This window comes from Patiria miniata, unplaced genomic scaffold (assembly GCF_015706575.1).
Source record: "Patiria miniata isolate m_02_andy unplaced genomic scaffold, ASM1570657v1 HiC_scaffold_7, whole genome shotgun sequence".
Classification (NCBI taxonomy): domain Eukaryota; kingdom Metazoa; phylum Echinodermata; class Asteroidea; order Valvatida; family Asterinidae; genus Patiria; species Patiria miniata.
The window spans coordinates 45,710,153-45,822,455 of record NW_024037074.1 but is presented as its reverse complement, the minus strand read 5'-3'; the positions used below and the strand labels follow the sequence as shown (position 1 = coordinate 45,822,455).

General features: G+C 41.2%; 7 protein-coding genes across 10 annotated transcripts; 3 read left to right on the top strand and 4 right to left on the bottom strand.

Moving 5' to 3' along the window:
• Positions 1–3,097: 3,097 nt before the first annotated feature.
• On the bottom strand, positions 3,098–41,493 carry LOC119718791 (major facilitator superfamily domain-containing protein 6-A-like). Of its 2 annotated transcripts, none has more exons than XM_038188213.1 (6): positions 41,306–41,493; positions 21,106–22,266; positions 20,596–20,752; positions 15,979–16,129; positions 6,965–7,168; positions 3,098–4,947 (listed from the first exon to the last, which is right to left on the bottom strand). In XM_038188213.1, exons 2-6 carry the CDS (start codon positions 22,233–22,235, stop codon positions 4,676–4,678), a joined length of 1,914 nt encoding a protein of 637 aa, XP_038044141.1. In that variant the 5' UTR covers positions 22,236–22,266; positions 41,306–41,493; the 3' UTR covers positions 3,098–4,675. The 2 variants fall into 2 exon arrangements, with proteins under 2 accessions (XP_038044141.1, XP_038044142.1); XM_038188214.1 differs by lacking the exon at positions 41,306–41,493 and adding an exon at positions 32,621–32,895.
• A 10,025-nt stretch (positions 41,494–51,518) lies between these two features.
• On the bottom strand, positions 51,519–59,117 carry LOC119745228 (low-density lipoprotein receptor-related protein 2-like). The gene is made up of 12 exons (XM_038221452.1): positions 58,922–59,117; positions 58,330–58,486; positions 57,782–57,999; positions 56,818–57,024; positions 55,535–55,765; positions 54,749–54,933; positions 54,263–54,396; positions 53,602–53,942; positions 53,318–53,417; positions 53,082–53,213; positions 52,182–52,262; positions 51,519–51,874 (listed from the first exon to the last, which is right to left on the bottom strand). The coding sequence occupies exons 1-12, from the start codon at positions 59,036–59,038 to the stop codon at positions 51,519–51,521; spliced, it is 2,259 nt and encodes a 752-aa protein (XP_038077380.1). The 5' UTR covers positions 59,039–59,117.
• A 305-nt stretch (positions 59,118–59,422) lies between these two features.
• Positions 59,423–72,345, top strand: LOC119744423 (low-density lipoprotein receptor-related protein 2-like). Of its 2 annotated transcripts, XM_038220349.1 has the most exons (12): positions 59,423–59,625; positions 61,353–61,419; positions 61,702–61,847; positions 63,123–63,303; positions 64,304–64,446; positions 65,021–67,059; positions 67,291–69,136; positions 69,305–69,547; positions 70,090–70,195; positions 70,505–70,633; positions 70,985–71,059; positions 71,327–72,345. In XM_038220349.1, exons 1-12 carry the CDS (start codon positions 59,551–59,553, stop codon positions 71,518–71,520), a joined length of 5,244 nt encoding a protein of 1,747 aa, XP_038076277.1. In that variant the 5' UTR covers positions 59,423–59,550; the 3' UTR covers positions 71,521–72,345. The 2 variants fall into 2 exon arrangements, with proteins under 2 accessions (XP_038076277.1, XP_038076276.1); XM_038220348.1 differs by having other exon boundaries at positions 59,424–59,625; positions 65,021–69,136.
• Positions 72,274–83,356, bottom strand: LOC119744426 (peroxisomal bifunctional enzyme-like). 2 transcript variants are annotated; one of them, XM_038220351.1, is made up of 19 exons: positions 83,338–83,356; positions 82,532–82,626; positions 82,353–82,389; positions 82,022–82,130; positions 81,289–81,427; positions 80,780–80,936; positions 79,926–80,055; positions 79,271–79,382; positions 79,053–79,140; positions 78,800–78,955; positions 78,140–78,403; positions 77,859–78,011; positions 77,503–77,571; positions 76,831–76,933; positions 76,181–76,324; positions 75,451–75,575; positions 74,571–74,668; positions 73,878–73,987; positions 72,274–73,231 (listed from the first exon to the last, which is right to left on the bottom strand). In XM_038220351.1, exons 2-19 carry the CDS (start codon positions 82,600–82,602, stop codon positions 73,161–73,163), a joined length of 2,136 nt encoding a protein of 711 aa, XP_038076279.1. In that variant the 5' UTR covers positions 82,603–82,626; positions 83,338–83,356; the 3' UTR covers positions 72,274–73,160. The 2 variants fall into 2 exon arrangements, with proteins under 2 accessions (XP_038076279.1, XP_038076278.1); XM_038220350.1 differs by lacking the exon at positions 83,338–83,356 and adding an exon at positions 83,202–83,327.
• Positions 83,357–84,286: 930 nt separating this feature from the next.
• LOC119745227 (protein white-like) lies at positions 84,287–92,935 on the top strand. The gene is made up of 20 exons (XM_038221450.1): positions 84,287–84,354; positions 84,518–84,765; positions 84,929–84,977; positions 85,992–86,178; positions 86,358–86,429; positions 87,103–87,204; positions 87,589–87,758; positions 88,128–88,199; positions 88,374–88,476; positions 88,658–88,738; positions 88,865–88,902; positions 89,084–89,189; positions 89,618–89,749; positions 89,920–90,012; positions 90,136–90,196; positions 91,004–91,081; positions 91,422–91,527; positions 91,657–91,757; positions 91,949–92,022; positions 92,187–92,935. The coding sequence occupies exons 1-20, from the start codon at positions 84,287–84,289 to the stop codon at positions 92,292–92,294; spliced, it is 2,049 nt and encodes a 682-aa protein (XP_038077378.1). The 3' UTR covers positions 92,295–92,935.
• A 783-nt stretch (positions 92,936–93,718) lies between these two features.
• Positions 93,719–102,305, top strand: LOC119744679. Its single transcript, XM_038220741.1, has 12 exons — positions 93,719–93,782; positions 94,223–95,089; positions 95,411–95,479; positions 96,008–96,032; positions 96,570–96,674; positions 97,161–97,306; positions 97,706–97,934; positions 98,061–98,556; positions 98,859–99,009; positions 99,542–99,607; positions 100,630–100,743; positions 101,165–102,305. Exons 2-12 carry the CDS (start codon positions 94,250–94,252, stop codon positions 101,183–101,185), a joined length of 2,262 nt encoding a protein of 753 aa, XP_038076669.1. The 5' UTR covers positions 93,719–93,782; positions 94,223–94,249; the 3' UTR covers positions 101,186–102,305.
• A 229-nt stretch (positions 102,306–102,534) lies between these two features.
• On the bottom strand, positions 102,535–108,968 carry LOC119744680 (prostaglandin E synthase 3-like). Its single transcript, XM_038220742.1, has 6 exons — positions 108,864–108,968; positions 107,494–107,692; positions 107,038–107,139; positions 106,853–106,933; positions 106,364–106,445; positions 102,535–105,787 (listed from the first exon to the last, which is right to left on the bottom strand). Exons 1-6 carry the CDS (start codon positions 108,878–108,880, stop codon positions 105,768–105,770), a joined length of 501 nt encoding a protein of 166 aa, XP_038076670.1. The 5' UTR covers positions 108,881–108,968; the 3' UTR covers positions 102,535–105,767.
• Positions 108,969–112,303: the final 3,335 nt, after the last annotated feature.

Sequence of the window (112,303 nt, the reverse complement as noted above, 5' to 3'; positions counted from 1 at the left end):
TACAAAACATTTAAAAGGAATAACAAACAATACTTTAGATCAATAAGATGAACCCGTGTTTTATTGTTAAGCAGAAGCTTCAGGGCCACCATAGCGGTGCCAGTGCAATGTTGTGTTGGGCACGGGTTCGGGGAATTCCCACTAATTGGCAAAACAATTCCTACGCGGGTCAAATCACTATTTGTTTGCTTTTAGATCATTTTGTCGGGGATGAACCTGAACCTCAATTAGCCAGGCCCAAGAAAATAGAAAAGCGAGGGGGGGGGGGATTTTAAAAGAACAATAACTTGCAGGAATAACATGCAAATATTATGTACTCCTCCTTTGAAATACTTAATTCATTCGTGGAAAATATACTCCCAATTTCTGCTTTCAACTCCGACTTGTAATTGCTCCAGAATGAAACAGATTACACAGTAATTGTTGACTTAAACCCATTGAAGGTATTTCCCCAGGTACCTTCATATGCGATTGTTTGTTCACAAAGTCTAGTCTATACAAAACATGTAAGAGAGAATCACAAACAATACTTCAGATCATGTGTCAACAAAATAAAGCCGAGTCATGTGTGTTTTACTGTTCAGTAGACCTTGGACATGATAGCACGACTGATAAGCTGAGGCTGTGGTTGTTTATACTTCGCCTTTGCAATGTGGTGTGGGCCGGGCCCGGTTCGGGGAATACCCATAAATAGGCCAACAATTGCCTACGCGGGCATAATCACGATTTTTTTGCTATTCTGTGGGCTGTGAACTTGAAGGTTTGCACGGTCGATGGGTGGAAGCCGTGCAAAGGACTGAGTTACGAAGTCATCTCAAATCCTAGCAGACAACATAACCGACAAAACCAAAATTATGGGAAAGGAACACTAAAATGAATGTGGATCGGAATCGAGGCTTTTTGGAAATGAAATTATGATTATTTTAATTATTTACAATTCACAAATCAACATACACGAACCAGATTAAATAAGCAGATGGGAAAAGCAATTACGTAATACATTACCGAAATCAAGTAAATCATACGGTTGGCCATTGGTGAGAGGGGAGGTACCTCCAGAGGGTGGAATCCTGGACTTGAGTTTGCCGGCAATTTTGAAGTCGCGAAAGAGTTTTTGTCACGACCCGAGTCTTGATCGGCGACCTCCGAGACCGGGAGCTTGGTGTGATGGGCCGTACGTGCAGACCGGGTCAGTGGAACGATCGGGCTAGTTGGCCAGTCGACGAAGTGCCATAGCGGAAGGGCGTGGCATCGGCTAACGGGACCATGATACTGGCCCAAGCCAAGGATAGCCAAGTCAGCGGTCAATCTGGCCGTCGTGGTGGTAGGGACCGTGCCCCGTGCAGACGGCAACGGGCAAGGCACGGCCACGTCAGTGGCATCAGCAAGCCTGACGGTCGGGCGGTATGGCATCAGCGAGTCTCTTGACCACACCTCAGCAAACTGTAGTTCAATTCAGAATCAGAAGAACGGCGAAATTCCAGCGCTTTTAATTAAGTCAGGCAGGAAATTTCAATGTCCATTCCACTGGTCAGGAATGTGGGTTGAACAGCGCGAATTCCCAGAGCGGGACCAAAAGTTCATTGCAACAAAAGGGGGACTATACGCAGGACGATCGCGGGCTATTGGCCTAATTTACATAAACTTAATTTGCTTAAACTTTAAATTATTTACGATTATGCTGCGACAGTGCATTTTCAGTGGGCGGAACCCGGGGGGGGGGGGCAGGGCACCAGCATTTCAAAGTCGTCTCCACGGGCGGATCCGAAACAAATATGCCCCCAAATCTGCAGGGGTCCGATAGGCCACCAGCCGAATACAACAATTTCGAGTAAACAGAGTGGGGGGGGGGGGATTGATTGGGGGTTTGGAGGAGACGGAACTCAATTAACACCATGAGGGCGCTCTACAGCTGGGCAAGGCGTATACAAACCGCCCATGTTCAGGCCTGATATGGACCTCAGAAATTAATATGAGTTATGTATCCTTCCTCTTGCCGTAAAAGTAGTTTGGGGGAAAATAGCAAAATTTCGGATATTTCAAAGGGTGCAGACCAGTAAAAAGCCCCCAAATTACCTACGCGGGCCAAATTACGATTCGTATGCCCTCAATTTGTTTGCTATCAGAGCATTCTGTGGGCCATGAACTTGACAATTTGTAAAAACTATCGATGGACGCCGTGCACAGGACTGCAAGTTCGTATTTCTGTGAAGTTCGGATGAAATTTGCCCCTATAAAATTGCTCTATTTTGCAATGGTGCCAGGCATCATTTTCCAGGACTACTTTTAGGATTGATCATATTTGGATGAATTTTTTCCCAAAAGTCATCAAATTACCACACAAAAATTGAACAGAAAATGAAAGATGATGAAATAAGCTTTAATTTGATGGGTGTCTTAAACACATTGGAGAGTTGTGAGTATTTAAATATTTTTGAAAGTGCGCCTAAGTATCACTGAGGTCTTTGGCAGTCGATTTACTAATCTGCACCCTCATGCACTGTCGAAAGTGACGGAGTGGTTTTACCACCACACGCCCTCTATCGTCTCCTTTGCACCTAACTCGCCGCCTGTCTCGCTCACGGCCTGATATAGACTTGCTCAAGTCTCACTTTGGCCCAAAAGTTGGAAATGGGATTACACTGTCACGCCAATAAATGGGTGAAATTCAGCCCATGTGTAAGCCACATGCTTGAAAGTACCTCCAGTGAGTAGCCACGCTGAATCTATTGATTTTTATTTCTGTGTGCTCTGACTAATGCCACGTCTTGTTTTGTGAGAGACTTGAATCAAACATGTCTTTCTGTTCATTTTGTTCCCATGACTACTTTATGTTCCGACACCCCTATGTTCCGACAACCCTTAAATAAGATTGTGTTACTCCCGGTTAGGGTTAGGGCTAGGGTTTGGGTTAGGGATAGAAATCATGGTTGAGGCTAGTATTAGGGATAGGAATATGAGCAGTCGGAACATGTGGGTGTCGGAACAAAGGTTCAAAACGATTTTTCGGGCATGAAAGGATCAATGCCCTCCCCGCCAAACGGAGAAAAATCGTTACATCTGCTCAACTCACACCCCTTGTCAATCCCCTTTTTTTCCAAGATAACAGAACACTTCATTCATCAGTTCGTTTTTATAAAAGATATTCTAGCCAACTTTATTCTGAATGTTTAAAACTACTTTTACTCGTTAACGTTCGTGAAAGTTCCTCAAGTTTGAAGTGAAAATTGCAATGTTACTTTACCTCTAAATATAGTTTACTACACTTTAGCAAAATTATCTTCGAGTCATCGCCCCAGTCTGTTCGTTTCCGTTATTTTACGTAAATGTAACAAGTGTGCACTCGCGTCCTATCTACCAAAGGGTATTGTAATATCGCCCTCTATCGGTTAAACTATTACGAATTCGTTACAGTCAAGGTTGTGACTGTTTTTTAATTTCTATTTCGACTAAAGCAAATCTTCTTCTTAACGTAAGAATCGTTTTGCTATTTAATGTCTCTAGTGTACATTTCTGCTAAGCCTAAGACTGTCCTAATAAAATGCTAAAGAACCGCACTGCAAGATTTAAAAGCTCAATAAAGTGACTCCATGGTTAGGAGGAACATGTTTAAAAATTTAAAGATGTGGGAATCATTAAAAAATAGATGATGGGTAAGACTTCAGTCGTTTCCTGATAAAACTGTACACGCAATCTGATTACTTTTGCGACGTTGGTGGCAGCAAACACACCGGTCCTTTTTTCCATTGTTTGCGTTATATCCGGCATGCGCGTTTTAGCTTAAAAATGACGTAAACAATTGAAAAAAGGAACGGTGTGTTTGCAGCTAACAACGTCTCTAAAATCTTCCATTAGAAATCATCTTTACACGTGCCAATTTAAAATCTTGGTTTGTGTAGTTACTTCTCGTGAAAACTGATTTCAATGAGTTAACTACGGAGGTAACGATGCCAAAACGGACTGCATGAACAGATCTATTTATAATACATATAAAAATAAATTATTTGTTACTGTGTTTAACACGCATGTTTAATGTGACCACGTGACACGGCAATGACACTTGTTTTCACAAAACGTATGTTCCTTATTGACATAACGGTTACAAGGGGATAAACTACTGGGAGGGTCATTCCAACGCACTGCCGACGACGCTTGACGCTCGTGCAATACGCTTTGAAATACACTTTCGCAAAATACGCGCGCGCACCAGTACGCGCGCGCCCTCCAGTACCGCGCGCAGTGTGCCCCTCCCACTTGGGCTGTTGAAAATGGTCACAAAACGTCATCTACTGTTCGTGCACGGAGTCCACAGTAAATATGTCAATTCGCCCCTACTTAACATCATGTGTACTAAGTATTCGATTATCGACTACAACAGTATCTACCAAGTTACAAGGGCCGATATCAAATCGACCGTGTCTAGCATAATTTATCAACATTATCAAATTCCGTTATCCATCTATCAGTTTATGGCTTTTAATGAATTCGAACAAACAACATTAATATTTCAGGACAATATATTTACAACTAATATATTTTTTTTTATAAGCTAGTGTCACCCGATTCACGTGTTTTCTTATTTTTTTTACAGATAGAACACACTACAGTTGTCACTTTAGATTTTTTTCCATATATCTAACTCTGTAATTTATGAGTAAAGTCGGTGAGGGAGACATCAATCTTCTTGCAGCTTTTCGTATCCGTACCGTATCGACCTAATGACGAGGAACAGTACCGACAACACTAACGATATGAGGGAGACTACGAAGAAGGATTTAACGGCTCCGAGCGCGTCTATAACCACACCGCCCAAGATGCTACCCATTCCGAAGCCGACTGCGTAGTAGGCTAAGAGGAAAGACCCCTGAAGGGAGCACGAGTAGGAGACTAGTGTCTCGTCAGCGAAGATGGCACCTAACGTGTACTCCACAATAGCCGCGCTCACGCCTGGAAAAAGGTGAGAGAAAAAAAAATGTTACTCCAAGTACACGATATTATCAATGGCGCGTGAGTTATGGCAGCCACCTGTAAATAATGGAAGCAATCATCGGTGATATGACGCTTGTCACATACGTCAAGCAACAATGGACATGAAACGAAGCGTCAAATATGAATTAAACACATAGTTCGTTCACTTATAAATGTCTTCAGTACGGAGTAGCGTCGATGCCTCAAATGAAGCGGCACTATTGCATTCTATCCTATTGCCTATTAAAACGCTGCTATTACCAAAACCATTATAACGAACAGTTGGTTATAACGAACATTTGGCTCCCAAAATATGAAATTCTGGTATAATGCACAACCATAACGACCGAATATAACGAGCAATTTTGTTTATGGATCCCATCATGCTCATTATACTAAAAGATTTGAACTCTTATGAACACAGGAAACATACCAAAACATAAATTTAGAATAATTTTTTTTCGTTGTACAGGAAAATTTTGCTTCGAAAAGTCTCAGTCTTAGGGGCGGATCCAGGAATTTTTGCAGGGGGGGGGGGTCATCAGCAAATCAATTCTGAAATATGGGTAGGTTTGGTTTTTTTCCGGACATTTGGCATCCGTAAATTCAGATACCGTAGTGTGTGTGCGTGGTGGGGGGAGGGGAGGTCGTACCATAATTACAATGGGGACGCTGTTCAAATCCGACGATACCGTAGTGAACACTATAATACGCCATAATAGTGTAGAAATACCCCCATTACCAACCTGGCTTAGCCCGAATTTTGTGCACAGGGGGATATTATTACATGATTATTTTTCTGGATGACACAGTAGGGGGTGGGGATTCAAATTATTTTAAAAATTATTTTTAAGAAAAAATAATGCCCCCTCCCATGGATCCGCGCCTGGGTCTCCAGGTATTTACCAATGCACGAGAAATTTACATAATCAAATTCTATCGTCAAGTTTACTCTATCAGTTTGAGTTTAATAATGCAGTGACCTCATGCACTCATATTCACGAATTTCCGAAAGTTTCAATTGATATTCACGTGAATTATCATATCAGTTTAAGGACTCCTCACTCCTGCAATAGCCTTCTTGCATTCATTATTTTTTGTTCAGTGAGATAGCATCCACATATAGATGACGTCCACTTAGGTGGCGCTGTTGATCCTTATCGATACAATTGCCCCCCCCCCCCCCCCCCCCCCAGCGCAGCTAATGCTTAGAACAAGAATATTTAACATCATCAGAAATCGCTTCATATTGATGTTAGTTCTAGAGTGTGTTTTCCTTGAGTATACCATTGATACAGTGTAAAAGTTTGGGAACAAGAAGTAGGCTTTGTGGTGATCGTCCTGGCAATACTCACTGACCATAGACACGGGGTCAGTGTCTCGCCAATGGGTCGAAACTGGGCGTCAGAGCCAAGGGCTAAGGGCGGATTTAGGCAGGGTGGTTTGGTTGGCCAAGCAGCCTCTTCTGTTTGACCAAAATCTATCAGTTTGCATAGCTGGGAATAACCTTAGGTTGCATGAAATAATGTCAAATACTATTACAAATCTACATTCATTGCCTCAGAGTTTGGTCTCTGTGTCACAGGGAGTCCCTGTGTACAGGTTGAGTAAAACAACGAAACCCAAATGTCGGGACCATTGTTTTATTGAAGTTCTACATGTAGAACTTTCAAAATCTAGGATATGAAAGCCCAATTCATTTTTTTTTTAGTACAAAAATCATACAAATCACTTATGTACTTTTCAAGTTACGGAATTTTAAATACAACCACCGTTTTAAGGTTCTGTGTACGATTATTATTGTTTTTAAAGATTATTGTCGCCAAGTTTGGTTGAGAGCGAAGTCCAACTTTTCATATGACAGCACTTACAATTAACTAAAAGGAACACACGGACACACAGAAGGAATACACTATCGCAAGATCCCCTTTTCTTTGCTCAAAACCAGGGGAATAACCAAATGTGACACATGGTCAATTATACATGCGGGGTTTACCTTTGAAGCATTCTGGGATGACAAGCAACCAGGGACTGTGCAGAATCCCATACAGGAAGTAGCGAATAACGACGAGCAAGAGACATGCAAGCATGAGGGTGTGATGGGACACGTATCGGCTGAGTTGAGGCAGGGCGAAGTAGGTGGCTGTCTCAGCCCCAAGAGCAGCTAGGCCTGCCACGCCCATGATCACGTGCGATCCACCTGCAAAAATATGAGTTGAGATACACGTCATTACCGGTTGGCAATTTTGAAGAAAAAAAATGCAGCCAGCCATGCACATATTGAAATACACATGCCCCGCACGTACTGTTCATTTCAACTGATTTCGTAAGTCCCTTTCTTCTCAATGCAAATGATGAGTTATGTCAACATGATTATACTAGTCCGAGTATCCCCCGTTAACCATGGAGCCCAGTCTCCGGTCTAACGTCTGATATATCTAAGCATAAACATGCAGATGTATGCGCGATCCCGCACCTCAGCCAATCAGAATCGACTTCACCAAATTAGGACCAAAAGTTTGAATGGTCAATTCGAATGCAGTGTTTTGTAATACAACAACGGCCAGGCATAGATCTATAAAACCCAGACAAGCTTGGAACATAATACAGAGCGCGTGATTGTTTTTGCTGTGTCTGGATTTTTTTTTTAAATCCATGTCTCTGACGCGACAACGGGTGAATGACCGCAGATTTGATGTAGAAAGCGCCCGTTGATTGGTCAAAATCTGGAGGTCAAGAGGCGGTTGTCTTGCATAATTAATCAGCGAATCTGTTCACATATCATAGACAATGGCTTCGTCATGGTCTGTTACATAGACTACCATTATAAAGGTTGTCCCACAAAAGTACAGTCGAAAACCAATTAATGCAGGTATATTGCATGTGAGTTTTGGAATATTTTTAAATTACCTCTTAGAAATCAGATAACCAATCTACCCGTACAAACTATATTTCATTCAAATCAATGCATTGGAACAAATACAATGCTTCATTGAACTCAAGGGTTGAAAATCGTCTTGGGCCACTTTCCTTGAAAGTGAGAAAGCGCAGTTAGAGAAACACACAAAGGATGTATTTCCTTTTAGTCCAGGCAATATAAGGTTTGACCTCAAACAAATTTCAACAGAATTTTTTTCACCACAGTGCATTTCCATAAGGTCCCTAAAATGACATACTAAAAGTCCAAAAAAATCCAAGTGGTGGAAATATGCCTAATTTGCATAAATCCAAAATTGCCGCATATTTTAGGACTTTCACAACGATTTGGTCATATTTCTCATACTATTAGCTTCTTGAGGAACTTTAAACAACAATTTTAGTCCTTTTACATTGATTTCATCATTATTCTAGTCCTAGGTAAATTTCAAGATCCCTATGTTTCCCAAATTTGCCAAATGCTGTATAATAAAATGCATAAATGCCGTATATTAATTTGCATAAATTAAAGTTAAAATTATGGCTATCATGTGTTGACATCACAATTGAATTTTCCCTAATAACTTCTTAGTCGGTTACATGTATGTATACATAAATATCACACCACAGAGCATCTCTATATGGTCCCGAAAAAAAAAGTACAAAAAAATCCAAGTGGTGGAAATATGCTTAATTTGCATAAATTCAAAATAGCCACTGATTATATGATTTTCAAATTGATTTGGCCATAACTCTCGTCCTACATTGCTTTTTGGGGTACTTTAAACAACAATTTGTCCTTTTACATTGATTTCATCATTATTCTAGTCCTGGGTACCCTTCTAGATCCCTATGTTTCCCAACTTTGCCAAATGCCGTATAATAATTTGCATAAATGCCGTATTAATTTGCAAATAAATTAAAATTAAAATTATGGCTGTCATGTGTGGACATTCCACAATTGAATTTCCCTAATAACTTCTAGTTCAGTTATGTATCACACCACAGAGCATCTTTATATGGTCCCGAAAAAAAGTAAAAAAAAAATCCAAGTGGGGGAAATTTGCCTGATTTGGATAAATTCAAAATGGCCACTAATTATATTATTTTCATACTGATTTGGCCATAAGTCTCGCCCTACATTACTTTGCGGGGTACTTTAAACAACAATTTGTCCTTTTACGTTGATTTCATCATTATTCTATTCATGGGTACCTTTCGACCCTATGTTTCCAAACTTTGCCAAATGCCATATAATAATTTGCATAAATGCCTTATATTAATTTGCATAAATTCAAATAAAGTAAAGTAAAGTTGAAGTTACAGCACAATTGGGACCCATGTTGGGACTTAGGCCATTGAAAATGGGTTGCGGGGGTAACTATTCATCAGGTTTTGCACTTTTATTGAGTCTGATTTAAGAGGCGCAAGATACATATTGAGTAATCGTCATCGAAGAACAGAATGACAAAGTTAAATACTAATTCTTAACAACTAAAAAGGAACAAGTGGCAAGTCAATTAAATAAAAACACAATCATAGTTAAAGTCGCAATTATTTAAGTGATTCTCGCTAAATCACTTAACAATATCAGTTTCGAATATGCAACTCAAAATACAAAATACGGAATAGTAAATGAAATGAAAGCGTAGCTTAACTTCTTATCATATATGATTTCTGTGAAGGGAGAAAACAATTGTACTTTTCCTGATAATCCAAGTTCAGTTACGAATGCAGAAATATCACAAAGATTCATATTGGCGACCTATCATCCATATTGGCTAGCATGCAATGTTAGTCTGATTGTTATCATCTACACGTACATCATTGTATCTTAGAATGAACACTTATGAGGCAGACTATAATCTTCAGCAGCCTTAGGATCAATGTCTGGTGGTGGCGAGTTGGCACAACTAGTGCCACGGTTTTCAGTGCAAGCAGTTGAACAAGAGAGACCATTTTTCTGTGCGACTTCATCTGTGCCTGCATGGAAGAGGTTTTTTTCTCAATTCTTTTCTTTCAGAATTCTAAACATTGCACGACATGAGCCTCCTGCCTAGGTTAAGTCATATGTGCTATTAATTTAATACACATTTAACAAAATGGGCGTCTGCAGGGGTGTCACTGGGGGTTGGGTGGGCAAATGTCCCCCGCCCACCCAAAAACAAAATGATCAATAGAGAATATGCTAGAGAGAATACAAGCATTTTGGGGGATAATTAATTTGCTTTGCCCCCGCTACAAAAAATCCTGGGTGGGCCAAATGAGTGGCAAATTAAGTGCTTTGCCCAAGGGCACACGCACCACAACCCCAGGGCGAAATAACAAGAACTATTTTATTTCATACACTTCTCATTTTTTCGCCATAACTGATTGCAATGGTACCTCACCAGTTTAGTTTCAACAGAACGTACAATGGAGCCACGAACCATTCTTTCGTTTGCTCAGAGCAACCATTTTATTACGGCCTGCAAAAACGAGAAAGCCATAATAAAAAACATGTATTTTTAGATGATAAGCATATGGTATATAAACTCCAGGGACTCAGAGGCTCTGTCAAATTCCAAATTGAAGTCTACCGACACTGCTTATGTTTTTGAGTAGTCATAATTTGAACCAAAAAAAGTGGATCACGTCTCCCATATTAGGCAGCTTTTTATGCTTCTCATACTTTGACTGGATGGCTGGCTTTAAAAAAAATTGTCTTCACAAATTAATATTCATGAGTAGAAACGAGGAAGAGCAAAAGACAAATGGACTATAATTGCAGCCTCTCATTTCCAACAAGCCTCCTTCTACAGTATCAGATTTAGAGGGGCGGTTGCAATTCCCTCTGCCGTTCAGCAGCTGCCTAATTTTATAAACTATTAAAATGGGACCCAAAAAAAACAGAGCAAACTTTTATTATGCCCTGCAAAAAAAAAAGCCACAAAATCCTCTTTTTTTTTTTTTTTTTTTTTTTTTTAGAAAATAAGCATATTTTATTGCTTATGCAGAAAATTATGATTCGTACAGTCTAGCCACGAACCGTTCTTTCGATAATTCAGAATAAAATTGTATTACGTCTGTGCAAAGACAAAACAGCCATAATTTTGTGTATTTCTAGATGACAGGCATGTGTTACATTAACTCCAAGGACTTTAGTGGATCCGTCAATCTCCAATTGAAGTTTGACGTTTTTATTTTCGGGTAGCCATGTGCAGCACCAGAAATGCGCTTCAAAAGTTAGATGATGTCTTCCATATTATTTGCCGAGGCAGCAACCAACTTCCATTTGAGCAAGCAGTGATCAAACTCCTTTTTTGTGCCGTAGTGTGGTTAGGGTTTGTGACTCATGATCAGAGGGTCAGGAGTTCGAATTCAGCTGCTGGCCATTATGTTGTGTCCTACGGCAGACTTCATCCACACTTGTCTCTCTCCAACCAGGAGTATAAATGGGTGCCGGCATTAGCTGTGGAGTAACCTGCGATGGACTAGCATCCCATCCAGGGGGAATAGAAATATTCTCTGAAACCGGAGATAAATGCCGGCACTGCCCATGGTCCAATGGGCCACACTTGCCCCTGACAGACTTTACTATTTAATTACTACTTTTTATCATCAAAAAAGTGGTGGGTAAATGCCCCCATGCCCACCCTCGAAAAAGATAAATTGAGAATATGCTGGCAAAAGTACAGGTATTTTTTTTTGGGGGGGGGGGCGAAATGTGCATTACCCCCCTCTAGAAAAAAATCCTGGCGACGCCCGTGGCATTCGACGTGGCAGTCCCTGGCAGGTATGGGTGGGTGTGTGTGGGTGTGTGTGTGTGTGTGTTCCATAATTATTTGAATAATAATCTAAAGTGTTTATTCCCGAACAACAAACTTTACCGTACAGAGGAGCCAGTTGATTGGCCAAGATCCATTGATCACGCCCTTTCGTATTAGCGAGGAATGTGATTTGCCAGGACGACCGTCATGACGAGCTGTCACGAACCGTCATGACTAACCGTCCAAAACGAAAGAACGCTTCTCACACCCACATCTGATGACCTCAAGTAGTGATGGTGGTGCTGGCGGTTTGTCCGTTTGTATGGGAAGATTATTATACGGCATTTGGCAAATTTGGGAAACATGCATAGGGACCTAGAAAGGTACCCAGGACTAGCATAATGATGAAATCAATGTAAAAGGACAAATTGTTGTTTAAAGTACCCCAAAAAGCAATGTAGGACGAGAGTTATGGCAAAATCAATATGAAAATCATGGTTTAAGTGGCCATTTTGAATTAATGCAAATTAGGCATATTTCCACCACTTGGATTTTTGGACCTTTTTAGGGGCCTTATAGAAATGCACTGTGGTGTGATATTTATGTATTAAATAACTGAACTTGGATTATCAGGAAAATTCAATTGTGACATGTCCACACATGACAGCCATAATTTTAACTTTAATTTATGCTATTTTATTATTGCATTTATGCAAATTATTATACGGCATATAGCAAATTTGGGAAACATGGGGATCTTGAAAGTTACGTAGGACTAGAATAATTATGAAATCAATGTAAACGGACTACAATTGTCGTTTTAAGTACCTGAAAAAGCTATCGAGTATAAGAAATATGACCAAATCAATGTGAAAGTCCTAAAATTGTCAGCCATTTTGGATTTATGCAAATTAGGCATATTTCCACCACTTGGATTTTTTTGGACTTTTAGTATGTCATTTTAGGGACCTTACAGAAATGCACTGTGGTGAAAAAAATTCTGTTGCAATTTGTTTGAGGTTCACTCAAAAAATGAAGTATTTTGCCTGGACTATTTGTTCAAGAGTAACGTGTGACTTATTCTACCGGTTTCGATCTGTAAGTTTGATGAATAAAAAAGTGGCCCAAGTGGTTTTCAAGTCCGGTATTGTGATTGCTGTATCTTTTGAAGAAAACATCCCAATAAAACCCACTAAAAATCATTTGGAAGACCAATTAATCTACTCAGCAATACATTAGACACTATTTGAATACTACCCCCCCCCCCCCCTTCTCTGAAAAGATTTCCGATTCGACTGTTATAGGTTATTTGTGGGACAACCTGTATCAACTGTCAATATCCTTTGTTTGCGGATTTTGTTCATTCTCACTAAATGAGGCGATTAAAACGGAGTCAGCGGTTTTTATTATCCCGTAGAGAGACCATATCCATCTCTGAGTATAAACTGTCACATAATAAAACGAACCCGCGTCCATCACACTTGCATTCTGCGACTGATGACATTAGTAAACAGCTACTTTATAGGCAATCAACTCACTAAGGTATTATTTTCAGGCGAGATGTTCATTTCTCACTAATGAATTTTTGAGGGGAATGGGCTAAACATTAAGAGAGTGACGAAAAGTGATCTTCCAAATGTTTGTACGTGCATTCACGTGTATTTTTTTTTTTTTTTGCAAAAACGAAAATTAAAAAAAAAACTAAAAATTGTTTGTGTTGTCTGTCCGTCTGCTTTTTTTTTTTTTTATCCTTTGGGACTGTTGCTATGTTGCACTTAGTTCTTGCATCTGCCTGTTGATCTTTGTTGTGTCTTGAAGTCTGTCTATTTGTTTGGTTGTTTCTTTTAATAATTTGCTTATTTCGTCAAAGTTTAGGATTTAGGATGTCCGTTTGGACAAACCTCTTAGTTTGATTACTAAATATCCAATAATATCTTCATATCCTTAATGCTTAACTTCGATTAAAAATACCATATATATTAATTCTTCGATTGGTGTTGCATTAAAGGTAGAGTAGACTATGTGTAGCTATCCAAAAAGTAACTGACAAATTTATTGTGAAAAGCTTACTTGGTTTAAAGATATTAATGGCACTTAACTCCCTTTGAAATGATTCCATCTGGCATGCTGCCATTTTGAGGAAACGATAAAAGAAGATCATTTCCAAAGATGCGCCAAGTGACACATTTTTGGAAATTTCCGTTTGTAGTTGGTTTGTAATTTGGCGAATCCGTGAATGGGTGCGCGCAAGCGTTGACACGACGCACACGCGCGCGTGGCTTGTGTTTTTCGTCGGTTCAGTGCGTGACATTGCGTGGCTGCAATCGGCTGAATTAGAACGTGTCCCGGAATACACAGCATTCACAGAGCTAAAACTTCATCAGGTCAGTGTTAAGCACCCTTCTTTAGATTTTGAACAATTTCGATGCTTCAAAACAAAGCAAAAAATGCACACACTGAATTAAAATTCAATAAAAGTGTATAAATATAGTCAAGGTCAAAGCAGTCTCTTAATTGACATTTTTCTCAGTTTGCAATGAAATATTTGTGTATCAACATTCTAATTCCCAAAGTCAGTTGATACTTTCTTCCCTAAACAAACCAACCGGAAATCACTCCAAGGTTTGGCATAAATTTTGAGATTTGATCGCCCGATGGTTTTCCGTCGAGAACTTGCGATAGATCGAGGCGAAGATATACAGCCCAAAATATCGTCGACGAAGCGGACGGTTCAAGAATTCCGACAGAACAGGATGAATCCTTTACACTTTAATGCGGGATTTTGAGGATCATGTTTAGGAACGAAGGAACACTGGAACAGGCAGCCAAGGCCGTACGGGAGAAAATGCAGGTGAGTGCAAATTGTAGAGAAGCTTATCGCGATAAACTGACAGCGTAGTGCATTAAGATTGTAACACGATAAGGTCCCAGTTCAAACACAAACAGTATTTTATAGATCGAAACTTGTACAAATTTGCAAAGGTATTGATTTTAAAACTGATCCAAATTTCTTTCCTTGACATTTTATACCCTAGCTCCTATACAAACATTGATACACCTTGTATATCTATAAGATTCCCTGGAAACCCCCCCCCCCCCTTCTGCCAGAAATTCATCGAGCACTTTATAGCAGATCGCGGTTTAAAAATGCTGAATTTATTCGTCGGACTAAAACCCAGAACAATGAGAACATTTATAACACTTCATCCCTTTCGGAATCAATCGGTGAGTCAGAATGACATGCTTTTCTTGAGCTGCCCAAAATTACTGGCACAAGCACACATAAACGTGAATTTCCCCTATTCTGCATGGTTGATACCTTTGTGTAAAGCTTAAATCCTTATTAAAACTGTACGGATTTCAGTCGAAAGTAATAACCGTAATGAATCAGACGCCACGGGGTATAGCTAGCTGGACACTAATTAAGCCTAGGCTGGACCTGCGCTCATGGCAAAAACGATCCATCACATGCATACTGTGATAGTCATGCCCAGCAATTTGCACATACGGGATTGGGGAAGGGAGAACTGATGATTATACGATCATGAGAAGTCAATTTGACTGAATGAAATGGCTTGTTATTCCGGGCACAAAATTACAATGGAGGATAATGGGAACAGACAGCGAACCGGCGCTGAAGCCGGGTTATTCTTGATCACGTCTAATGCAGGAAGATGATAGTGGATTTTGACTCGCACAGGTGAGGTTTTGGGGAGAATTGTCAATAAATCCGACGCATGGGCCTAATGAAGGGAGTTCCATGAGCCGGCAAACAGACTGACAAATAGGGTCAGGGAGTTAGGGCGAGAGAAAGAGAGGGGGGGGGGGGGGGGGGGAGGAGCACAAGGGTTGTCAGACACCGAGACAAATAATTGACAAAGACAGTTTGACTACAATTCGCTATAGAAGGGGTGTGCGGGGACAACCCAATTCGTCGTTCTTGTCAGCAACATCTTGCCACTGTTCGCAAAACGCGGTAATAAAAAAATAAAATTCAAATCTGATGTAAAGTTAAGACGCGTAAGTATGCATAAGATGTACATCTGTATCATAAGCAGCAACCCCTATAGCGTAAAAAGTTTCTAGAAAGCCCATATACCAAGCCCCACCCCCCCCCCCCCCCCCCCCATTCCTACGCTTTTGAATTTCCACGGCCGGGCAAGTTTTGGATTTTGGTCATTCCCACCCCCTCTCCCCGGCACAGATTTACGCCAGTGCAGATTAATGCTGACGTATTAAGTTTAAAGATCGTTTTAATGATTCAACATTTATTGTAGTAAAGTTAACAACTCGGGAATTTGGCATTGTATGGCGCCCTCATTTTAGTGCCCATTGTGGTACTCACCTACTGACATGATGTACCAGAAAAGGAAACTAGCACTCAGACCCGAGGCGACGCCTGTCCAGGCGCTGGCCAGCAGGAACGAACCATACTTGGCACTGAAGATGACCCGCATCAGCACCTTCAATGAGAACTCGGATGTACTCTTGGGCTTCTGTAAGGGGAAAAGCAAATCAAATGGGTTCCTGACTCTTCCTGTCCGAATTTAGAAGCTGGTTAGAAAGAGAATCAGACTAGGTGTCGGAAATTGAGGTGCTTAATGTTGACTCCTATTATGTGTACCAAACAAAAAGTTAGAGAGGCCTGAAATATTTCGTCTTTAGCAAAGACTTCTCCAGAGGCAAATGACACAGGGACAATAAACCAGCATGCAGGGGACATGCACACAGGCAGGGTTGGAAGGAGACACAGATGTGTACCAATAAGTACATGACTTAACAGGGGAAAAAACTTGAAGTAATATTTGGTAATAAATATTTTCATACTGTATTCACATAGTAACAATATTTGGTTTTCATAGCTGCTTAGTCTGTTTGTTGTTGTTGTTGTTGTTGTTTTTTGACTGTTTTAATTCATCTTGTCATTTTTTTCAGAAATAGAATAAACTTGCGCCAAGCACCCAAAAGGTCAAAGTCAGGGATTATTAAAGAAAAATCTCATAAAAGCATGACGTTTGTAGTTCTACATTTTCCATATTTGATATCAACTGAAGGATTATCATCGCGGAGTATTCCCGATTGTTTTTTTCTTCTTTTTTTCCCCATTCATGGTAGCTTTTATTCACTCTCTATGTGCCATTCCGCACGATTTACAAATAAGTCGTTTCGAAACGCCCCCTCGTAGAAACTACTGAATGAGGACAGGTTTAGTAAGACACGCGCGAGCGGAGGCTTAAGATGAACCCTTCCAATCACCCGGCTGTCCATTATTTACAGCCCCCTATATCTACTTCGGGATGTTCCTTTGGTCAAGACTCATCTAGCAGCTCCCAAGATCCATTGTTGATTAATGGTTTGTTTGAAGAAGCTGTACTCCTTCAAACAGCGATAGAGCGGGCCTAATATTGGAGAATGCGGAACCAATTATTTCCGAATAGTTTGACTTGTAAAGAAGACGTGATCTGATCGCAGTTTTCTTGATTAATAACTGACTGGCCGACAATGTTATCATCGGAGAGTCGGGTCATCTATCATGACCCTCCATGACATTTACTCGACATTATATTGTAGTTTACAAGAGACGATGGCTTGATTGGTACGGGATCTCGTCTGACCTAGCTATTTGTCCGCAGCCAGATAAGTAATCACATTATCTTTAAATAAATATTCCTTTGTGAAATGGCTTATTCAATGAATTGACAAGATAAGAACATGATCAGTTCGAATTTGAAATCTAATGTAAAACTGCAGACGAACACATGATAAGTAGAGGCCAATATCTAAGGTGATTACTATACAATTCATTTAAATATAATAGTATATCATTCGCAGCTATCCAAAAGGTAACTGGCGAAATTATTGTTGAAAAACTCACTTGGTTTAAAGATAGCAATGGCACTAAACTCCCTGTAAAATTATTACTTCTGGGATGCTGTTATATTGAAGAAAACAATAACAGAATGTGATTTCCAAAGATGTGTCTAAAGACGCATTTTTGGAAATTTCTGTAAATAGTTGGTTTTGTGATTCAACGCATCCGTGAATGCGCGCAAGCGTTGAAACGACGCACACGCGCGCGTGATTGTTTTTATTCGTCAGTTCAGTGCGTGACATCGTTAGATGTAATCGGCTGAATGAGAACTTGTCCCGGACGCTGATTTCGGACCCAATTCAAATCATGACTCGGCAAATTTTGAATTGAAAACGAGGTCCTAACATATCGGGGTTTTTCTCAGAGCTAAAACTTCATCAGGTGAGTTGTTAAGCACCCGTCTATAGATTTTGAGCACGTTTGTTGCTTCAAACGAAAAAGAAATGCATACATGTACATGACAAATGATCTACCCTACTGTAATATTATGCATCACACCTTTTGGATTTCAGAGGAAATAATGTAGTCATGTCTTCCTCATTTCACGGAGCGATCGTTTAACCGTTACAAATTGTTGTTTGTTGTAAAGGAAAAAAAGAAAGCAATCGCTGGATTTATGGATGGTCGTGATGGTGTTTTTTAACGATCTTCTGTCGCGTCAGGACATCGTAAGTGAATTCACCGGAAATCATCTAGCGAGATGAAATATTGCGACGAAGTGGAAACAATGATGTGCGCCCGGGATCAGATCAGAGAGATTTGACGGCTCGTAAACTGGCGTCATCTGCACGGCTAATTGTTTGCTGATCGATGCTATAATAACGCTGATGAGGGAAAGGTGTTCGCTCGTACCCCCGCCCTGCAAACAGGACGCTGGGAACCGTTGATGAATTTACGCTCTGATTGGATAGATTTTGCGTGACCTGTGACCTGCAAGTCATCACGGCCACGACCCTGCAAGGTTTTAAACGACAATAAGACCGAGTCACTACTCTTTTATTCCCAATCATAAATGCTTGTTGTTTTTGTTGAAAAAGCGTAATAGTGCAGGAAAATCTGTAAAACTTCTCTGTTTTGTAAATTTTCAATTCCCGTCACTTGCACATGTTCCGTTTCGAATTTACCTAGGGTCAAATTGCATATTATAAAACGCTCAATTTTGTCGACATGGTCCGCAATGAAAAAGAAATCACATCCCGTATGGAATGTTGCATTTCTAGTGAGAAAGTTTTCGGATAGCATTTGCGCGCATTAGCTAACCGCCTGTTTGCAGGGCGGGGGGGGGGGGGGCTACGAGCGAATGAAAGTTGTAGAGCCTGCAGCGGAGTTGTGCAATCTCTACAGAGGGCGCTCTTCTAAAGGTGCGAATAAAGAATTCATTCTTCTTTGTATTTGTCAACTTCATGAACAGTAGTTTTATTAAATTAAATAATTGTTTGACCTGGTTAATTATTAACAAGGTATTATTAACAAGGTGAAACAGGAAATGACATTGTCTTTCAAACATACAGTTCCTAATGAACAAAGCTGCCTCTGGTTTTGTATCAGCGCGTTTCTCATGAGGGCTTAAGCTTTTCAATTACTGGCCTGAGTTCATTTCATTCTTCGCTTGACGGTAATGACTTCAAACAAGTACTTCCGCGTTGAGTCGGCCGCCTATGGCGATCGGGGTTACATTTCAACTTATTTTTCTTGCCGTTTCAGAAGGAAAGATTTACTTTGTTTTAACCTGAGGAGAGAAGTCTTAGAGAGAAATAATGAAAGCAAGACATTCAGTTCACATATAAACGAAACTGATTCTCGCTTATCATCCAAAGATTTGGTAATTGGTCAAAATAGGGCGTGGTCGAAAAACGGCGCCCTCTTGCAATAATTAACGGAAAGGTTTACAATTTATGGCGAGGACATGGATGTCCCCTCCCTTTACCACCGACCTTACGATTTTGCATACATCAAAACATCTGTTTACCACAGAAACCTGTTTTCTGGAAAGGTAACAGATGGCAACTAACAAATCGAACACCTGACTCCTTTGCAACATTAAGCCATTGACATTTTGATCACTGCGTACCAATTGAGTTCATTAAACATCTGTTTCATTTCCTGCATTTTGTAAAACAATTCAACTGGCCTATTTTCAAATTAGAATAAAATGTCATTTCGTGGATTTCCACAAAAATAATATCCAGTAATCCAAAACCAGCCATGAGTATATTAATATTTTAAACGAAAAAGACGCCTGGCACCAGCATATTTGTTTTCGCTAATCAACCAGACAGATTTATAAGTTTAGTTCACTCATAAATTAAGAAGACACATGATAAATACAAGTATAAATACTTACTAAAGCCCAAGTCACACATTCACGGTTGGAGCTATACGAATATCCACGCTTTACCAAGAATCAATCGATCACGATGAAACGTCGAGATTCGTGGAGTAATCGACTTTCTAACAATGCACTACGGTTCAGGATGGATAACCACTAAGGTCCTAAGGTTTCTGTATAGAACCTCGAAAAACTCCCTTGTAAATTACCCTCATGACCAAGACTCGACACGAGATGTCTTTTCATTTCCACTCACTGGACCGTTAATGACAATACATGTACTTCTTTTGACGCAATGGTTATGTTTTGAAACATTATCAAGCATTGTGGCGTGTTTAGCATGTGCTGAAACATTATCAAGCATTGTGGCGTGTTTAGCATGTGCTGAAACATTATCAAGCATTGTGGCGTGTTTAGCATGTGCTGAAACATTATCAAGCATTGTGGCGTGTTTAGCATGTGCTGAAACATCATCAAGCATTGTGGCGTGTTTAGCATGTGCTGAAACATTATCAAGCATTGTGGCGTGTTTAGCATGTGCTGAAACATTATCAAGCATTGTGGCGTGTTTAGCATGTGCTGAAACATTATGTGGCGGGTTTAGCATGTGTATCGCCACACCTGTTCAACCAAGTCATTTTGTGCGTAGGCTCCTTACGTCAACATGGATACACGAATACCAAAGAATATGCACGAATAGCCACGAATAACATGCACTACCGTGAATGTGTGACTGGGGCTAAAGATGTTTTAGTTCTTACCGGAGTTGTGTCGAACGTGAAGGCGAGTGGGAGACACAGAATCATGGTTACGACGAAGATAATGAATGCAACACTGTAATCTGTGTGTGGTATCTCGACTCCAAACAGGACTGTAGGGCGCTCCATGGTGGACAGGAAGGCTCCCATGGAAAGGGTCCTGTCGAGAGACAATAAAATAAAAAGAACAAATAATACTTGTTTCGAATCGATTTTTTTCGGGGTTGAAAAGCCGGCAACTGAGACACTGCCTGAGTCGCTGACTCACTGCGTTGTTGACTGACTGAGTCACCGACCGAGACACCGACTGAGTCACCAACTGAGTCACCGACTGAGTCACTGACCGAGTCACTGACTGAGCCACTGACCGAGTCACTGACCGAGTCACCGACTAACTGACTGAGTCACCGACTGTCTGACTGAGTCATCATAGAGTACAAATAATAACTTTAGTCAAACGTTCGGGTCAAGCCCAACTATACGTTGTTTTAACATTCTTGAGTGAGGGCTTACCCGATAGCCGCACCAACAGGACCAAATGCTTTCTGGTAGCCGTAATCCACAGTATTTCCCTTGATGTACAGACTGTCCAGCACTGCTGCATTACTGAGAGCGTGTACTGGACCCTGGAATACGGACCCAAACACGCTCAAGAGAAGTAGAATAATGAACAGATGATTCAGGTCTGCGGGTCTGTAGAGCCAGTCGTACTCGGTAAGCGTGACGGCATCTTTAAGAGTGGAATCATTGGTGTCGCGTTTGTTGATGTGGTACGGGGTGTAGATATGGTGAATGGGGCTGAATGGCGATAGGGAGGAGCGGCTTGCGAATCGGCGATGACTGCCTGGTACGCTCTGGGCCAGGGGAGCATAGATGATATCCATGGAGAAATTGAGATGGCTCGAAGAGAGATCAGCTTGGGTCGGGTAGGAGGTCGCCAGGTCGTCTGCGAAGTCGTGTGCGAGGTACGGATCGTATGGCATGGTGTCGTAAGGGTGCGGAGTGGATGCGGTACGCTCAAGCGTTGTTTGGGAATCTTGGAGCGTTTGAACAGGGAACAGATGAGTATCGGATGCGTTGGTCATACAATCGCTGACATTGATTTTCTTCTTGAACTCTTCCTTCAGGCGCGCGAAGCTTGCCTCGCACGGTTGCCGATGAGGTGTTGGTACCAGCGCTATCAAGCCGATGCCGAGGATCCAGCCTACCAGACTAATGATGATGAGGGTCTTGCGGAGATTGAGTCGGTCAGCCAGACAGGTGATAGCCATCATGAGTGGGATTTGGGTGAACGGGGAGCAGCTTTGAAGCAAACCGATTTGACTGGCTACCAGCCCTAGTTGCTGGTAGTAAACGGGTAGGAAGGGTACAATACAGGACTTGCTACCCTTGAACAGGAAGAAGAACGCCTTAAACTTGAGCGTGGAGCGCTCAATGGTACAATTAGGCTTACACAAGCCCTGCTTGGTACCGCTGCCTGTCAGGCCATCACCTGATCCATCTTCTGGTGACACCGCCTCCGTGACAGGTTTCTTAGGGATGTCATCTACGCGCTTGGTTTCTCGTAGGTTCTTCTCGATGTGATCTAGCGCCTCGGTGTAACGGTCGAGGAGCCGGGCACGATCTATGTTGTCTCCATCCATGTTGGCCTTGGTGTTGGTGCAGTTACGCGATCTGAATAGAGGTCAGAAACAAAAATGGTAACAGATGAAAGAAGGGCATTCAAATAGTACGATACGTTTCGATGTAAACGAAGGATCGGGTGAAATTGATGCGTGCAACTGTTTAAACCTTCCCGAAGTTGAAGTAGAATCGGCCTCAGTCCCGTGCTGCTGAGATTTCACGGTAAACATCCAATCTCAACTAAAAACTTACTGGGGCGGTATTAAACACTATATTAAAGACCGGTTGGAGTTTGGATGTTGATAATACCTCAGCTGAAACAAGAGTGGACGCGCAAAAAAATAACAGAAAGTCTTACAGCTAAATGTATCTGTCCTCCAGCACGTGACCTAGCCCAATGCGCGCGAAGCTAGAAATGCGCACCGAGTATGTCCGCGCTGCGCACACACGTGCCGCTTTCCGTTTCGGTTACGATTACATTTTCTGCAAAGTTATAAACCTTACAATCTTTACACTGTGCAGGCAATTTACTGAAGAGCGAATAGAAAAGCGTTTGCTTAGTTTTTAATTTTTTATTCACACAGATGCGAGTAAATGCTTAAAAATTGGTCGTAAATGCAAATGACTGCAGTTTTTATTCATACGAACTATGGTTTTATTTGGTACTTCATGAACTTTGTTAATATTAATTTTTGGCGATTAACATTTATAAATGCAGTGATTTTTGCGCAAAATTAGGTGCTTTTATATTTTCAAGGTTATTTTCAATTTACTGAAGAGCGAATGGAAAAGCGTTTGCTTAGGCCCAAAAAAAAAAGTCTCCGGTTTCTGGTATGCGCGCGCGTCGCCGTAGCCCTGCGCGTCGGCAAAATGAAAAAGTTTTTTTTTTCAATAAAAGATGATGTCTCAAAACCGCCAAACTCACTGGTTTGACTGGAATTCTGCTGCAGCACAGTTTTAACGTGTTTTTAGATGGGGGTATGATCGAGAATAAGCTTTATGTGGACTCACTGGACTCCCGTACATTTTGCACTAAGTTTAGTCGGGCACCATTTGCAGTCATCAGCCGACATTTGAAGCAAAAAAGTCAGGTAAAAAAAAAAAAAGCCGCGTCGCCGCACCACTTTTTGGGCAAGCTCCATACCAGAAACCGGAGACTTTTTTTTTTGGCCTTATATATATATTTTTTATTCATACAGATGCGAGTAAATGCTTAAAAATTGGTCGTAAATGCAGATGACTGCAGTTTTTATTCATACGAACTATGGTATTATTTTGTACGTCATGAACTTTGTTAATATTAATTTTTGGCGATTAACATTTATAAATGCAGTAATTTTTGCGCAAAATTATGCGCTTTCATATTTTTAAGGTAGCCCCAACCCAGCTTTAAAATATGACAAGTAATCAATTTAAATCTGAAGCTTTTACTCCTTTTTTTGTCATGCGAAACGAAGTAAGCGATTAATAAATTATCTAGTTATTTCTAGTAATGAAACCAAGGATTCAACAAAAGTGCATGCCCCAGGCACTGTAGCTCGCAAGACTGAATAAACCTGTAAAGAGAGAAGACAATGAGAAAAAAATACAGTTTTAGACGTGGGAGGAAAACCTAAGAAGAATAGTCTGGGGAAAACCACGGAATTATGTAGACCATAATGTATTTCATTATGTAATAATTATATCCATTTCTCAGAATTATTGAGTAACGGCTGTAAAAGAAAAAGCGAATCTTCCTTGGTGCGATAATATCTTTATCCTTTGACAATTTCAGATATGTATTTTTACTCTGTTTTTATTTGCTATATTTTTTTTGCTATTTGCCAAGAGGAGAATAACAATTATACCAATTAATTGACAAATTAACACGACGGCTGGGCCCGTCATAACACTATCAATGTAACACTACGATAACCAAAAAATGCCGATAGTCGGCGATTACTTGTTCTTCTCTGGTCCAAACATTAAATGGTGGATCCAGAACACAATTGTGAATTTTTTGGGAACAAATCGTTTTTTGGTTCCCCCATGGGTTAAGAAATTGTCCGCCTCTGAGTTTATATGAAAAGCAAGAGGGGGGGGGGGGGGGCAATATGGCTGTTCATGGCATTGATGCAGGGTAGCGCAATTTTAATAATGCCCTCCGAGAATCTCATTATCTGAAGTAGGCCTAATATAGTATACTCAGTCATTGTGCTTGTCAGTTGCTTCTGCGACTAAAAAAACGAGCAAAAAATAAGCAAACAAAAAACGGGGGGAGGGGGAGGCTGGAGGGTCATGGTCCACTTTGATCTGCGCTTGCCTCCTCCCTGATTTGGTAGTGAAAGTCCTTGATAAATGATGCTGTGAGTATAGGCCTACATACCTGTCATTATAGTAATGTCCCCAAGCCTTTATTAATATACGATAAAAACCGATTTTGATGAGAGTAACGGACTAGTGCTGGCAGTTTCACGTAGCACTGGAAGAGATCCAGGCAGTCTTACCTTCCACATGCCTACCGCGGACATTCCTTTGCAATTTTGCATTTGTGTAGTTAAGAAAAACCGGAGAAACAAAATCATTTTACTTGCACTGTGCAGTGAACACTCTTTCAACCCATTCTTTTTAATCATGATTTCTCGGATTGTTCCTCTTCATTTTACGACTGATAAAAGTAACCCCAAAATGCATCTGAACCTGTTTTCAAGAGAGGATGAAACCTAGTACAGCGTGGGCGTGTGCGAGTCCACAAAACACTCTCTGCATTCTGTGGACCGCTTTTGTTCACAAGTCCACAAAGAGCGTGCAATGTTAGAACAGAACAACTTCTTTAAGGGGGGAGGAACACCGCTGCAAGAACTGAAAAACAACAACAACAACAACAAACCAACACAACAAAACAAAAACAGTTCGTAGGAAAAGTGTTCGCGGACAAAACAAAATGACGTTGTAGTTTTACATTGTGGACATTACAGTAGTCTATTGTAATCCTGACTCAAGAACCGAAAATAATGATACGGCAGTCGCGGCAGGTCATGGAAAATAGTCTTGAATTGTATCCTGTGCTGTTGTCAACAAAACAAAACGTACTGCTTTTGTTGAGTTCTATAGGTGGTGTACGCAGTGGCTGCCTTTATTGCGAAGTAGCTTTAAAAAAGGGTTTTTTTTTAGGGGCGGGGGACGGGACATGGCCCCCGTCCCCCCCCCCCCAACCTGGATCCGCCGTTGCAGTGACTTATTAGAGGAGCTGCTTAGGTCCATTTTTTGCCCAAATCGTGCACTTTGTGGTAAAAGCATGAAATTTGGCCGGTGGGTTCAAAATGGGCTAGAATTCATTTTAAGATCGGGACCCATCCTGGATCTTGCCCATTTTGGGGGCGGAGCTTGATTTTTTTTAAAAGGGGGTGCAAACAATACAAACTCATAAAAACTGTATTTAACATCCATTTTCCTTGTTTTTTATGGTTTGAAATAAACTTAAACATAAAATATAACATTCTAGCATTCGAACACTAGTTAATTTCCACCCATTTTGTGGGCGTGGCCTAAATGTACAAAAGAGGCGGTATATATTAGCAGTTTGGTTTTAATATGGAAAACATTATTTGGTTTGGTAGTAAAATCCTGAAAATTGGCAGGTCCAGTTAAAATGGGCTGAAAATAATTTTAAGAGGTGAACACATCTTGGATCTTGCACAATTTTGGGGGGCGGAGCTTGATTTTTCAAAAAGGGGAGTGCAAAAAATAAAAAACTCAGAAAAACTGTATTTAACATCCATTTTCCTTTGTTCTTCATGCTTGAAATAAACTTAGACATGAGAAATAACTTTATGAGAAATAACACGTTAAAATTGTGCAGCAGCAGGATTCCAGTCGAACCAGTGAGTTTGGTGGTTTGAGACATCATCTTACATTGAAAGACATCATTTCATTGCCGACGCGCATGGCTATGGCGACGCGCGCGCATACCAGAAACCAGAGCCTTTTTTGGCCTAATAATCGTTTACTTCGTTTCGTATGAATCAAAAGGAGTAAATGCTTCAGATTTCAAATATGCACTTGTCATTTACAAGGCTGGGTTGGGGCAACCTTGAAATTATAAAGCAAAATAATTCTGCGCAAAAACTACTGCATTTATTAAAGTTCATAAAGTACAAATGATACCATAATGTTTGTATGAATAAAGCATGGCATTTGCTTTTTTTACCACTTTCAAAGCATTTACTCGCATCTGTATGAATGAAAATCAAGCAAACACTTTTACTAAAAACCATTTGCTCATGAGTAAATGGCCTGCAAAATGTAAAGCTTTACACGTTTATAAGTTTGCAGAAAATAAAACTATCGTAACCGAAACGGAAAGCGGCACCGGGGAGGGTCACGTGCTGGAGGACAGATACAAAAAAAGCGCATCAAACGCGACGAACGCAATGCCGTTTACGTGCACAATGCGCTGTGCATCGGCACCCATGGTCTACATGTGGATTGGGTTTTCAGTCCCTACCTGATTCCGTGGGTTTTCCCCAGACTATTCTTCTGGGGTTTTCTTCCCACCTCTAAAACTGTAATTTCTTCTCATTGTCTTCTCTCTACGTTTTTTTTCCGGGGTTTGCGAGCTACAGTGCCTGGGGCATGCACTTTCGAGGATCCTTGGTTTCATTACCAGAAAAAAAAAATTATCGTTTACTTCGTTTCGTATGAATATAAAGGGGTAAATGCTTCAGATTTCAAATATGCACTTGTCATTTACAAGGCTGGGTTGGGGCAACCTTGAAAAAACACTGAGTATACAGTGTTTAAAAAAACGTCGGTGAAGGGCAAAAACCTAATCTAATTTGAACCTTGAAATTATAAAGTAAAATAATTCTGCGGAAAAATTACTGCATTTATTAAAGTTCATAAAGTACACATGATACCATATGTTTGTATGAATAAAGCATGGCATTTGCTTTTGCTACCACTTTGAAGCATTTACTCGCATCTGTATGAATGAAAATTAAGCAAACACTTTTACTAAAAACCGTTTGCTAAATTCTGAAAATAATTACTGTTTACCTTTAAGCTTTTGCTACACTATAAGCGTTTACTTCGTTTCTTATGAATACAAAGGAGTAAATGCTACAAATTTTAAATATTTACTTGTCATATTTCAAGGTTGGGTTGGGGCTACCTTGAAAATATAAAAGCACATGATTCTGCGCAAAAATCACTGCATTTATTAATGTTAATCGCGAAAAAGTACAAATAATACCATACGGTAGTTCATATGAATAAAAACTGGCATTTGCATTACTCACATCTGTAAAAATGTAAAGCTTTACACGTTTATAAGTTTGCAGAAAATAAAACTATCGTAACCGAAACGGAAAGCGGCACTGGGGAGGGTCACGTGCTGGAGGACAGATACAAAAAAGCGCACCAAACGTGACGAACGCAATGCCGTTTACGCGCACAATGCGCTGTGAATCGGCACCCATGGTCTACATGTGGATTGGGTTTTCAGTCCCTACCTGATTCCGTGGGTTTTCCCCAGACTATTCTTCTGGGGTTTTCCTCCCACCTTTAAAACTGTAATTTCTTCTCATTGTCTTCTCTATACGTTTTTTTTTCCGGGGTTTGCGAGCTACAGTGCCTGGGGCATGCACTTTCGAGGATCCTTGGTTTCATTACCAGAAAAAAAAATTATCGTTTACTTCGTTTCGTATGAATATAAAGGGGTAAATGCTTCAGATTTCAAATATGCACTTGTCATTTACAAGGCTGGGTTGGGGCAACCTTGAAAAAACACTGAGTATACAGTGTTTAAAAAAACGTCGGTGAAGGGCAAAAACCTAATCTAATTTGAACCTTGAAATTATAAAGTAAAATAATTCTGCGGAAAAATTACTGCATTTATTAAAGTTCATAAAGTACACATGATACCATATGTTTGTATGAATAAAGCATGGCATTTGCTTTTGCTACCACTTCGAAGCATTTACTCGCATCTGTATGAATGAAAATTAAGCAAACACTTTTACTAAAAACCGTTTGCTAAATTCTGAAAATAATTACTTTTTACCTTTAAGCTTTTGCTACACTATAAGCGTTTACTTCGTTTCTTATGAATACAAAGGAGTAAATGCTACAAATTTTAAATATTTACTTGTCATATTTCAAGGTTGGGTTGGGGCTACCTTGAAAATATAAAAGCACATGATTCTGCGCAAAAATCACTGCATTTATTAATGTTAATCGCGAAAAAGTACAAATAATACCATACGGTAGTTCATATGAATAAAAACTGGCATTTGCATTACTCACATCTGTAAAAATGTAAAGCTTTACACGTTTATAAGTTTGCAGAAATAAAACTATCGTAACGGAAACGGAAAGCGGCACTGGGGAGGGTCACGTGCTGGAGGACAGATACAAAAAAGCGCACCAAACGTGACGAACGCAATGCCGTTTACGCGCACAATGCGCTGTGAATCGGCACCCATGGTCTACATGTGGATTGGGTTTTCAGTCCCTACCTGATTCCGTGGGTTTTCCCCAGACTATTCTTCTGGGGTTTTCCTCCCACCTTTAAAACTGTAATTTCTTCTCATTGTCTTCTCTATACGGTTGTTTTTTTTCGGGGTTTGCGAGCTACAGTGCCTGGGGCATGCACTTTTGAGGAATCCTTGGTTTCATTACCAGAAAAAATTATTTATCGTTTATACTTCGTTTCGTATGAATAAAAAGGAGTAAATGCTTCAGATTTCAAATATGCACTTGTCATTCACAAGGCTGGGTTGGGGCTACCTTGAAATTATAAAGCAAATAATTCTGCGCAAAAGCTACAGCATTTATTATAATTATGTTTATCGCAAAAAATAATATTAACAAAGTTCATAAAGTACAAATGATACCATGTTCGTATGAATAAAACATGGCATTTGCTTTTACTTCCAATTTTGAAGCATTTACTCGCATCTGTATGAATGAAAATTAAGCAAACACTTTTACTAAAAACCATTTGCTAAAATCTGAAAATAATTAGTTTTTACCTTTTAGGTTTTGCTACACTATAAGCGTTGACTAGTATGAATATAAAAGAAGTAAATGCTTCAGATTTCAAATATTTACTTGTCATATTTCTGAAGTCCTTTATCTACAGAACTGTAAGTCCGATTGGGTTAAAACTTGGTATGTGGCCAGACCGGGATGTGTTATAGATAAAAAAAAATGAAGTGACGTAATGATGACGCCATCCTGAGATTTTATAAGAATATTTGAATTTTTGGACCGTTTAGCCATATCTCACGAACGCAACATGCAAAGTTAAAAATTCTTTTTGTATTTGGTTTGTTAGGTAATAGGTATTTGCACAACATTTTTGAAAAACTTGGGTAGGTAGATAATGGTACTAGTATGCAAAGTCCGAAGTGACGTCACGATGACGTCATCGTTTGATTTTTTTTTATGATTTTTAAAATATTTATGAATTTATTCTGCTTCCAAAATTGCACACTTTCTTTCATCGGATTGACATTAAACTTGGCTCAAACCAAGACCACAATGACAAAATGTGTATTGAGAAGGGTTTTAAAGATGACGTCATTGCAGGTCATGTGACGTCATGTGATAAAATTATATTTTAGGAATTATTCTAAGCATTTGAACAACCTTTAACTGCATGAAGCACTCTGACAAGTGACTGCAAAAGGACCAACGAAACATAAACATTTGTAAAATGCGAAAAGCCCTGTGTTCTGTTTGCAAACAGACAAGGTGTCTTTTTTTTATTTCATCTTTTTATTTTTAATATGACGTCACGTGACATGTGACGCCATATTAAAATTGCATATTTTGAAGGCCAATATCTACAGAACCACTGGTCCGATTTGGGTTGAAAGTTGGTATGTACCTAGACCGGGATGTGTTATAGATTAAAATTGAAGTGACGTCATGATGACGTCATAATGGGTTACGTGACGTCTCGTTAGAGATTAATAGATTTGATCTTTAAAAATCAATATAAAATCAACCGTGAGCGACCTGAACATGATTTTCGTGGGATATGATAGAATTATCGAGGGTCTTCATTTTTTATATTATGTGCAAAATCACGTGACCCTTTCTTCCGGTTGAAACCGGAAGTGCCTTGTAATTTAAAATTGGTGAAAAATGTGAACTTGCATCAACGATGTATGCTCTGGCGAAGTTGTTCTTTACCATAATATTATAGTTATAGATGAAACTTGATGTGACGTCATAATTCACAGCCCTATGAGAATATAATCACATATTATATGCCACCATTTATTATAAACAGAACTACACACCCTTCCTTGATGGAACATAAACGTGAAACTTTACATGTCACAAGTCACAAAAAAATACCGAAACAGCCCTGTGTTTGTCCACAAACATAAATCTAGTTTGAATTATAACTTTCTCAAAAGAATGGACCACCGTTATCATACTTTAAATGTGGCAGGCATTGCCTCAGGCAATGTCTTGGATTCCCGTGTACAAAGCCATTTGTCAATTACTAAATTGTAGGGGCGCTTCCCGATCTTTAACGATCTTTCACCGAACTAACAGAATCATCCCGAGGCAGCCAAGAACCATTTCCCGATTTACTCAAGAATTGCTATTCGCGGCGATTCGGCTTAACAATCGTGAATGTGTGAACCTAGCATTAGGCCAAAAAAAAAATACCTTGGTCTCTGGTCAGCGCGCGCGTCGATTTTAATCATGCGCGTCAACCTTTTTTTTTCTTCAGATTAACACGGAAGCTACAACAGCGCTCTCTATTGCCGCACCTCCTCAAATTTTTGTACCAAGGAGCACCAAGGAATGGCGAAATTGCACCAAGGCAAATGATAAAGGGCACCAAGGCAAATTATGGAGGACACCAATGTATAATGAGGACACAAAAAAGCAAAATAGTACCCACCTTGTCTGTACAATTCAAGCTTGAAAAAAAAAAAACGCGTCGCCGCATCAATTCCGGAACTTCGGTCTGACCAGAGACCGATTTTTTTTTTTTTTGGCCTTACCAAGAATTAAATGCGTCTGCAAATCTTACCAAGTAACAGGGACACGAAAACTCGGTATACGCACCGAGTTAATTTGTTTCCAAACAGATTTAGGGTAGGCACATCAGTTGTACAATGGGTCCATCTATACGTGTTGGGTACCGATTGTGACACTTTTTGTGTCCCTGTTGCACCTGGGTACTTTGTAATTTGTCGAATAGGCAGTATGATATTCATAATCACTCTTGCAGGACGCCTGCGTGAAGCAGTGTATCGGAATTATGAAATCAGAACAAGGGACGAACCTGTGTTCACAGGAGCGGAGTGCCCTACATCTCTCTTTTCGAAGCGATTTGGCCAGACTCGAGTTCATGAACTACTGCTGTGGGGGGGGGGGGGGGGGTCGCCACACCTCCTCCACAGCGAGTCTGTTACCTTCCCAGCATTAAATAATGCCGTATACCCATTTAACACCTGGGTTGAGAGGAGTCATTGAGGTAAAGCGCCTTACTCAAGGACACAACGCATGGCCACGGCGGGGCTCGAACCCACAATCTCATGATCTTGAGGCCTGTGCTCTACCGCCGCTAGACCGGCACGTGCCTAGATTGGGTAGATGTCAGATGTAACAGGGACAGGAAAAAGTCGTGGACCCTTAATTTTATATAATGATCCTGTATATAATCAGTGGCGTAGGACGGTAATTTTGGTTTGGGGTAGGGGGAGTGGATAGACGTCACGGTGACAAGGCACTCGCAAATTGCAATCCGTACTGAAAGGTATAGACAGGGCTTTTTCACCGACGGCTATGTTCGCGCGAAACTCCAAAAGGGGCACCCGTAAAAGTCCCCTGCAAAAAAGGCACAATCAGGGCACGGCATTACAAAATATTGAGTGGTAACCGCTGGTTTAAAAGGGCATTCGTATGGAAAAGGGCAATCTTTAAAGAATATTGGGGGAGGGGGTATAAATACCCGCCTCCCCCCATATCATTCACCTTGACTTTTGTGCTACATATCTTTTGACAAGAAAACCATTCATTCTTTGCCGAAAGTGACCTCATACAACAATGGATAATACCTACAGCATGCATGGCGCAGACACAAATGGCAGAAAACAAGATTGCAGGATTGCAGTAACTAAAACGGAAACACTTTGCTATATCTAGAAATAATCTATGTCTGTGAAGGCGAAAGCCTTGGCGGCAAACCTTTCAGTGTCTTAGGATCTTAAAGATTGAATAACAGACTTACTTTGTACGTCGGGAAAAAATAGACAAATATTCTCTTTGAAGAATTGCGGTAGTGGTTTTAAACGCTTTGGTTGCGGAGATACATCATTACATCTACATGTATACGCGTCTCATTTTGTGCGGACCCCAATCTGCACGTTCTTCTCCTAATTTTCAGCCTTACCTGTTCTTCTTGGAGTTTCAGTTTTGGGTCGCGCTGTCCCTAGAGTAGTGGAACTCGATACTCGTAGGTCAAGCTGACGTCCACGGTAACAGACCAACGTTCAGCGTTCGGCGGTAGTTATAGCCTACCGGCACCCGTCAGCCCCCGCTGGGAAGAGACCCAACTGTTTGCACGGCTGCAGGCAAATATGCCCCTACGACTTCCCCTCTTGCCGTTGCTCCGTCGCTGAAACCTCGTTGCTTTTTGCCTCCCCTTTTTAGCGCCCACGGGCCCGAATCAACATTAGCTTTTAGTTAGTGTGCTGGCGGGGCTTCATTAGCTTTTATACGTTGATCTTTTCCTCTCCGGCCCCAGTCGTCCTTCTCTCGTTTTTAATTACCGCTAGTATATTGACATTGATCCATAGATGGGTATTTGTCATGCGCAGCGATCCTATACCTAGTTTATCATTCACCCAGGACGCGTCGTTTCCTGTGGCCAATCACCGTCGGTGTTTCTGCGCCCCAACCACTAGGCTCCGCCCATGTGGGTTACGTAGTAAAGACCTATACCCTCCTGAATGACGTTGATGGCGTGGAAACGCAGCGCTAGTGCTCAACAGGAAGGGTTAACTCGATAGCGCGAAACAAAAAAATTGCCATCGGTAATCGTTTAGAAAAAAAGTGAAGATTTACTTCGTCAAGCAATATAAGCCCATTTTGGGCCCTATTTCAAAAATATTGTGTAGGTATGTCTACAGCAACCAACATAAACGCCGTGGGTCACTTTAGATATCCAACCTGCGCTTAATACTGAATCCTTTATCTAAGACAGCGACACCTTTTTTTTTGCTCGTACAAAACATTTACTATACTACAATAGTACAGTATCATAATTCATGTGACCGACATTGTTTCCCATTTATCACTACTTCCGTACACGCACACTCAATAAAGTAGTTCAAAACTAGATCAATGAATCAATATTGAGAATCGAATAAAGAAATGCCAAGAGGGTTGATCGATATTATGTTTCTGTCTGAGTAGCTTTTAGTAGGTTCGACTGGGCAGGTGTTAATCGAGATTTCCCCCGTCTTGTTCAGCCGCAACACTTGCTCCCATTCCAAATATTTCCCCCTACAATTTTGGTTGAGAGCCAGTTCTAAGCCACTAGCGTGGTGCGAACATTTGAATATACGTCACTTGATACGTCTGCTTCGTAATCGAATGACGTCATGCATACACTTATTGGTAGCCTCAAATTTGATTCCCAGCGAAATTTTGACGCAATTTGTAAAAGACTAATATATTATTTTATGTGCTCAATGAATAATGATAATTTATACTACTCCGACCACCTTCGTGACACACTCTGCGGTTATTTTTTTTCCCCAGCAAATAAATACAAAGGAAAAGTCCCGCTCATCGTAGACCGCGAACCATCACCCATTAAAGAATTAATCAAACAACGATGGCCGGATATATCAGCATCGAAGTCCCATATCACCGCCGAGCGCTGACGGCCGACAGAGCCAGCAAATTACGGTGAATTCCCCGGCCTGGCCTCGAGGGGGAAAACTCGGTGTCAAGCGCTCGGTAGTCTGATATCCATTAGGGAAGGCCTTGAGTGCGACTGAACATCAAGGCCACGTTTATCTCAACCGTTTCGGCAGATTCATCGGCTTGAAAATGGCCATCAGATGCCTCTGTCGGGAAATTTTTTAATTAATTTGACACGATAAAGAGAAATCTGGCGGCGATGAATATCCTGTCTCCGCCCTTACATCAACCATGTAGGATCCAGAACTTTACAAACGACTGGCTCTTCTTTTCCCGCCAAATTTGGAAGGAGCAGGTTAAATAAATTCCCTCTTATCCGTGGAATGAGTAGTTACTGTTCACTAACACACTACATGCAATATACTAAGTATATAGGCCTAAGAGTTAGCAATACGCAACTTTTGTTTCAAGGAAAAACTCGTTTCAACGATAGTTCCACCGTTGCTAGTATTTAGGACAGAGGCTGTGCACTACATAGAGCATTTTCAAGGCCTTTGTCTCCGAAAGCCTGCAATTATTGATAGTACAATTAATCTTTGAGTTCAATGTAAAACCACTTAAACTTATTAGTGCCCACAACATTCAATTCTCTCATTTTATACGACCTGCGTTTTGGCTGAACCACCGCGGGTGCATTGGAAAAGAGAGGGACACAAAAAAGGTTAGTTTCTGGTCTTATCTTGCCGTGGGTGTCAAACTCAATTCAGTTTCCTCTCCAACCATTATAACCGCGGCACGTGTGTCTCATTTCAAGAGAAATTGACTGAATCAGCAACACATGGAAGCCACCAAAACCTGGCCGACCTGACGTACGGTCTGAGTGACGCCTATAATGGAAACGAATTAGAACTGGAGAAAACTCTGCAAATGAAAACGTATATCAGTTTAGTTAGCCTGTTTTCCTATCTAGTTTGCTCGGGAGATTCGATTCCATTTATCGGCACATTAAAAGCTCTTAGACCAATTTAAAAATCGAGACGTCGAAGGTTTGCGTGGTCGGATTCATGACAAGCATCGTCGGCCTCGAGTTTCGACTCTCGGAAGCATATTGCGGGGGTATTTCTATTTCTAGATCAGCAGTATTGTAGCAATAGTTTTGTTTGGTCTTTTAGCTTCCATTATCCCCTTATTATCAATACAAACAGACCCAACCATCTCTAAACCTAATCAACCGAACCCAACCCAACCCAACCCAACATGTATTTGCCTGCAATCGGGCAACCCAATAGGCAAATGTGGTGTCGCCTTATGTAGTAGCCCGAATGTAAAATTTAAAAAGCCAAAAAAATGACTTTCTCTCTTGTGTTTATGTATTGTATAATGCTCAAAAACTTGACTCGACTCGAATTGACTCGAGCTAAATACTTGACTCGACTCGACTCGACCGTCTTGACATAATGACTTGACTCGACTCGAGTCACTTCTTTAAAATGACTCGACTCGACTCGACTCGAGTCACAAAAATCAGTGACTCGTTACAACTGTGAGACATTATAGACAACACAGATTTAAAACTGACTGAACCTTAGCTCAAGCTTTGTTTTTTCTGTTTCATTTCCTTATGTTTATGCAAAGTTTCTCTGGGCTATACTACAATTACTGTGTCCTTCATTGTTCACATAATTGCAGCTCTGCCGTCTACTTGGCAACCCTGCAAGGCAATGCATATCTCAGCTCCAGACCTCATGGAAAGAACGGCTCTGGGGTCACATTTTGTGCTCTTGTGCAATGTTTAGACGCCTCGTGGACAAAAACGTAACTCGCGTAACGCAGTAAAAAGGTTCACAAAAGGCAAACGGTAAATGCAATTTTCTTCATTCGTCCACACAAGGCTACTTACTAACGAATATGTCATTAAGGTTTTAAAAATTCAAAACGTTAGCTTGGTTTTGAGAAAAAACCCAGATGGCTCATTTGCATAATTGCAGTATTTTTGACTCACCCTGCATGTGGATTAAGACATGACTTTCTCCTTCCACCTCCGTGGAGATGACTTCATTATTAATTGACTAGCAATTAATGACTCGCGACAGGCGTGAACTTCAACGTCCTTTGTGACCCTTCGTGACAGCCTTCTTCATCAATTAGATGAGGTGTAGTTTTCATTAATAATGTACTTTGCTCTAAGGAAGATGCATCTTTATATGAATTGTACCAGTCAGTGGGTAGACTTGGTGCCAAGTCTCAAATTGTTTTGCGCACGGTAACCGGTTACCGGCTCCACGCACGCAAAATATCGCTGCAATGCGCGTAGTCTGGTTCCCAGACAAAATTGGAACCCAGAACAAATGATGCTGACTATTGATGATCAATTGTCGCAACCTGGCCGATTACGTACTAGTCTTATACAAGCCGCGCCGATCGAGTTCAACTGAAGTTCACGAACAAAATACGAAAAATAACGACTTGTCATCGAGTTTAGTCAGTGGGGAAATTCGTAAGTGTGCTGCAAATTAGAAATATACGATAAAAAATCCCCTCTTTTTAAGGTGCAATTGAGTATAGTTAATTTGCTTTAATAAGTTCCCATAAAATATACAGGTTTTAATTTGGGTAATAAGTGTCATATAAATTGTATTCTTCACATCAAACATTGTGCACAGGCATTTAAAAATATTATTTTTATTCCAATGCAGTAATACTGAATTCAGCGTGTAAGGGTTTGTAAATGTCTGGACATTTCCAAGATAAAAGCAAAGTCAGGCAACAATAAAAAAAAAAAAATTGTGTTGCATCTCTTAAATGGCAGTTTTGGTTTTGGATACAGGGTAAGTAAAAACAAACGAAACCCAAATGTCGGGACCATTTTTTTGGTAAATTTCTGCATGTAGCACTTTGAAAATCTAGGATATAAACGCCCAATCCAAAAGCTTTCTTTTAGAACAAGAATCATTCAAATCACTCATATACTTTTAAAGTTATGGAATTTTAAACACAACCACCGTTTTAATGTTCTGTCCACTGATCACAAGAAGGTGAGTGTTCTTCAGCAAAACGAAACAAAGCACATATGGATGTGTGTGAATTGTGTTCGTTTTGCTGAAAGACTGCACACCTTTTTTTGTGATCCGTGGACATACCTTTAAAACGATGGTTGTGTTTAAAATTTCGTAACTTGAAAGGTACATAAGTGACTGAAATGATTCTTGTACTAAAAGAAAGCTTATGAATTGGGCTTTCATATCCTAGATTTAAAAAGTGCTGTATGTAGAACTTCACTAAAACAATAGTCCCGACATTTGGGTTTCGCTTTTGTTGACTAACCCTGTATACTGGACCAAACGCAAGAAACAAGAATATCGTCAAAGCCAAAGCCACCTAAATGAACTGAGAAGTTCATATTCATTACAGAACATCATCCTTTTTAATCTTGACAAATGGTAGCACTTATCAATAATGCATATGGAACTCCCACCGTACCGTCGCGGACAAGTAATATATTTTTCCCCGTCCTTTTTTGGCTTTTTTTTTGATGAATTGACGAGTTGGCCTTGCATTACTGCGCTTCACTCGCACGAGATCGTCTCCCCAACAACTCAAGGTCGCGCGCACCAAAGCGTGAGACGATGAGTCGTAGTGGTTTAGCAACTGAAGTACGTCACATCAAACAGGCTATTTTACGACGGGTGATGGTCAAATAATTAAAAGTGCTGTTATTTTTTCGCTGGTTTTACTTGTCAACTGCGATGGGAATCCATCAAGAACGTGATGCGTCCTTCGATTCCCTTCCACGCTGTCACGAAAAGGAAAACATGCCATCATTATTATGAAGACTCTATAGACATCGGAAGTTTCGACCGTCAACTTTGAAAAAAGTAAAAACCAATTTGAATTGCCTATTACAAAATGGCATTGACTTAGGCTTTCACGAGGCATACCCATCGAAAAGACTTTTGTTCCCGGCAATTGCATTTAGATACAAGGTCATTGAATTTAATGATGGAGGATGTATTACAGTATAGATTTCTTAGGGATTTTCTGAAAGATAACAACAATTGTGTAGACATATTTTTTAAATGTTCATTTTAAAAGCAATTTGATTTACCACAGTTGTCGCGAGGTCGTATCAAAATGGTTTATAATTTTCCAAATGTAACATTCCATATGTTCATTGACATTTCGACACATGTGATCCATCTAGAAGGAAATATCATTATGATATTTAGGCCCCAAAACTAAACATTCCTTGGGCCCAAATCATTATTTGCTCGATTGACCATTACAAAACTATTGGGGTTACCTTTCACATCAAGGTTGTACTTCTAAGATGGATTACAACATCCAAGTGCCTAAGCTGGTGGCGTTCTCTCACATGTCCCCTTGAACATCCGAAGAATATCAGATTCCTCGGGTAATTCAGGCTTCTTGAATTGAGCAGGAATCCTTTACAACGATTGGATTTAATCAATTTGCGTCGATTTGCGGTCGTCATTCCGAGAGACGTGCACCAATAATGTAATTATGTTTTCTATGAGCAGCCTGCATCTCGACGTTAATCATCGCCATGGCTTCTCAGAGCACATATCTTACATGTGACAAATTTGACACCTGTTAAACCATGGCGTCCGCAATGGCCGACGATGGCAACCGTACTGTAGGGATACACCCCCGTATTAAAAATCCCATTGACACCAGTGATAAATGCCCATACTTCAGAATTCTTTTAAAAATACTCAGAACTCTCGCAGGTATTTAAGCTGCACAGGAAAATTATGATCAACATGTCATCTTTCATTTTCATTTCATTTTTTTGGTGGGTTGACCATTGACTTTTCGAAAAAGAAAATTCTCACCCAAGGAGGACGACCCCTATTTTTCCCAAAGTGGTAAAGTAGCCATCTTGAAAAAACATCCCTCCACAACATGGCAAAAAAGCTCCACTTTCGAGGCCAATTGCATCCAAAATCCTCAGAATTGGAAGCCTAAGTCCGGGCCAGAGGTTCATTGCCATATCTCTTCAATTCCCAATGTTATGGCTTTCAGAACTCTCTAATATAACATATTTTGAGGGTATAACTTTTTTATACATGAGCTCGGCGGATGGGTTTAGGCCTATTTACAGATGTGCACCCATAGACTTGCTGCGATCATGTGGCTTACAGTGACACTCAGTGGGAGATAGTCACACGAATATTGACACAAACAAACCTGAGCAAACCTTGGTAATACAAGTGGACTTTCTGAAGAAGTATAGCTTTCGCATTGTTTCAAAACATTCTGCTTCAATTAACCATTAAATTAAGTACAGACAATAATTATAACATTTACACAGAATTAAAGTGGCAGTGGATATGCACAACCGCAAAGGTTAATAATACCTTTTTTGCCACCGGAAATATCTGGCATATAATTATTTCATAATGTATATGACCGATAAAGTAGACAACAATACCAACAAATGTTTTGTGTGTGTGTGTAAAAGGCCTACGGAGTTTGCGGAAGCGCCAAACAAACTCAGAAAACTACAGGACTGTGTGTCATGTACAAGCATTACATTCACTGTGTGGACTTCCGAACAAAAGAGGTCCACATAAAACAGGTAGCAGCGACGTTGTGTGGACTTGCCCACGTCCACACAGTGTTCCCCCCTCTACAGGTTTAATTAGAGGCATTTTGGGTTACGTTTATCAGTGACAAATTGAAGAGAAACACTAAAGAGAATCATAGAAAAAAATTGGGTTGAAAGAGTTTTCACAATGTGAGTAAAATGAGTTTTTTCACAGGTTTTTCTTTACTACACGAAAACAAAGGAATGTCCACACTACGTATTAACGTAAACATCTCTGTGTGTATATTATATCCAATATGTGTAAAACGGTTTCTTTGCCACTTTTTATATGAAGATGAAATTAACTCAGCGATAAACAGCAATGGTTGAAATGCACAGTCACGTGCAGCTGATCATGATATGGAAAATATCATTATTATCTTTCATTGCATTCGGCATGGACAACTGTTCAAATAAATCGACATTATGATGAGGGACATGCTTCGCAAAGTGCTACTTCAATAGGCCAATGAACGATGTAATATTCAAGGATACTCATAATTAATACACGTCTCTGTTCTCGAGACAAAGAGAAGCAATGCGTAAAGACATCAATATAGAAAGATGGGATTTAGAGGGATAATAATGTCTTCCGGGCCAGGAGACATAAATGCCATCACCGGAAGATATTAGGGATCATGATATCGATTCAACTGAATAATTTAAATCACTGTCATCGACTCCAGAAAGACATTGAAAAATTGGAGAAATTATTCACATGTCTCACCACAAAGTAATGGAGGTATATGGTTAGGAATTTGAGAATTTGTAAACAAGTTCAAGACTTGTAAATTAACAGCCCTACGGTGACCTTTCAAGGTCTCCAAATATTATATATTTTTAATAACTTTTTTTGTTTATCTGCAAAGTTTAACAATCCGTTCACTTTACTCTTTCTCTCCACCACAGAATACAATGCTTTACTGCCCCTTCCTATAGATACACAGAAAAGTGATATCATGAAATGAAAATGCAGTATGGTTTCTGTATGTCAAGACGACTTATGATATTTAATTCTAGCGATCGCAAGCGGCGCCCTCCACTTGATAATCTTTTCAACATTCTGAATTGTTGTTCACGCTTGTATTTATTTGTAGTGATTAAATACAGCAAAGATTTGGTGAGTTTGTCTTACAGTCACTATGTGGACATGTGAACAAAAGATGTCCACATAATGCAGGTTGTGTTGACGTTATGTGGACTAAGCCGTGTCCACATAACGTTTCGCCCTCTTTGGAAAACAGGTTTAGAGGCATTTTCGGGTTAAGGTTATTTGGGTTAGGGTTAGGGTCGCAGAATGAAGAGAAACATTCAAGGAAATCAAAAAAAAATGGGGTTGAAAGAGTTTTCACAGTTTAAGTAAAGTTATTTTTGTACCGAGTTTTCTTAACTACACGGAAAGAAAGGAATGTCCACATAGCGTATGTAAAACAAACATGGGTGTGTTAGTACAGGTTACAGTGTTACACAATTTACTGTTTATATCCACGTCTGTTGCTGAATTGAACTCACAATGAATCATGACACCCACTTTGACTGAAGCTTGTAAAAACATACAACCAGAAACGTTCACACAACATTAGTGAAACTTCCACTTACCTCAAATTTGCAGAGCAGCGCGCCTAAACCTCTTCCAATGTGAATAGCGGAATCTGTTGGCTACACCAATCCGTCTGGTCGTACCGTACACGCGCTGAAACCTTCTCGAGTATCGCACTCGTCCGTTACCTGTCAACCATGCAGGGCCGGATGGTAAGCGAACAAAAATGCGCGGTAGTCCACTTTGATTTTCTCGGCCCATGTGCTCCTAATCACCACAATTTGTGGGCTTTTACGCTATTAGCTGCATACCATGCGTCAGCTAGCTAACGGCGTGTTCTGAATGGCAAGTTCCATGTATTGTTCTCTCGTAGCATTACCCCTGCACTCTGTGGATCTTATCCCGATCGCAAATTCCATTTGCTCTTGATGACAGAATGAGCTTTTCTCGCAATTGATTTCTTCCGGCGTATAGCCAGTGAAAGTCGACGTCTAGATTCATAAAATTAGGTCCAGTGCACGCATTTCTGACATGCTTTCCAGCTCTCTATTGCATTTTGAAAAGAGCAGGAGAAAAGACGCCAAACGAAGCTCCAAAAATTGAATATAGGCCGGAAGCACTGCTTTCTCAACTCAACTCGCAAATGATATTACATATTTCAATCTAGGTTTCTCCTTCCTGTTTGACGTAGTGGTTTCGAGCAAAATCTCTGTTAATTTCAAATTGAGATGTCCAGCCTGTCGTATTGTGCTAAACCGAGTCGAGTCCCTTACCAACCGTTGTTAACCAATTCCATGAAATTGTTGATTATAAAATTTCCGAAGGGAGAATCTTTACAAGAGTAAAGTTTCAAATCTTCAAAGTGCGAAAACATTTCTTCAAATCGATAAACAAGTGTTGAAATAATAAATACTATAACGAGTTCGCTTATTCACAGGTTTAAAACTGGCAATTATGTGTTTGTAAATTCCGCAAAGAAGGTATGTTTTACATCGGATTCGAGTAGTTGGGGTGTTTGTTTGTTTGTTGTTGGTTGGTTGGTTAGTCTTTTAACAGGATAACTCAACTTATTTAGGGGTGGTCCTTGCTACATGTACAAATCGATTAGATTTTGGAAGTGATCCGGATCTCGGTCTAGATGCAAGATTTTTTTTTAAGGATTCTTACAAATTTATGGGAGTATTTCTTTTGGGTGTACTGGCAATATGGTGGGGATTGCTTAGCATTGGCGGAGGTTTGCGCTCTCTGAGTGCTTCTAGTTAATTTAAGGATGGAATCAATCATTATTTTGTGGTAAAACAAACACACGACACACACGAATTGATATGATGAGCCTACTGCTAAACTGGATGAAATTCTGGTCAGCGGCTTAAACACCCCCCCCCCCCAATAATACATAGAAATAAGTTGCGTTGCTAACACTGATTGGGACATCCGACTTTCGTGCCACTTTGGGAGCCGAGTTCATTCCATCGGAGACCAACAGGAACTATCTCACAGTCGATATTCATTTCTCCTCGGTTGCTCACCGAAATATGAAAATTCAAAGTCATAAACAGCAGCAGAACTCCGGGAAACACTGTACGTGTGCGTGATCCGGGCGAAAAAAAAGGCGGGGAAAAAAAACGCGGGAAGCATTACGCGCGCCACTGGCTCGTTCAGTAATTTGTGCTGGCGATAAATGATGGAATGGTTGGGTGTTGGTGCGTGTGGCTACACCGTTACACAGCTTGAAATCATTGGGTGTGCATGGCTGACCAACCCCGGCCTGAGGTACTGAGTGATATACCTGCCCACTAGCAGATTAAACAAGCCTTTACGTAAATAATTGACATGTGATGAAAAGTCGAAAGTTAAAATAACACAGCTTAAAACATATTCATTTTATTCATGTTTGTGTCAGCTGTAAAAAAGAAAAGAAAGTCGAACCTTAAAAATGTGTTTATTTTATCTTTAATTTTCAAATAGCGAGATTATTTTTAACTGCAAGGTAATCTCACTACCCTTTTATAGCTAAAAGCCATGACAAGTGTTTCCGGGAAATCGTTGGAAATCTGGTTTATCGATACAGTACACGTTTCATAACCAAATGTATATAATTATCAATTGATGCTTCATTTTTGTTCATACATGAAAGACCTTACCTGCTTTGAACGTCTCTTTTAATCATCAAAAACAAATATCACAAAACGTCCAGAAAAAATACTTTGAACTAACAATTGTTTTTTTTTTCAAGGTTTACCAGCTAGTTGGAAAAAACTCTGTCTTGCGCTAGCTACTGTGAAATACATCATAATTTTGAAACTGAAATTAACGGACAAGCATGGGTGTTTCGAAAGGTCTTTTTTTTTACCGGACGCGCTAGCCATTGGAGCTTTCGAAGGCAGACCGAGAATGACAGCACTGCAAATCGATCTCCATTTTTTGGTCAAAAATAAACTAGAAGTTGAATTTATTTTGCACACTGTTAGCAAAACATCCGCCATTTTGTAATTTATTTTTTTCAGAAAAGGTCGTTGTGGAATTGTTTTGAATGGCGTGTGAATCATTGGTTTCATAACCAGAAAGAAATATAATTGAAAACCAAAACAAAAATCGAGGGTTTCCGTTAATTGCAAGGTGAACTTCAAACTAATTAAATCCACGAATTCTACCTAAAACCCTTGTAAATTCTAAGTCCTAATTCCACATCACTTGTTGTTTTGAGGTTATGCTTAGTATTATCAGGTGAGCGTTGGCCAAGCTGCTTCCATGCAATGTTTGTTTAGATTCCTCCAGGAGGCTTGATGATGTTGATGATGTGTCGAGATGGAGAGGAGTGAAGGAGAATGATCGACAGCCTTAGGGAGGAAGCTTGTAATTGAGATGGGGGAAAGGAGACGATATGCCAGTCAAGACACAAAGACATGTCTGTGTGTACTTGTACACACGGAAGGAGAGACAAGACAGTGCTACAGGGCTCTCAGAGATGCGAGACGGACTTCCAAAGTTTCACCGAGTCACGTCGGAAGTATACAGTCATGCTCAATAGACGTGGTGATTCGACAATTACACACGTTGACTCTTATACCCATTTAACTGGCCGGTGGGGGCGGGCTGTGGGGGCGGTTATAAGTTCCCAGAATCTCATTCATCGATGGAGGACAAACGTCACACTCTGTACTACTTTGCCTCATCACCAACAATAAATACATTGATTCTCTATAAACACCTTTAATGTGATTTCCTTGAGAGAAACACTCGATCGCGATGTTTGTTGGCAATGATTAAATTTATGTTCGATGTTTCTTTTCCAGATGAATAAACCCTTTTTTACAATCTGATTTGATGGGGAGCAGCGGTAGGAAATGAAAATCATTACAAGATTGAGAGAACTAGAATTAGTTCAAAATAAGTTTGTCATTGCTGCGGTTATTTTTTTCTTCTCTATTTTTTGGTTGTGAAATGTACGATAGTTATGATCAATTGAAATACATGTACCTGCAACAAGCAGGATACGTTCCCCTTACTAAAGACGTGACAGAAATTAAGATCGATAAACGAAATAGGCACCACGATAACAGGATTACGAAAAACTCTCATGAGTTTGGGGTTGCGGTTTTGTCGTTATAACGATGCATATCCAAAATACAACTAGCCAGACAGAGCACTGAGTTCAACCTTCAACCATCCGAGATCAGACAGATTCTACGAGGAACATTTAGCACATGTTGCAAAGCGCATGTTATAATGATGAAAGGTACAAAGTCCCAAAGAGACCTCTATGTAGAAAATAATATAATGTCTGTACGAAGAAAACATTCATACATGATTAAGTACCTAAACTCAATCACAATTATATCAAAGGAGCGGTGTTTGCGTCGTGCAATCAATAATGTTCAATCATCGCGAGAATTAATCCGACGCCAGAATAAGCTTCTCGGACCGTCATCACCATCAAGGCCAAGCGCAGGTAATATGGGCTTAGTCATTTGATGAATTAATTGCAACCGGCTTTGACTTCGGATTGTTGGCACCCTGAGGATGGCTAGGTAAACTTTGATCCATATCCATCCGCCCACGCCTGCACCGCACCGAACGGAACTAACACGGGGACATCTCTTTTAATTTAGATGAAGAAGAACAAAAAATAAACGCGGGAAAATCACTTAACAGCCGTACTCTAATCAACCTGTTGGGTTCTTACGGTATGCTGTATCCTAACAGAAAGATTGGTCCAAATTTACATTTCCACATGAGTAGTTTCGCAGACGGCCACCGTCTATAATTGTAGTGAACGCATGTCTGGTTCCATTAGCCGTACAAACACGCAGTATTGATACGGATAATGGATTTTCAGGCTGGAATGAAGTGTTTTATCATGGCATTTTTGGATCATTATGGAATTGACGTAATACGAAGTCATATATTAATTTATTGAATCTTTATGAAAGGGCAAAGTACGCCTCGGGAATTGAAAGCAAAAAATGTGTCAACTATAATAACCATGTGGCTGGGTAATGTGCTCTAATGGGAAATTGTTTTACGGAAAGTGGTAACTGTATAGGCCTAGTAAAATACAAATTAAAGTAGTGCTCACCAGTAGTTCTTGGCCGAAATTTTTAGACTGGTGTCCTCTTCAGGGCGTAAGTTGCAACCTACGCCCTGAAGAAGGACACTAGTCCGAAAATTCGGCCAAGAACTATTGGTCAGGACTATTTTCCTTATTGTGTATTAGTTCTACGCAGCACCCCATTCTGTCTGTAAAAACTGAACAGGGTGGGTGAAAAGGGAAAACCAAAAGGTGCCCCTTGTTGTTGTTGTTGTTATTGTTGTTGTTGTTTTAAAGACGTTCTGCATGTAGCGCTTTCCAAATCTAGGATATGAAAGCCCAATTAATAAACTTTCTTTCAGTGAAAGATCATTCAAATCGCTCACGTGCTTTTCTAGTTATGGAATTTGATCACAAACACCGGTTTTTTTTAAAACTTTGTCCTCGGATCACAATAAAGGAAGATTATATTTCAGGAAAACGAAAACTATTCAAATACCCAACAAAAACCATCAGAACACTCTCACAACCATGATAACTAGCAATTATCATAACATTTATTTAAAAAACCTGCCGCTTCCAATGTTAAAATAACATGCTTTACAATGTCAAGAGTTTAATGTCTTGCTCTGCCTTCTCCTTGGCTGCCCCGGAGACATGCGATTATTCTGATATCATTTTCAGGAAACGACATGGTTTCCTTTTTACTGAATTATAACGTACCTTAAATGTGATCCGTGGACAAGGTAAAAAAAAAACCAGTGTTTGTGTTCACAATTCCATAGCTGGAAAAGTACATGAGCGATTTTAGGCCTAATGATTCTTTCACTAAAAGAAAGCTTAATAATTTGGGCTTTCACATCCTAGATTTGAAAAACGCTACATGCAGAAATTCTTTACAAAAATAGAGGGCACCATTAAGGTTTCCTTTTTTTTTTACTCACACTGTAGCCTATATAGTTCCCCTCTCTCTGAATGCCCTGATCCTGGTGCAGAATTTTGACTTAGTTTCCTGTCAATGTTCGAAGCCTTCCTGCAAAATGTCACAATTTTCGAATTCAGACTCCAAAGCAAACGTACGGGGGAACAAGTCATGCGTGTTCGTACTAGTTACACTAATACTTGTAAATTATTCTAACATTGCGCGTAAGGCTAATAAATAATTTGAACAAACGGTGAGAAAACCGCAAAAGAATCGAAAGTCATAAATTTTGTATAATAAACATCAGGTGTAAGCCTGGAATTGTAGCGCCATCGGAAGCAGTTAATTTAATAAATTTCGATCATGTATCCATGCGTGCTTTTAATGATTTAACGATTTCTGTCGTCGTAATTCCTGTAATAAAGGTAAAACAAGTAACAGTGAAGTAATCAATATGTAGTTTAGTTTAGCTGTCAAAATGTTCACACCAAACCAACCTTTCCCATAACTTAAATAATTGAGTAATTATTGAACCTTTTAGATTACCAACGCAAGGCAGTTCACCCACAGTTAATGGTAGTTAAATGGACTACGCATGTAATGTACACAGAATTCAGCAACTTCCACCTGATATCTTTTCAAGTGCAAATATGCGGTATCGACTGGAAATCGCTGTTCTTCAAAATGAACCCGACGTCCGGTGATCTCTGATTCCAATTTACCACCGCAAATCTCATATTAAAGCAATTAAATTTCTTCCAATGCTCCACAGTCATCGAAAAGTGACCTTAGGTTTGTTTTTCCTCCTCCGCCTGATTTTAATGCACTATACTTTACTATGCATCACGCACGGTCTGAACTTCCGGACTTCTCGATCGGGCTAATTGGGAAAACATCAATGGAAGGAATTAGACTGAGTCACTGAGATCGACCCAGAGACAAATTACAACCTCATTTCCAAGCTGCCCACCGTCTATCAATCTTAATCAAGTCACCATATTGCATCGTTACTGCGCTGCTCCTGGGAAGGGCCCCGACATTGCATTACTGAAGGCAGAAATAAAATGGCGGGAAGAGTGCACGAGTTTCCACTCTGCATAGCGCAAAGTGATTTTCAAAGGTTGGTCGCGCTCTGTGAAATGCGTAATGGTTTTTTTGGCGGCTAAAAGCAACACATAGTGCATATCAATCATGTGATTTTTTTTGTAATTGATAGTAGGCGGTTAATGAATCATATTTCATGTCTTGGGGGTGACATAACGCGCTATGTGTTATGTGCCTGGCCGGGTGCAGTAAAAATATCGGCTACCCTTGAAAGCTTTGCATAAAAGGATTCAGTGAGCCTGCATTAGTCACCTAATGTCGACCACGTTCGCACCACAGTGCGGGGAAACTTCGATATTATAGCAATTAGTCTTTAAAGCTTAACAACTTTCTTGCTCATGATATGATTTGTTCAGGGGTTCATGGTCAAAATACTAATTTTTTTATTAAATGAAAGTTTCCGCTAAGAAATGAAACGAGCCCCCTTCTTCCTCTAACTTTTTAAGCTCTAGCAGGAGCTTCTACATGTCACTTGGTGGTCGGTCTGTCTGTCTGTCTTTCTGTCTGTCCCCGAAAATTTACCAAAACATTTTTGACGAAAATTTGACAAAATGCCATGCCGTCGTCAGTAAATGCACTCTTGACGAAAGCTATCCAAAACGGGCTTTGTCTCGATCGATGCGCATGCGCGTCTATTTTGCATATGTCTGTCTCCGGACAATTGATCAAAAACAAGCCCTTAAGTTTTCAATAGAATATAACCACCAAATTTTAATTAACAAGAAAAAAAGCAAACAAAAGAAATTAAATACTTTAAAAAAAATGTTTGTAACATTTCTATTTGGTCAATTTGCAGGAGTGATTTTCGAGTGGGCGGCCCGGGCTTGTTTGAAAGCACAATCATGTCATGCAAGACATTAATGCAAGGCGTCCATACTTATTGTGCGCTCGCACTTGTTCTTCTTCTGGGTGGAATAATAAAAGAAATTCAACAGTCCCTCTCGCGTTTTAGATATTACGCCATTTTGCTTCTAGCAGTGAAAATGTTGTGACTTTCCCGCGAATATTGCAATTAACAGCATCAAGCGCGTGCTCCCCTGCCAGCATTCATGTACATCTGTAAGCACGATAATGTCAACTGGCGTATATCGGTTGGATTTATTTGCACAGACTTTAGATCCGACGATTTCTAAATAACGCGTATTTCATGTCGCGTTGCCGAGTCAATCGCTGGCACCTTTATTACGACTAGCTCTCACACACACACAAAAACTCTTCCCATCAGGAAACTCTTCGCTTCGACAGAGTAAGCCTATCAATATCTCACGGTGGCCCGATTTTACGGGAATGACACACCGATCCACGGCCCGATCACTTCTCTAAAACAACGTGATCCCGTAGTTTTTGTTTTGTTTAGACGAAAGCAATAAAGCGGCGCTGTGGCCGCTTTGACAGTTAAATTAGAAGCAGTGGTGAGCCCACTATTTGCATATCAATCACGCTGTTGTAAGAACGGGCTACGCGAGGGTTGACGAGAATACGTCATCGGTCGTTTTTCTTCCAAATTAGGAAAGGATGATGAAGGTTTCAGATCGATCGTGGCGACAGGTGTGAACCCTGGGAAGGAGGTAGCATGCACTCTTCGCTAATACGCCCACCGAAAATATATAACGTGAGGATGTTACCTCTATGAATGATGCCCATAGCTTCCGTGAGCAATCTTCGTCTGCATGCAACCGGAAGTTGTGACTCGGGGTCACCACTTCAGCAGAATCCATGCAATAAGAGATGACAGAAATTAACTGTCGCCAACGCCTTATGATATCGGTTCAAACAAAACAGCACCAAATCAGACAGTGTAGTTATTCTAATTGGCATGCTAATTAATTGAACGCATGAGGCTGAGAACATCCCAATTCATCATTGTTGAAGTCCATCTAATTGCACCTGTTTGTACTCCAAGTAATCATAAACGAAATGCTCAACCAGTTTGATTCAACCAAGTTTTAAAGGGAATTTATACAACACATGCAAACATAAAAAAAATACCAAATTATTACGAAATACCTTACTGGACTTTTAGTGAATCACAGTCTAAAGCAAAATTATGGCGTCTGGTGTGCTGACATTTTCAACAAACGTGAAATGTTTGTATCAGATTCCAGTTTGAAAAAAAAAATGTTTTTTTTTTTTTTTAAATTATACCGCCCCCGATTTAACCATATTTAGTTAGTCCGCATTTTGTTTGCAATTGGTTACACACCTCTATATATGCACGGGTACATGCCAGCTAGATAGGTTCCCGACCTTACAATTCCCCGACGTCTAGGATAAATTGCTCTGTTTGATCTGAATTGGGGTCAGGAAGCCAGACTGCATGAGCATGGTTGTTTTTCTTGATTTTGTTTATCTGCATCTACGAACACAAACGTTTAAAAAGTCAGTGTAACAATGTAATGCTTAACCCCCAAATCCATCCATTTCTGAAAAGTACAGCAAAAGAAAATGTTGTATATTCCCGCTAGCAGTAACCTAATTGATAATTTAATGACATATTGCAAACGTAAAGACATCCAGTTCCAAACGCTTACACAAAAAGCAAAGATAACTTTAAACTCGTGATTCGCACATAATTATTCCATTTCTAGTAAATTTATCAGAACCTAGATATGCCAAGCGCCTACTTACCATTCATAAACGTATCAGGCAGCTCTTCAATATTTTTTGGCTTTTAGCGACAGGTGTTTCTCTACACAGTTGTTTTATGCATGAATCTCTCCCTGGAGGCACATCAGGTGCATGATCGCTATAAAACACATCTGGTAACATTCTAAATGCTAGACACAGGACGCGCCGTTGCACAAACTAGCAAACTGGAAAATGATAATTATATTTTCATGCCAGAATATTCGTAACGTATCCAGTCGGTGCATGGAAAATCTGTCCCAAGACGATACCCTAGTTTATATATATATATTTAAAGTAACATATGAAATGGTCTTCAACCATAGCTCATGTATCCGAATACAAGAGCACGTTCATTTCAGAAGCACATCAGTCTTTGCTATAGCGATGTGGCGGCTACTACAATAAAGAACTTAAAGCATGGTAGCCATCATCGAGGGTAGATTGTAACAATATCATTCGAAGGCTATACTGACATAGAACATTCGGAGAATTAAACACAGAAAAACATGAAGTAATCTGGGAATAAAAATAAAAACCACTCTACAGACGTGCAAGGCCGGAGATTGAAAGGAATTTCGAAGGCCATTTGGGCCTAATTGATTTTGAAGTATTTTATTTAAAACAATAATAGACATACTGAACTATTAAGAACATATCGAAATGTTCTGATTTTGAGTACTGAACCGATGTTGTGTATTCCTATTTTGCATAAATAGACATATGTTAATTTAATTTATTCCATGTGTTTTGATGCGTATGTTTCACATATCTAGCGCGCCTACCGATCCTGTTTACTAGGGACATACAATTAAAATGATCAACTAGCAAGACTTAAATCAGTGATTTGACCCTATATAACGTTAACAATCACACGAATCATATTTTTCAAAATAGCGTTTGAATTTTTTTTATTTGTTGATTCCCTGTTTCTTTGAAACTGGAATTATGTTATTGTTAATCTTTCATTTAAACAGTAAAGTACATATACTCCAGTTAGGGCCTGTCAGCCATTCTAGTCATTGTTGGTTTCTTGAACTCCCGGTCTCCTGTAAATATTCCACGGACGGTCTACCTGCCTTCGGTCGGCCTACCCGGGTCGTGAGGGCTCACCTGCACCCCCGGAAGGTCTGCCCCCAGGTCTTTCCCCCGGTCTACTAGTACCATCTGATGGTCTATCCCCAGGGCGTGACGAGTCATCGGTACCTCCCGACGGTCTCCCGCCCCCATCCGACGGTCTCTCGCCAGGTCTGGTACCGGGGCGCCCTCCATCATCTCCACCGGGTCTCACATCAGGGGGTTGTCTGGTCGGCACTGCTTCGGTTTCCCCCGAGTTGGGCAACTCGTCTCTCAATTGGCCGACTTCGTTCGTCAGCGAGTTCAGCTCGTCTCCGAAGTTGTTGAGTTCGTTTTGAAAGGTGTCGATGTTTTGCCCAATTGCATCGACTATAGAAATCAAAAGAGAATACTCAGTTATATTTAACCAAACAAAAATAATAATAAGAGGGACGATCAACACTCAATGAAGAAGGACGATCAAATCCCTGTAAGATTATTGAGGGCGCTGTTTTGGTTGAAAACGAGCACTTTAATGGAGTGTATTGCAACTATTTGCCACGGGAATTGTCCACGAGTCGCGAGCCAAATGCAGCAATATTTTTTTTTAACAGTCTTGTCAAGTTAAGCATAATAGCTACCAAAGATTGGAGCATATTGAGGAGCTGATCTTGACATTTTTCATTAGCATACATACCTTTCTCATCGACATACGTGATTTGCTCTTGAAGCTGTTGCACGTCATTCTTCAAAAATTCGATTTCGGGCCCGAAATTCACTGTAAAAATGAGAAAAAAAGCTTTTGGATAAGTAACTGTTGCATGGTTTGTCCATTATAGATCAATTGGCTTCAAGTATGGTTAACACTTAATACCTAAGGGTCTTCCCTGACTTTTTAGCCGGAGTCTTATGAATCTTTGGATACCCAAAACATAATATTCCGACCATGGGTTGCCGCGCAGCGATTTGTTTTCCGGGCTACGCCCCGTGAACACTGAATGTTCCCATATATGAAGTGTACACAAAGCAGAATTACCATTTGTACATATGAATAATTAATTAGCCATAAAACCAAAACCCTTTAACCTATAGTCATGACATTTCTTGGGTATGTTTACATTAAGTTGTTCTATGCATGCTACGAGTTTCATAATTTTTCGTCTCTCGATGGCCGAGATCTAAGGGGGCGGGAGGGGATGACCCCCCCCCCCCCCCCCCCCCCCCCCCCCCCCCCCCCCCCCCCCCCCCGGCTGAGAGATGGTCCAATAACCCGGCCCTTAGGGTTGAAGCAATGTTTGGAAGAAAAATCCTATGTATATCCTCGCGCAGGATGTTATTATCACATTTGGGTCCACAAAAAGTAGCAATTCTCTATTAATTCGATTCAAATCTTCTTCGGATTTCCTACACTGTTACACTGTAAAAAAGTTGGGCAAAATGGGTCGATAATTCGACCAGTGTGCTGGTCGAATTATCAACTGCCTACACTCTTGGGCAAATTCTTCCCGATAGTTTGACAGTTTTTACCCAATTCAACCCAATATAAGGTAATTTCGTACCAATGTCGGGTAAATTACATTGCCCAGCAGTATTATACCTGTAGGTGGAGGTGTGACACAGTCCACTTCGTCCTCTCCGTCTACGCAATCGTTCATGTCGTCACAGACCTTGGATGACGCAATGCACTTCCCACTGTTGCAAATAAAACCCAGTCCAGAGTTGCACAAACCTGACAAAGGAGGCAAGAAACAGAATGCAATTCGAAAAACAACCAAATAGTATACATTAGCGTGGGGAAAAGAACATTTTTAATGAAAAAAATTATGCACTCACTCGGTCCACATCTGTCTGCGTTTTCATCCTCCTTCCCAGGGAAACAGTCAATGGTGAAGTCACAGAGTTTAGATTTGCTGATGCATTCTCCGGACTCGCACTGGAAAGATCGGGGAATAAAATCAAACCAGTCATGTTCCCTGTATCCAATAACAGTTCTGACTGATAATGTTTTTGTGCCGAAGGAACCAGACTATTTTTCCTTCCAGCCTCGCTTTGGGTACGTTGATTTGAAAGGGAAAAAAATCAAGACGGCCGCAACATGATAATGGTCTATTGCTCACCTGGTACTGTGTGACAGGGCATCCTGGGCAATCGACCTCGTCCTCGCCTTGACTGCAATCGTTTCTCCCGTCACAAACTTTCTCACTCGCGATGCATTCCTCATCCCGGCACTGAAAATTGACAGGTGGATTGCAAACAGGTGGTGCGGTGCCGCAGTCTCGCTCGTCCGATCCATCGGTGCAGTCGGACCTTCCATCACAGAGGGCCGAGGCAGGAATACACGAACCATCCCCTGGGCAAGTAAACTCGTTCCCTCGACACGGACAATCCGCCTCATCGCTAGCGTCCGTACAGTCCTCAATGCCGTTGCACACGGCAGACGTCTGGATACACGACCCATCTGAACACAAAATCAAATGTTTATGAAACTACAGGGTGAGTAAAAAAAAGAAACCCAAATGTCGGGACCATTTTTAGTGAAGTTTTGCATGTAGCACTTTCAATATCTAGGATATGAAAGTCCAATTCTTAAGCTTTCTTTTAGTGCAAAAATCATTCAAATCACTCATGTACTTTTCAAGTTACGGAATTTTAGCAAAAGTATTTGCTGTAACATACTAATCCACCAAATCCATTTATTTCTGAAAACTGCAGCAAAAGCAAATGTTGTACATTCCCTTTGACAAATGGAAACGCGCCTCCTATATCTCAACCTCTTACCCAGGCATTCATACTCTCTGAGTTGACACCCACAGTTCCTCTCGTCATCCCCCGATGGGCAATCATCCACGCCGTTGCAAACCTCGTTTTCTTGGATGCACGTGGTGCCGTCCGAACATTCCGTCTCCCCATTCCTAATGCGGTGATTAATCCAACGAATACATTAATTTATTGTCGTTTGGTTCAGGTATCAAGTTAATGCTTGACTTTATCAGACTTGTTACTTGGAATGTTCACATTCAGTTTATGAAATTCGAGATATTATTAAAACGCTCCGAACACTTTTCGAGTACTTGGCCTGACACGCAGTGATGTAGCAGATGTTCTTTTCGTCAGTCTTGTAAGTTTTAAACTGAAATGTGACTGGGTAGCTAGGTATGGGTATATAGGAGACTCCCGCGCACTCACTGATTTTGATAAAGCCTAAATGGTTTTTGGTACGTTTCATTTTTTTTTTTACAACTCACTTTAGGACAAGACACTCACCCACATCCACAATCTTGCTCATCTTCACCGTTCGCACAGTCCGTGAACTCTCCATCACACACATAAGTTAATGGGATGCACTTATGAACTGGTCCGGTACATTTGTATTCGTCTCGCTGACATGTCGGTGTAATGCAGTTGAGCTCGTCCTTGCCATCGATACAATTTCTTCGGCCGTCACATAGCTATAGACGAGCAAAATAACAGCCAACGTGACTAATAAAACAAAACAAAGTAACCGCAAACTGAAGCGTCACCTTTAAGATGACGTCACATGACCCATGATGACGTCATCATGACGTCCTTTCAATTGTCACGTTCCTGTATCACATTCCTGTCTTTGAACCCAATCGGCCAAGTAGTTATTTAAATATAGGCAATTGAAAATTGCACTTTAAGATAACATCACGACACGTGATGACGTCATCATGACGTCACCTCGATTTTCACCTATAACACATCCCTGTCTATTTACATACAAAATTTGAGCCCTATCGGCTAAATAATTATTTAGACATAGACCTTTGAAAATTGTACTTTTCAGATGACGTCACATGACAAATATGATGACGTCATCATTACGGCCATCAACGCGGACCTTCTTTTCTATATATGGTCGTTGATTGTGTAGGCCCCTAAAGTTTGATCAAGATTTGAACGTGAAAACTGTCGAAAGTGCGCCTTGAAAATTCGCGTAAATAAAACACCGATATTGATTTACAAATTGAGTCAGCATTGAGTGGCAACAATGTGACGTCATGATAATTATAAGGTCTTCATACCTACCTGTGACTTTGGTATGCACGATCCAGGTGCGCACTCAAACTCCTGCGAGCTGCATCCGCACTGCGCACCCTCGTCGTCTCCCGTACTGCAGTCGTACCGCCCGTCGCACACTGCACTCATAGCAATGCACGACTTGTCCGCACACGTGTATTCCGTCGATCTGCAATTCTGCTCGCATGGCGGAGTCCCCTCGTCCGATCCGTCTAAGCAGTCGCTGTGCCCGTCACACAACTGTAGATAAGTCAACAACTTTATTGTAACACGACGAAAAAGACATTTTTAGGCCATCAGACTGGGTTTTGGTCGGTTTTCAAATGAGGGGAATAAAGCTCATTGTGATTTTAAGCAAATGCACCCCTGTAGTTGGATGTGATAGCTTTGCAGCAGTGGCAGCTTTTTGGGTGCTATCACTTTATTTAAAAATGGCGGCAAAAACATACATGTTACACACGTATAATTAATTCGTTAACAAGCATATTGGCGGCCATGTTGGAAAAAAGTAAAAAGTGACAACACTCAAAAACTGCCACCGCTCACAATGCAAAGCTATCACACATCTTTTTAAACTCTAGATGTGCATACCTTGCCAAAAACGCTATGAGCATTGCTCCTTCTGATCATTAAAGATACCGGTGGCCCAATTTTTGGACCGAAGGAAAAAGCCTATTTAAACAAAGTTTCTAAAATGTATAAACGACAATGACACTATTCACTTTTGACTTCGGACTCTTTCCTTTCGATTCTCACTTCCAACTGTAAATAGTTTGTGCAGCTCTAGTTTCGTTTTCAATGTGTTTTGGTGTAATAGTAGTACTTCAAATTAGCTTCTACTTCGTAGAAGCGAGCACCTACGGTCCAAAAGGCTCTTCAGTGGTGATATGATTCAAATTAGGTGGTGCTATTGATTATTAACGGCTTCCAATTCTTTTCAAAATCACAGCATTTTGATGTTCCTAAATGTTGTCAACGAATTAAACAGTCATTGTTATGCAGACTTTTTGTGACAGTTATATTTTGTCGAGAAAGTCATACAATGGTACAAAATGGACCGATCCAGTAAGCACCGCCCCATGGTATTCTGACCAATCACAGCCATGATTTATGACCGACATGCGTGCACAAAAGTCCGACATGCGTGCACGCGCGTGTGATGCGCGCGGCAGGAAAATGCAGTGTGGCATTGGAGAGAAGCACGTGTTAATTTGCCCACGTGCGCAGTGGGAGGGGCTTACTGGATCAGTCCATTGACAAAGCATTAAACCAAAACAGAGCAGAAATCTTACCCAGGATTGTTTAATACATGCACCCGAGTCACATCTGAATTGGCCCTGGCTGCACGTGTGTATGGCGCAATTCATCTCATCTTGACCACCAGGACAATCGTTACGCCCATCGCATTGCCAGTAGTCCGCTATACAGAGACCGTTAGGGCAACGGTACTCGTCAGCAGCGCAGTAATTATAACGGACCTCTGCACAATTCTGCTCATCCTGGGTTGACAAAGGCAAATATGTAGTTATCGTCAAGTTATTTTTTTTCTGAAACGCCCCTGAAACCCCCAATTAAAACAAACAAACCTGCAAGTTTGTTTTAGGACAACCACAAGTCTTAGGAAATCATATAGGAAAGAATCTTTAAGTTTTAAAAGCGATGGGCCGATGAAAACTTTTTTTCCCCCGATTCAATTCAACTGATCATTTCTCTTGAAAATAAAAGGCCTATATTTGTTGTGGGTTTTTGTTGTTGTTGTTGTTGCCTCTCTTTTGATATTTCAGGTCTTCCACTGCAAGACCGCAGGCGCAGGTCTACTTAGAAATGATATTGAGAGCCAAGTCTACGCACATTACATACAGGCTAAATATATCGGCAGAAAGAATGTAGTATAGACGCCACTTCTGTGATTGTGAACAAAGTCTATGGACAGTCGAGTGCATTGTTTTTCTAACCAATTTGGCAATGTTGGTTAGAAAATTTGTTCAACCATTTTTTTTTTAAATGACTGATCTTTATAGAGATAATACATAGTGCAAAAATTGGCGTCAGGATGCCATATTCAATCCAAGATTCAAATTTGTTCAACCTTTTTTTTTTTAAATGACTGATCTTTATAGAGATAATACATAATGCGAAAATTGGCGTCAGGATGCCATATTCTTTCCATATCGGCCTTTCGACGTTTACTTCTGAGAGTGGACGAAGATGTACCTCTAGATAAACGTTTTTGTTACCCATAATTATGTGCAATACCTGACCGTCGCAGTCACTCGGATCGCCGTCGCACACGTACTCGCTCGGTACGCACTGGTCGGTGATGTTGCAGAACATGCCATCAACACACGGGCACCATTCCGGCAACTCGTCTTCCGCACCTGCGCAGTCCGGATTGCTGTCGCAGACTCTTTCCAGCCGGAGACAGACGCTGCTATTGTGGCAGTGGAAACCCAGTACGCCGTCTTGTATACAAGCTGGATTGCGGGGAACACAGTAAAGTCTTGAATAGAAGACTGCTAAAACTAACACACAGCTGCACTGAAGTGCATGCTATAAAATTGATGGTTTAGTGATTTTGTAAAAAAAATATTTGCAATAACATACATTTTGAAACGTAGGCCCTACACGGAAAAAAAATCATGGACCGGCTGCACACATTAAAAACTGTACTAGTTTTCTTATATTCTAACGTTACAAAGTTCAGATCTAGCACTTTTGTTTCACTTTAGAATACACAATACACGTTTGGCATGGAACTACTAATGCTAAAGCTGGAGAGTTGATATTCTTTTGAGTATACATACCGTTGAATGGCGCTGTTTTCTCCTTGGTCTCATTAACATCGGTATTCGTATCCAATGTCGAGTTGGAGTCCTTCTCGGTAATATAGGGTGGGGTCGAGGTTACTGATCTCGCTAACCTCTTCAGGCCTCCATCGAGGAGATGATCTCGGACATATTCCTGTCATGGTTGAGAAAAATGCACACGATGAGATGAAATCCTAAGGTGATAGGTTGTGGGTTTTTTAAAACATGTTTCTGAACTTCGTTTTTTTCTGCTTTTTTTCGACCACTGAGTCTCATACGACTTGTGCTGTTGTGTACAGGGTGACAAGTGATTGCCAGATGTGGGAATCTTTCATTGAATTCATACTTTCCATCATAATTGCTATGATTGACTGTCCAGGTAGAAGGCATTAGGATAATAAATTATTTCCGTAGGCCTACGCTTCTTCCTAAATTGTATATTTTATTTCAGAAAATCGGTCTTATCCTATATCCCGCCCCCGACGCTACACATTTATGGAAACAGTCAATCGTCACCTAAACTGTTTTAACATGTACACGTTTTATACAAGTCATTTATAATGCCTCCAATCGAAAAACTATGCCTTACCAGTATTCTCGGGGAAGAGTTGTCAGCGTCGCCATTCTTGGATCCGAAAGGAACACCATGTACATAAAGACATGAAATTATTACCAAGACCAGCGCAACACCAGGCGAGTAAGCCATGCCACCGGGGGAAAAGTGTGAACGGAACCGCGCGAGCCCACCACCTTACCACGCTGCATTCCTCTAAAATACGCAAATACCGTCTACCAGAAGTCACGCTTGGTTGGTAATGAATATTCATTATGCAAAATCCTGCATGGTTTATATTTATATACAAAAACATCAGGAGGGAAAGGTAAATGTTCATGTGTTTATTTTTCACTAGACACAAATCGATTGTCATGGTTTGTATTACGTCCATGTTAATTTTGAAGAAATGCAGGAATTTTTAAACAGTGCAATGTTTTTTTCTATTAACATGCGCGACAATTCATAAATATTCATGATCTCAAGTTTATGCCTCAAATACCAACATTCCAAGAGCTGGCCCTGGGCGGACAGCCTTAAAAGCGAACTGTACCGAGCGGCCTCGCCCATTCATACCGTAAGAGCCGGTGTTTGCTACGGGGAAAAACACGTCTGTCTCCGGTATAGCGACACGCCCAGCCCGGTCGGCCGTGTTCGTAGTCACGATGCATTGCTTGATTGCTGTGATCATACTGCTAGCTTCGGTGCCTGGCGCTTCGTTTCAAAAGCAGGCTCAACAGGTAAGGATGTTTTGGATGTCATTTTATTTCTAAATAGGTTTATAATATTTCTGTTTGTATGTTCCGTCGTTTTGGAAAGAATGTTACATCCTGACGTTTCATCATAATTCATATATCATCTCAATGAAGAGCAGTCATTGCAAAAACAGTAGTAGAACTCGAATCTGGGACGGTAAACATTTCCAATTTTGTTTAAAAAAATCTTTGAAAATGCACTTGACTCTCCACCGACTTTGCACACATCAAAAGAAGCGGCGCCTGGATACTACATTCCATGGGCGGCGGACAAGGGGGTAGAGGGGGCACTTCCCCCCCCCCCCCAGATTTACCCAAGCGCCCCTCTAGCGGACATTAATGTGCCCCCTCGAGCATAAATGTGCCCCCGAAAAAAATGTTGCAACCTGACGCCACTTCCACGATTGTGTACAAAGTCTGTGTAGAGTCAAGTATTTTCTAAAAAAATTGGAGAAGTTTCTCAGTCCCCTATTCATTTCTTATCATCATTTTGAAAATGAATGACCTTCATTGAGACGATATATGAGGAAAAAAAGTGGCGTCGGGTTGCAACATTTTTTTCCATGGTATAGAGAGTTCTGATATGATCGAGGAATATGAAAACCAAGCCCCAAAACCCTTACAATGCGCCCTGAAAATGGGCATATAATGCGTAGTTTGCATAATGGCCTGTTTTGAAGAGTGCACCCTATTTTGGAAGATGGTACCAGCCCCCCCCCCCCCCCCCCACCCCCACCCCCACTATTTGATTTTGCGGAGGCCAAGTGTCCGGTGAAAAAAACGCGTCGACATTTCAGCACGGATGTGCCAAAAAACTGTCCCTTTTTGGTGATGTCCCCCCCCCCCCCCCCCCCCAGTTTGAAAACCGTTCCGCCGCCGTTGCTACATTCTTTCCCGTTGGGTTTATAGAAAATCTGCTGCACAACTAGAGAGTATTGTAATGATGATCACAGACTATTAATATATTGAATTTAGATATTGAATGACTGTGAAAAAATGTTGCAACCTGACGCCACTTCCGCGATTGTGTACAAAGTCTATTGAGAGTCAAGAAAGTAAAGGTATTTCCTAACAAATTGGAAATGTTTCTCAGTCCCAGATTCATGTTTTATCATCATTTTGACAATGAATTACCTTCATTGAGATAATATATGAAGAAAAAGTGGCGTCAGGCTGCAACATTCTTTCCACAACGTTTACTAAAAAGTCAAATTGAGCAGGGAAAATATTGAAGCATTTTCTGAGAAAACACTGAGACTTGTTTGTGCACAGGGGGTCAAGCGATATCCAGGTATGGAATTCTTTCCGTAACATTTAGGCCTTGACACGTGCCACGCCTTTACTCGTATAAATATGACCGTTTGCGCATGCACCGTTCAGCAATTTTTTAAAATAAAATGTTTCTATTACCTTCTAGTAAACACTGACACTATTATTGTACATTGTCTGGGTACTGCTGTTTTGAGTAAATTGTATGGCATGCGATCATTTCTTGATGTAAGCTACTATTAAGTGAGTGAATTAACTCGTGTATCTTGACCTGACCAGCAAATACAATCAATTACCACTGTATTTGGTACTTGCAAGGTCAATTGGAGTCGCAATAACCTGGGAATTTCTCGTAAATAAAAGTCTTCAATAGCTAGTTTCCTAAATGTGTAGATAGTTTTGCCTTCTCCTCAAACTTCTTGTTACCACTGTAATCTCCTTAGGTCACTGAGACTCGCCGTGTGCCCAAACCTGCTCGAAATTTTGAAGAAGTCCAAGACAACAGCGAAGGTGACAATTTTCTTTTACGTAAAGTGTTTCTTTGTAAAGTTAGTAAACCACACACTAAACGAGGACGAAATGTTTTGAGTTCATTCAATTTAAAACAAAAATATATCTTGTCTTATGAAGTGAAGAATGTTTTGCCTGATTTAATATGCAGGCCTTCCTTAGATGCTCAACTAAAGCCTATTATTGTACCTTTGGGCCTATGATGATAGATGTATTCCACTTTTTGAAGCTCGTAGTTTGGTTTTTTTTTTTGCATTTTTTTTTCACTTTTGCCCACCATAGGCAGCCGGCATCTTCGTGATGTCGAGTCAAAACGCAGTCATCTCCCGCTATGTTCATCAGCCACTCAGTACGAATGTGAGAATGGCGACTGCATCCCATTCACCTACGTATGCGATGGCAAACGCAACGATTGCATCGGGGGCGAGGTGAGTTCCATTGTGTTGTATGGAAGGCAAATTAGGCAAAATTGTGGGCTTGACCACTCCTTTCATGGTTTAAATTATTTCAACAAATATTGTCCAATACGCATGAGTATCTGAAGTATAAATACATGCTGTGATATTTGTGACGTCATTTTTAATATTTCAATAGAGGTGGTCAGTGCTTGAGTGCATTGTCCATGTCTTTACATAGAATATAATTATTCCATATTTATTTTTAAAAAATGCATAAAGTACAGTACATGGGTTAGCTCCGTGAGTCATCAACAGTCTTTGTTTGAACTCTTCCCCAGACATTTTAAACTCTGACTAGGGTTTTCTCTCTCCATTGCATCTTATGAAGTGGCTCCAGATACGAAAAGCTTATGCCATGATTTTAATTTAAGATAGTCTTTAAAGTGCTACCTACTCTTAACAGGGTGGTAAAAAAAAAAAACACCCCCCCAAAAAAAAATCCACCGCAACGGCATACTTCCACTACTATGAGGCTCGAACAACCTGTACTAATTCATGGGGAATCCTTTTAGAAGAATTATGATACCAAAATCTTCTGATTCGGTCCAGAAGTTTTTGCTGCAAAACCCATTTTATGAAGCACACTTCTTTCATGTAGGTATTATTACATAACAGCCCCTCTATCAATAACTGAGTCAAATTCCTGGGCGTGGCGTAGTAATTTCATCGAGACTAAAAATGGCCCCACCTTGCTTCACAAACTAGGCTCTAAAACAAAAACTACTTTTTTATGTTTTATTCAAAGATACAATCAACAATTAAATAACAATAATCTACGTACATGCACAGTTAATCGTCTGCTCTATAGGTACTACTGAATTACACACAACAAAAATTCGAACAAAACAATTTACTCGACATGACGAAGCTGGAGTTCCTGCTCAAAAAGGATGATAAGGTTGGAGTACTGGCCAAATTTAAAACGACTCACTGTTTGTTTACCTTTATTAATTAGAGTATTCAGAAACCGATAACTACTGTATGTTTCCCCTACCCCTACAAAAACTACTGGACCGAATCAGGCAATCTTGGTTTCATTTTTCTTCTAAAAAGATTCTCCATGCATTGGTATATGTGTTTCGAGTCTCACGGTAGTGGAAGTATGCCATTCCGGTTTGTTGGACAACCTTGTATAACCACATTGATAGAAATCACATTTAAAGTAATCACATGAAAATACCGATTCTGAAATACTCTATACGCATCTAAAAGTTTTATTTTCTTTACTTTTTGCTATAATCTCAGGACGAGAGGAACTGCGATCAGCATGTCTGCTCTTTTGACCAATACCGCTGTCCCACCGGCAAGTGTATTCCCGACTACTGGATATGTGACGTAAGCAAGGATTGCAGGCCTGGGGGCGAGGATGAGATGCTCAACTGTCTGACCAGGCAATGCGATGCTGGAAAGTTCCGCTGCAGATCGGGTAAGCCATTCTAAATGCAGAGGGAAAACTTTTAGGGCTTTTAGCACTGAGTAATTCCTGTGGTTATAGTATATGCATGGGTTAAAAAAAGGTGCATACCTATGTTCCCCAATACCTATGTTCCCGTTCGCCTTACCCCAAGCCTAACCCAAACCCTAAGGATTTTGGGGAACATAGCTATTGGGGAACATAGGTTTTGGGGAACATCGGTTTTGGGGAACATCGGGAAGGCCCCAGTTGACTACATGAAAACATTTTGCCTGTACATGGCGAGTCGGAATGATCTGTACCCAAATTAAAGAAACTAGTAAAAATATGTAGCATTTATTATTTTTAAAAATGAGATTATTATAGGCTGGTATTTAGGACATATTTGGTGAAAGTTCCACGTATATCCATTATACCATTTTAAAGAAAAGCGCTATTAAAGAACAAACAATGCAGTCACACCAGTGCGCGATTTCAATAAATTTGTTGAACCATGGAACCGTGGTCAGAGTGTTTGAAGCGTGTGTTTTTTGCTAGCGCTTTTCTTCAAAATGGTACAAATGGATATACATAATTTTTTAACCAAATATGTCCAAAATACCAGCCTATAACATATCTCATTCGCACTTGTTTGGATAATTGCTATACAGTTTTAAATATTTTCTGTAATTTGGGTCCAGATGATTCTGACTCGCCCTGTAGAAAACCTTACTGGAAATCGAAGGCTGCCCACGGCCACTGGCGGAAGGGCCTTTAAGCACAACCACTATGCCATCAACATCGCGAGGTGAAATAAAAGTAAAATCCCTGCTGCCAAAATGTTCGATCCGCCTAATCAGAATAAAGGTGCGATAGTGGGAAGTGGAAACTATATCTGCAGTCTTGCATTCTCTTCGTTGTTTTCCTCATGACTTTTCTAAATCCAGAGCAAAAGGGGCGTCTTGAAATGACGTCGGCATAACCATGGAACTAATGGATGCATTACTAGGATTCCAATTTCACATCTATACAGGTGCCTGTTTGCCACAGTCCTTCGTATGTGACGGCGAGACTGATTGTCCTGACGGTGATGACGAAGTAGAACCTTGTAATAACATTGGTGTGTTCTGCCAACCAGGGGAGTTCCGCTGTAACAATGGACAATGCATACTGCAGGTAAGACTGGGCTAGGGGGACTTTGGACGGTTGGTGGCAGCAAACACATCAAACACTTTTTTGTTTTTGGTACATAGGTTCTGGGCACAAGTACCCCTTCAACGGCCAGAAAGGGGAGCTGGGCTAGGGGGAAGACTCGACTGGTTCCCGGTCCATCTTCTGCGTATTTCGAATGATCTTAAGTTATTGGGGGCGGGGATTAGTCTGGGAGATCATCGCAAATTAATTCCAACGAAGAAGCTGTGGCTAATAGCTTTGGCACCTTCAAGAAGTCGTGCGTACTTGGCGCTTGAACCAGTACAGTACAGTTCGCACACGCTGTGTGTCCCGCCCACGGGCACTCTCAAAAGTGGTAAAAACGCGCCCTCTTTTGTTCGCGCAGGGAGCCCATAACAGCGCAGCGCGTAATCGAAAATTACAGAATTGTCTGAGTTTGTCATAAATGTTACGGCCCCCCGCATCCACACGTTTTCAAGTTTGTCCGGGGAAAATCAGGTCTACTCTTCGAAGTTCATAGCTTCAAATATGTTTATATTCATTTGATTTGATTAATTCAATTCTGTTTTATGTACAGAGCAAGCACTGCAATCATGTTATTGACTGCCCTGGTGGTGACGATGAAGCAGATTGTCCACATCAATGTCCTGGTCAATTCATGTGTAACCGAGGAAACTGCATACCTCAAATCTCCGTCTGCAACAGGGTCAATGATTGTGCGAGTGGCGAGGATGAGGTGAACTGCCCAGGCAGGTGCCCTAATCAGTACGAATGCAGCAACGGACAGTGTATACCACAGGCCAGGGTGTGCGACGGACGGCAACATTGCTCCCAGGGCGAGGACGAGGGATCGTGCTTCAGGCCTTGCACCAGTCAACAGTTCCGCTGCGATAGTGGCAAGTGTCTGAGCAGGGAGTACGTGTGCGATAGCATTGTCGATTGCGGCCAGGGCGAGGACGAGCGAAGTTGCACACCGTGCCTGGGACAGTTCAACTGTGGGACATATTGCATCTCCACCACGAGGGTCTGTGACGGTCGGGTTGACTGCCCTGCTGCTATCGACGAGGCAAACTGTCCGGTGATCTGCGAGGGGAGATTCCATTGCGGCAACCAGCAATGTGTGGACGTCTCTCAGCGATGTGACGGCCAGGTGGACTGCTTTTTCTCCCAAAGTGACGAGATGAATTGTCCCAGTTGTAAGCGTGGTTTCCTGTGTAGCAATGGGCGATGTATACCTCCAGCTGCCGTCTGTGACGATGTGCAGGACTGTCCTCGTGGTGAAGAGGAAGTTGGATGTAATGACAGGCCGCCGTGCAATCCAGGCTATTACCGGTGCGTTAACAGTTACTGCATCCCGCAAAGGGGAGTGTGTGACACTGTGGTGGATTGTCCTAGCGGTGACGATGAGTCTCAGTGTCCGAATACACAGTGCAGCAGCAACCAGTACAGATGCCGTGATGGTTCGTGTGTCAGTCGCGATCGAGTCTGCGACGGTCGCGTGGACTGCAATGGCGGCGAAGACGAGCGGGGTTGTCCCAACAGAGGATGCTTAGCGACTCAGATCAGATGTATGGATGGTAGCTGTATTGATTCCAATAAGGTGTGTGATGGACGGCTTGACTGTTCTGCAGGAGAGGATGAACGGAACTGCCAACCTCCAACCTGCTCGGTGGATCAGTTTGAATGTCAGGATGGAATGTGCATCTCTTCCACAAAGGTCTGCGATCAGAGACAAGACTGTCCAGACGGGGAGGATGAGATGAATTGTCCAACACGCGGATGCCTGGCCAACCAGTTTGAGTGCAACGATGGACAGTGCATCCCGATGACTAAAAAGTGCGACAGGCGCCGCGACTGTACCGGCGAGGAAGACGAAGAAAACTGCCAAGGTTGTTTGACGAATGAGTTTCAATGCAACGATGAAAGGTGTATTTTGTCCTTGCAGGTGTGTGATCAGGTCAGAGATTGCACCTACGGGGAAGATGAACAGAATTGTCAAGTTCGTGAATGTCTAGCCAACGAATTTGAATGCAACACTGGACGGTGCATCCCTATGGCGCAGAAGTGCGATAGACGCCGTGACTGCCCTGGTGGCGAAGACGAAGAAAACTGCCAAGGTTGTTTGACGAATGAGTTCCAATGCAACGATGGCAAGTGTATTCTATTTACTAAGGTGTGTGATCAGCTCGGAGATTGCTCAGAGATGGAGGATGAACAGAATTGTCCCGCTCATGAATGTCTAGCCAACGAATTCAAGTGTAGCGATGAACGCACCTGCATTCCGTTAGCTCAGAAGTGCGATCGACGCCGTGACTGCCCTGGTGGAGAAGACGAAGAAAACTGCCAAGGTTGTTTGACGAATGAGTTCCAATGCAACGATGGCAGGTGTATTCTATTTACTCGGGTGTGTGATCAGCTCGGAGATTGCTCAGAGATGGAGGATGAACAGAATTGTCCCGCTCATGAATGTCTAGCCAACGAATTCAAGTGTACCGATGAACGCACCTGCATTCCTTTAGCTCAGAAGTGCGATCGACGCCGTGACTGCCCCGGTGGCGAAGACGAAGAAAACTGCCAAGGTTGTTTGACGAATGAGTTCCAATGCAACGATGGCAGGTGTATTCTATTTACTCGGGTGTGTGATCAGCTCGGAGATTGCTCAGAGATGGAGGATGAACAGAATTGTCCCGCTCATGAATGTCTAGCCAACGAATTCAAGTGTAACGATGAACGCACCTGCATTCCGTTAGCTCAGAAGTGTGATAGACGCCGTGACTGCCCTGGTGGTGAAGACGAAGAAAACTGCCAAGGTTGTTTGACGAATGAGTTCCAATGCAACGATGGCAGGTGTATTTTGTCCATTCAGGTGTGTGATCGGGTCGGAGATTGCTCGGAGAGTGAAGATGAACAAAACTGTCCGAGCCGTGAATGCCTAGCCAACGAATTTAAGTGTAATGATAGACGGTGCATCCCGATCGCTCAGAAGTGTGACACATTCCGTGACTGCACCGGCGGTGAAGACGAAGAAAACTGTTGTCGAGCCAACGAATTCGAATGTAACGACGGTTTGTGCATTTTGATGACTCAGCAGTGTGATAGACGACACGACTGCTCTGGTGGAGAAGATGAAAGCAACTGTCCTGGGTGTTTGTCGAGCGAGTTCAGCTGCAACGATGGTGCGTGTATCTCGAGGAACAAGGTCTGTGATAATTTCAGAGATTGCTTGCAGGGAGAAGATGAGCGTGATTGTCCATCTCAAGGCTGCCTGACTAATCAGTTTGAATGCAACACTGGTTTGTGTATCCTTTCGACTCAAGTCTGCGATGGACGCCACGACTGTCCGATGGCAGAGGATGAAGCTAACTGCCCAGGCCGAGGATGTCTTGTCGGTCAATTCATGTGCGATGATGACACATGTATCCCTGGTAACCAAGTCTGTGACCAGCAATGGGATTGTGCGAACGGAGAGGATGAGCACCTTTGCCCGGGACCCGTCTGTACACCTAATCAGTTTCAATGCAACAATGGTCAGTGTATCTCGTCTGAGCTTGTTTGTGATCAGCAGGGCCACTGTGCTGAGAGTGAGGATGAAACTGACTGTCCCGATGAGGCAAGATGTCTGTCTAACCAATTCCGATGTAATGACGGCACCTGTATCCAAGTTTCTCTGGTTTGTGACGGGAAGGAGCATTGTAGGAATGGAGAGGAGGAGGCTAATTGTGTTCGGCCAGATCGATGCCCGAAGCAGTACACCTGTCCGAATGGTCCCTGTATTCCCTTGGATAAGGTCTGTGATAAGATGATCGACTGTCCGCGTGGCGAGGATGAACTGGAATGTTCCATCGGAAGCCAGTGTGCCAACAATGAATTTCGCTGTTCATCGGGAAACTGTGTCCGGTCTGGGTTTACCTGCAACGGTCGTAACGATTGCGAGCGGGGAGAAGACGAGGAAGGGTGCACTGTGTTCCAGTGTCTGGGACGATTCTCTTGTCAAGACGGATCGTGTGTGAAACTCTCACAGCTCTGCGACGGCGCGCGAGATTGCAACCTTGGTGATGACGAGAGAAGCTGCGGTGTGGAACCGGAGCCTTGCGACGGGTACCAGTGTAGCAAAGATCAGTGCATACCGACCGAGGCTCGATGCAATGGTTGGCTGGATTGCTACGGCGGTGTGGATGAGTCGGGATGCGCTGTTGATCCGTGCAGACTTCTTTTCACGTGTGGTGATGGGTACTGTATCAGCCCAGCATTGATCTGTGATGGGAACTCAAACTGTCTGAATGGTAGAGACGAACATGGCTGCGATGACGATCCGTGTCTGGGGCATGTTAACTGCGGTGTGAACGGTGGGTGCATCGCGGCTCTCTTAGCTTGTGATGGAGTGCAAAACTGCCCCATGGGAGAAGATGAGATGAACTGCCCGCCTCCAGAATGCAACGAGGACCAGTTCACGTGTAATGATGGCACCTGTATCTCCCAGACCTTGGTATGCAATGGGAATCCTAATTGTGGTGGTGGTGCCCAGGAGGACGAGCAAGGATGCCCGAATCTAGGATGTCGAGCGGGCCAGTATCAATGCCGGAGCGGGAATTGTATCTCGCAAAGCGCTGTCTGTGATGGTAGAACGGATTGCTTTGCAGGAGATGATGAAACAGACTGCCAGACCCGTCAATGTCTACAAGACCAATTTAGGGTAAGTATAGTAGCAGTGAAGTAGTAGTTATAACTTGAAGTAATATTCTGGTTCATCGTCTCGGATACCAGGGCAAGGTACACCAATCGATATAAAACTTTAGTTTTAGCAGTGCAAGAAAACAATATAAAGATATGAATTATTTTGTTGTGTTATCCATATCCACAGTGTAACGACGGCAAGTGTATTCCGCAATCATATCGCTGTGACCATCGCTTCTTCGATTGTCCTGACCGGGAAGATGAGCTGAATTGCCCGGGCGTCTTTCCGCTGTGTCGCGGTGACGAGTTCCGTTGTAACAGCGGAATGTGCATCCCGGCAGCCGATAGGTGTGACGGACTATACAGAGATTGCTCGACTGGCGAAGATGAAGATAACTGCCCCATCAAATGTGGCGCGTTCCAATTCCAGGTAAGATCAAATTGTAAACATTCGCATTCCGACTACCAAATTTAACAGCCTGGACGTTATTTTATCTAACAAACCATCTAAAACCTTAAGAGAATAAGACACGTCTACTCATGGTGATGACAGATACCTTAAAGTACAGATCGAATGCATTTACTTTTATGGGATCTCTTAAAGCATCGAGTATGCATGCTAATAAAAATTACAACAGTGCCAAATTGCACTGTTTACAAGATTAATCATCTGACAGGCAAACTGCAATGTTACAATTTACATCGGAAAGAATGTACTTTCCAGACGCCACTTCTCTATGGAGAGTCAAGAACATTTTCTAAGTATTTCCTCATAAAATTGGAAATGTTTCTGAGTCCCAGATTCATGTCGTTTCAACATTTTTTGCAATGAAAAAACCTCGTTGAGATGATTTGTGAAGACAAAAGAAGCGTCAGGATGCAACATTCTTATCTTTTACGTGTCATGGACTTGTACAACACAGTTACACATATTCAAAGTTGAAAGGTAGACTTTGTTTTGTAAATTTCCAGTGCGGGAACCGATGCGTAACTGCCCAGCAGATGTGTGACGGAAACGATGACTGCTCGGAGGGGGAGGATGAGATGCAAGCAAACTGTGAAGACTTCCAAAACCTCGGTAAGAGTGGCTCATTTTTTCCCTTTTTGTCTTCTTCTTCTGCCTCACTTGTCCGTGAAAGTAAACCTTGCATTGGAGTGATGCCTATCTGGCGGTCTAGGTTGAGGTTCATAGCAATTATAATTTGCTTCGATCCCACCCACTCATAGCAGGTGGCCAAGGAGGACATGCAAACGTTTATTTTCTAAGGTAGGGATGTGTAACCCCGCCCAACCTACAAACTTGGGCAAATTGGCATTCATGACAGACCCGCTTTCCACCATTTATTCAAGGCCCGTTCTACCTTGATTTGATCGTTCGCTCTTTCAGACCAGTGCGATCCCCACTACGAGTTTGCCTGCTACGACGGCACGTGCCTTTACAAAAGGCAAAGATGCGACAGCATACCAGATTGCCCTGGGGGTGAGGATGAACGTCTGTGCATCGAAAGCGGAGAAGGTAACATTAAAAAAAAACTGTTTCAGTAAAACTATAAACCATATGCATACAACTACAACATTCTTACCTCTAATTAAGCCACTAGTCATTACCAAAGTTCCTACGAAAAGTTTGAAGCATTATTTTTTTTATAGTTTCAAGTAAATATCGCCTCTAACCTAGATCACTCAGTCGGCATGATCTTCAATAAATAGATGACCGTTATTTCTGGATTCAAACAAGCCAAACTACAACACAATTAAGGCAGTTTTCATTTTTACATTTATATCAGATACAAGCTGAAGATCATTTGTATCAATTGAAACAACAATATGACATTGACAAAGTTATAAAATTGGTCTTCATGTACAGGCGTCATGCGCAGTCTTGGTGAAACGCTCCAATCTCTTGAGACCAAGTTGAATACAATAGAAGACGCTATTACCGGTAAGTTGTCACACTGACATTTTATTGGAAGTTTCTCTTAAGGTAGTACTACTTCCCTGGAAGTAATTTATACATTACAAGACAACATTATGCTCTGATTTAGACAATAGCAACATATTCTCGAGTTGTAAGAGAGATCTCTTGTCTCAAACTGTGCGTGCGAGAACCAACTTGAACTTTTTATTTGGTTTACTCTGTAAACTGAAATATGTATTCAATTTCATTTAGTCAATCTAATCATATCGATTATTCCTATCTGGCACACAGGAAACGAAGATACGAACAACGAGTCTGCGACACCGAACGCGTCCACTGCGATGGGAAGCAATGACACGGGCCGAAAGCGAGAGTTCGCCAGAATTTACCGGGAAATGCGGAACGCTCGGAAACTGAAGGCATCTTCATCTGGCACCGACATCAAAGCCGCAAAACGAACACCAGAAACTGACTCAAATCCATAGAAAGCAAACTCAACCAGAATGACAGAAATTAAATTTCATTGGAAAAATATTTATTAGAATTTATAATAAAAATCGTATTTGAAAAATGTGTGAAACACATCTCTGTATTCAAATAATAAAAATGTGAAAAAAAAATAATGATTAAATTTCAGATCAAAAATAGTCAACAGTTGTTACAATTATATTGGATGTCTTCTGCAAGTTTAAAATGTCATGACCTTTGCAGTAATTTTATAAACCTTTTCAGTAATTATAAGCCAAGTGCATGCATAATAATCAACTAGTGAAGCTTTGCGGTAACACCATGTAGAAATCTCTCTTCGGAAGATGCACTATGTGTGGTTCTGAAAGAACCGGTTGCATGGTTGTAAAACTTGACGTTCTCCTGAAGACGACCAGAGCATATGGATTGCAACGTCGACTTTTACAACCAACCGGTTCTTTTCAGAACCACACGTCTTCCCAAAAGTTTCTACATTGGCGTTACCGCAACCCTCACTAGTTCATACCACCACCATGCAAACTTTCAAATCTTATTAACATAAGATCGTTAAACTTGTCATTTATTTGCACAATAATGTTCACATATCTTGACTTTATTTACAAAACTGTTTAACCACATCTTATTAAACATTCGAATCCATTTGTTACCAAATTAAATCAATGTGTATGCAATACTTCAATATCTTGTACCGTACTATGATCATTCACTACCTCAGTACAGATCTATTTTCAAAAAAAATCCTTTAGAAATGATAAGCGAAATTGAAAATAAAATCGTGTGGCAACTAATAAAGTTGTGATGATTTTGTGATTTGTTTCGTACACGACGCCTCCATGGTTTTTCTTTTAAGCGTTACTCGGGCTTAGTATTACTTTCCAAAACGTGACACTAGTATTATAGTAAACTGTCATTAAAGTATTAAAACATATAGCAGCTAACGACAACATGAAAAACCAATCTATAGCGATTCCTGCTCGATATTAGTTTATGAAAATAATGCAATGTCTTTATTATCGGTTGCAACTTTGAGTCAAATACAATTGCCTTAAGATAATTTCATATTGATGCAACTACAAAATACAAAAGCACCGATTGTTTCAAAGACAGTAATTAGGAGCCGACATTGGAATGGATATATCCCCAATGTCAATCGCTAGCTCTATCCTCGGAGACTTGCAGCTCCGGTTAGGCACACTTCCTATAATTGTTCCGTTATCTCAACAATTCTAATTAACCTCCTTTGCAAACATGCATTCTGGGCAAAGTTGTCCTTTCAATCAAAATCAATCAAGTGCTCCCTGCCTATACGTAAAGCAGGATTGACTGGCTGGGACTGTTTGTGTAGCTTGATACAGCTATGCTTTGACTGTAGGTGATTGATAAGACACCTGTGTCAACCAATTGCCTGCTTTTGTATTTTGACTGAATTTGACTGGTCAGAGTGCTTGCTTAAAGTTTAATCCGACTGTTGGTGACTAGACGTGTAAACAGCATGAGGGGAAGTGAATAGAATTTTTGACTGTCTGTGACTATTGAAACAGTAGTTAAATTAAGTACACTTTGAATATTATAATTTGTTAATTGGTCTACATTTCAAAAGTGGTTCAGTTTGGGCGAAGCTTCAGACAAACGACTTCTACAGCTTGTGGGCCGGTTGGGATGCCATCTTCTGAAGTAGGTCGGCCGGGTACCAGTGTGTACTGTAAGCTGTCAAAGATACAAAATAAAAATGACACCAAAGTTATGTTTGTACAAAACATTTCACAAAGTGAACTAAAATTGTTGATTCCTTGCGATTTCCAATATTTCGATTTAACCGACTCAACTAAATGAGATACCTATGTAGACTAATTGAACAAATCGTTTTAACTCTCCTATATGAATCTTTCATCTTGGCTATCACATGATTTCTTTGCTTTCAAATTTGCATCTTAGATGCATAAGGGTGTGTATCTTATATACTTTCAAGATGTCTTCTTCAAATATGTTTTCAGATATATTGCTATTTGTAATCTTTTCTGTCTACTTCGCATATCTAAAATAACTAGTGTCAAAAAATTGAATAATTTTTTTTTAAAGAACAAACAAATGGCATCTTTCATTTTCACGACTACAAAACTTGAAAGTTTAAAATGCTTTTTCTCAGTATTTTACTTTTGTTGACAAGTCGATAAATGCAAACTTTAAACAGCCATAACTTGTCAACAGAATGTCTGATTGAAGAGCAACAAACAGTATTGTAAAGAGAATTGTATGCTCTTTCGTTACACCCCAAACTTCATTTCGACCTCTGCCCGGTTCTGCCTCATTTCGCCTGAATGGCTGACATTTGTGTTTTCTCTGTGATACTTACGGAATTGTTTCTGGTAGTGCAGGATCCGCTCGTACACTCGCTGAAGTCCAACCTGTTTGGCATAGAACATGGGTCCGCCTGTGTGCCGTGGCCAGCCATAGCCGTACAACCTAAGCCGTAGAAAATAGTAATGACATTCTACAACCAATGTAGCATTCTGCATAGCCTCTCATAATATAGCTTAGTCTCTAATATAGCTTAGCCTCTCATATAGCTTAGCCACACATCTTACAATGATCATGCGATTATACAGACTGTGGGTCACACACATAGCCTCTTGCACAAATTTAATTTATAGCAATGTAAATATGGAAGCTATTGCATATTTGTTTGGATCCAGCATTACGGAAGGGGGGGGGGCTGAAAATGGAGGCAAAACCAAATGTTACAACAAGGGCATATACTTGGTCATGTGGGTGAAAATTTCTGTCTTTGAAGTGATTAAATGACAAGTTGACAAGAAATGAGGGAAAAAGACAAGACGTACCTAAAAAAAAAAAATAATAAAATAAGTGAAAAATGGGTGGGGGGGGGGGGGGGGGTGTGTGCTGGCTGCGCTGACCCTTCCCCCACCCCTGTGGATCCGCTACACTATTTATTGATATGTCTCATATAATCATATAAAGACTTCAGCAATGAATCAAGAATCTCAAGTATGAGACAGGGAGGACTATTATAATAGGAGGAACTCACCATGTGATGTCAATTTCTTCCATTGTCCTGGCGATTTCTTCCTGCAGGATTCTAAAGCCCTCATTGATGAGTGGGTACAGACATCGCTCGATAATTTCCTAGCATGAAATGTTTTTGATAAAACTGCGTCAAGTGGGTGCCACCGGGTACTCACTGGGTATAACGGCTGTGACAGGTGGGGAACCTATAGGTGGTGGACTGGGTATCAATGTCAAGTGGGTACCACCGGGTACCTACTGGGTGTAAACGGTTGGGTAGGTGGGGAAACCTATAGATGGTGGCCTGGGTATCAATGTCAAGTGGGTACCACCGGGTACCTACTGGGTGTAAACGGTTGGGTAGGTGGGGAAACCTATAGATGGTGGCCTGGGTATCAATGTCAAGTCGGTACCACCGGGTACTTACTGGGTATAACGGATGTGACAGGTGGGGAAACCTATAGATGGTGGCCTGGGTATCAATGTCAAGTGGGTACCACCGGGTACTTACTGGGTATAACGGATGTGGTAGGTGGGGATAGCTAGGTGGTGGCCTGGGTATCAATGTCAAGTGGGTACCACCGGGTACTTACTGGGTATAACAGATGTGACAGGTGGGGATACCTAGGTGGCGGCCTGGGTATCACAATGGGAGTGGCAAAACATTTTAAGAAAAAGCCCCGAATTCCAAAACCCTTTGACCTATAGTCATGAAATTTCTTGGGTATGTTCATGGTGAGTTGCTCTATGCATGTACTGAGTTTCAAAATTTTTCGTTACTCAATGGCCGAGATCTTGGGATCCCCCCACCCTCCGGCTGAGAGATGGTCAGAATAACCCGGCCCTTTTAGGGTTAATATGGGTTCGCTTAGTTTTCAATGGGAGCCTTTCACAGATATTACCTCAGCATAAATCTGTCTGCGCTTGATGCCATGTTTCTCAGAGAAGTCCAGGATGAGTTGTTCTACTTCTGGATCTCTTTGTGGCATTCGGCCGCCTGGCTTGCCGTAGTTATAAAAGCCCTTGCCTAACATAACGCAGGAATAAAACATAGGAGGCAATGTGCAATATACTGCTTTCAAATACTTTTCAATTAATTGATTGGTATATTTATTAGGAGAGTTTCTAATATAACTTTTTGGCTGAACACTTGCTTTTTAATTTATAATATGAAATTATTACTAAATGATTATGTTTGTCTTCTACAAATTTGATCCGTTCAAAATTGTTTTGCACGGACAATTTTAATTGTTTGAAGAAGTGCACTTTTCCATAAAATTAACAAAAAATGGATGTCAAATAGTTTTCATACATTTAAAAGGAGGAGAAAGTTGCACAAATATATATACTTCATCTCATGGACCCCTTAATAATTTTACTGATTTACAAAGAAAGTTGACCTGTAACTCTACATACAGTTATTGTTGTTACTTACCAATGCTCATTTGCAGTAAACATTGTCAACTGTCAATACTGGGTGAGTCCCGCAGCTAATGTAACGCTAATCGTTCTCAGAAAAACGCAACTGCAGAATTCCCGCTGCTAGCACAGCAAACTAACGATCATATATGATGTTGAATTCAAATAACTGGCAGAATAACCCATGAACACGGTGACATATATTGCACCTACCTGTTTTTTGTCCCAGTCGTCCTTTCTCAACCAGCATATCTGCCAGTGGGCTGTAGCGCTGGCCGTTTCGGTATCGGGCCGGCTTACTGCCGTCGGTGTCAATCAGGCCACGCTCTGTGCGTCCCTTGTAACCAATATCCAAACCTGAATCAAAACATCAGCAGGTAACTCACGTTTGCAAGCCATCCATTTCTTTTCTCCATTTTTCATCATTTCCACTCTTTCACAAAAAGTACTCTTTTTTTCTGGACCCCCTTCCCCCTTCTCCAAGAAAAGGGGGTGGGTAACTGTCTTTCAAACTATTTTCAGCGCTGCCAACTTTGAGCAAGAGCTGAGAGTGAGAATTTGACCCTGGAGCTTGATCGGGATAAATCATGCGCGAATCCCTACGGACGTGGGTACGAGGCTCGCTTAAGGGCCCCAAAAACTTGCAGATGACAGCCTGAGCCTGCCTGGTATCGAGGCTCATGAAAAACAATCCTGGACCTGGGTCCGGTCAATGTCAAAATAATCTCGGCACGAAGTGGTTAAAGTAGCTTTCATAGACACAGATGATGATTTCTCTGCTTATCATGGAGGTAGGTATTATCATGATTTGAAGTTATTTTTAAAAAGTGTACATGGCCCCCTTTTTTCCTGTGTATATTCACCAGATAGGTCCGACATTTGGAACATGCCCATGGGCAGTCCAAAGTCTCGCAGTGCCTGGTCCACTTCATGGGGTAGGCAGCCTTCCTCTAGCAAAAACGAAGCCTGTGGAAATGATGGAATCGGCATTGAAATAAATAGAGTCACTACTGACAGAAAAACCAAAAATTCACAAAAAGATGAGAATTCAATGTATTGGAGAACAAATTTGTGCAAATTGTTCGACTATACAGCCTAACTAAAGGTCACTTCCCTTCACCATATGACATGGCATCATTTGCAAGAATATCCAACTTTCTTTAAGATCCATGGGCGTCGTGGGGGGGGGGACCTCCCTTCACCCACTCCAGAAAAGCCACCCCCCCCCCCCAAAAAAAAAGGGACCGTCAAAGGAGGTGAATTTTTTTTTTTTTTAAAGGCAAGAGGCGAATCATATTGTTAATTTATTGAATACTTAACAACATGGACCTTTTTTAGGAAGTGTCGAGTGATATGTCTAGCACCCCCTCTCGATATTTCCACAGCCGGTGATCATCTTTCACTTCTGCTGAGTGTTTGTCTACAAAAAATCCTCGCAATGCCCATGTTCACATCTGATTATTATTTTCCGTTCCCCTGAGTGCAATATCTTAAAGGTGGCGTTTAGAAGCACAACTCCATTGTGAGACACTTACTTCTGTAGCGTATGCACCAAGCATCCGGTTGCCTACAAAACCAGAGCAGTTCCCCACAAGCACTCCGACCTGAAAATTACAACAAGTCCAATTTCAGATATCTATGTTTGTTATCATTGTTAAATTAAGAAGATTAAGAAATGTTTCTTTGAATTCTTCCTGGAAGGAACATTGTGAAACCGTCCGTTAGATAATACTTCAGATTCAAGATGGAATGGGAGATAAGATCAACTGCTTTTAACAAATGGCAATAATGGCGGAAAATGTTTTGGAGTTTGGGACGCCAGAACAGAAAGGAAAAAAGATTGAAAGCAGAAAAAAAAATGAAATCTCACAAACAAGCAATCTGTTCTGACCTTGCCCATTTTCTTGGTCAGATCCATGACGGTTGCCATGGCAACAGCCGACGTCTTTTTGCCGTAGATGTTCTCTACGAGTCTCATGATGTGAGCGGGGGCGAAGAAGTGCATGCCGATCACGTTCTCAGGCCGTTTTGTTGCAGATGCCATCTATAAAAAATGGTATAAATAGATTATGTTGCATTTTAAGGGATTCTTAAAAGTGAAAAGGCTAAGTCTTCTTCCCATAGACATATGTTACAGCAAGCCACAGCCACTGGACATAGCCCAACATGTACCTGATCGATATCCAGTCCCGACGTATTGCTGGCCAAGATGGCGGAGGGCTTACAGACAGCGTCTAGCTTGCCAAACACTTCCTGTTTGATCTTCATGTTCTCAAAGACTGCCTCGATGACGATGTCTACGTCTTTCAGGTCTCCGTAGCTCAGCGTCGGTTTCAAGAGGGCCTGGAGCTTCTTAGCCTGGGGGGCGCCCATTCGACCCTTTACTACGTAGTAACCCAGGAAGCTTTTTACCGTGTCTACACCACGTTGCAGAAACTGTAAGGGATACATAAGACTTTAGGCCATATTACACTCACGGTTTTTGCGTCAATGTTTTGGATTGCGCTCAAAAACAGCATCTTGCACACGTTCTCATTCAGCTGATTGCAGGTACACGATGTCATGCACTGAACCGACAAACAAGAGCACACACTCTTGTTTTACTATACTCTCAAGGACAATGCTTTGTGTTTCCTTTGTCCCTGTAATATAACACTCTCCCATAGACTAAGCACACAAACTTTCTACAGAGGACCGTTTCCAACAAAAGACCCAACTCCCGAGGACTGAAAGGATCTGTTGTTATCCCTTTTGACAGATACTTTTGGGATAGCTGCAAATAATCTACTCTAACTTTAAAAAAAAGGTAAGGGGAGTATTTGCTGAACTTACCTCATCATTCCGTTCAATCATGAATGTTGGGATACCGGCTGATAGGAGAGACATAGCGATACCTGCTCCCATGGTTCCCGCACCAATCACTGCGGCTGACTTAATGGCGAGAGGCTTGGCCGTTTTGAAGCCGACACCGCGACTTGGTACCTCCCACTGTCAATAAAGGACATATACTTGACAGCATATAACCACAGACAAATACAGTTTGACGGTCACACCTAAAGAACATACCCCTCTATAATAATCTTACCTTAGTAACCGCACGTTCAGCAAAGAATGCATACTGCTGTGCTCTAGCTTGTCCTGATGTCATTAACATCATCATCAACTCACTCTCTCTAATAAAACAAGACAACCATGTTATTCACAATACCTTCTCAAGACAATCGGCTACATCTTGCATTTAGCCAACTGGCTCAATGGCAAATCAAGTGGGAGATTCTTGAGCTCAATGGTAGGCCTACTTACTTTCGCAGACCCTGGGCATAGGTAGGACTAGTGACTGCCGCCTCCACAGACTGTAAGCAGGTCAGGGGTGCGATGGCACCACGCGATGACTTGATCAACTTGGCACGCATCTCTGACACAGAAAAAATGTCATTCACAAATTTGGAAAATGTCAGGATTTGGCACAGTACCCATGTGCATTTTTTAACAAAAAAATGATGGAGGAGACAGGATTTGAACCTTAAATCAACCAATGGACAGTGCAGACTTCAAATTGCTTGGATAATTTTAACCCTCCAATACAGTCTGTGCAAAGTTGTCCTTTCAGTCAAAATCAACCAAGCGACTGTTTTCAACAGTTAAGAGCTCCCAGCCTGCACAAAGCAGGATTGACTGGCTGTGACTGTTTAGGCAACTCGCTGCAGCTATGCTTCGACCGTACGTGATTGATTAGCCAGCTGTGCCACCACTTGCCTGGCTTTGTCTGTTGACTGAATTTGACTAGTCACGGTGCTTAATTGAAATATGATCTGACTGTTGGTGACTAGCCTGTGTAAACGGCACGGCAGGGTTAGAGGATTGATTTTTTGACTGTCTGTGATTGTTCAGACAGCAGGAGGGTTTACAATGGTCATGTGAGAAAACAAGGATACTACATGTACATGGAGATGCTTACCGTCAAAGATTTGTCGCACATTTGCCGGGGCGTTGACTTTCATCTGACTGATGCGTCTTGGAGCGACAGGCTTACCGGCAACAGACTTAGCGAAAGCGATTCCTTGCTTGACAATGTCACCCTCCACAACCTGCAAAATAAGCAGTCATGTTTTCCATTGTTTCAATAGGACTAATGATTGTTAAATTTCAGCAAAGCAAACTTTCAGCAAAGAAGGGGGGGGGGGGAGTTAGAGCAGCTTGACAAAATATGCAAAGTAATTTTCAAAATTTTCCATCCAAAGATAGTCTAACAGATAAACAACCCCAATAAGCCAGTTCGGTATTCCAAAATAGTCTGGTGCACAGCAAGATTCGATGATTTCTTTTTCGGGATAAACGTGGCAGTTAAATGCACATAAGACTTTGGGGGACGTGGTAACCAAATCTGCGTTCTGTGCAATTTTTCGTGTAGTGGAAAGGAGATGGAACTTTCGTTCCTACAAAAGTTTCGACACACAAGACACCTCAAACACTTCGCTGTCCAAAGGTTTTTAGCAAAAAATGTTATACATGTACTTCAGAACACGATGATTACTTTAAGTTTGCTGGTACCCTGCTATGCTTTTGCAAGCATATGATGAAAGTTTTATCCCGAAAGAAAAATCGGCAAATCTTGATGTGCACAGGCGCAGTTGGAATTCCGAACTCGCTTATTGTTTTAACTTCTGAAAAAGATTACCCATACTGACATAACTTAATGAACTGCACAGGAAGCTAAATCAGGACACAACGATCAACTTCTCATCAACTTCTGTTATCTTCAAATTTAATTGGAAAAAAAAATAAATTGACAACCAACTCTTGCTGACTGACCTGATCAACAATTCCTTTAGCGAGGGCGGCCCTGGCAGACAGTGGTTTGCCTGACGTGATTATCTCCAGGGCGTCGGCTATCCCTGTCACTCGAGGCAATCGTTGGGTTCCTGTTCCCCCTGGTAGGATACCCAGAGTCACCTCGGGAAAGCCAACTCTGTTGGTCAACAAAACACTCAGAGATTATATACCCCACGAGACTTAAAGGAGGGGAGTGTGGCCTAGTGGTTAGGGTTCGTGACTCATGATCAGAGGGTCAGGGGTTCGAATGCAGTTGCTGGTCATATATTGTGTCCTTGGGCAAGCCACTTCACCCCACTTGCCTGTCACCACCCAGGAGTATAAATTGGATACCGGTATTAGCTGGGGAGTACTGTGATGGACTAGCAACCCATCCAGGGGGAGCCGAAATATTCTCAGTCGTTTCATGCTACTGAAACTGGAGATAAACGCCGGCCTGATGGGCCACATTGGCTCGTGACAGACTCTATTCTTTAAACACTGTTTACCTTCCATCCTTCCTGATGATACGATAGTGACATCCCAGGGCTAACTCTAGTCCTCCTCCGAGTGCCGTTCCATGGATGGCTGCCACGACCGGTTTGTCTGTGGCTTCGATGGCATGGATCACATCAACCAAGGAGGGTCCTACGATAGAACAGACAAAGTATTGAACACTGCACCGACATGACACTACCGTTCAGATATAGTCTTGGCCAAAGTCTTGGCCCTCGCACTAACGTCCTGGGCAATTTGCAGCAATTGGGGCGTGGCCATTTTATGTAAATTAGACCAATGGTATATATTAATATCTTCGAACAAAAACGGCCACTCCCAATTTGATACCGGTAGTCACATGCTTGCGCGGGGGTATTGCTGCGTTGCATATTTATTTAGCGATGTTTTATCACTGCACATAGCACGTATGTTGAGTGCGCGCACCTGACTATAAACCATTTCGCGATAACCAATTGGTTCCCTGAGAAAGCCTAGGGAGAAAAAAAAGAAAACAGTTAAACAGCTACTACAGAATTCCCAAGACGTTAGTGGGAGCAGGCGCGCTAGTCTAATCGTACCGTTAGACATACACGATCCACTATCGATCACTAGCATCTTGGGCCAAGACTTCAGATTTGAAAATAAGAACTCAATCTATGCGATGATGCACTCTTTCTCTGGTTGTTGAGAGAGTAGGCCCTATGGATCTATATTTACAGTTCTTCCACTGAGTTCACAACTTACCCATTCCAGCTTTATTAGTGCCAAACTCTGAAATATCAGCTCCAGCTGGGAATGTCCGACCGTCACCACACAGAACGATGCATCGGATGGACGAGTTACGACTTGCTCTCTGGACAAGGCAGAAAGCACAGAACCATGCACGTGGGTGAAACATATTCAGTTACTGACAATTGCCATGTCTAGCCAATGCAAAGATTATGTGATTATCTCTATAAAGGGGGTGTTGCAAATTTATCATGGAACCAGAGGTTTACTAGACATCTGCTTATCGGACATAACGTTATAAGAATAAAGAGGCACAAATACGTTTAGGATTCTGAATCCTTCCTACCTGGATACAGTCCCAGATGCCCTTTCTGACGGGAAATCTAAAAAAAAAAGACAATAAATTATTACATGAGCATCACTCAACATCAAATCTAAAATCATGCTTTAGTTGTTAGTAAGATGCTACTGGAGAACATTATGTCATGTCTCCTGTTCTCATCAATTAAATTATATTTGACTCACCCTAGAGCATTCACAGGTGGATATTTCACTCTCACAACTCCAACGTCCCCTACAGTTGAAAGCTCAGCCATCTTGAAGTTAGACCTAACAGTTACCTGCAGATGGAGAATTACAACGAAGCAATTCAAGACGCACTAATCACGTAATGTACACGACAGTTCATGTTTTCAAGACTGGTTTCCAGTCCACCCACTGCATACATTGTATTTCGAATGGGGAGGGGATTAGTCTGGGAGACCATCCTAAGTAAAATTCGAATGTATTCACGCACCGACGACACCCAACGTCACACAAAGCTTGCTGTGTGTGGCAGTGGCTATTCAGAAAATCATGCATAGGCCTACTTCGTCTTGTTCGTGCGCGAACCAGTGCAGTGCAGTACGCACACCCTGTGTGTCCTGTCCATGGCTCTCAAAGCATGGAGGAAGGTGGCAAAAACGCGCCCTCTTTGTAGCTGGTGCATGGAGCCCATGGGACCGTAGTAAACATTTACGGGCTGCCCTGTCATTGTCAAGCGCAGCGCTAGGCCTATACAAAATTACACGCGGGCGCGCGGTTTAGCATGACTTGTCACCTAAACTCATGACATTGACACTGCACTCTGCAGTCGGCATGGTCGGCTGTCATGACAGTCATGCAATCAAAAATGTAAAGAAAAATAAGTAATTACCAATCGGTTAATTGTGCTTAGTCAGGAACCGAATGCGATGCAGCTAGCCCACACACACAGATAAGGATTGATGACATTGAATCAAAGATAAGAAAGTTAACTATTGACAGAACAAACTCACGCAAACTCACCGTACCCAAGCAGTCAACACACCGAGCGCCACCAACAGTTTGAATTGTGTCACGTCTCGATGTCAAAAGGGGGCGTGGTTAACTGATACCGACCACACATTATCGTGGAACGTCCCTCGGTCAGGATCGGGATGGAGTTCAGGTCCTGTGCTTATATAGTGGCTAGAACAGCGATGTTTTGTCTCCATACTCGGATCAATGGTCCGAGTCCAATTGCATACCTAATCGTTATCAGCGGCGTAGCTACGGGGGGCGTGGGGGGGGGGGCGCACCCCCTAATAACGCCGCCCCCCCCCCCTCGGCCCACTTGAAGTTAAGCAATTGGAAACGTCCCGTTGAACGCGTATAGCGATACCAATGACTATGAATTGTGTTTTGAACAGCGCCCCAATTGAAAGAAGTTGTCACCTCCCCCCCCCCCACCAAACTAATTGATTTTACGGGAGGTCTGCCTTTGAGCACGGACAAATTTGGGCGTCGCAAACCGAGGCTACACTATAACATCCACCCCCCCCCCCCCCCCCCAAATACACCCCCCCCCCTCCCAGGATGAGAACCCTGGCTATACGCCGCTGATCTTTACTAACACCACAAAATGACAACCAGCACCTTTATTATCAGCGTTTATTATTAGAATGACGTGCATAATTATTATGGTTATCGGGATGGGAACAACTTTAAAGTCGAAACGTAAATCAAATTTTGATTTTGTCAGAGCGCCCTTGTTTATGATTGTCAGCTATACCAGCAATTTATTCCAGTTGTTATCACTAAAACCAGAAAAGTAGAAAAGGACAAGATGAAATACAATTAGCTCATTCTGGCAAAGTTTGTCTAAGCTAGTTAGACAGATTTACTCTGAACGTTCGTTTCTCTTTTGAACTAGATCGCCACAAATTACATCCTAATATTTCGCTAGGTCCCCGGCGAGACGATAGAGTGCAGCATCACATGATGGAATCCAACGAGAAGAAACCGCTCTTCCTTAAAGAAGACACTATGCGCTCAAAATCAAACGATGGGTAAGATTTTCTTTGCTGTCGTTTGCTGCAAACTGATCCAGCATAGAGCCGAAATAAACTTTGAGTGGAGCATAAAAAGACATGTGGCGTTATCAGTCGGTTACTGTTCAGGTTCCAGTTCATCCGGTAGCAATAGCTATATTGTTTTTCAATATTATTGTAGAAACGAAGAGCCTGGTTCGACTTCCAATCTGACTCCTTCATCAAGCGGCTATTCAGCAATCGCAGGGTATGTTTTACCGGGCGGCGATTCGGCAGTAGGACCCGGGTCATCTCTCCCTCGATTCATCACACCGATCACGCTCGTCTGGACGAACATCTCCGTGACATTGGAACCAGCACCGAAGCGATGCAGGTGGTTCGCGGGGAGTACGGAGTCGGATGACCGATCCAAGGTTATCTTGAGAGACGGTGAGTATTCGGATATTGTATTGGCCCCAGGCCTATTCGGCGGTGCTATAGTGCTGGGGGCAATTAGTCGGCACGATCACTTTTTTTGCCAGCTGGATTATTTGGCTGTTTGGCTGACTAACAATTTGATAATAAATTGTAAATTTCTCCTACCGTTTGACAGTGTCTGGAGTTGCTGAGCCAGGAACGTTGACGGCAATCATGGGCGCCAGGTAGGTCAACGCTGCAGGTCAAAGAAAACGCAGATTTATGACGAGATTGACAATGTTCATGGGATGTGCAGAATTGAGGTCTAATTTCTCGACTTTTTAAAAAGTAGATCCCACATGCAGGCGCGGTTCTAGAACCAATATTTTTTTTTGGGGGGGGGGGCTAGCACGGTGGATCCAGACATTTTTTTCAGGGAGGCGTGCTGAAATGTTGACCGGTTATTTTTTCCAGACACTTAGGCCTCCGAAAATCAATAGGTGGTGGTGGTGGTGGGGGGGGGGGGGGGGGGCTCATGCCATATTTTCAACGGGGAGCGCCAATAAAATCCTAAAATCATTCACACTATAGCAAGGGCGGATCCAGAACACAATTTTATTGTGGGGGGCCCAAAAAAATGTTGGTCCCCCAAAAAAGTGGGTCCAAAAAATTACGGCGTGGGGTTCGGGGCCCGCTTAAGGGCCCCGAACAATTTTTGGATTCTAGATGCTCTGTGGTGCGATCTGAGGCAATTTCTGACCACTTTAACCAATTGTTTTTGAGGAAAAGATAGTGGTGTACTCATTGCCTGCCTTTATTGCGATGTCACATAAAAAAAAATTAAAAATTGGTTTAGTTTTTTTTTTTTGGGGGGGGGGCGATGGCCCCCTTTGGCCCCCCCTCCTGGATCCGCCCTTGCACTATATTAACTAATGCACCCTTGTCACGGCTATTTCTTCTTTAGGGGGAGACCGTTCACATGTACATTACAATCCTTCTTTTTGCTAATGCAATTTTTTTTACGGAATTTATTTTGGGGGGGGGCTAGACAAAATTTTGGGGGGGCTACAGCCCCCCCCCAGCCCCCCCCCCCCCCCCGTAGAACCACGCCTGCGGCCACATGATGTTATAGCATAAGTTTATAAAGTAGCATAAACACTTTTGCAATTACTCAACATAGCACCAAATGAGGAAAAAAGCTAGCCAGTATTGCTTTCGAACAAACAGTTATTTTGTTTCATCCCCCCACTCCCGTTAAGTGGATCGGGCAAATCATCGCTACTGAACGCCCTAACTGGCCGGAATGCGGACACCCTGACCGTGACTGGTCAGATACAAGTCAACGGGACCGAAGTAGACGGATCGCTGGCTGGGATTTCAGCCTATGTCCAGCAAAACGATCTCTTCATGGAGTGGTTGACCGTCAAGGAACACCTGTTGTTTCAGGTATACAAGAAATTGAAATAACAATTTCGATGAAGAAATAATGGGTAAAATCAAAGTTCGGCCAGTCCCATCGAAAGATGTAAACAGTTTGTCTGATACTTTCGTTAACCTTTAATTTTTTTACTGGAAATAAATTATTGTCTACCTGAAACACGCCTGTGTGTTGTACGTTTCTACAGGCTTCGGTGAGAATGGACAACTCGGCCTCGACCGAAGAGCGACGCCAACGTGTGGATGAAGTAATTCGCTCTGTAAGCTAATTATCCTTCTATCAATGATGTTAATTAACGATACACAATTCAATCTCTCGTTTGTGTTTCTCATTCCAACCATGCAGGTGTGTGGTCCCCCCCCCCCATGTTTTTTTCTTGTTCCTCTGTCATTTGCCTCTGAAAAGTCCCCTGCTAAGGATGAAATGTTACGCTGCTAGCTCCGGGTAGCAGCTCAAAAAATCATCATGTCTCAACCAAACTTTGAAAGCCCAGCCCCAACATGCAGTTACCAAACATGTCTCTCCGATTAGGCTTAGTTAGTTAGTAAATTAGTTAGTTACAACCGTTGACATGGTCTATTGCTGCTAAAAACTTCGACCGATTTCAACCAAACTTTGTCAAAAGTATCAGGAGCCCAGCCCCAACATGCAGTTACCAAACTGTGGTCAAAGGTCGTCATCGGGTCACTGGGGTCAAAAACCTGATTGTTATTTCACTCAAAACACTTCTCCTTTCAGAAATTACATGGCACAATCACGTGACTCATGAATGAACACGAATTCGTTGGCCCGCAGCTTCCGAGATCCGATCGAGCTTGTTTGAAAAACAATTCTTATATACGACAAACGTTAATTATGTCGAATTTATGATTACAGTTAAAAGAAGACTTATGGTAATCAAATCATTGTTGTGCATTATTCGTCATTATTAGGTCGGTCTGAGCAGGTGTATGGACACAGTCATCGGTAACCCACAGCGTGGAGTCAGTGGAATATCGGGTGGAGAAAGGAAACGACTTGCGTTTGCTTCAGAAGTACGCAGACAGGAGCTACATCTCAAACACAGTTTCTTAAACTTGTTGATATCAAAATAATACTGATCCTGCATTACAAAAATAGTGCTGTCATCCAACATTTCATTTGTAGCCTTACTATAATTATGTCTTGCTTGGAAGTTTTATTGTAAACGTCTGCCATGGAAGCAACGCTTTTGCTTGTTTGCACGAGCAGAGTGTCAAAGAAAGTTTAATCTCGATTAGTACCATTTCCATGTGCCGTTATTCTTTCGAAAGTCTCCGTTTTAAAAGACCTTCTCATGTCAACCTTCCCGTCTTTTTCATTTGCTATGCTAGTAGTGTGACCCATTGCGGATGAATATTGACCACATTGGAGTGATCACGTTTCACTTTACCCCTCAGGTGTTGACCAACCCCTCCTTACTGTTCTGTGATGAGCCTACCACGGGACTAGATTCCTACATGGCACACAGCGTGGTCTCAACACTGAAGAACTTAGCGAGTGATGACGGTCGTACAGTCATGTGTACAATACATCAACCACCATCGGCGATTTACCGCATGTTCGATAGGTAATTAGCCCAGATAGACCCTGTTGTCCGTGACATCATGCCGACAGGAAACCGCAGGGAAACCCAAACATTTAAGCATCTTTTGTGTGTTATTTGACCCACATTAAACAATTTATTTCAACACTTTTAAAGTATTCATAATTTCAAGAGATATACATGCTGTGAAGAAGAGAACCGTTTGCTGAAAGTTTGCATGTCACGTGACCACAATTTCCAATGTGTAAACAAATTACACAGGGTGTATTGTTACACAGTTAATTATGGTGTAGATTTTGGGAATGTTGTCACGCCATTTACGACTTCTTTACATGTACCGATTCGTGAAGAGATGACAGGTCATGATTGTTTTCGTACACATTTCAATGATAGGTTAATTCTTGTCGCTCAGGGCGCGATTGCTTTTGAAGGAAGCCCGAAAGATGCCGCTGCCTTTTTTGAAAGGTGAGTTGCCGTTGATTATTTTGTGCCCCATTTACAGATTGGATTAAATTCCAAACTGTGTTCCAGGTGCCACTATAGCTAGGAGATTCGAATAGTCTTAGTCCTAGCTAAAATTTGAAAACATATTTGTCTAAACCTCATTGTTTTTGACACTTAACTGTATTGTTCTTTCAGCTTGGGACATTCGTGTCCACCAAATTACAATCCCGCTGACTACTTTATCAAGACTCTTGCCATTAGGCCGTCGGAGGGGGAACAATGCCGACAGAGAGTCCAGGTACCAGATTAAAAAAAATAACGTGTCAAAAACTTGGTCGACACCGACGTTGGTCAACATTACATGCCTATATACCTGGCTCAGTATGTAGATGATTAGTAACTACTTAATAACAATTGTATCACTCTCGTAACTGAGCTTTTAGACTAACCATTGAAGAAAACTTGTCATTCTTATTCAGGAGATAACGGCAGCTTTCTTGAAGTCACCATACTTTGATGCAATAAAAGAGAAAAGTCTGTCACACTGCAACCAGGATATGGTACGGTTATCTCTTGACATTTGTCATCATTCATATAATAGCCACCATCATTATCGAAGATAACGAAAGATGAACATAATCAAAAATATAAACGCGTGTGTTTTTTTATAAAATCATTATTTACAGAAACAAGATGGATTTACATCTACAGCCGCTGAATCGCCGTAAGTGGAATGGGTCATATTAGTTTAGAGCGTTTTTACGAACCATGTGCTATAAAAGTTATCATTATTCGCTGGATGTAATAATTCGCTATATCAATTTAGTTAATGTATGGATTCATTTTCAAGAATTAAATGGAAAATGCAAGTATAGTTGAAAATTGTGGGGTTTTCTTTGTCCTAGCTACAAGGCTTCTTGGTGGCGCCAATTCACGGCTTGCGTGAGGAGAGCCTACCTGAGCAACAAGCGGGAACCATTAACATCCAAGATACGTCTTGTGCAGTCAATAGTAAGGCATGTCCTTCTAAATACTATATGCTGTCGCCAGGGATGTCCTTCCAACTATCTATGAATTACATTCCATACTCACCTAGAAGCAAAATAAGGTCGCCTGCCATCATACAGTTATCTGCCCACAACGTATTAGCCCCTCAGTTGAAGATACACAGTACTAAGTATCTAGCCCAATTCGGCGAACTCATTTAAAAAGCCATTTCTGAGGAGGGCGCGATGCGGCAGGTGGTATGGTACGCGCGTTCTCATTCTCCGACCAATGGGGTTATCAAATTTGCGCGCGCCTCGACTTTAAGAGCGCGTGTGGTATGCGCGCGCGTGTTAGCACCTGTTAATGGCATCTGTTGTGTTCGCCGGATTAGTCTTAAAAAAGGCAAAAGTTTAAATGCCTCAAGTTTTTATTTTGCTGTCCTTTTCTGGAAGGTTCTTGGTCTCATACTTGGCCTTGTGTTCCTTCAAGGGAAGATCGACCAAGATGGAGTCCAGAACATAACTGGTGTCCTGTTCCTGCTGGTGTCCAACTCGGCATTCGCGAACACTTTCACAACAGTCCAGGTGTGTGAACACGGATTAGCATTTGGTCATGTTGACCTCCATCCAGCTCTCGAATGTTAAGCTGAACTGTGAAAAACGTCACAAATGTCACCAATTTTGCACTTGTAATTATTTTGTGGTCTCTTCTGACGATTTATCAAGATCTGATTAAACACTGAACTTAATTTCAGGTCATACCCAATGAAATTGCTCTGATGAAGAGAGAGCATTACAGCGGTATGTACAGAGTTGACGCTTGGTTCCTTGCGAAGTTCGTCACGGAGGTAAATACCCATTCATATCTACATGAAATTACTATATAAACTTTATTATTTTGCTCTTTAATTACCATTTGGCAGTTATAATAGGCAATAATATTGTTTCCCTCTTTTTTTCTTCTTTTGCAGCTTCCGGTCCACGTAATTCTGCTTCCGTTGATTCTAGTCCTCATTCCATACTGGATGATTGGTAAGGCAATTAAATGCCGTAATTAAGCACTTTGTAAATACATTTGATAAATTTGTTCTCGGAATTATAATACGTGCCGAGCCGAATGTGCAATCTTTCTGTGGCTACAAAACTCTGAAAACAAAAAGAAATTTAAACAAAATTAAATTAAGGTTTTCAATTAATGTGAGGCGTTCTGGCAAAATGAGACAGAACTGGGCACAGGCCATAGTGGAGAAAAATGCAGAAAACTGAATGGAATAAAATAAGAGTGAAGGGGCGTGATTTCTTTCAATTTTTAGATCTATTGATTTTTGTTATCTTTGATATGTCTACTACATACACACAATTAAAAAAAAAGTAGTATACATATCGTGGATTAAAGTGTTTTCAGGAAAAACAACTGGCATCTTTCATTTTCACAAGTACAAAACTCGAACGTAAAGGCCTTTTTTCTCAGTATTTAACTTTTTTGACATGTCGATAAAAGTGAATTTTAAAAAGCCATAACTTGTCAAAGGAATGTCCGATTGAGGTGCAACAAACACTATTGTAAGGAGAATTCATTTCTTTTTTATAATACCCGCAAAATCTCATATCAATGTTTGCATGTGTCTCACTTCGCTAGAACGGCTCACAAATTTCGTTAACAAAAATCAATATCCGTTTCACCCATCTTTCCAAAGATTTATAAAAGCTTTTGGCTCAAGATATGTCAATTGCATGAAAACTTTGAGCAACAGAGGTCAATAAGAATGAACACCTATATTATTGACATCTTAATTGTTATTCTTCCCATTTTTGTTTTTATTTTTTTGCCCGATTCAGGTCTGTATCCTGCTGCGGTTAATTTCTTCACAACCTACCTGGTTATTTGCCTGTCCACCGGTACGGCCATTTCCTTCGGTAAGGTCATAGAAAGCATTGGCTTATTTGTTGCAAATAAAAGGTTTAAATTTTGCTCGTTAAATTGAAGTGATGATAGCTTTAAACTGTATTAAAGGGGCATTAAGGCCTGGAATACGCCAAATTGGGCTATAAAACGTGTTTTAAACGTCGTGTCTGATGTAAACATGCAACCGTAATTTTCCCGTCTTTTTTTCGGGAACGGTAAGACATAGGTTAGTTTCTTTTTCAACCAGACCTTTAAAATATTATAGTTAACAATCCAAAACATGCCATTTTCGGGGAATTTTAGGCCGTAAAGCCCCTTTAAATGACAAGTGTGTTTTGTTTTCTTTTGCAGCGTATTTCTTGTCTTCTGTCAGTCGTTCCATTTCCATGGCCTTGGCTATAGCGCCCCCTTTCGCCTTTGCCTTTATGCTGCTTGGTGGTCTGTTTATTAACGTTGCGTAAGTATGCATCCCACTTAAGTTCATCTATTAATATGTCCAGCCGTCCGATGATCAGCCGTGAAAAAGACAGCACCTAATGGGAAGGAATTAGGCTTAATTTTATTATTATTTTTCTTGTCTTTGCAGAGACATTCCCGTGTGGCTAGGCTGGTTTTCCTATCTTTCTTGGTTCCGTTTTGGATTTGAGGCGTTGCTCATCAATGAATGGTCCAACATAGATGAAATTGGTAGGGTCAATATATTCAAATCAATACAAAGAAATTACATTCATTTACTTCAAATTGTAAAAATGAAACAGTTTTGCTTACTTAATTAATAAAATGTTGATGTACAAGTCTGGTACATCAACAATATATAGTTACCATAATTAAGACCTTATTATTCGGTGATCGTTGTGCATGCACTTTCAACCTTTCAGAGTGCCCATCAAACTGGACTGCCCCGTGCATTGAAGACGGTCAGATGGTGTTGGAGGCATTCTCCTTCAAAGAGGTAGGCGTCCGTGCGTGTTCCTTGTTTTACTTTTAGTGATTTCAGTTTCTATAATAGCCTAATATGACGGGTAAAACGAAACGACAGGTTGTCGATATCGAGGAAAAAAATTATAGGATTGTTCCTGAATGAAGATTCGAAAAGTTGTTCTCTTTCATTCTCAGAGTCATTTCGGCATGGATCTGTATTGCCTGGCTATCCTTTTCATTGGATTCCGCCTGCTAGCTTTCATCATTCTGCTGTACCGCTGCAGACGACAAGTGAAGCATTAGGAGTCGACGAATTAATACAAAAATAGTGTGGATGACATAGAATGAAAGTCATGGTGGGGGAAACTTAAGAGACCTTAAATAAAAGCAAATTATAGGCCCTATCGTAGTTTATATTTAACGTAAACTTATAGTACAACGTAAATGAATATGGGGCAGAGACATGGGCAGCAAGCAATGACCAAAGAGATGGAACAAAAATTGATAACAGCACAGAGAGCCATGCAAAGGAGAATGCTCAATCTATCATTACGGGACAAAATCAGACATACCTTCATAAGATAAACAAAACCCCAAAGGTCAAAGATATCATAGAGAAGATCAAGGAAATGAAATGGAGATGGACAGGGCACCTAGCAAGAAGACAAGACAACAGATGGACCAAGAGACTCACAGAATGGCAACCAAGGACAGGCAGAAGAAGAAGAGGCCGACAAAGGAGATGGAGAGATGAAATCGATCACCACATACATGAACACGTACGGCAACATGGAGTAGAATGACAAACAGAAGAGAATGGAAACTGCTTGAGGAGGGGTTCCTCCAACAATGGATGACCACCAGCTGGGTGGAGTCATAGTACATCATAGTAGTAATGTATTACTTTGACCTTAATTTGCATGTTTACCCAAAGTGGGCGTGGAAAGCTTTAGTGAAGCAATTTGGCAACATTCTTTTCATTATTAACGTTATATGTTTTGCGTAATTGCGATACTTTTGGAGTGTTTTACTAGAATGTTATGTAACTGTTGAAAGTCTGAAAGAAGCAAATTTGCCAAAAAAAAAATGAAAAGAAACAAATAAATATTTTTTGGCATATTATGCCAATTATGCCATAAGAGGACTCATAACATGTGACCTGGATAGACTGGACACCTCTCCACACGTTCCTTGCCTTTTACAAATAAGAACAGAGAAGAAAAAGTGACGGACACACAGAAAGGAAAGACAGACAATCAGAGTCAGACCGACAGAGCACCGGGAAAGGAAAATAAGAAATAACACAACCAATTAACCAACCAAAACTGTTACTGCAAATATCTTGTGGGAAAGTTGCTGTGAAAAAAAAATCGTTGGAGAAATTGGAATTGAAATGAATATGGTATTAATCTGAAACCATCCTTAAACCCATGAGGGGCATATGCTACATTATTATGGTGGCCAATTATAATATGTAATCCCCTGGGAATTAATTTTAGCGGGAGATTTTTATATAAGATTGAGAAAACCTCAACAACGGCCCACCCGGCCCACGCACAAGTGATGAGATTCTAATTTGGCAGGCTTTAAGATTGCACGGCCGATGACGTCATTTGCAGAGGTCCATCATGATGCGTGTTATGTTGTGTGTCCAACATTCGAAGTCCAAAGGGCAGTGGACACTGGAGGGACCGGCAGCCAGTCTATCTATTCTCGTCACTGCTAAATCGAAACAGCGCCCTCAAGTGCCATAAGCATCAGCATTGCAGCATTGTTTTTAGTGAAAAATTGGTAAGTAAAATGCCTTCACAACTGGATAATTTAGCCCCTAATTGCGGCTTGAACTGTCGCCAGTAGATTTCTGATATTTGCCACTGCTTAGTGAACAAAATGTATCATAAAGGGTTGTCTTTATGGTCCAGACAATGGGGTAAAAAATGATTGAATTCATTTTTTACCCCACGTCAAATCATCATTCGACAAACTAGGCCCTCTGCTGTGAACAGGCATGCATTGTTTGTGATTTTTTTAAAAAAGATTTTTGAGGCCATTTGAACAAACTCTTTCATGTCTGTGTTCAATCAACAAGTCTTGCCAATTCAAATAGCCTAGGCCTAAATAAAGTGCACATAATGACATATAAACAATTTTGCTTGCTACGTTAACTAACAAATGACTAGCAATATTAAAATAACGTCAATATCTTAAAACAATTTTTTTTTCAAACGAAGGAAAAGGTCAAGTTGAGTTTTGGCATCATGAGTTATCGAAGACCCTCGGCCCCACACGAGCCGTTCTGGCACTCTCCAGGCCAACGTGCACCATCGCCCTACCAGAGATTTCCTCTCGATGATTTCAATCAAAGCACAGACTTCGACGTGGAGGATTTTATTTTCCATAACGAGCGTCCAGCTAGTCACGGCTATGGGTATGAGCCTCACTACCAACCAGTGGCTGAGCCTCCTGAGTACAGACGACGCGAACCCAGCCCACTTTTCGGCCAAGGCCCCAACTGGACACAACATGGCCGCCAAGCAGGTCCCCCGGTTTACAACCACCACCCACGTGATGAAATGCACAACAGAAGGATGGGCACCAGTCAGCAAGCTGGCCCAACTTTCAACCAACCACCTCCACAGGCAAGGCAAGGACCACACCCCCAGCGTAATCCCCAGAAAGGCAGGGCACTAAACAGGGCCGACCCACTGCCTCCGCAAGCCCATCATGCACCACGGGCACGGAGTGAAGTCCGGCAAGTCAGAAAGCCAGAAGTTCCGCCCCCAGGAGTCGAAGAATTCACCTGTACTGATATTGCATCTAACATCGCAGAAGAGACACAACCACTCCCAGTTGCTCATCCGGGCCCGCCTCCTGAACCGCGCCAAGACACCTCCAAAGACAACGACAAGAAGAACGGGTCCAGTGATGACATCATCCTTCATCCCGTCACAAAAGTGCCAGTGAAAAGGAAACCCAATGGGACGTATGAGCTTGTCGAGGACGAGACAAAGAAGAAAGCGAAGAAAGCTCGCCCGCCGTCTCCTCCGCCTAGGCCTAAGAAACTGCCGGAGGAAATCGGGGATGGATGCTATTGTGAGGTACGGTGTTGTCTTTGCCATTTTCCAGAACCAAGCAAAAAGTGTTTTTGTTTTAACAAATTATTTACTTGTTGGTAGTTAAATAGGTCTGTTCAAATCCACATTTTATTTTTCTGTTGACTTTCCACCATCAATTACTTTGAAATTAAAACAATTAATGCGGCCAGAAATTGCAAATTTAACAAGTTCTTTTTTCACCTCTGGAGAAGAACTTGTTAAGTTTGCAAAGTCCGGCTGCATTGTTAAGGAACCCTACCCTTCCTGGCCTATTATTTTGATTAATTGATTTCAATCATGTCAATAATTGTTTTCTTTTTTCAGTTGTGCGATCTTGTCTGCAGTGGACCACTCAATCTCAGAATGCACATAAGTGGAGCGAAACACAAACTGGTAAACGCTACTATTGCTCAAGTACATTCATTGATTAAATCCACTACTTAAGTTTCTGACACCAGTGCGCCACAAATTAGTCCGAAAATTTGGAACTATCAAAACTCTGTATGAGAGTCCCAAAATTTAAGGTATTGAAACATGCAACACAAGGAAATAGACTAGACAGAAACTCCTAGATTTCTCCAGCTCAGGGAGTCAGGCTTTTAAAACAGCTATTGTCTTGAAAACTGCAAGTTTAGGCTCACTTGAATGGAGCTACAGTTCGATTTGGCCAAGTTGTTTGGGCGAGAGGAGTGTAGATGGTCCACCCTCCAAGGGACCCAAGTCCAGAGGCCTATCGTCTACATTGGCAAGCTTAAGGCAGCATCCTTCAGTCAAGACTTTACCTCTAACTTGAGTTGATATTTTGTGTTGATCCTAAGACCCATCTCTTTTGATTGATCAGTTGATTCAGTACCGCACCTGAAACCTGAAACTTTTTTACCTTTTCCCAGCTTATTTTTGGTTTTTTGACTTCCTTTTCAGAATGAAGCCAAGGTGGAGAAAGGAGGTAATTGTTACTTCTTGTTGCTAACGTATCATCAAGATGCAAATGTAGTCAAGCCATTCAGATGAGACAAACGTGCCGAGTTGAAAGCCAAGATTGGCCTGGGTCGAAGGTCATAACACATAATACATTAAATACACAAATACACAAAAAATACAATACTCAAATTGTTGGTAACAATTAGTGACGTTGTTTATGACAATTTTGTGAATGGAGCCACGATATGTGTGGTGATGTTGTCGTCATGTGGCACATGTTCATGTATGTAGCACCGCTCAATGAACATACGGGTCTTCGTTCCTAACAGACCCCGGAATGCATCTGTGAACCCTCGATCTCTCCTGGCTCAGGCCCTGTGTCGCTTTCAATTGGTCTCCAGTGAGTTTGCATTGTGGCGTTCAACAAATTGGAAATTTTGTATTTCAAACGACAATCACAACCAAGTGAGTAAATAGTGATCATTTAGTGCAAAACTTTCATGCAAGACGGCCAGAGCTTATTGTGCACTCACACTTGTTTTTTTTTTGGTGGTTTACACAGAGAAAGTAGTCATGCGAAAACATTTGGGAAAGAAAATCAAGGGACGTATTACAAAGGAAGGGCCAATACCAGCCACTCACAATCAGGAGGAGACACCTTTGATAGGTAAGCCCCTCCCCTTTTTATCTTGTATCCTTCCAAGCCACGCCCCCTATCGATGTGTTCAAGATGTGTTAATTGTTAACTAAATATGGTAATTTGGGGGCAGTATCTGAAAAAAAGCCAAAATTGATACAAAAATACCACTTTTCTTGAAAATGACAGCACACCAGGTGACATGATTGTACAGAATGCTTTAGACTGTCATTCACTAACAGTCCAGTAAGATATTTCATAATAATTTGGTAGTTTTGTTTTTTGATGTTTGCAAATGTTGTATCATGTTTATACCCTTTTAAGGTGTCACCGCCATCCCATACCAGCATTTGCCAATACTATTTTTCTATTTCAAATCAGGCCATTTTTCACTTGTGAGATCCATTCTGCACCCCCCCCCCCCCACATCCTCAGTCCCCCACTGTATCCGCCCGTGACATTTTAACATAAAGTCCCTTACGATCTCTCTTTTGGCAATGCCTTGTGATGTTTCAGGTCTTGACTACGTAACACGTGTCGTCTTTCCCGATAAAGACGCGAGTGAGGACTTGTTTGAATGTAGTTTGTGTGACAAAAAAGATATGATGTATGCTTCTATCTACCAACACATCATGGGGCGGGCCCACAGAAAAGCTTACATTGTAAGTTCAGCAGCTGATTTCCAGAAAAGTGTGTACCAAATGTAGCTTGCACCATGCGTAGCACTTGCGCAACAATAAAAGTACGATGGATTTCCCAAGACTTGGCGTACATTCGTAGCTTCGCAATGTTTTAATAATAAAAGCAATATTAACAATAAAGACACGGTCTTCTATGCCGCATTTCAAGATCATCGGAGCTCTCAATGCGCTTTAAAATTCATTAACAAATTCATGTAGTCTGATCAGTCTGTTGGAAAATTTTCTCAAATAATTAATTTTAAGGCTTTAATCTACATGTTAAAATCTTGGACGAAGATAATATTAATATATGTGACGGCTGTAGCGGTGGGTATGCTTTTGTTTGTACATGAACCATTCTGGGATTTTTTTTACTCATAGCGGAAGTTGAAGCCAGATTTAGCTGACCAGTACTCCAACATTGCCAACGTCTACGACAAGAACGGGCAACTGCAGCGCCGTCAGAACAGTGACCTGTCGGCACTGCTCAACAACATCAGCAAGATAGCTGCGGAGCGCGACGGGCCTGGGGAAATGCAGATCAGACTAAGCAACGAGAGGGAGACGGATGGAGAAGACATCGAAGACTACGGAGTCGAGGGCTATGACAGTAAGTGTTTGACGGTTTGAAACCTTGGCTCCGTCTGTAGCTTTGGCTTTAGATTTTAGGTCCTCAGAATTTGGGGGACTCTACTTAAATCTTAATTGCTGTGGATTCTTTTCCTATTTGTTTCAGGTGATCCTGATGTCATGGGTTGTCTCCCACCTGGCACAGAGCCAGAGAACCGAGGCAGTGTCAAACGTCTCGGACAAAACCATCCCCATCTTTCTGCCGAACCGCCAGAGTATCCGGCCATTCCCAGACCTCCTTACAGTCGTCAAGATCCTTCCGAGCGAATGCCTCAGAGAGATACCCCCGTACTACCTCACTCACGCCTGCAACCTGCCGGGCGGGGCACTCCAGAACCACCCATCACGCGACTGCACCCTCGTAGCCCCTCCCCCGACAGACCTCCCCCTGTGACACGCCTACCATCACGGGCCCTATCTCCTGAGGAAGTCCCGCCTCATGCCCCACCCACACCCATCAATCACGCCTTGCCATCTGTGACACGGTTGCCGCCACTTTCAGCATCGCCACGCCCAGAGGTCAACGCCCACACAGAGAACACGCCTCCCCCTATGACACGCCTACCTTCAAAGGAAACTCCTCCAATCATGAACCAAATAATGTAAGCCTCAATTGCAATTTAATCCGTCGTTATTTGTAATCACTCTACATGTAGCAATGCCATGGCCAACTGAAGGGCTCTTACAACGTTTTGTTTCAGAACTGGCCGTACAACTGGCCGTTTTTGCACCGGTATTGGAGTTGACTTTTTCACCTGATGCACTGTGCTGCGTCTGACAGGGTTAGAGATCCAGTTGACCCATGGTCCTATAACCAAATTCGGGTGAAAGTAACAACAGTAATTATCAAAAGATAAAGTACAAAATTTAACCAGAATATCACCCGTGCATTTATCTTTCGCAGATCGCCAGCTGATTTGCCTCCGTTGACAGACGAACAGCTGCGGTTTTACTGCAGCGATGTCTTCATTGCTCAAGAGTACAGACGTCGGTTTGGTGATCCTAAACCACCAGCCAGTACTGCCCAACCCGAAGGCACGCAAGACAACACTCAGGTAGAGGTTGGGTTTTTTGGCATAGAGTTGAATGTTCCAGGGGATCAGGTTGGCGTAGCGGTACTTTCCTCGCCTTCCACCGCTGTGACCCGCGTTCGAATCCCGCCTGAGCCAATATGTGGATTGGGTTTTCAGTCCCTACCTGATTCCGTGCGTTTTCCCTAGAATGTCATCCTGGGGTTTTCTCTTACCTCTAAAACTTTAATTTTCTTCCACATCTTCTACCGGACCTCAATGGAAAGAGGCCGACAGACTTGTTAAAAGTGGGCTATCCTGGCATTTGCCAAATAATTACGTACACGCACATGTACATACATTCATGATACTGGACAGAATGTTCCTTAGAAATACCGCAGGGTATTGGATTTGATAAGATTTGTAAGAAAAAACAACAAGAAATTTGATTAGATTCGCAAACTTCTCCAGGCCTTCTTCCCCAGTTTAAGATGAAAGACGAGGCAGTCCACAAGTATAGTTATTTGTTTGCATTTTTTTTTTTTCCTTGTGACCTTGATTCGGTTTTGTTTTTCAGACCAAAGAAATTAGCGACAGTGCCAATGCTGGTGGAATCACAGTTGAAACGCTGCTCAAATCAATGGTGAGTTACGGGTCGTCTCATTGATTGAATAAGCAAACAAAGAAACTACTCGACAAAATGTAATAACATTTCATCTTTTATTTTGAATTATTCCTTGTAGCACAAAGTTGGTATGTAATCCGCTTGTTAGGGCTTCCCGGAGTATACTGAATACTCAAATATTTAGATCATCAACAGAATATTCGAATAGCTTTTTTAAGTGTTTTTAAAATTCGAAAACAAAAAACTACCCACATATACAGGACCGTGATGTTAATTTATCATAAAAGTGCGGCGCTTTTTTGTCAGGCACCACGTTTTGTCAACGGTAACTTTTTTTGTCAATGGCGGTTCGTCGTTCACATTCTTTAAGGAGGTTAAAGCCCTTTACAGATATAAAAAACGTACTGCAAAACACTGATGTGCCTCATATCGATCGCTGCGCGCAACTTTTAGCTGGCACGCTTTGCGCAACCTTTTACCGGTGCAGCACACAGCTGCAGCACTTTCGAATATCCGAATATTGGTCAAATGCAGTTTCGAGTAATCGAATACTAAATTATTTGAAACTGAACAGCCCTACTGCTCATATTGTCTTCACTCCTACACTGATCGATTTCTTAAAAAAAAAAGGCAGTTAGGCCAAAAAAAAGTCTCCGGTTTCTGGTATGCGCGCGCGTCGCCGTAGCCATGCGCGTCGGCAAAATGAAAAAGTTTTTTTTTCCAATGAAAGATGATGTCTCAAAACCGCCAAACTCACTGGTTTGACTGCAATCCTGCTGCTGCACAATTTTAACGTGTTTTTAGATGGGGTTATGATCGAGAATAAGCTTTATGTGACCTCTCTGGTCTCCCATAATATTTGCACTAAGTTTAGTCGGGCACCATTTGCAGTCATCAGCCGACATTTGAAGCAAAAAAAAACAGGTAAAAAAAAAAAAGCTGCGTCGCCGCACCACTTTTTGGGCAAGCTCCATACCAGAAACCAGAGACTTTTTTTTAAATTCAATCTGTCTGGTTTGTTCCCATTTTGGTTCTTGTAGTCCAACTCCATGGTGAATAATGAAGAGGATGCGAGTATGGCCATGCGGATCACCCGAGCATTGACGCAAGCCACATTGAAGTACAGACTCCGAGAAAAAGACTTTGCTGTTCAGGTTAGTAAATGTAATTAACTTGCCTTCAGAAAACTTGACTGTCTACGTAGTTAAAGGTAATATACAATGTCGGAAACATCAAAAAACAAAACTACCAAATTATTATGAAATATCTAACTTGACTGTTAGTGAATGACAGTCGCATCTATCAATTTCCAGCAAAAGCAAATGTTGTATATTGCCTTTAATGGCAGCCTCAAAACTTTAAATTGCAATTCAAGAACGTATACACTTGGTGTATCACTTTTTAAGCGCTTCACAAAACAATTAAAAGCATATTGAAAGGTACCAAGTCTTCACTTCAATTTTTCAAATCCTTCTGGTTTTATTTTCCTACAGATGCTTAATACAATAATTTTATACATGTAGTTTTCTTTCCACCAGTAATGTTGCGTTGTATTTTTTTCTCTCTTTAATTTAGAAGAAAGATGGGAAGAGGTGAACTACATGCTTGTTGTAGCAAGTACAACATCATGTTTGAAAATAAATGGAGATACAGACATGACAGAGGGTGTAGAAAATGCCAACTGGACACAATGCACAAAATCCTGACCTGAAAAAAAGTCAGACTTAACCTGATCAGCTAAGACTGCAAATAGATTGAATGGAAAGTCCATCAGGTGCACATAACAGGTGCATTAGCTGCGTATGAGAGGATTGTATCTGTTGTCTTTGCAACTCTCGGAGGACATGGAGACTGTCGTCCTTAATCGCAAATACTGGAGTGTCTTGGATGGTCTGGTAGAGCAGCGTTTTATCCTGTGCTTCAACATGTATTATTATTCAGGTTTGGTATTCATGAGCCGATACATTGGCTCACAGTGGTGCCAGCTAGAGATGAGATGAGATTTGTAGCAACAGTTCGTGGATAAAACATCAACTGGCAAGGCAAGCTGTTGAAGTTGAAGCTTTTTGCTGTTGAAGCCTGCCTGAAGTCTGTCGTCCAGTTGTTGGCTTGTTAAACCCAACTCCTTAGGCATTTTTGCTAGGATGCAACCTCAATCCTGCAAAATCCTCCAACAGCTTCCGTGTGCTAATTGTATACAGCCCCAATCCTCCCAAATAATCTGTCATTTCTTGAATGTGGTCCTTGGAGGGGTGACCACTGCCTTAATCCTGCAAAATCCTCCAGCAATCACTGTCAATACATGAGGCAGAGCCAGTGACATCCTGGAGCAGTGTGGAGGATTTCAAGTATTTCTAGGCCAACACTTATGCTCGACTGAACATAAACAACTCAAGGTCCGGCCCAAGACCTTGACACGTCGCATCCTCCATAATTAGCCACAAATTGTTGCCACTTATGCAAGGAGCATTGGAGGATTTGGGAAGGGTAGGGTTAGTCAGGAATGAGATTGTCAATTGAAAAAACGTCTGAAAATTGACTGAATGTCTGAAAGATGCATGGGTTTCTATATACTAACAATAGCTTTCTCTCAGATTCAAAAAGTCTGATTTCAGACGAAAGTTTGAAAAATCTCATGCCTAGGTTGATGTTTCAAATGGGACTGTCATTTGAGGTTGAAGACAGACAATAAACTGCAATTTTCAGTACTTCAGGATGAATTTGTATTTGTCTTTTGTTTCGTTAGGTATACCTGCCCCCCTACCCCCCACGACCCCCATCCTGTGTCCCTTCACTCGAGTTTCCAAAAATAATCAGATTCCCTAGATTTTCCATGAAATATTCGAAAATCAAGTTCAACTATTGCTTTGTTTATACCATATGGGGTCAACAGTTTTTCCACATTTTTATTTAAGACAACAAAATATAAACCAGACAGAGAAAAGTTCAACTTGGAAATTGTTTCATTGACGATGGTTTATTGAATGCAGATGGTGATCAAACACATTCATGTGTGTGTGACTGAAACCTTTACAATGCAGCATTAATTAATGAGGGTTTGTTGTGTCTAAAGAAATATCATTTTGTTGGGAAGCAAAGCTGGGTAATATGTCTTAGGCAATATTTAGAGTCGGGCATGCAACTTTTCCTCGGATCAGCTGATTTCCTCTTTAATTTCCATTTCTGCCATTCAAAATAGTAAGACACTACATAGTCTGAAATTTGGAAAGTCCTCTTTTTGTGTGAATTAACTTTGCATACATGAACAATGCATATACTTGTGTACTACAACTTCTGGCATTCATTTTGAAAAAGTTAATAAACAATTTAGATGTACAAGCATTACATTCACTGTGTGGACTTCCGAATAAAAGATGTCCACATAAACCAGTTTTTATAGATTGTGTGTGGACTTGCCCACGTCCACACAAGGTTCGCCCCTCTGGAAAACAGGCTTAGAGGCATTTTTTGGGTAAGGTTTATCCCTTGCAAAATTAAGAAAAAACACTTAGGGGAAACATAGTATTAAACAAATTGGGTTGAAAGAGTTTTCACTGTGAGTAAAATGAGTTTTTTTCCACAGGTTTTTTTCTTAACTACATGAAAACAAAGGAATGTCCACATTAGGTATGTAACTTAAACATTTGTGTGAGTGGACAGAGGTGAACACACTCCAACAGGCTGTGAACCCAAGACCACTGGATCACCAGTATCGATATTTATCGCTTTCTATGGCTTCTAGGCCCAGAGGTACAATTTGACCAATCCCTAGAAAACTCTCAACATGTCCTGCCGAGGACTGGAGTAGTAATCCTAAGGTCTGAGGTTCAACCTCCAATCAATAAGCTCCACTCGAGTACATGTACATACTTATGAATTTTAAACCACTGCTTATACTTCATTCTTTAAGAAATCAACCCATCAAACCCCAGTGGCATGTTTTGTTGAAATCTGTCAGGATGGGTACAGTACCCCTAAACTGACAGTATTTTACATTGGGTTGGCACACCTCCAGAATCAAAGTCAGAAATATATGTGTGTGCAGTTTCCCATATGGTGATGGTTCCTAGTAAATTATGCTAGAGAGTTAGAATTACATGTAAAGATCCTTCATAAATGAGAAAATTAATCTCAAGATACACAGTAGGACACACTTCCTGAACATACACTCTTGTTTTACTATACTCTCGAGGACAATGCTTTGTTTCCCTTTCTCCCTATAATATAACACTCTCCCAAAGACTAAGCACACAAATTATAACTACAGAGGGCCAATTTTAACAAAAACTCCAACTCCCGAGGACTGAAAGGATCTGTTGTTCTGCCTTTGTGTGTCGGTCCTCTGGGTTACGTAGAACACGTACACTCAAGTTCACACTCACTTTTATTTCCTTTGTCCAGAAAAACAATGAACTAATAAAATAAAAAAAAACACCACAATTTTTACACCAAGTTCAATCTGCGTTCACTCTCTGAGATTTAAGCAACATTGTTGGCTGTGTACAACAATATAAACAAAAGTCGGCTAACTCTGACACCAACACCTATTTCTGTCGATTTCAGAGGCAGCCAAACCATGAATGATTATGAATTAAGAAATAATACAAATAGAAAAATGCATAATGTACAACTGCCTAGCCAGATCACCGAGTCTTATTCAATGAGTTTATTCGTGCATTGTATTTAAAAACCTTTGACAATCAGAGACTCAGAAAAATATCTCAAGTCAAGCTAAGCGGTGTGTTGCAATGTGTCATGTTGTTGGGCATGCTTCAACTAAGCATTGGTTTGCAGTATTGCTTTGTCTATGGTCTACAGCGACACCCTACGGAACCGTTTAACCAATTTTTTTTTTTAAGAAGGCTTTTTTAAGTCCGCCAAAATAGTCCTAGTGCAGGAAATTAATGGCCCATTCTTTGTACATATAATCTGACTTAAAGGCAATATACAACACTTGCAAACGTCAAGAAACAAAGCTACCAAATTATTGAAAAATACCTTGCTTGAAAGTGAATAATGGTCTTAAGTGTCCTGTGAAATCATGGCACCTGGTGTGCTGTCATTTTCAAGAAAAATGGAATTTTCCAAGGACGGTCGGCTGACCATCGTTGGGAAAAACTTGCTTTTTTCTTCTTTCGAATACTGCCCCCAAATTACCAATATTAGTTACATGTAGTCCAAATTTTGTTTGAAGTTGGTTACATATCTGGCTAGTCTGGTTTCCCGATCAGTGAACGGTTGCAATGATTGCACTAGCTAGTCTGGTTTCCTGACCTGACAATTCCCCGACGTCTATAAATTGCTCTATTTAGTCTGAAGTGGTCAAGGAACCAGACTACATGTACCAGGACATATTTTTTTCTCGGTTTTCCAGCATCAATGAACACAAAACTTTTAACTGGTCAGTATAACATTTCCTATAAAATACTGATCCCCAAATCTATATATTTCCGAAAACTACAGCAAAAGCAAATGTTGTATATTACCTATAACTCCATCAAAATCAATTTCCCAATATTGGTGATTTTGGTTGGCAAGCCATGAGTACCAAGCGTCAAAATCTCCCGGCAGATTGGACATTTCTCAGACGATATTTCGGTTAATTTCTGTTTGCTTTTTTGAGTGCATGCACTTAGCATTCAAGTCTTTGGACTAGCTTAAAGCAAGCTAATAATATGCATGTATTACTATTACATGCACGTCATAATCCCAATATAATATTACTGCTTTAATACCTGCCATAATTATTGAGCTTAAAATTAAATCTGAAACTTATAACTAATTATCAAAAAGTACAAGTCTGTTTCATTGTAAACTCAACAATTATGAATTTTAAGATTAAACCCTTGACTTTTTAAGTGGGGCAATTTTATACCGCAATGAAGTAATACAATGATTATAAAAACGGGAGGAAATATATAAACACCAGGCCAATAGTCAGTCACCAAGCTGAGAAACTTAGCACTAGGGTACCTCAAGAGGGTCTTGGACCCAGATCACAGTCTATAGAAGGGTCGATAGACCTTCATCCCACACTTAGAGTCACCATCTTTCGTCTTGTCCTTGCAGTTGTTGATTGGTGGATTCTCCGGTATAAATGGATGACTAGAGTTGATTAGACTGTCCACTAGGTTTCCCAAGTTCTCAATACCTGGCTGTTTTTTTGTTGTCATGGAATCTATTCTAAATCCGGTAACTCTGTCAGTTGGGGAGAGAAAAAGTACCAATCAAGGAAGGTGAAGGGTCAAGTATAAAGAAATCAAAATTCATCTGTTGGGGGTTCAGACATGGGGATGAGAGGTGTCAAGTGTCAAGCAGCACAAAGGCTAACATTATACTTATGTGGAGTCAGGTTGGCGTAGCGGTACTTTCCTCGCCTTCCACCGCTGTGACCCGGGTTCGATTCCTGCCTGGGCCAATATGTGGATTGGGTTTTCAGTCCCGACCTGATTCCGTGGGTTTTCCCCCGAATATTCTTCTGGGGTTTTCCTCCCACCTCTAAAACTGTATTTTCCTCTCATTGTCTCCTCTCTACTGGTTTCTTCAGGCTTGGGAGCTACAGTGCCAAGGGTGCTTTTGAGGAATCCTTGGTTTCATTACCAGAAATGAATAACAGTTATAGTAATACTTAAAGGATAAAGATATTTTTTTCAGCCATGGGTAATTCTACAATGATTCTAATTACTATTTCAAAGCCCCACCTGAATGAAGTTCATCTACATGTAGGCTATCAGGTTTCTGTTTTTGAAACAGACAGGAATTGGTCCGACTTACCCTCATCATCGCTGTCTTCTTCATCGTTGATGCCTTCTAGCATCTCACCTTGTGGAACACCACCTCCCATCTTCCTCATCATCTAAGCACATGCAAGAAACAAATTGAAATTCATAAAATAGTGATATTTAAAGGTGTAGTAGATCATTTGCAATTATCCAAAAAATAACGGACAAAATTATTGCAGAAAAGCTTACTTGGTTTAAAGATGGTAATGAAAGTAACTCCCTGAGAAATGACTCTTTCTGGCATGCTGCCATTTTGAAGAAAACAATAAAAGACGGCCATTTCCAAAGATGCGTCGCAATTTTTGAAAATTCCTTTGGTAGTTGGTTTGTAATTCGGCAAATCTGTGAATGGTGTGCGCAGTTTGTCGTTACAGTGCGTGTCATCGCGTGGCTGCAATAATGTATGCAATTTTAATGAGGAAAAACATGCATGTGTTATATCTTTTAATTGTACTTCGTTGTCCTACAGGAAACAACTTACGTCTTCAAAGTTTCCGTCCTCTTCAACATCTGAATCATCTTCATCTTTCCATCTGTTGAAATCTACTTTGAGCCAATGTTGCTGTAGAGTAAAAACACACAAATGCCAAAGACACCATCACCATGTCTGAAACAATTCTGCAATTGGAAAGTTATTTGTTACTTGACGTACTGTGACATGCTTACCTTCTCTTTTGATTCAAGCAGCCTAGGCCAGAAGGGAGTGCCAGGCTCTTTCTTCTTCAGTGCGAAGGTGAGTTCTCTGTCGGTTGGGATTTGTCTTAAACTCTGTCCAGGAATAAATGAAAGGTGAACATTTTATGTATCAGTTTGGAGAAAAGAAGACGGCAAGATTACCATATGTGAAGTTCACTAATTTTCCTCTGTATTGACTAACAAGCCCCCAGATAGCAATTTCAAAAAACATGAATTAAAAGTGTTAAACAAAATCGCTGGAAATTTATAATTTTTGACTTGTTTTAACTGTTTGACCGAAAAGGTATAATGGGAACGAATGTGCTTTTTCAGCATCCAAAGTCCAAACCAATCTTTACGACTTACAGCTGTACAGGGAGTGAGTACACGTAGGAATTATCATCAAAATTGGACCCTAGACATGCTAGATGAGTTTTTGATACTCACACTGCCGTCAACCTCTTTGTAAAGCTTAAAGTCTAGCTCATACACATGATGCTCGTGGCCGCCTTTACAATGAAAGAAAAATCTGTCGTCTTCCACCTTGAGCTCTCGTTGTTCTTTTTCAATATCTTCCACAGATATCGTCAGTAAGATTGTGTCAGCTCTCTGGGCCCATTTGGCGGGTGGGTGCAGCTTTTTTACACTGAAAAAAAAAAAACTATTCTATACAAAATACTCAGATTTGTGTACAACTACAAGTACTCGAAAAGTTTGTCCTTCAAAAAAGATTTGTGTCTTACAATGTCTTATGTCTCAACATGTTTACAATGACTGACCCTTATTGAGACACTATGAAGAAAAATGTGTCATCAGGTTGCAACATTCTTTCCTACAAACGTGACATACAATAACATTAACAATCACCTGATCACTGACAATCTCCAGTCCAGTCAACTTGGTCTTGCTCTTGGATTCCAAGTTGGAAATATATATATTTTTTTAGCATTTTTCTACATTCTATTACAAACCTGGAGGGTTTAAATAAATGTTCCCAACATAATACTTGTGTAGTTGTGATGACTAATAATAACTGAGGTTATGAATTGTGAAAAGAAGTTGCCGACTAGCCCCATAAATGTGGCCTATTTACTGGACTGTCTCCGTAAACATAGGCCACACATCCACATGTACAAAAAACGTGTCGACGGAGCCAAATTTTGATTTTCACATTTAGGCTTAGTTTGTAGTTTTTTTTTGCTTTAGAAGCATACTCACCCTCTTTACAGGCTAATCAGAAAGTGCTGCCTTTTTCAGATGTCTAATTTTTGTGAAATTTCATGTTGAAATTTTGATACGCAAACGTGTTAAAATGAATCTGGAAATTTCACGAAAAATATACATCTGAAAAAGGCAGCACTTTCTGATTAGCCTGTAAAGAGGGTGAGTATTCTTCTACAGCAAAAAAAACCTACAAACTAAGCCTAAATGTGAAAATCAAAATTTGGCTCCGTCGACACGTTTTTTGTACATGTGGATGTGTGGCCTATGTTTACGGAGACAGTCCAGTAAATAGGCCACATTTATGGGGCTAGTTGCCGACATGAAGATACTTTTCTAAATTAGAATCTAATCCAAAAATTGTACTGCATGGTGTCGGAATTGCACAGTCGACAGCAGTCCCATAGTGCATGACGTGCGGAAACACAAAGCTTTCGCAGCAATGTTTTTCAAATCAACTGCAAAAATGAACACTGAAATTGTCAATTTTTCGATTTCACATGAGCTTCTTTTTTCCACTTTATCACCAATAATGCTAACAACAACTGAAGCAGACATAAACACAAAAGAGAAAATAAATTGTTACCCGAACTTACAGAGATGTGTCGCCCATTTTGAAAATTCTAGAACATGTGAAATACCTTGTTGCGTGGTTGCGTGGTTTCCCCCCAGCTAGCCGCACAATCGTTGCACGTGGAAGGGGAACCAGCTTTGTGGTATTCCCCGCTTTGGGATGGTTTTTATTTTCTCCCCATTATTCACGCGCTGACCAGCGCCACCAACGATGTGAAAGGATTACACCTGCGTGCGCCATATTGCAACCGTGTGTGCGCCGAATCTCGAGATCCGATAACGAATCTTGCGAGCGTACGTCATCACCAAGTTTCGGTGGATTACAACTTTCGTTGCAACAGTATGACGTATTGCTGGGAGCGTGCTAATTTTTGGTAACAGGTCATCTCGTACCTTGGGCAACTCGTACCTTGGACAACTCGTACCTTCAACTCGACGTCATTATACCGAGTCGTACCTTGGACAACTCGTACCTTCGGCAAGTCGTACCTTCAGTTAAGACGACTCGTACCATCACGCGTAGGTCAAGTCGTACGTACCGTCAGTCAGGATAATGATACAACGTTTTCCCGTCAGCGAGTTTTTAGGAATATCGAAAACAAAGAATTTGGAAAGACGAGTTGGTGGCTGGGATGACAAACAAGCTAAACTTTACAAATGCTAATTTCGTCTGACCACGCCCCCAACATTTGCATCTTACATAAACAGTGCTGAATAAATGAGGTGGAAGAAAATCGTACGAAGCAATACAGAATTGATGGTTTGCGACACTAAAATGTCTTGTCCTATATAAAAAGGGTCGTTTTCACAAAAGGGCGACAGCTATATGTTGCCTTTAGGTACGTGTGTCACCCTAATCTGGACATAGATACTCAACTAAGGCGCTGGAAATTATGTATATTATTAGAGAAATATAAACTTTATAAGAATTCATGTGACATGTATTGTAAGGCGTTTGCATCCAAAAGCGCTATACAAGTATCCGTTATTAGGCCAAATAAAAAAAATAAGTCGGTCTCTGGTCAGCGCGCACGTCGATTTTAATCATGCGCGTCGATCTTTTTTTTTTCCAAAGAGCACCAAGGAATGGGAAATTGCACCGAGGCAAATGATCGAAAGCACCAAGGCAAATTATGGAGGACACCAATGTACATGAGGACACCAAAAAAGCAAAATAGTATCCCACCTTGTCTGTACAATCCAAGCTTGAAGAAAAAAAAAAAGCAAAAAAAAAAAAAAAAGCCGCGTGGCCGCGTCAATTCCGGAACTTTGGTCTGACCAGAGACCGAATATGTTTTTTTTTTGGCCTTATCATAATTTTTTTTTTTTTATACATTCACAAGGTATGTTTCACGCATGCGTTTTACGGTCAAGGACGAGAAAACAAAATTGCATCACGAGGCATTATTACACACTGAGAAATTTGAGAAAACGAAACTCTCATGCACGTTGGATACGGCCCACCTGTTTCTCTATCAGACTTGTATTTGCATATGAAAAGCTTTAAATAGGAAGGAAAAACAACCACAGAAAAATCTTTTGTTGATGTTTTTAATGAAAACATTCTGGCATAACACGAACATGAATGGTCCGTGTTATTATAGGCGTGTGTGTAAGACAAATATAGGCCTGACGTGTACACGGTACAATGCTGTACCGATGCAATCTAGTAAGTTAGCGGGAGTGATTGATTTTGAGAACAATCTCATGATCATTTTACCACTTCATCATATCATTATAGCAAAACAACCCTCAATTTGTTGGATATTTATCCACTTTATGACATTCACATTCACATCAGCTGTGGCATAGGGCTAGTATTTTCTCCGGAGTTTTGCGGAACTGATTTGAGAATGCAGAACTTTCTGCACATTCTATTTTTTCTGGTCTTGGGCGTGGGCTGGTCGTTTGCACAAGGTAAGATAAAACGTTTGCAAATGTTGTAAGTGCTGCATCGTGTTTACTATTTGGTTTTGGAAAAGGAAGTGTTTGATAATACATGCACTGATGAAAATGATATTGCGATGAGAATGTGGATGAAATCGAATTATCATTTGGTACAACAGGTTCTAAAAAACAGGGTTTAATCTCCCGATTGATTTTCTGTCATTGTGCTGGCTGATTTGAAACACTCCTTGCTGCTCTAAGTAGAGTGATCAGGAAGTCAAATTAACAAACTTGGAAGGACCGGTAACTTAGCAATTCTCAAAATATGAAACAATTCTGTATTACTTTTATTTCGCATCCTAATAGCGGCATGATTGAAAATTGAGAAAACTCCTTAGCAAATGAGGTATTAGAGGGGTTTTGTTACGTCAAATTAGGTGCAACGAATTTGATCCCCTAATTTAGTATTCAAAATTTAAATCTATCGTTTTGAATTAATTCAAAAACTGTGCTGAGGAACTTTGTCAAATGCATGTTTTAAATTTACCATGTCGAAATAAAGGAAGTTGTTTCCATGATGCAAGTTTCCATGATACACCTATGCAGTTAAGTTTGACCGGAAATCGAGAATTTTTTTTTTTTGGAAAATAAATGAAATAAGGGGTATGTTCTTCTTCTTTTTTCTTTATTGGGTGATCAGGTACGATCCAATCACCGTTTGTTCACATTAATTGAAATGTCATCATAGGTTTGGTCATGAACGTGGAAATTATAGTACACCAGAAAAGGCACCATTATAGCCTAATACCTTGAATACGGCAAAACGGTAATTGAAAATAAGGTAATAAAGGACACGTGCATTTTAAAGAATTGCATTAAACAAATTACATTGCGTGGGCCCCATTTTAAATACCATTGTAATTTTGGTGTTCCCTTCTCTCTGTCCCCCCCCCACCCCAAAGCAGCGCCACCCATTCCTACCGGGGTGACCACCCAATTCCTCGGCACCCTGGTGGTGGAGTTCAAATGGCAGGCCACTGCAGGAGACTTCGATAACTATGAAGCCGTTTACTATGATGCGAATGGGATCGAAGTCGGAAGCGATCTCATCCCTAAGACCGAGACGTCCTTCAGGTATTTGGTCGCTGATGGCGTGGCGACGTACTCATTTCACACGGTGAAAGGTGCCACCAGGAGTGCGAGCGCAACCCTGACAGCTTTACCCGTGGTTGTTTACAACATTCGTAAGTGATTGTATTGGCTTTTCCGCAAAGTTGCGGACAATCCTGTGTTTCTGTTTTTTGCCCCTTGGGAGTTCCATCCTAAAATCGCATAAACTGTACACGTCTTTTCTGATGGCCTTTTTGGGCAATCATCTTTGTCAAACTTCAATGAAAGTTACCACAAGCAAAGTCGTGCCGCGGAAAGTGACGTCATGATGACGTCATCTTGTGTCACGTGACATCATCTTAAAGACGCATTATTCAATGGCCTATATCTACAGAACAGCAAGGCCGATGGGTTTAAACATTGCCTGTATACAAAGGCAGGGATGTGGTATAGATGGAAATTGAGC

Coding starts and splice junctions, on each gene's coding strand:
- LOC119718791 (XM_038188213.1), bottom strand. CDS start 22,235: ATGGATGGAGACAACATAGATCGTGCCCGGCTCCTCGACCGTTACACC. Junction 20,753..21,105: donor CCTGTTGGTGCGGCTATCGG/GTAAGCCCTCAC, acceptor GTCTCTCGACAG/GACCCTTTCCATGGGAGCCT. Junction 4,948..6,964: donor CATCCCAGAATGCTTCAAAG/GTAAACCCCGCA, acceptor ACCTTTTTCCAG/GCGTGAGCGCGGCTATTGTG.
- LOC119745228 (XM_038221452.1), bottom strand. CDS start 59,038: ATGGCTTACTCGCCTGGTGTTGCGCTGGTCTTGGTAATAATTTCATGT. Junction 54,934..55,534: donor CGTGCATACCAAAGTCACAG/GTAGGTATGAAG, acceptor GCTCGTCTATAG/CTATGTGACGGCCGAAGAAA. Junction 53,943..54,262: donor CAGAGAGTATGAATGCCTGG/GTAAGAGGTTGA, acceptor TTTTGTGTTCAG/ATGGGTCGTGTATCCAGACG.
- LOC119744423 (XM_038220348.1), top strand. CDS start 59,551: ATGCATTGCTTGATTGCTGTGATCATACTGCTAGCTTCGGTGCCTGGC. Junction 63,304..64,303: donor AAAGTTCCGCTGCAGATCGG/GTAAGCCATTCT, acceptor ACATCTATACAG/GTGCCTGTTTGCCACAGTCC. Junction 70,196..70,504: donor TGAAGACTTCCAAAACCTCG/GTAAGAGTGGCT, acceptor TCGCTCTTTCAG/ACCAGTGCGATCCCCACTAC.
- LOC119744426 (XM_038220351.1), bottom strand. CDS start 82,602: ATGGCTGAGCTTTCAACTGTAGGGGACGTTGGAGTTGTGAGAGTGAAA. Junction 79,141..79,270: donor TATGCCCAGGGTCTGCGAAA/GTAAGTAGGCCT, acceptor TTGTTTTATTAG/AGAGAGTGAGTTGATGATGA. Junction 76,325..76,830: donor CCAAATGTCGGACCTATCTG/GTGAATATACAC, acceptor GTTTTGATTCAG/GTTTGGATATTGGTTACAAG.
- LOC119745227 (XM_038221450.1), top strand. CDS start 84,287: ATGGAATCCAACGAGAAGAAACCGCTCTTCCTTAAAGAAGACACTATG. Junction 88,200..88,373: donor GCCGCTGCCTTTTTTGAAAG/GTGAGTTGCCGT, acceptor TTGTTCTTTCAG/CTTGGGACATTCGTGTCCAC. Junction 88,477..88,657: donor AATGCCGACAGAGAGTCCAG/GTACCAGATTAA, acceptor ATTCTTATTCAG/GAGATAACGGCAGCTTTCTT.
- LOC119744679 (XM_038220741.1), top strand. CDS start 94,250: ATGAGTTATCGAAGACCCTCGGCCCCACACGAGCCGTTCTGGCACTCT. Junction 96,675..97,160: donor GGAGGAGACACCTTTGATAG/GTAAGCCCCTCC, acceptor GTGATGTTTCAG/GTCTTGACTACGTAACACGT. Junction 98,557..98,858: donor CCAATCATGAACCAAATAAT/GTAAGCCTCAAT, acceptor TATCTTTCGCAG/ATCGCCAGCTGATTTGCCTC.
- LOC119744680 (XM_038220742.1), bottom strand. Junction 107,140..107,493: donor ACAAAGAGGTTGACGGCAGT/GTGAGTATCAAA, acceptor ATTCCTGGACAG/AGTTTAAGACAAATCCCAAC. Junction 106,446..106,852: donor AGGACGGAAACTTTGAAGAC/GTAAGTTGTTTC, acceptor GCATGTGCTTAG/ATGATGAGGAAGATGGGAGG.